General features: G+C 41.8%; 3 protein-coding genes across 4 annotated transcripts; 1 reads left to right on the top strand and 2 right to left on the bottom strand.

Moving 5' to 3' along the window:
- Positions 1-43755: 43755 nt before the first annotated feature.
- Positions 43756-60701, top strand: LOC119656068 (glutathione S-transferase). Its single transcript, XM_038062346.1, has 5 exons — positions 43756-43910; positions 59509-59725; positions 59822-59989; positions 60055-60197; positions 60364-60701. The coding sequence occupies exons 2-5, from the start codon at positions 59515-59517 to the stop codon at positions 60529-60531; spliced, it is 690 nt and encodes a 229-aa protein (XP_037918274.1). The 5' UTR covers positions 43756-43910; positions 59509-59514; the 3' UTR covers positions 60532-60701.
- A 4028-nt stretch (positions 60702-64729) lies between these two features.
- On the bottom strand, positions 64730-65934 carry LOC119656069. Its single transcript, XM_038062347.1, has 2 exons — positions 65682-65934; positions 64730-65541 (listed from the first exon to the last, which is right to left on the bottom strand). The coding sequence occupies exons 1-2, from the start codon at positions 65804-65806 to the stop codon at positions 65190-65192; spliced, it is 477 nt and encodes a 158-aa protein (XP_037918275.1). The 5' UTR covers positions 65807-65934; the 3' UTR covers positions 64730-65189.
- Positions 65935-68871: 2937 nt separating this feature from the next.
- LOC119656066 (enoyl-CoA hydratase domain-containing protein 3, mitochondrial) lies at positions 68872-105919 on the bottom strand. Of its 2 annotated transcripts, XM_038062344.1 has the most exons (7): positions 105620-105919; positions 105462-105565; positions 105222-105357; positions 104979-105169; positions 69360-69484; positions 69137-69300; positions 68872-69088 (listed from the first exon to the last, which is right to left on the bottom strand). In XM_038062344.1, exons 1-7 carry the CDS (start codon positions 105653-105655, stop codon positions 69002-69004), a joined length of 843 nt encoding a protein of 280 aa, XP_037918272.1. In that variant the 5' UTR covers positions 105656-105919; the 3' UTR covers positions 68872-69001. The 2 variants fall into 2 exon arrangements, with proteins under 2 accessions (XP_037918272.1, XP_037918273.1); XM_038062345.1 differs by lacking the exon at positions 105620-105919 and having other exon boundaries at positions 105222-105386.
- Positions 105920-144179: the final 38260 nt, after the last annotated feature.

Genomic DNA, 144179 nt, shown 5'->3' with positions numbered 1-144179 from the left:
AATTCAGGATACTTCGCTCCCAACAAAAAATTATAAACGCTACATTCTTCATGACTCCTCAATCACCAACTCCAGTTATAGGTTATGCAACTGTGAAGAGGAGACCATCCAGCACATAACATCTGCGTGCAGGATGTTGGGCAGTACCGAGTACATCAATCGTCGTAGCTCCGTCTGCAAGATTCTCCATCAAAACCTTGCGTTGAAGTATAACTTAGTGGCAACCTACCATGCTTATTATAAGTATACTTATAAGCAGAGAAGCTTGGAAAACGAACGGGTCAAACTACTGTGGAATCACACTATTGCCACCGACCACAGTGTTAATCACAAAAGACTCGATCGAGTTCTGCTTCTGAAGGAAGAACGAAAGTGCTTCATAATCGATGTAGCCGTACCGTTGGACTGGAACACTATTGAAAAACAGCATGAAAAAATCCGGAACTACGGCCCCTTGGCGGACGATATAAAGTAGACTTGGAGACTACAAAAGATCGAAATAGTCCCATTGGTAATTTCAGTGACGGGATTAGTCCCGAAAAATTTACATAAAGCTGCCGGAGATTATTAGCTTGATTTGACTCAGATACTCATTCACAGCTGAGTCGGTATCCGACGTCAAATCACGAGACAAATTCCACTGCAACCAGTGAGATTTGAACTGCGACCTTCTATACGGCAACCTTATGTTCTAACCACTCAGCTATCCGGACTTAAGATGATAAGGTCATGCTTTATATTATAGTCTATATCACTGTACAATTTCATGATTCTAGGATAAACTTAAGGTTTTTGTAGTAAATTACTAAAAATTGTAGTAATATTTATTCTATTATTGACTCAATTTGAACAAATATCGGTGTGGAGGGGAGAATGGGTCCCTGAAAGAAAAGACTACTTTTCACAAAATATGATCATGTGGGGTATCCAACGGGGATCAGTTATTATGATACTTTTCGAAAATGATTTTCTTTCTGGTACTGGGTGAAACATGGGAGAGCGAGGACTCAATATGTGACTCCAAAAAGTGAAATAGGTCTCGTTCTCAGAACCTCTTCAATCGAAAAATCTGAAGAAAACTTCAATGATGTTTTTATATTAAATCTGGGCCTCAAAATATATCCCAGTCCGATAATTGCCTAGATAAAGTTAAAAAAGGCAAATCACCATATTTTGGAAATTTACTGGAAGCCCCCGCTTAAGTTCATCCTAGAAGTACAAAATTTGGCATTATTATAAGTGACTGAAGATAACTATTATTACCAATGTTGTGAAGGTCAAAATTTTGTATTTCACACGAATTTATTGGACGCTATATGTATGGCGTTATCATCATATAAAGTGAACTCATATAAACGGCGTTCGGCATGGGACATTTTAATTTTGGTTTTTGGTATTTTTTAGTTATTTGTACATCAGTACCAATTATTTATGACAGGCATGTATATAGAAACATATGTGCTAACGAAGTTTACGAGCAGTGTCCAATTCAAATGGATACATATTTACATTAGTACCAGTGGTATGCTGTTTATGTAGTTGTATTTATGCTATCATGCATAAATGGAGAATATTCAGATGCGTGCCATCAATTTAGATGTGTACATATAGATATATGATACATGACTGTAAATTAAGCAACGCAGCGTTGCCACTTCACAGGCCGCTTCTAGTTCAGTGCGAGAGCATGTGCCTTTCAATAGCAAAGCCACTGCACAGTGGGACGAATGACCAATCTAGATGGAAAAAATTATTTTATTAGCCTAATCTACATCGTGGGTGATCACGAATATACCCCACATGATAGGTTACAAATATAACACTGAGAATAATAATCATTGGCGCAACACTGCCACCTGTAAGATTTGAACCACAACCCTCCGTATGCAGCCTTGTGCTCTAACCACTCAGCTATTCGGACACACTGAGAGAGAACCTAATGGTAAAAGTAATTTTTTACTTTGTGAATTGGTTGTGTGAATAATACTTTATATAAATAAAACGCAGTATCTTGCTCTATCACCGTTATTATTGAAACCGATACTCCTTTTTGAATTCAGACTTAATCTTTAAATTTCTGTTTATTTCTCTATCGCATGCACTTTTCTCGGAAATCGCTGCAATTCTTAAGGTGGAATTTGGTGGAAGTATATAGACTGGGAAATCCCATGCATACAATGGAAGGAAATGCTTGGAATTTAAGCGTGGTCCGGGATACAAATGAAAAGGAGGTGCAAAATTTATTTTCCCCGAATATAGCCGTGTTGGATATCAAATGGAAAGTTTCGATTAGTACTTTACTAAATACTTTTCAACATTAGCAAAGTAAGGGATCAAAGGGCCAAACAGAACAAATTTGAAGTGAGAGAGGGCTCACTCTCATACCCAACCGAAAAATCTAAAAAATTAAAAATTTTTAAAATATCTTTAAATGCATCTTATGCCGATCCTCGTCAAAGACAGCTAGTAATAGAATACACATTAATATATTATCGAATTTAATATCGCTGAATAGTGAAACACACCATAGGCCATAATAGTTAATTTTGAAGCGAATCATAATATCAACAAAATTATAATAAATCAAAATAGAGCATATAATGCCAGTGTCATCTCAAAGTCGAACTCTGACAAATTAAATTCGCATAGACTAAGACCTAACACGAATTAATTTTTTAAATTTTACCACATAAAGACTTTTACCGCATTAGACGCCTTCCCATTGACCATTGTAAAGAGCAATGTAAAATAAATCGTTATCTGTTGGCCATTCGCTGTTTACTTTTTCATATCGAAAAGTAATGATTGCATTCTCAAAACTCTCAATGGCAACTTCCACGGCAAATACACAACTTTATCCTTTGTTTTGGAGATGTTCGGACTATTGAATTTTTTGTTTTATTTTTTGTTTATTTTTTTGTGTGGTATTGAATTACTAACTAGATCAAGCGACGTATGATCCCAACATGTACACGGACATGTGAAAAAGCTTCGCTTGCATGGTATTCATCCATTTACGTTTTATTTTTGAAAGAATGAACTCTAATTTCTGCTTCGGCTGCCTTGCTGAATCCTGTGTGGAAATAATTCGAATAAATATAACAGGATCGAGCCCATACCAGTCATCATTAGTGAGTATTAGACGCTCTGCTTTTAATATGTGAATTTTATAGTTGTAACATAAAAATTAATGGGTAGTTGTCAATAATTGCGTTTACATCAGAGTGGCAAACTAGGTCCTTACGAAACTAACATGCAGAAACGGTATTTAAATTAATTTCACATTTAAAACATAGAAACCTTTAAATATATACTTATATTCAATCTTTGAAACATAAATGAGGAGGAGATAGCGCGAAACTAAATGAAACAAGTCGGAATACCGGAAGCGGGCGCTTCGGATATAAAGGTTTGGTGTTCATTTTATGTGAGAAACATTCTACGCACATTTTTTCATTCGTGGTCAAACCGAAAATATTCCTTCGTATTTTTTTTCAAACTACAAGATATAAGCACATATTACAGAAATAGATATTATGCCCACCCTAAACAAGCAAACATTGCGAATACTATACTTATATATATATATAAATTGACGTACATCTATTTCCAATTTGCTTAGTGCATTAAAGTATCCTGTGCGGAGTTGCCAAATCTCCCATCAGGCGCGTCCCTTCGTGCGGATAAGGGAATGCTCGGCGAATGTGTCATGGGCATGCATATGCACGCATCCGGAGATGTGCGTGTATGGGCATGCTTATGCGCAGGCCGGGTAGGTGGGAAGTAAACGCCCACCCGTGGATAAAAATTGGCTATGGGAAGGACACCCAGAAATTAAACCAAATATGGAAGAGGAGAAAAGTAGTTTTTTTACGGTGCAGGGCTTCGGAAACCCAGTGCCGGCGGTTTTTGGGAGTGAGCAAGCGGGCTCCCGGCCGTCGATATCCAACGACCGCAGTGCCTCAGTAGTGGGAAACTTGGCTACTGTGGCATCTAATGCTACAAGAGATAATGGTGGATTGGAAATTAGGTCCACACCGGATCCCTTTAGGAGGAGTTCGAAGCTTGGGAGATCACCACCGAGAACAATGGTTCTTTTTGGTAGTCGAGATTCGTCGCGGGACTCTGAAAGAAATACGAATAGTCCCTTAATCGAGATCATTCCTTGTGGCGCAAGGCGCGAAAGCAAACGAGAACATACCGGAATGGCGTTCGTTACACTTGGGGAACGAATAAATGAACTGTGTGAGTTCATCAAGGAGAGGCGGAATATCCATCAAAATATTCGAGCCTTGATAAGAGGCATTAAATTGTCTTATATCAGGGCACTCGAAGAAAAGAATTCCCAAGCGTCAGTTGGCAAGGTCACAAGGGAAACGCAGGTGACGCCTCCCCGTGATAAAGCAGGCGGGAAGACAGGAAAACGGGCTAGAGACGGTACCAGCGAGCCTCTTGGACCACAGCAAGCCCCGAAGAAGAAAAAAGCCTCTTCACCAAAGAAGGCGGAGTCGGCGAGAGTACCCGCGAAAGTCAGTAATCTCACGATTGCAGCCACAACACCTACAAAAGTGGAAGAAACCAACGCCCGGAGGCCCGAACAATGGACTAAGGTGAGCAACAAGAGGAAAAAGGACAAAAAGAAGCTCCGCCCGGAAATAATAATTATTTCCAAGAAGGGAAATATGTCCTATGCCGACATCCTCCGAAAGGTGAAGTCAGATCCGGAATTGAAGGATTTGGGGGATAATGTGAGCCGTATTAGGCGAACACAGAAAGGGGATCTGATGCTGGAGTTAAGTAAATCCGCAGACAAGTCGGCCGATAACTTCCGCGGGAAGGTGGAAAGTGTACTTGGAGAGGAAGCTGAGGTAAGAGCTCGGAAACAGGAGATAGTGGTTGAGTGCAAGGACCTAGATGAAGTCACCTCACGGGAAGACATCTGTGCTGCGCTAAAGCAGCAGTTCAACCTTGGCGATATAGACCAGAGTGCCATAAAAAGGATGAAGAAGGCATATGGTGGCACACAGACCGCTATTATTAGTTTGCCGGCGGAATCAGCTATTAAGTTGATTACCGCGGGCAAGGTAAGAGTAGGTTGGGTCGTGTGCAGGCTCAGGGAACAAATCTCTCTAAAGAGATGCTTCAGATGCCTCGATTTCGGCCATTTTGCGGCGGCATGCACTAGCCAGCATGATAGGTCGAGGAGTTGCAGGAAGTGTGGGGAAGAGGGCCACCTCATCAAAGATTGCACCGGAGATCCACGGTGTATGTTATGCAGTGGGAAAGAGGGCGTGGACGGCCGGCATATTGCGGGAAGCAGTAGATGTCCGGTATATAGGAGGGAGCTGAACCGCACAGGAAAATGAGATTGATACAAATCAATCTCAATCACTGTGAGGCAGCTCAGGACCTGCTCTCGCAAACCATTCGAGAGTCGAATGTCGATGTCGCGGTTATTTGCGAGCCATACAGAAACTACGGCGGTGCGACTTGGGCGGTGGATGCGTCTGGCAACGCCGCAATCTGGGCGTGCGGAAGACAGGCCATTCAGGAAGTCATGGCCCCCCCGGCAGCCGGTTTTATAAGGACGAAGGTCAACGGTGTCCATATTTACAGCTGCTACGCTCCTCCTAGTGCAACCTTAGCACAATATGAGGAGATGTTAGACAGTCTGGTGTTGGATGCTAGAGACCGCAGCCCTAAAATCATTGCGGGCGATTTCAACGCGTGGGCCCTGGACTGGGGAAGCCGATCGACGAACACCAGAGGTCAAATTCTGTTGGAGTCATTTGCGGAGCTGGACATCGTGCTGGCCAACGTTGGATGCGTGCCCACCTTTCGAGGAAGAGGGTCGGGTTCGATCGTTGACCTGACATTTGTTAGCACTTCACTGGTGAGGGGGATGGCTTGGCAAGTGAGTGAGCACTACACCCACAGTGACCACCAGGCCATCTTCCTCCACATTGGGAACCGGGGAAGCAGTCAACGACGCTCTGGAGGTGGAAAGGCTAAGGCGGTTGGCTGGTCTATCGGAGCTTTCGACGAGGAGATATTCCTGGCCGCATTGGAGGGAGCCCATGATCCGGATGGAACAGCGGTGGAAAGGGTCACACAGCTGTCTCAGCGTGTAACCGAAGCATGCGACGCTACGATGCCACGACGACGTTTGCACCACGGCAAGAGGCCAAACTACTGGTGGAACACGGAGATCGCTGCCTTGAGATCCTCTTGTCTCCGAGCGAGGAGACTTTCCCACAGGACAAGAGGAAGGCCGGAGCACCAGGAGCGTGAGGAAGAATACAGGGATCTGCGAAGCAACCTTAAGAAGGCCATTCGGAGAAGCAAGCGGGAATGCTACCAGAAGCTCTGCATGGAGGCTAATAAGAATCCGTGGGGTACAGCCTACCAAATTGTAATGAAGAAGATCCGCGGGCGAAAATCACCTCAGCTGACATGCCCACGGCTCTTGTTGCAAATAATTGCAACTCTTTTCCCGCAGCAGGAGCAGGACGAAAGAGAACCCCAACTGGCAGCTCAGCAGGACGTCTTCTCGATCCCTGATGTTACCGAAGAGGAACTTTGGGAAATCTGCAGACGTATTGGGGACAGCAAGGCTCCGGGATTGGACGGAATTCCGAACAGGGCTCTGAAGGTGGCGGTCAAGGCCAGACCAAGGTGGTTCGCAAGCACATTCGAATCGTGCATGGCGGAAGGAGTGTTTCCCGCCCAGTGGAAGAGGCAGAAACTGGTCTTGCTACCGAAGCCTCGAAAACCACCCGGCGTGCCCTCTTCATATCGCCCTATTTGTCTCTTAGACACCATGGGGAAGATGTTGGAGAGGGTGATATACAACAGGCTGCTCCCGTTCATCGAGCTCGCGGGTGGTCTTTCAGAGCGGCAATATGGGTTTCGGCGAGCCCGTTCTACGGTCGATGCAGTAGCAAAGGTCGTGGAATTGGCTCGAAATGCGATGGCCATGGGCAAATGCTGTGCTCTGGTGACGCTGGACGTCAAAAATGCTTTTAACTCAGCCAACTGGGGCTGGATTAAGGGCGTTTTGGCCAAACTGGGTGTTCCTAGCTACTTGGCTCGGCTCATCGAGAGTTACTTTTCGGATAGACTTCTCTGGTACGAGACGGACGACGGGCCGAAGGAGTACATTGTGACAGCAGGTGTGCCTCAAGGTTCTGTATTGGGACCGCTGCTGTGGAACATAATGTACGACGGAGTGCTTGGCCTTCGCGTGCCGGAGGAGACAACGCTGATTGGTTTTGCGGACGACTTGGCGGTAATTGCAATTGCAAAGCATCCCGAGGACGTGGAGCTTTATGCAAATGAAGCCATTCATACCATCAAGTCATGGTTACGAATGGCCAAGCTGGACCTGGTGGACGAAAAGACGGAGGCGGTCCTCATTACCAACCGTAGGAAGAACAACACGGTTACCATCCGTGTTGGTAATCGTGAGGTCGTCTCAAAATCGGTTGTCAAATACCTGGGGGTGATAATCGATGCCAAGCTGAGTTTCAAGGGACACTTGGATTATGCGCGAGAAAAGGCAGCAAATGCCAGCTCATCCCTTGCAAGGATGATGCCTAACGTGGGAGGGCCGAAGTATAGTCGCAGGCTACTCATCGCGGGAGTGGTGAGGTCGATCCTGCTATACGCGGCCCCTGTCTGGGCGGGAGCGTTGAACCACGCGGTCAACCGGAGGAAGATATGTTCGGCATACCGGCCAATTGCGCTAAGGGTGTGCAGCGCATTTAGGACGGCGTCGACGGAGGCAGTGTGTGTTATCGCAGGAATGATCCCTATAGATCTTCTAGCGAGCGAGGCACACTGGCTCTACGAAAAACGGAAGGCAAATCCAGCCGAGGTGAATGCGGATTTCCGAAAAGCCATCAGGAGAGAGTTGTGTGGCAAGTGGCAACAACGATGGGATAACTCCGACAAGGGCAGGTGGACCCATACATTGATCCCGTGCATCGAGAAATGGGTCAACCGAAAGCACGGAGAATTGAATTACCACCTGACACAGTTCCTTACGGGACACGGTGGCTATAGGAAGTACTTGCATCGCTTCGAGTTGGACGAGTCTCCCAACTGTCCTGAATGCGGTGCTACACTCGAGGACCCGGAGCACGTTATGTTCTATTGTCCCAGATTTCTACAGCAGAAAAGGAGGTTGAACAGCATCTTAGGGGCGGACATCGAGCCCTCCAACCTGGTGGAAGAGATGTTGAAGTCGGAGGAAAACTGGATGGCGGTAAATGAGGCAGTAGCCGTGGTGCAGGCAAAACTCCTGGAGTTGGATCGAGCTCGGAAGGCGGCGCGACGGAGACGTGACATGGACGAGCTGGTATAGCGAACCAGAGCCTCCCCCGCGAAGTAATACTTCACGGTGGTCCCGCGGGGAGGGGTGGAAGAGTGGGGGTGGTTTTAGTGGGTGTGAATCCCACACACTGCTGCAACCTGGCGCAGCAGCGTCTTTCTAAGATTTCCACCTCCATCCATAAAAAAAAAAAAAAAAAAAAAAAAAAAAAAAAAAGTGCATTAAAGTATCCCTCTGTACATATAAAGTACGTACGTACATATATTGAATACCGCTTATTCAATGTACAAATATCATCATCATCATCAACGGCACAACAACCGGTATCCGGTCTAGGCCTGCCTTAATAAGGAACTCCAGACATCCCGGTTTTGCGCCGAGGTCCACCAATTCGATATCCCTAAAAGGTGTCTGGCGTCCTGGCCCACGCCATCGCTCCATCTTAGGCAGGGTCTGCCTCGTCTTCTTTTCCTACCATAGATATTGCCCTTATAGACTTTCCGGGTGGGATCATCTTCATCCATACGGATTAAGTGACCCGCCCACCGTAACATATTGAGCCGGATTTTATCCACAACCGGACGGTCATGGTATCGCTCATAGATTTCGTCATTGTGTAGGCTACGGAATCGTCCATCCTCATGTAGGGGGCCAAAAATTCTTCGGAGGATTCTTCTCTCGAACGCGGCCAAGAGTTCGCAGTTTTTCTTGCTAAGAACCCAAGTTTCCGAGGAATACATGAGGACTGGCAAGATCATAGTCTTGTACAGTAAGAGCTTTGACCCTATGGTGAGACGTTTCGAGCGGAACAGTCTTTGTAAGCTGAAATAGGCTCTGTTGGCTGACAACAACCGTGCGCGGATTTTATCATCGTAGTTGTTATCGGTTGTAATTTTCGACCCTAGATAGGAGAAATTGTCAACGGTCTCAAAGTTGTATTCCCCTATCCTTATTCTTGTTCGTGTTTGTGTTTGACCAGTGCGGTTTGATGTTGTTGGTTGATTCGTCTTCGGTGCTGACGTTGCCACCATGTATTTTGTCTTGCCTTCATTAATGTGCAGCCCAAGATTTCGCCTCAATGGCCGCCTGCTCGATCTGGATGAAGGCAGTTTGTACATCTCGGGTGGTTCTTCCCATGATGTCGATATCGTCAGCATAGGCCAGTAGTTGGGTGGACTTGAAGAGGATCGTACCTCTTGCATTCACCTCAGCATCACGGATCACTTTCTCGAGGGCCAGGTTAAAGAGGACGCATGATAACGCATCCCCTTGTCGTAGACCGTTGTTGATGTCGAATGGTCTTGAGAGTGATCCTGCTGCTTTTATCTGGCCTCGCACATTGGTCAGGGTCAGCCTAGTCAGTCTTATTAATTTCGTCGGGATACCGAATTCTCTCATGGCCGTGTACAGTTTTACCCTGGCTATGCTATCATAGGCGGCTTTAAAGTCGATGAACAGATGGTGCTACTGTTGTCCATATTCCAACAGTTTTTCCATCGCCTGCCGCAGTGAGAAAATCTGATCTGTTGCTGATTTGCCTGGAGTGAAGCCTCTTTGGTATGGGCCAATGATGTTCTGGGCGTATGGGGCTATCCGGACTAGCAAGATAGTGGAGAATATCTTATAGATGGTACTCAGCAACGTGATACCTCTATAATTGCTGCACTGTGTGATATCTCCCTTTTTATGTATGAGACTGATTATGCCTCGTTGCCAATCGTCAGGCATTGATTCGCTGTCCCATACCTTGAGCGCAAGTTGATGAACCACTTGGTGTAACTGGTCGCCTCCATATTTAACCAATTCGGCTGTAATTCCATCGGCTCCTGGCGACTTATGATTTTTTAGCCGATGAATTGCACGGACTGTTTCTCCTAAACTTGGTGGTGGCAGTATTTGTCCGTCGTCTTCAGTTGGCGGGACCTCCAACTCGCCGATGTTCTGGTTGTTCAGTAGCTCATCAAAGTACTCAACCCATCGCTCTAATATTCCCATTCTGTCGGAAATCAGATTTCCCTCTTTGTCTCGGCAGGATGAGCATCGAGGTGTATAAGGCTTCATCCTGCTGACTTGTTGGTAAAACTTCCGCGCCTGGTGCGGTTGCTCCCTGTACTTTTCTAGTTCACAGACTTGTTGGTTCTCCCAGGCTTCCTTTTTCCGTCTGTGAAGTCGCTTCTCCGCTCGACGGAGTTCGTGATAAGTCTCTGCGCGTGCCCGCGTTCTTTGAGAATGCAACATTACTCGGTATGCGGCATTCTTCCGTTCCGTTGCTAGCTTACATTCATCGTCAAACCAGCCGTTCCAACTCCTTTTGCGGCTGGGGCCAAATATATTTGCGGCCGTATCCATGATAACGTTCTTCAGGTGGTTGTGAAGATCATTAGTTGATGCTTCATCGCCAGGTCCTCTATTGACTGTGGTTATTGCGGCATCCATTTCCCTCTGATAGGTGTCGCGGAGGGTTGTGTTGTGGATGGCTTCAGTGTTCACTCTCACCTGATTGTCAGAGGGGATTCTAGGTGGTATTGTTATTCGAGCTCGGAACACCATGCCAACGAGATAGTGATCCGAGTCTATATTGGCCCCCCTATATGTTCTGACATTCATCAAGGCTGAGAGGTGGCGGCGTTCGATCGACACGTGGTCAATTTGGTTGAAAGTGGTCCCGTCTGGAGAGGCCCACGTATGTTTGTGGACCGCTTTCCGCGCAAACCAGGTACTTCCAACAACTATTTCGTGTGACCCTGCTAATTGAATGGTCCGCAGTCCGTTATCATTTGTTTTTTCGTGTAAGCTATGGGAGTCAACGTATCGCCTGAATACGGGCTCCTTCCTTACTTGGCTGTTAAAATCCCCAAGTATGATTTTGATATCATATCTGGGACAGGCTTCGAGGGTTCTTTCTACTGCCTCGTAGAAAGTATCCTTCTCCGACTCTGTAGTCTCCTCTGTAGGGGCGTGAACGTTTATGAGGCTTCTATTTCTAAACTTGCCTCCCAAGCGCAGAGTACATAGCCGTTCGCTTATGCTTTCAAAGCCGATAACAGCAGGTTTCATTTTTTGGCTGACTAAGAAACCTACTCCGAGCACATGGTTTACTGGATGACCGCTATAATATATGGTGTAGTGGCTCTTCTCCAGGAAACCGGTCCCTGTCCAACGTATCTCCTGTAACGCTGTTACATCAGCCCTATATTGGGACAGGGTATCGGCTAGCTGCTTATCAGCTTCATCTCTGTACAGGGAGCGCACGTTCCATGAGAAAATGCGCAAATCGTTGTTCCTTTGTCGTTGCCGGGTCCGTCGTTTTAAAATCCGTCCTATCCGAGGCTCCTGTTGTGGCTTCGTAACAGGTTGTTTTCCGTGTAGGGTTGTCAGCCCTACCTAACCCCCAACCTGGAGGACCAGTTGGTACAATTTGTCCCGTTTTTAGGCGCGGGAGACTCGCCTTCATCCTTTTCCGTCTGCAGCTTTTCGTCAAGAAAGAGCTCCCAGCGGTCACCACGTGGAGGTGGAGATAGGGTTTGGTAGTAGAGCTGTTGGTGTTGGTTCAGCAGGCATTTCCCAGGTTTTATGCTCCATCGTGGGTATCAATCCACGTTTCGCCCCGGGACCTTTGACCACCAATGTACAAATATATCTATTTTAATTAGGCACTACCCCAAAGCTTCATTAACATATACATATAAATACATACATTTCGCGGTCTCGAGTAACTGATATTGATATATAAATGATTAAAAAACTAAAACGAAATGTTTCCCTACGACCTCCCATTCATGTGAGCTCACGTTTTATTTATTTATTTAACGGACAACAAACAGTAAACTCCAATTACTTATTGTCCTCAGGAAGTGGAGAAAGCAATAATCTTCTGCTATGCTTAAAACTACTTAAAGTAGAGAAGGTAAAAAGACCAGGCTGTTGTGCGTTGTTATTTCGGCAAAGCCTAGGAATCGGGGAATGGAAGTAGACTTCGAGCTCTGTGAAGGGCACGTTGAAAATGTATGCGTGATGTGTGTTATAAGACGCAGGACGGCAGGTAATGTCGTTAGCGGCGGAACAGTCCTTCAGACCCGAGGAAAGTTTAAACAAGTCGGGAAATCGGAAGTTGAAAGCTTCACCTTTTAAGGTTTTGTGTATTTCCTTTATAAAGACATTTAAGTGTAAATTTGTCCCATTAGCACGTAACACGTAATGTACGCATATATTATGTGAGAATATTCAAGGATCAAGGGGGCTTCTGCATCCAATTACTGAAAATTATAGGAATACACTATTACTAACTTTATTTGGTATGGAAGGTATTTCGGAGCCTAGCCACTATACAGTGGCAGTCTCTTGATTTTTTTCAGATTTTTCGGTTGGGCAGTTTCTGAGAATGGCCCCGTTAAGGGGATCATCCAGTGTGAAGGCCATTTTTTTCGCTTTTTTTAGAAATTTTGTTTGAAGAACTGGATAAAGATACAATACGAAATTTCACCATATTTTATTAATATCTTGAACATCCGTAATATTTTTTGCAGCCCGATAACGGATTCCATTATTGAAATACAGAGCAATTTATACACCCATCTCCAAAAAAAGGTTTTTTTGTGCTGCCACGCTAGAGGACACTGCTATCATCTTAAGGAGGTCATCCCGTGTGAAGGCCGTTTTTTGGCTTTTTTTAGAAATCTTTTATGAAGAACTGGATAAAGATACAAATGCGAATTTTGCACTATAGATTTATTAATATCTTGTGCGTGGACAGCCCGATCGCATAGTTCGTTATTGAAATACAGAGCAATTTATACACCCATCTCCAAAAAACTGCCATGCTAGAGGGCAGATTATCTTAAAGAAAAAATGTAAACGGCATTTTAACGTACGGACTGTCTGTACGCAGCTAGCATTATTAAAAAATATTAACGGCTAAATTTTTGGTGCTGTGTTATATTTTTTTTTTGTAAATTTTGATGTTTTTTCACGGCTTCTTCCATGAATTAAAAAAAAACTACTAAATGAATCGCAATTATCCTAGTTTGCGGACCGTAGAAATATGTTCTGAACAAGTCCTGGAAATTTCAAAAAATTTCGTTGAATAGATTTTGGGCTACGGTGGCAGCCGATTTTCAACAGTAGAATGTGGGTTTTAGCCATAAAACCTTAACTGACCATTAATCTGTTATACCTAGTCCATAAACCTTAGGTTTTTTGAAGAAACGCATGTACAGCCTTGCCTTCAATTCTTGCCCTTTTAGCGGAGTCATTCGAACGTTATTCGGACTGATGATACGAGCTTTATTACGGCGATGGACATAAATCTGGCATGTGATTTATCACGTGTTTAAAACTGTAATTTCCGAACGGGTCCGAATATCAAAAAATCACTTTGTCCATATATTCTACACTATATCTAGATACAATTGTTGCCAAAAAAAATTCGATTCCACGGATCCGACACACAGGATAACCCCCTTAAAGAAAAAAAAGTAAACGACATTTTAACTTGCGGACTTAACCACAGCTCGCAAACTAGGATTATTAAAAAATATTAAAAACTAAATTTTTGGTGCCGGGTAAAAGTTTTTTTTTGTGAATTCTGGTATTTTTTTTTCAGGCTTCTTTAATGAATAAAAAAAACTACTGAATGAATCGCAATTATCCTAGTTTGCGGGCCGTAGAAATATGTTCTGAATAAGTCCGGACAATTTCAAAGAATTTCGTTGAATAGATTTTGGGCTATGGTGGCAGCAGATCTTTAATATGCAGTTTCGAGAAAGACGCATTTAAAAAGTAAATACCATTTTTAGCCATAGAATCTTAATTGACCATTAATTTGCTATACCTAGTCCATAAACCTTAGGTTTCTTGAAGAAACATATGTACAGTCTTCGCTTCAATTCTTATCCGTTTAGCGAAGTCATTCGAAAGTCATTCGTCACACTTTATCTAGATACAACTGATTTGATTCTGCGGGGGGTGGCACATGTGTACATGAAAGTGGATAAAGGAAGGGAAGAGTGGGTGGAGATATTAGGGAGGAAGGGAAGGGTGGGTGGAGTTATCAGGGAGGGAGGAAAGGTCAGGAGTAATGGACTAGCAGAGCATGGGGAGATTAAACTCGCCACAGAGGATGAAAGGAAGTAAGGGGAACAAAACGATTAGGACCTCTGGTAATCTGTCGAGGAAATTCTCGTACAGAGAACGCGGGCTGAGGCAAGGAAAATATACACACGATATGATGAAGGGGCGTACGTTTGGTGGAATAACTCGTGTGGTGACAGAATCGTAGTGGATGAGGAGGAGGAAAAGATGATTTCAGCATGGAGAGGGAACTTAACAGCTATTAGGGCGCCTTCGCCGGTTGTTTTGCCAAGCGCAGCGCAATTTCTGTCACAACGAAAGACAGAGTAACCTTGGAGGAGCTCGGACTCTAAAATCCTGCCATCCAACCAGGTTTCAGAAACGCAGATGACGTGATGTTGGAATGCTAAGGCAGACAGTTTGAAATCCGACAGCTTGGTCCTTAGACCCCTTACATTTTGATAAAACAGTGTAAAATTGTCAGAATCAATTATGTTCAACGAAGCAGGCGGGTGGGCCGGAAATTTTCACGCTTAGTCAAGCTTAGTCCTCTGATAAGGCTTGAGGAAGACCCCCTGTGGGCAAAAGGAAGATTGGACGATAGCATCGAAGTCGTGGGGATACGTCACTTGAAGGAAGTTATCATTCGGTCAAGGGAGCCATCCCTCGTCAGCTTCACACATGAGAGAGGTGACAAAGTTGAGTTGACTTTGCTTTTGATATAGGTTATGTCCCTTGGACAGAGGACGATTTCTAAGTTGGATAACGGACGTCGTGGGGCTGATACAATCTTTTATAGACGTAGTGAAGGAGTGCGTTGCAGATAGAGACAGATAATTCTCGACTGAGGCGTTTTAGGTATACCGCCCGAATTGTTGGCCGCAGTCGCCGGCTGGGTATAAGCGGAGCTAGTCAGCGGCGTCTCAGGAGCTGAGGCTACGCTGGTGCTCGGTGGAAATCCCCAAATATTAGGCGTGGAAGGTCGTACCACAGTACCCTTCACAGTTTACAAATTTGAAGCGAATAGATTCCGGCTCCTTACAAATAGCACACAGAGTACCATAAATCGGCGAGGAAGTTGCCATAATAAATTTGAAAATGAGATTGAATACACAGCCACGGAAACTAATGATGCAAAATGTTATACCGTGTAGTCACTATAGTCTATCGTTGGCAAAATGAGGTACAATTGAAATTACGCGCACTCAGTATAGATTCGCCAACAGCATATGTTATGTTATTAGTGAAAAAAAAGTGGAAACGAATGCGACGCGAAATCGAACTCAGCATCTAACTCACAAAAGGCAAGTGTGTTATCACAGTACCACGTAGCACTTATTGTTTATTTGACTACAGGGAAACAGGAATTTAGTATCGAGGTTCGCCTAAATATATGGAAAAAAATCAGATTTCTTTACAAATGGTTGCACATGTAACACTTCAAGATAATTGACCGGGGAACAGTAATTACAAATTTGGATGCAAATTATTATTGCCAGAACAAAATTATAAGTCTGAGAAAGGACACAAGAAGCGCGAAAATTAACCATTTCAATCGCATGAGTTACTGGCACAACGCACAGCACCAGGTGTATCGGGAAAAGGCTCAAAGCACAAGGTAAAGGGAAACTACAGAATATTCGCGATGAAAAGTCCGTGTAACACGTCCGTTCGACTCGAAGTTCGGTGAATATGTACTTTGTAGTAGAATTGACGGATTATACACGTTTTAGGATGCATGAAATTCACATGAAAGTGAAAATTTTACCTTCTATAACTTTATTCATAAAAATTGGATCTCCTTTAAACGTCCCAAAGTTATGCTAGACTAAAGGCTAAAATTCTGAAATATACTAATATCCTATTATTAACTTTATTTGTGAAGATATCGGAAGGGTATGTATTGTGAGGTCTTCGTCTTCGTTTAGATACACTGCTATAGTTTTTTTCAGATTTTTCGGTTGGATAAGTTCTAAGAACGAGTCCTGTTACACTTTTTGAGCCCTCACTCCCCTATGCTTCACCCGAGATAAAATATGGGACCAGTTTCGATTGAATCCTTTCATTTGACACCCCACATGCCTATATTCTGTGAAAAAAATTTTGCAACCTCCTTTCGTATGTAAAATTAACACAAAATGGGGTCAATTGCTGTATGTATAGGGATCCACAGAACACACGCTCTCACCAATTTTCATGACAATCGGTCCAGCCATTTCCGAATAAATCGGGTGCGACAGAAGACAGACTGACGGAGTTGCCAGACCTCCCATCAGGCGCGACCTCAGGTGGCGAATAGGAGTGTACTTATTGATGTGTAGATATGTGTTCATGCACTTTTCTTTTCTGACTATGCATGGGCTGTTTGCTCGTCTCTGGTACGTAGACCAAAATAACTATGGGAAGGCTACCCAGAAAATAAAACCAACATGGGCGAATTGAGAAGGAGTAAAGTTACGGTGTAGGGCGGCTTTTGGAAATGAGCAAACGGGCTCCGGGTCGTCGAAATCCCTCGACCGCAGTGCCTCAGTGGTAGACAACTTGGCCACCGTGGCATCTAATGCTACAAGCGTTTTAGATTTGAAGAAGGAGGTGTGTAAACGAAGCACAAGTGCGCCAAGAATACCAATTGCAAAGGCAAAGAATGAAGGCTGAAAGGGTATAGCTAGCCAAAAAAGGCGATTTCGACAGCCATCGAATCTGGTCAAGTGGTACTCCGGCAGCTGCAAATAGATCCATTCGGGAGAATACCAAAGACGGCAAAAGAGAAAGCTCATGGGAGCTTATCAATTGACAAATGTGAAGGAGTCTGTAATAGGGGCAATTGGCCAAGACTCACCGAGAACAGAGCCCTGACCCAGAAGAATTTCCCTTTATGCAGCTTGAGGCTAAAAAAGTTGAGCTGCCCTAATTCATCAAAGGCGAGCACAACCTGCACCAAGTCATTAAGAACATGGTGAGAGCCATCATGCTTTACAATAGATCGCAGGAAGAAAGGAAACCAAAGGAAAAGCCGAACATCTCTGCTTCAACAGTGTCACAGGCAACCGAAGTGACACCAAAGCACAAGCTCATTAACCTTCGATTAAGTAAGAAAGTGCGAGACTAAAAGGCAAAAGCATTGGGAAATCAACAGGACCCAAAAAGGAAAAAAGGCGTCTTGACCAGTCCAACAAACGGAACTAAAAGTTCAGAAGTGGAAAACATCTGGTCAACGTGAGAATGCCAGTTAGCCAAGCGAAACCGAGGGAAAATAAAAACGGTGGGAGGCAATTGGCAATTGTAATTTATTTCCAGTAGAAGAAATCTATTGTATGCGGAGACACTGACAAAGGTAAAATCTGACCTTGATCTCAAAGGCCCAGGCGGAAATGCCAGCAAAATTCGGAGGACTAAAAAAGGAGATCTTATGATTCCAGCATGGGAAAACTTGACGGCTTCCGTAACGAAGTTATAAACTCACTTGAGGAGAATGTCGCCGTTCGCTCCCAAAAACATAAAATCTATATACAGTGCAAGGATCTAGATGAGGTAACATCCAAAGAAGAGATCTGCACTGCCTTGAAGCAACAATTCAAATTAGAGGAATTCAAGGAAGAATCTATTGTGAGCCTAAAAATAGATTCTAGCGGTATTCAAACGGCCACAATGCGACTGTCAGTCGAGGAAGAGCAGAAGTTGTTGGCCGTGGGGAAAGTTCGGATTGCATTGGTTGTGCGGCGAGTAAGGAAACAGATCTCTCTAAAGAGGTACTTCAAATGCCCAATGTTTGGACACCTCGCGTAGACATAAACTAACGGCATCGATCGCATTCGCCCAGTTGGATGTAGATCTGGTCAACGAAGGTGATGTAAACACTTATCGGAAAGGGGGAACTGGGAACTGGTTCAATTGTAAAGGCCAACAAAAGCCTTGCTCTGGCACATGATACATCAATCAATCAATCAGATCCGCACCCCAGAAGCCGAAATCCAAAGGAACACCAGGGTAGTCTGCAGAAGCGATGGAGGAACAAACATTCATGGAGGTGTGGTTAGCGCTGCCTAGCAAAGCAGGCACCTCCACGGATTGAGCTCTCCACGTCACACAAAGCATTTCTAAAGCATGTGACATGTCTACGCCTAGGAGATGCTCGCTCGTTACTAGAAGACCCAATTATTGGTGTAATAGTGAATTTGCAGCCTTCGATCGATTTGCCACCGAGCCAGACGAACGGCTCAGAAGGCAGTAGGTAGGCTCAATCAAGGGCAAAAGAAGCAAGCCTATAGGGAAGAACGCAAGAACCTCAAGCCCGCCATCCAACGGAGTAAGCGGGAATGTTTTAAGGAGCTCTGTTTGCAAGCGGACATAAATCCGTGGGGTAGTGCTTATAAAATCGTGACAGGACGATTCAGAGGCCGATCATCTTCGCAGATCACGTGCCTTTGTATGCTATTTTCGAAAATAATCCAGGGGTTATTTCCTCAGAAAGAGGGGGTACTGACACCTTCCAGCGCCCCCTGAATGTGACGGCGTTTCCACCAGTCACGAGGGACGAGCTACTGGAAATTTGCAGTCGAACAGGCAACAACAAAGCCCTGGGTTTGGACGGCATACCGAATAAGGCCCTCAAAGTTGCCATCAAATGTAGACCGGATATATTCGTGCACTATGGAAGTGCAGAAGCTGCTGTTGCTGCCTAAGGCTCGCGAACCTCGACGGGAACCGTCCTCCTATAAACCCATATGTCTTCTAGACACTATGGGGAAAATGTTAGAGCGGCTAATTTATAATAGATTACTCCCAGTCGCCGAGAGCCAGGGAGGCATTTCAGATCGACAAAGTGGTGACCCCGAACCGTTTATTCGGAACAGTTCTTATCCGGGAAAAACAAGACAATAGAGATTTATCTGAAGAGAAGTGGTGAGATCGAAGGATGTTTGTGCGAATCTATTAGAATAATTATCAGCGCGACATCCGTTAGTTGACGACTTGAGTAATTTTCCATTTTGTACTTACAATGGACAGTTCTTACGGGAAGAGTGCAGGTAACTATGAAATCCCGATACAGTTTTTTCACTTGTAATTATGTTTTCAGAAATCGCAACGATTGCGGATTGCACAGGCAACGTCTTCGAATGGTCGGAAGTCGCATGCAGACGAACGGCACTTTGTTCGTCATTTTCGAGTCATTTTCGAGTCATTAACTTTTCCAATGCGCGAATTACTTTTATCATCCCCAAGCTACTGGGGAATTTACCGATTCCTATTTAATGTGGCTTTTAGCACCAATGACTAGGATTTTCGTTGTTGCAAATCCACCTAGACTATCTAAATCTTCCTTCCTAGACTTGAAACTGTATATTTGGCGTAAAATACTTTCGTTCTTGTTCGTTGAAAAGAAAACTAATAGATCGGTTGAGTTGTTAGTGGCCGCGAGCTAGATATTTCATCATAAATTGAGCCACCCAAACCAGTGGATTCTCTAGAAAATTATCCTCGTTTATGTAGATAGGCATATTGCCAACAAGATTCTGCAACGATGGGGACACTGCAAAAGAATCTCGCAACGCCAATTCATTTTGATTGGGATCTAGCAAATCGTATCCCAACTGTGCACGATGTTCCTGTGTTGTCGCGTTCTGATATATTGTCAATTAGCATCCTTGAGAAGACGGTCCCAGAGTTGCAGCTGTGTATGGATAGGAGCAACGTCGGAAACAGGCAACTTCATTTCATTTATTTTATTCTATAAACGTTCATTTATTTTCCTTTATAATCTTTCATTTATTTTCTTTTATCAACCTTTTTTTTAACATTTATTTATTATTTATTTATAATTATTATTATTTTCTGAGTTATCACAATCTCGGCAGATGCCGGATTTTATCTAATACTAGCACCAAGTGCCAAGCATTTAAGCTCGGACGGACGGACGGACGGACAACCACGCCCCTACCTCCGATGTCACGAGGAAGTTCATCCGGTCCACGGCAGTGTTTGGATGATGCATTCGAAATTTGGACATAGTTGCCCGTATCCGCCGCTGGACGTTTTCCAAATCGGTCAATATTCCCAATGTATAAGCCAGTGAAGGGATGGCGAATACATTCAATGCGCTTATTTTATTCTTCCCCGAGAGATGCGATTTCAATACCAGCTTTACACGTCGCAGGAATTCGGACATCAGAGCATCCTTCAGATCACCAACTCGAGCATGGATTTCTTGCAGACCTCCTAAGTCTTGTAGAAGTTTGTCCGGTCATAGCTTCGATGTGGAGGTCACCAATGCTATGTCCGGCATGCGGCTCGTGTTGACCTTTGCGGATGGCTTCGATTCGACACTTGTCTAATCTAAACTCCCTCCGAATATCACGACTGTACATGTCTACTATTCGCAACAGACTTCTAAGATGGTTGTCAGTACCAGCCTACGCTTAATGTCATTTAAGTACATCAAGTGTGTCAGTTCGAACTTAGCACGTAGGCCATAGTTTATTGCAAAACCATGCCCTCTAGCATCATTCAGTAGCCATGAAAGGGGATTCAGTGCCACACAAATCCAAAGGGGACTCAACAAATCCCCCTGGGAGATGCCTCTCCCTATATGGATGGGCTCTGAGGTATTAGCGTCCTCAGATGAACGCACTAATAAGCTGCAACCCTTCCATGGCTGTCGCCAAAAACTTTATTAGTTTCGGATCAATGCGATACAGATATAGGACATCGATTAGCCATGGATGCGGGACGCTGTTGAAAGCCTTGACATAATCGATATAGCAACTAGAGAGATTTCTTTGGCCTCTAGTTGCTTGTCCTACTAACTACCGAGTCGATAATTAGTTGCTCTTTGCGACCCCTTGACCCAACTCCGCAGCCCTTCTACTCCTCGGACATAATGTTGTTGGTCTCGAGGTGCGCATTGACCTTTCCACTAATAATGGACGTTATAAATTTCTAGAGAGTTGGTAAGCAAGTAATCGGTTTTGTGTCTGCGGGGTCCTGCACCGTGTCCTTCTTAGAAATAAGGTAGGTAATCCCCGCAGTGAGGAAAGGTGGAAACTCCTCCGGCCGACTCATGACCTCATTTATGCTGTGTGCCAACCTACTGTGTACACTGGTAAATTCATTATACCAGAAATTCTGCACCCGATCCAGACCCGGACCGCTCCAGTTCTGCGAGGTGTTTATGGCCCGTCGAACTTCCTCTTCGGTAACATTCGTAAAATTCATGCCAAGCGTATTGGCATGGCGGGTTTCTTTGACAGTGATCCACTCGTCATGCTCAGCATGCTGGGCAGGTAACCCCCAAAATCCACCCCAATGTTTTCTCGCTTCCGTTACCAGTCTGCACCCTCTGTTGAGATTCGTTGAGAGATCTGAAAAAGCTCCGCTGGTTCCTCGCGTATATTGTATTCTTGACACCGTCGTAACCGATTGCATATGACAGAAAGTTTGTGCTTTAGTGTGTCCAGTATTTCAACTACGGGTGTCTCACTCGGGATGGTATAGTTTCACTTTATTCCTCACCCGTCTGCTGGCATTACCAGTGCTGATCTGAATCAGCCTAGCAATGTCCTGCCTTAGTGAGTCCAGCCGACGTTCCAGACGAATTTTCCATGTTCCAATTTTTATTTATTATTCACGTGCTCGAGGATTGCTCCTACATCCGCCTAAAGGAGCAGCTATTTCGATGACTTTCAATGAGTGAGGAGGCAAAGCTTAATCACTTGCTGAACGAGTTGACGTTAGGCGATCGTACCCCTAGCCATTTGCTTCGAGAAATGAGGCTGTGGGGTGCGGAAAAGGTTGGCTCAGCTGTTAAAGTCCCTTTGGCTACAACGACTCCCGGAGAGCACCCGCGCCATCTTGGCCTGCGCGGACTCGAGATCGCTGGAGATGTTGTCCGCCGTGGTCGCGGATGTTTTCCAAGACAAAACTCGGGAGGTGGATAAACTCCAGTCCATGGTGACGACATTGGCCGACGCAGTCACAAAGCTCGCAGTGACAGTTTTTACTTTACATTTAGGAGGTAGATTTCGATGGCATTTCCGGTCGAGGTCTGCTTCCTGAAATGGGTGTTCGGGTAGTCGCACGCCAGAGCCCTCATCACCCTCCACGATTTCCTGGTACCATCGTAAATACGGAGCTCAAGCGACTAAATGTACCACCGGATGCACGTTTAACGCAACAAAAAACTAGGCTCGCTGGATGCCTCGGCGACGGCTACCTGAAGTGCAGTACCACGTCGCCTTACCTTCGACCTCTTAAGCAGACATAGCTTCCTGGTCGACATGACCGCTGAGTTGTTGGTTCTCCCTGTACCCCGTTCGAACACATTAATTCCGCAAAGCCTACGATTGGCTGTCGCGAACTCTTCTTCCATCCGCACCTATGGCTATAGAAAGGTGGACGTGAGTCTCGGACTTCACCGAGCGTTTTCGTTGCGTTTCGTTCTGGCGAACATTAGCATCCCCATATTAGCCGCAGACTTTCTGTGTCACTATGGACTGTTGGTGCACCTGCAGGACAAGGCCTTGATAGACCCCGCAATCTCATTTCAGACGTGCGTCCACCACGAAGAAAAAGTTTGATGATTCAATGAAACTGGGTATCCGCAGACCTTCCAATAGCTGTTGGTCCTCTCCATTTCATTTAGTCCCTAAGCCAAACGGCGAATGGCGGCCATGCGGAGATTATCATCATCAACTGCATCAACGGCGAAACAATCGGTATCCGGTCTAGGCCTGCCTTAATAAGAAATTCCAGACACCCCGGTTTCGCGCCGCGGTCCATCAATTCGATATCCCTAAAACCGGTCGGACGTCATGACCTACGCCATTGCTTCACCTCAGACAGGGTTTAGCTCGTCTTCTTTTTCTACCATAGATATTGCCCTCACCCATGCGGATTAATGACCCGTCCAGCACAAGCTATTAAGCCGGATTTTATCCACAACTACACGATCGTGCTATCGCTCATAGATTTCGTCGTTATGTAGACTACGGAATCGTCCATTCTCATGTAGGGGCCAAAAATTCTTCGAAGGATTCTTCTCTCGAACGCGGCCAAGAGTTCGAAGTTTTTTTTGCTAAGAACCCAAGTCTTCGAGGAATACATGAGGACTGGCAAAATCATAGTCTTGTACAGTAAGAGCTTTGATCCTATGGTGAGACGTTTCGAGCGAAACAGTTTTTGTAAACTGAAATAGGCTCTGTTGGCTGCCAACAATCGTGCGCGGATTTCATCGTCATAGCTGTTATCGGTTGTGGTTTTCGACCATAGATAGGAAAAATTTTCAACGGTCTCAAAGTTTTAGTCTCCTATCTTTATTGTTCTCGTTTGACCAGCGCGATTCGATGTTGTTCGTTCTTTGCTTTTTGGGACTGACGTTGCCACCATATATTTCGTATTGTCTTTATTGATGTGCAGTCCAAGATCTCGCGCGGCCTGGTCGATTTGGATGAAAGTAGACTATACATCTCGGGTGGTTCTTTCCATAATGTCAATATCGTCAGCGTAAGCCAGTAGTTGGATGGACTTTAAGAAGAATCACTTTCTCCAGGGCCAGGTTAAAGAGGACGCATCATAGGGTATCCTTTTGTCTTAGACCGTTGTTGATGTTGAATGGTGTCGAGAGTGATCCTGCTGCTTTTATTTGGCCTCGCACTTTCGTCAGGGTCAGCCTAGCCAGCGTTATCAATTTCGTCGGGATACCGAATTCTCTCATGGCCGTGTACAGTTTTACTTTAGCTATACTGTCATAGGTGGCTTTAAAGGCAACTGATGTCCAAATTCCAACAGTTTTTCCATCGCTTGCCGCACAGAGAAAATCTGATCTGTTGCTGATTTGCCTGGAGTGAAGCCTGTTTAGTATGGGCCAATGATGTTTTGGGCGTATGGGGCTAACCGAACTAGCAAGATAGCGGAGAGTATCTTATAGATGATACTCAGCAACGTGGTACCTCTATAATTGCTGCGCTGTATGATATCCCCCTTTTTAGATATGAGATAGACAATGCCTCGCTGCCAGTCGTGAGGCATTGATTGGCTGCCCCACACCTTGAGCATAAGTTGATGAACCATTTGGTGTAGTTGGTCGCCTCCAAACTCAATCTATGCGGCTGTAATTCCATCGGCTCCTGGCGACTTATGGTTTTTAAGCCGGTGGAATGCACGGAAATGCATTTGCCCGTCGTCTTCAGTTGGCGGGACATCAAACTCGCCGATATTTTGTTTGTTGAGCAGTCAATCCAAATACTCAACCCATTGTCCCAATATGCCCATTTTGTCGGAAATCAGATTTTCCTCTTTGTCTCGGCAGGACGAGCATCGAGGTGTAGAAGGCTTCATTCTACTGACTTGTTGGTTAAACTTCTGAGCCTGATGCGGTTGCTCCCTGTACCTTTTGAGTTCACAAACTTGTTCGTTCTCCTAGGCTTCCTTCTTCCGTCTCTGAACTCGCTTGTCCCCTCGACGGAGTTCTTGGTATGTCTCCAGGAGTGCCCGCATTCTTTGAGAATGCAACATTATTTGCATTCTTCCGTTCCGTTGCTAGCTTACACCGTCAAACCAGCCGTTCCCACTTTTCTTGCGGCCATATCAATGATAACGCTCTTCAGGTGGTTGTGAATATCATTTGTTGATGCTTCATCTCCAGGGCATCTGTTAGGTGCGGTTATTGCGGCATCCATTTCCATTGTGGAGGGCTGTATTGTGAATGGCCTCAGTATTCACTCTCATCGGATTGTTAGAGGGAATTGTCGATGGTGTTGTAATTCGAGCCCGGAACACCATACCAACGAGATAGTGATCCGAGTCTATATTGGCCCCCCTGTTATGTTGTGACATTCATCAAGGCTGAGAGGTGGCGGCGTTCAATCAATACGTGGTCAATTTGGTTGAAAGTGGTTCCGTCTGGAGAGCCCCACGAATGTTTGTGGACTGCTTTTCGCGCAAACCAGGTACTTCCCTGGTTTTGTTCTCTATCGTGGGTACCAATCCACGTTTCGCCCTGCGATCTATTCTACCCTTTAACCACCAGTTCCAGACCGATACCCCATCTCACTCATCCATAATTTTGCGCACTCGCTTACGAACTGCCGTGTCCTTACGACCCTGGACCTAACCAAGGCGTATCACCAAATTCCTGCCGCTCCCGAAGACATTCCGAAGACGGCTGCCTGCACACCTTTTGGACTCTTCGAGTTCATCAGAATGACCTTCAGCTTGTGCAATACTGCGCAGATTTTCCTGAGGTTCATCCTCCGCTCTGTCTTGTGAAACTTGAACTGTTGTTTCGTATATATGGAATCTGAGCACTTGGATCACCTCGAGTGCATTTTTCAACGTCTCCTTGAGGTCGAACTTGTCCCAAAAAATGCAGATGCATGCAGCAGCAGGTAAAATTCCTCGACCGCTTAATAACCCCTGACGGTATCCAACCTGACCCAAACAAGGTTAATACAATTAAGAGCTTTCCCCTACCAACCACGGTGAAGAACTTGCGAAGGTTCTTGGGCATGTTAACTTCTATCGTTATTTCTTGCCTGAAGCCGCTCATCACCAAGCGATCCTTAACGCCTTCTTCTTTGAACCCAAACCCAAAGACTCCCGCGGGGTTGGGTGGTCTGCTGCAGCTTGTTGATGCAGCACTACTGGCATTTCTTCCGCCAGATGTACCCCTAGCTGTGTTCGTCGATGCCTAAGATACCCCCGCCCCTCTTCACCAATGGGTGAATCAAATCTAGCAATCGTTGAGCTTCTTTTCTAAACAACTCAACCCAACTCACTGTCACGAAAAATACTTCTGGCCGGCCACGGACGTAAACTCTCGGGCCAGACAGTGCATTTTGTGTCAGAAGAGCAAGGTCAACAAACACGTATGAAAGGAAGTAGGCGTATTCTCTAGGTCAAACAAGTGCTTCCACACCATCCATCTCGACATCATCGGATCTTTGTGAGACTCGCACAGGTACAAGGGTAGGTTTACGTGGTTGCTTGTAGCAATACCTCTGTCAGACATTACGGCACAATCATGTACCGAGGCCCTCTGTCGAGAGTGGATTCCGCGCTTCCGCTGGCACACCAGCCAGCCGTAATCATCACGGACCAACTATTTTTTTCGCGGAGTTAGATAAGCTCCTTGGCCCGACGCTGACGGCCCGTTGGCAGCTGCAGTTTCTCACCGATATTGTTCTGTAAGCGCAACATGTTCGGAGTACACTTATGCGATACGCAGCTCCAATCTTCCTCTTATTTGCTATATTTTCCAGTGCATCTGCCCATACTGGGGCTGCATACAGTAGGATCGAACTGACCACCCTCGAAATAAGGAGTCGACGGCTCGGCCTTGGGGCACCTATATTTAGTAGCATTCTCGCAAACAGCGCTCCAATGTTATATGCTTTGGTTGCTGCACCCTCCACATGCAATCTGAAATTCAACCTCTGGTCAATCATTACACCTAGTACTTAAGTGCAGGCTTGGAATGAATTGTTTGCGTTCCAACTTTGATCTTCATGGAAGTGCAGTTTCTCCGCTTGGTAATAAGTACTACTTTCGTCTTATGGTCTGCGAGCTGTAGACTAGCATTCTCTAACCAGGATTTAATCTCATAGACTGCTTCATTTGCATAAAGCTCGACTTCTTCGAGAAGGGCGTGCAACAACCGTCACACCAATATCGTCCGCGAAAACAATGGAGGCCACATCAGTAGGAAGGTCTAGAGTCAGTACTCCGTTATACATAACAATCCACAAGAGTGGCCCTAGGGCAGACCCTTGTAGAACTCTCCATGTCGTTTGGTATGATTTCATTCCTTCTTCTGATTCGCAGCACAGAATCCTATCGATCAGGAAGTCGGCAACCATACGCACCAGGTACCTCGCCACGCCTAAGTTGATTATGGACTCAAGTATCTTGCTCTATCTAGCGGAATTGAAGGCATTCTTCATATCAAGTGTAATCATTGCACAACATTTACCCTCGTCAAGTGCGGTCTTAGCTGTGTTAGCTACTAGGACAAGTGCATCCATTGTAGACCTCCCCTTTCGAAAACCGAACTGATTTTCGGAGAGACCGCCATCCTTTTCGGCAATTCGAATTAATCTGTTATAGATTACTCGTTCGAATAGTTTGCCAGTATTATTTAGAAGGCATATCGGCCTGTAGGACGAAGCTTCACCCAAAGGTTTGTTTGGCTTGGGGACTAGAATTAATTTCTGCTTCTTCCATTGTGTAGGAAATACTCCTTCTTTAAGGCATGTGGTGAACGCCTTAACAAACATATTTGGAGCTATTTTGACTGCTGCCTTGAGAGCTTTATTGGGGATGCTATCAAAGCCAGGTGGTTTATTTCCAATTTTATCCGCAGCTTCGAGGACCTCCTTTTCGTTTACCATGGGAACTTCGGCGGTATCTATCTTGACAGTGGATAGATTAGCGGTACTCACATTCGGTGGGAAAAGATCCGTTACTATATCATCAAGCAGAGTAGGGGAATAGATCGGTGGGGAGCGTTTGCATTTAACTTTAGATATTATGGTATTATAGGCGCCACCCCAGGGGTTCGTGTCAGCTTCATTACACAGTCGCTTAAAGCGTTCGCTTTTACTTTCCACGATGGCCACATGTAATTTCTTCCGAGCGTTTTTATATTCTTCATGTAGTTGCTCGTATCCAGATCGGCTTCTATTTCGCTGACTGTGCCTTCTGGCCTTGCAGCATTTTCCGATTTCAGAATTCCACCAAAAGTTCGGAACTCCCTTCTGTGAAACAACATTCCTTGGCATGGATGCATCACATGCCCATCGCAACCTTTCGCCAATATGTAAAGCTTTATTTTCTGCGCTTCCTTCAAGCGCTGTATTTTGGTGCTGAACTTCTTCGAAAATCTTCTCGTCAAACTTATTATCTGCTCACCTTTCAGCTTTCGTCCGAGACCGTTTCATTCGTTTCCCATGCCTGATTTAAAAAATGATGGCCTGGTGGTCGCTATGTGTATATTCGTCATTGACATACCACTGCAGATCCTTAGCTAAAACATCGCTAACAAAAGTGACATCTATCACGGACCCCATTTCTCTCTTACAGAAAGTGTTCACGCATCAAATGTTAGCAACTACAAGATTCAGACGAGAAAGAGCTTCAAGTAATATACGTCCTCTTGCGTTCGTTTCTCGGCTACCCCATTCTTCAGCCCATGCGTTGAAATCTCCAACCACTATCTTAGTGCTATGGTTGTGTGCGTCTGTTGCTAGCCTCTCCACAAAAGAATGGAACTCCTCTGTCGTAAAACTTGGAGCCGCATAACTGCTGTAAATAGATATTCCGTCATAATATCGCTGCCTTTCCGCTCTTATCCGTGACCCAAACTCCACTGCATTTGCGCATAGTGTTGATCGCCTTCCTATACACCGGACATGCGCTGTTGCCTGTGATATGGGCGCTGTCAATGTCATTTATTTGCCTGCAGAACAGACAATTGGGATTTTCTTCACAAACTTTTGCAATGTGGCCTTTTTTTCCGCAACAACAAAACCTAATTAAAATCGATTCAACGTCTGTCTGTCTTTCCGTCTGTCCGTTTGTTCGTCTGTAGGTCTGTCCGTCTGTCCGTCTGTCCGTCTGTCCGTCTGTCCGTCTGTCCGTCTGTCCGTCTGTCCGTCTGTCCGTCTGTCCGTCTGTCTGTCTGTCCGTCTGTCCGTCTGTCCGTCTGCCCCTCTGCCCGTCTGCCCGTCTGCCCGTCTGTCCGTCTGTCTGTCTGTCCATCTGTCCATCTGTCCGTCTGTCCGTCTTTTTTTTGTTTGTTGAGGAGGTGGAAATCTTCAAAAGACACTGGTCTGGGTGAGATTTTTACCCACTAAAACCACCCCCGACTCCCTCCCTGCCCCGCGGAACCACCATAAGGTATCCCATTTCTTCTATACGCTGCGTACGTCACCGCGCTTTTCTCCTTTCCTCTGCCTTTCGCAATTTATCTTGAATAGATGCGATCATCGAGTTAACCGCATCCCAATTCTCTTGATGTGCTAGCATTTTCGGCACCAGATTTTCTGGTACCAGCACCTCTTCTAGAGTCTCCTCTAGATTCCTCCTTTCTTCCACAAATCTCGGACAGTGGAAGAATACATGCTCTGGGTCCTCTGGGACTCCCTCGCAATTTGGACAGTCGGGTGAGGTCTCCAATTTAAAGCTGTGCAGCTATTGGAGATATCCTTCATGTCCCGTGAGAAACTGGGTGAGATTATAATTAATCTCACCATGTCGTCTCTCCAACCACTCCTTGATGGCAGGAATGAGCCTGTGAGTCCACCGACCCTTTCCTGAGCGTTCCCACCGCTCTTGCCATCTATTTATGGATCTCTCCCTCTCAGCGTTCTTCGTCTGCAATAAGGGAGAGATTGGCTTCGCATGGTATATATTCGCCATCCCATCTGCCAAGATGTCAATCGGCATCATTCCAGAGATGACGAATGCTGCATCATCTGAGACAGTCCTGAAGGCAGAGCATACCCTCAGAGCTGTCCTCCTGTAGACTGTATTCAGTTTGCTAGTGTTAACTGGCATCCGCAATGCCTCGCTCCAAACTGGGGTTGCAAAGAGCATGATTGAGGTCACCTTTCTGGCTATAAGCAACCTAGAGGTATGCCGTGGCCCTCCCACGTTCGGCATCATCCTCGCCAGGGCCATACTAGCTTTGGACGATTTATCACAAACATACTGTACGTGTTGCCTATAGCTGAGCTTCCTGTCTATCACCACCCCCAAGTACTTGATGGTCGGCTTGGAAGTGATGATATGATTCCCGATTCTAACACAGGTGTAATTTCCCTTCCGGCGCTTCGTGATGAGGACCGCTTCTGTTTTTTCCTCCGCAAGCGTCAAACCAGAGCTCTCCAACCAGCATTTGACAGCACTGATTGCCTCGCTTGAGTATAACTCAGCATCTTCAAGATGCTTCGCGACAACAACCAGCGCTATGTCGTCAGCGTAACCCACCACTGTGGCTTCCTCCGGAAGGGGAAGATTAAGTACATCGTTGTACATGATGTTCCACAGCAATGGACCCAATACGGAGCCCTGCGGGACACCCGCGGAAACAATGTACTCGTGCGGTCCGTCATTGGTGTCATACCAGAGCCTCCTTTCAGTTAAGTAACTATCGACGATAACAGCGAGATAGGCGGAAATAACAACCTTCGCTAGGAATTTGCGTATTAGATTCCAATTGGCCGAATTGAATGCATTTTTCACATCCAGGGTTAATACCACGCAATATTTGCTGGTACTACCCTTTCCGGGAATTGCATCTTCGGCCAAGCCAGTAACCAATTTGATGGCATCAATGGTTGATCTGGCTTTTCGGAACCCATACTGCCGATCTGAAAAGCCGCCTTGGCTCTCAACAACCGGGAGTAATCTATTATAGATTACCCGCTCTAACATTTTCCCCACCGTGTCCAAAAGACATATGGGTCGGTATGACGATGGTTCACCTGGAAGTTTACCAGGCTTAGACAGAAGTACCAACTTCTGTCGCTTCCAAGCCGCCGGAAATATTCCCTCGGACATGCACACTTCGAACAACTCAGCGAACATGTCCGGTATGGATTTCACGGCAAGCTTAAGGGCCTTATTCGGTACTCCGTCCAGGCCCGGCGCTTTATTGTCTCCTATTCTGCCGCAGATCTCTAGCAGCTCGTTTCTGGTGACTGGAGGAATTGCCGTCACATTCAGAGGTGTTTGGAATATGTCGGTGCTCTCCTCTTACTGGGGGAATACCCCCGGGATGATTTTCAGCAAGAGGGTGGGACACGTGATCTGCGGAGAGGAGCGGCCTCTGAATCGTCCCATCCCTATTCTATAAGCACTCCCTCACGGGTTTACGTCCGCTTCTGAGCAGAGCTCCTTAAAGCATTTCGTCTTCCTTCGCTGGATGGCAAGCTTGAGGGTTTTGCGGGCTGCCTTATAGGCGCCCTCTTTCTGCCCCTGATCGACTCTACCTACCGCCCTCTGCCGGCTCGGTGGCAGACTGATCAAAGACCGGTCAGTTCATCATTAAACCAGTAGTTTGGTCTTCTACGGGGGAATGAGCACCTCCTAGCATGATAGCTCTTTGCCCTGTGGCTCGACACATGTCTCAAAGAAGATTGCCTGGTGATCGCTGTGGGTGTAGCGTTCGCTGACGCACCAGAGCATACCACGCGCCAGCGCAGGGCTAACAAAAGTCAGATCTACAACCGAGCCTGACCCCCCTTTCTGAAAGGTGTTTACAGCACCTTCGTTAGCCAAAACCATGTCCATCTGCGCGAAAGCTTCTAATAGACTGCGCCCCTTAGCATTTGATTCTCTGCTACCCCACTCTAGGGCCCAAACATTGTAATCACCAGCAATCACCTTTGGACTTCGTCCCCTTGCGTCGAGAACAAGATTATTAAGCATTTGCTCGAATTCAGGCAGTGTCAAACTTGGTGGGGCGTAGCGGCTGTATACATATACACCATTTATTTTCGCCCACACAAAGCCACTGGCTGCCTGACTTGCCGTACATTGTATGGCCTGTCGACCACAAGCCCATATTGCCGCTCCACCAGTCGAATCTGTGACCCATACGCCACCGTGACGGTTTCTATACGGTTCACTTATGATGGAAACTTCCACCTTAGATTCGAACGTGGTTTGCTCACGTAAATCCTGAGCGAACCTGCAATGATTGAGGTTTATTTGAATAAACCTCATTTTCTAATTGCAGTGAGTGCCTTCCTAAATTCCGGACATTTACTACTTCCGGCAATGTGCCTGTTATCCTCTCCCTCTTTTGCTTCGCACAATAGGCATTTGGGGTCCCTATTGCACTCTCTGGCAATATGGCCTTTCTCCCCACACCTTCTGCATCCATCGGACCGATCAATGCTGCTGGTGCATGCCTTGGCGGAGTGCCCAAACATGAGGCATTTAAAGCACCTCTTTAGTGAAGTTTGCTCCCTTAAACGGCAGACAACCCATCCAATCCGAACCCTTCCGGCAGCTAACAACATCTGCGCTGCCTCCGCTGGCACTCGTATGGTGGCACTATAGGCTTTCCGTAGACCGACAACAGACTCGTCTGTAAGTTCTTTCAACTTGAATTGCTCCTTCAGAGCATTACAAATTTCTCCTTTCGATGTAACTCCATCGAGATCCTTACATTGTATATATATCTCATGTTTTTGGGCACGCACTGCGGCATTCTCCCCAAGTGAGTTTTTCACTTGAGTGCGAAAGTCATCAGTTTTGCCACCGCTGGATCTTTTCAGCTCGAACATGAGATCCCCTTTCTGGGTTCTTCGGATTCTGTTCACATTTCCGCTCAGATCTTTTAGGTCGGGATCAGCTTTGACCTTTTTGAGTATCTCCGCGTAGGACAGATTGCCCTTACTGGAGATAACAATCGCATCTGGACGAGTTCGCACTTTTGCTTTTCGTTTCGCTTTTTTGTTGGTAACTTTAGTCCATCCATCGTTTTCGTTCGTCTTGGTCTTTGCAACGTTGGTCGAGTTTCCTAGATTCGCTGTATGCTTTCCTCCTTCTGAGCTGTTGGTGTTGGTTTCCAGAATGTCCTGTCCGCCTTTTTTTCTCTTAGGCGCCTGCTGATTATTTAAAGGATCCCCCTCTTTTTCACGTACTCGCTTATTTCGCTAGGATTCGATGGTAGTACTGGTAGGCGTCACTTGGATCGCTTGTGATACTGTTGGCAGAGCGGGGTTCGGCGTGTTCTTATTATTCTTTTCCTCCATCTGTGATCTATTATAGAGGACTCTAATAGCCCTCACCATATTCTTTATGGCTTGGTGTACATTGTGCTTCTCCTTGATAAACTCGGACAGCTCAACTATTTTTGCCCCAACCTGGGTAAAGGGTAATTCCTCCGGATCGGGACTCTGCTCCCTGTAAGTCCCGGCAGGGTTACTCCTTTTACATGGTCCTTCAATTTTGGCCTGTACTTTATCCTTCATCGTCTTTGGCATTGGTGGAGATCTCAAAGTTGATGAGCTTCTTCTGAATGGATCTCTTCCTTGTTCCTGGAGCACCTCCTGCTGTCGAACATCTTGAACATGTGCGGTGGGTGTTGTCACGGTTTTTGTTGTCCAAAAAGCTGCTTTTAGTTCATCTTTGTTTGGTCTTGTTATTTGTGTTCTCGGTAAAGTCGTACTTCGCTTGAATACCTCCTTCTTCAGATCCAAATCACTTGTAGCATTATATGCCAAGGTGGCCAAGTTGTCCACCACCGAGGCACTGCGGTCGAGGGATATCGACGACCGGGAGCCCGCTTGCTCACTCCCAAAAGCCGCCGGTACTGGGGTTCCCGGCCCCTGAACCGTAAGTTTACTCCTTCTCTCGTCTTCCATGGTAGTTTTATGTTCTGGGTATCCTTCCCATAACCATTTTGGTCCGCGCACCAGAGATGAGCAAACACTAGCCCATGCACAGTCAGAAAAGAAAAAGTGCATGAACACATATTTACACATCAATAGGTATGCCCCAATCCGCCAGCTGGGGTCGCGCCTGTTGGGAGATCTGGCCACTCCTCACAGGTCCGTCTGTCCGTCTGTCTGTCTGTCCGTCTATCCGTCTGTCCCTCTGTTCGTTTGTACGCCTGTCCGTCTGTCTGCCGGTCCGCCTGTGTGCCTATCCGTGTGTCCCTCTGTATTTTTTTGTATGGAGGTGGAAATCTTCAGAATACTCTTGCCTGGCCACGCCAAAGTGTGGGATTTTTACCCACTAAAACCACCCCCACCCTTAGGTATTACGTCACAGAGCGGAATTAGCTTACTTTAGCTAGGTCTCCGTCCGTCTACCCGCGGGGTTCGTAACCGCGCCTTCTTCACTTCTTCTGCATTTCGTAGTTTATCCTGGATTAATACGATCATGGAATTGAGCTCATCCCAATCCTCCTGATAAGCTATCATTCTTCGGATTCCGATGATAGCACTTCACCTAGAGTTTCATCCAGGTTCCTCCTTTCTTCCACAAACCTAGGACATTGGAAGAATACTTGCGCTGGGTCCTCTGGGGCCGCGTAGCAGTCTGGACAATTAGGTGAGGTGTCCAACTTAAACCTGTACAGGTATGACGGTATCCTTCGTGGCCGGTGAGATTATAATTGATCTCCCCGTGCTTTCTCTCCAGTCACACCCCGATGGAAGGGATCAACTTGTAAATCCAACGACTCTTTTCTGACTAGTCCCATGGCTGTGGCCATTTACCTGTGGATCTCCCCCTTTCGGCTTTTTTCACCTGCGATAAAGAAGAGATGGACCTGATGTTGTAAATGTTCATTATCTCGGTTGCCAGGATGTCAATCGGCATCATTCCCGAGATGAGGAACGCTGCATCATCTTAGACGGTCCTGAAGACAGAATACATCCTTGCGGCTGTTCTTCTGTAGACCGTACTCAGCTCATGTGCATTGCCTAAAACATACATCGCTTTTCCCCAAACTAGGACTGCATACAATAAGATTGAACTCACCACCCTGGTTATGAGCAGCCTGCAAGTATGCCGCGGGCTTCCTACGTTCGGCATCATCCTTTCGAGAGCCGTATTCATTTTGAATGCTTTTTCGCAACTATGTTCTATGTGCTGCTTAAAATTGAGTTTTCCGTCTATCATCACCCCCAAGTATTTGATGGCCGGCTTGGAAGTGATGATAAGATTCCCGATTGTATGCATTACAATAATTTCGGCGTAATTTTTGTTACGGCGCTTAGTGATGAGGACCATTTCCGTCTTTTCCTCCGCGAGTGCCAGTCCAACACTCTCTAACCAAGCCTTAACAATACTGATTGCTTCGCTTGAGTACAACTCAGCATCCTCGAGATCATCGGCGTAACCCAATACCGTCGCATCTTTCGGAACCACAAGGTTAAGCACATCATAATACATGATATTCTAGAGTAGTCGGCCCAGTACAGAGGTATAAGGTTCCAATTAGCCGAGTTGAATGCGTTCCATACATCCAGGGTCACCACCACACAATATTTGCTGGAACAACCCCTTCCGTGAATTGCATTTTCGGCCAAACCAGTAACCATTTTGATGGCATCAATGGTTGATTTGGCTTTACGGAACCCATACTGCCTATTTGAAAGGCCCCTTTGGCTCTCAACGACTGGCAGTAATCTATTATAAATTACTCGCTCCAGCATTTTCCCCATAGTGTCTAGAAGATATATGGGTCTATAGGAGGACGGTTCCCTTGGAGGTTTGATAGCCTTAGACAGCAGCACCAGCTTCTGCTGTTTCCATGATGCAGGAAAGATACCCTCGGACATGCACGTTTCTAATTGATGGCAAATTTGAGGGCCTTATTCGGGATTCGTAAGTGTTCTGTGCAAGCAAATCTTGTGCGACTCTGCAATGATTTAGGTTTATTTGAATTAACCTCATTTTTTCACTGCAGTTAACGCCTTCCTAAATTCCGGATATTTACCACTTCCGGCAATATGCCAGTTATCTCGTCCCTCCTTTTTTTCGCACAAAATGCATTTGGGGTCCCTATTCCACTCCTTCGCAATATGTCCGCGACATTCTCCCCAAGTGAGTTTATAACTTGGTTACGGAAACCGCCAGTTTTTTCCACGCTGGATTTTTTGAGTTCAAACATGAGATCCCTTTCTGGGTCCTCTGAATTCTGCTGACATTTCCGCGTAGGTCTTTTAGGTCGGGGTCAGATTTCACCTTTTCAGTATCTCCGCATACGTTAGATATCCTCTGCTGGAAATTACAATTGTCTCCGGACGAATTCGCCCCTTTGGTTTCTTGTTCTTTTTTTGTTCACGACCTTACTCCAACCAGCTTCAGTTTCGCTTCACTCGCCGACATTCCTACTTTAGGCACTGTAGGCCCTTCTGAACTTTTAGTTCCGTTCATTGGACTGGTCAAGACCCCTTTTCTCCTTTTTGGTGCTATTGACTCCTTAAACCTTCCGCCTGTTTGTCTCGTACTCTCTTACTTGATCGAAGATCGATGACACTGTTGGGGCTGGGATTTTCGGCTTTTGCTCAGGCTTTCTTTGTTTTTCCTGCGACCTATTTTAAAGCATCCTGATGGCTCTCACCATGTTCTTAATGATTTGGTGCACGTTGTACATGTCCTTGATGAATTCGGACAGCTCAACTATTTTAGTAGCAAGCTGCTAGCTCTATTCTCTTGGCCAGATTGCTCCTTTCAAAGACTCCTTCACCTTTTTCAATTGATAAGCTCCCATGAGCTTTTTTTGCCAACTTTGGTGTTGGAGGAGATCATAAAATTGTTGAGCTTCTACTGTATGGATGTATTTGCTGCTGCTAGAGTACCTCTTGATCAGGTCCGATGGGTGTCGAAATCGCCTTTTTTGGCCAGCTATCTCCTTTTAGCCCATTATTCTTTGCCTTTACAATTAGTGTTCTTGGCAGAGTTGTGCTTCGTTTGAACACTTCCTTTTCCAAATCTAAAACTCTTCTAGCATTAGATACCACGGTGGCTAAGTTGTCCACCACTAAGGCACTGCGTTCGAGGGATATCGACGGCCGGTAGCCCGCTTGCTCAATCCCAAAAGCCGTCGATACTGGGGTTCCAAGCTCCTGCATCGCAACGTTACTCCTTCTCAATTCGTCCATGTTGGTTTTATTTTCTGGGTGTCCTTCCCATAGCCATTTTGGCCCACGGACCAGAGATGAGCAAACACTAACGCATGCCCAGTCAGAAGAGAAAAGCACATCAACACATATTTGCACACCAATAGGTATGCCCCTATCCGCCACCTGAGGTCGCGCCTGATGGGAGATTTGGAAACTCCTCACAGGCTGTCCATCTGTACGTCTGCCCGTGTGTCTTTCTGTCTCACTCGATTTACTCCGAAATGGCTGGACCGATTGTTACGAAATTTGCTGAGAACATGTGATCTTTATGCCCCTTTACATGCAGCGATTGGCACCATTTTGTGTTAAGTTTGACATGGGGCTCTCCATACATGCGAAAGGGTCTGTAAATTTTTTTTCACAATATATGGTCATGTGGGGTGTACTTTCTCAAACTGATCGTATTTTTGACATTGGGGAAGACCAAGGGGAGATAGGACTTAAAATGTGTGCCCCAAAAATTTAAAAATGTCTCGTTTCCAGAACCTATGCTACCGGAAAATCACAGTGATACATCTATATGAAATCGAGGCCTCAAAATACATCCCGCTCCGATATCTGCGCAAGTAAAGTTAATAATAGCATTGTTAGCGGGTATTTCCTTAATTGCGATGTCGGTGTTGTAATGATACTAATGGAAATAGGTGATCAGGTCGATCATCCTTAGTGGCCGATAATGACCTAGAGGGCAGAGCTATCCCAAAAATTTAAACAAATTGGCTAAATTGACCGTGAAGGTCCGCCCACAAAGATTGAAGCTCCATCAAAGTGCTCGGTCGACACGTTCTTGCACGCCTCTGTGCTAGCCAGGCTCGGGAATGTGGGGGGGTCCTTTGAGCGCTTTGATGGAGCTTCAATCTTTGTGGGCGGACCTTCACGGTCAATTTAGCCAATTTGTTTAGATTTCTGGGATAGCTCTGCCCTCTAGGTCGTTATCGGCCACTCAGGATGATCGACTTGATCACCTATTCCACACTTACCATTACAGTGTTTCTCAGTGGCACCTTACTGTTCTTCGGGCGCGATATTACCTCGGGCCGTTGTGTCCCGTCACATGAGAAATCCCACAGAAGTCTGAAAACCAATTTCTTATTAATTTATCATACTTACCCTGCTTCCAATCATGAAATAAAACAGCTGCTGCCAGTCCTCACCATTGTATATTTTTCTCACTTTCCTTAACTAATATGCATTAACTTTCCCTAATTACTTTGCCTAATTACTTAATAATACATCCGTTGGTCTTCAGAAATCGAAGTTTCCGCTTGAAATCTCTCCAGTCGAGAACTCCAGTTGCGAACTGCTCCACTCGCGCTGCTCGGATCTATGGCGGCCTAGATTCGTATTCTACACACTACCCAACCAATTCTAATTTTTGCGTTGTTTAAAAGCTTCCTCGCGTATTACTCGGTAACTTCCACCACAACGAGTTTCTGGCCTCGGGAGTTCGCAGAGGTGATACTAATCCGGACATCGGTTACCTCCGGACATTCGCGTTTGATAGCCTCTTCTACCTCGTTCTTTTCTGTGAGACTCGGATTTCCAGGGGACACGTGGGTTCCAGGCTGGAAACCAAAGTCTCTCAGAACCCCTTGACTGCTACTTAATTTATTTGTTGGCCTCTGGCCTAGTTCCACTAGGACTCCACCACCCTTCGTTTTACGAATGGAAGACACTTCTGCTCCGCTATCTTCGGGTTTGATCTTGTAATGGATTTCACTGAGGATTTCCGCAAAAGTCTTGTCTTCCGCCGGCTTAATAAGTAGAGCTGCCGGTCTAGACTTCCTTCGTCTCCCCAGCTTTTCTTTTGGTGCTGCGTCGTCCATGTCCTCCTTAATTTTAGGTAGAGGTTTTTCTGATGACGCGACGTATTTTTGTCTCCTGTTCCTCTTTGTGTTCTTCTTTTGAGCCTTGGAGAGTACCTGAGTGAAGTCTCCTTCAGATGTCCCTTCCTCCTTTTGTTCTTTCCCCAGTTCGCCCTGCAATGGGTTGTCTACGAAGTTTGAAGGCTATCGACCTATTAATAACATAGAAGGTCAAAGTTTCGCTTTTCAGGTAGGACTTCAAGGCCGCCTATGACAGTGCAGCCAGGGTAAAACTGTACATGGCCAGGAGAGAATTCGGTATCCCGACAAAATCAATAAAACTGACTAAGCTGACCCTGACCAATGTGCGAAGGCGACCATTCAACAACGGTCTATCATGCGCCCTCTTTAACCTGGTCCTGAAAAAGTGATTCGCGATACAGACCATGTCTGAGATGAAGCGATGGCGCAGTTCAGGGCACCAAACCGCTTTTAGGGATATTGAATTGGTGGACCTCGGCCCAAAACCGGAGTGTCTGTAGTTCCTTACTAAGGCAGGCCAAGACCGGATACCGATCGCTGCGCCGTTGACGATGATGAATCAGCTTTTAACAGGAAATTGAGGAATTGATGCGTGAATGGACAATCCTTCAATTTACGTTTTGGCAGTAATGGTAACAAGTTATATAGCAAATTATGAAATCTTCACCTGGGCGGCGATAAAATGTACGTTTCTGAGAGATTCACAGGCCGCAAAAAATGGATTTGCAATGAGGGGGATTCGAACCTTGGGCCAGTTTAATATTCTGCGGTATCTCTTCTCTTGTCCGAATAGCTGAGTGATTAGAGCACAAGGCTATCGTACGGAAGGTCGCGGTTCAAATCTCGCTGGCGGCAGAGATGGTGATTGGCTGTCGGATACCAGTCGATTCAGCTGTGAATGAGCACCTGAGTCAAAACAGGGTAATAATCTCTATTACGGGGGATAGCAACATCAATAATATACGCAGAGCGACCCGTCTTGTCAACTAACAGTACGTCAGGCTTGTTATGCGCAGTATGGCGATCATTACCAGTCGCAATACATGCTATAAGTAGAACTATCAAGTATTGATTGCGGTTCATATCGGTAAACCGAACATGTTCCCGTGATAAGCCCATGCTTGTATGCAAGGTTTTGATGGATAACCTTACATACAGCACTATGCCTGGTGATGTATTGCACCGGTGCCATAACAGTTCAGCCAGAAATGAGATGGTCCAACGTCTCTAACGCTGAACCACACATTCTGCACTGGTCGTTCCTTCCTTCATGATGAGCTTTTTATAAGCTCGGGTGGCGGCCACGCCGTCCTGAATGGCACACATGAACCTGTCTGTCTCAGCAAAGAGCTCCCCAGCACACAGCCATCTGTTCGACAAATGCAAATTGATAACTGGCTGCCAAAGATAATTCACGCATTTACCGTACATTGCCTTCGACTTCCATTCATCGATCCGTTCTTGGTCCGACTTCACCCCACTCAGAGGATTGAAAGATCGATCCTTCAAGTTAAGTGGAGTCAGTCCACAGTCTGCCTTACAGACAACCGCGTGCAAGGGACTCGTCTGCTCTTTGCTGTAAAAATAAGCGCGCAGCGAATCGACTTGGCGATGATGTTGTGTCGTCACGTCAACTACGCGCCTACCTCCGATGCCACGAGGCAGGTTCATCCGATCCACGGCAGACTTTGGGTGATGCATTCGGAATTTGGACATAGTTGTCCGTATCCGCTGCTGGACGTTTTCCAGATTGGACTTCGTCCACGGGAAAATTCCGAGTGCATAAGCCAGGTATGCGGAATGCTATCGAAAGCCTTGGTATAATCGATATAGGAACTAAAGAGGTTTCTTTGGCCTCTAGTTGCTTGTCCTACAACTACCGAGTCGAAAATGAGTTGCTCTTTGTAAACTCTTGACCCAACTCAGCAGCCCTTCTGCTCCTCGGACAGAATTTTGTTGGTCTCGAGGTGCGCATTAACATTTCCACTACTAACGGACGTAACGAATTTGTAGAGGGTTGGTCAGCAAGTAAACGGTCTTGTGTCTGCGGGGTCCTGCACCGTGTCCTTTTTAGGGAAAAGGCAGTGAGGAAGGGTGGAAATTCCTCCGGCCGACTCATGTCCTTATTTATACTGTGTGCCAACCGACTGTGTACACTGGTAAATTTCTTATACCAGAAATTCTGCACCCGAACCAGACCTGGACCCCTCCAGTTCTTGAGCGGTTTATGGCTCGTCGAACTTCCTCTTCGGTAACATCCGCAAAATTCATACCAGGCGTATTGGCATGGCGGGTGCCGATGGCGGTGATCCACTCAGCATGTTCAGCGTGCTACGCGGGTAACCCCCAAAGTCCACCCCAATATTCTTTCGCTTCAGTCACCGAAAACTGCACTGCCTGGACGCTCTGTTGGGATTCGTTGAGAGATCTGAAAAAGCTCCGCTGGTTCCTGCCGTATGTTGAATTCTGGACACGTCTGGAATAACTTTCGCCATACCGTCGTAACCGACTGCATATGACAGAAAGTTTGTGCTTTAGTGTGTCCAGAATTTCAACTACGGGTGTTTCACTGGGAATGGCATAGTTTCTGTAAACCCGCTGCACTTTATTTCTCACCCGTCCACTGGTATTGCCAGTGCTGATCTGAATCAGTCTAGCAATGTCCTGCCTTAGTGAGACTCGCTGACGTTCCAGACGAATTTTCCATGGTGGATCTTTTTGGTCACTCAAACCAATAACACGAAAGCGAATCTTCTGACCGTGCAATCTGATAGTCGCAGGGACATATCAGTACACAGCCGGGATGCAATCTCATCATTGATTTGAGATAGAATTCCCGGAGTTGCTGGGATGCTTCGGCGAATACTGAAACTCTTGCCTGCAGTGCGGCGGGGTGTTGTTGATGCCGCTGCCTCTGCCCCCATCGACTCTCGGTCACCAGTTTTCCCAATGACTTCAAGTCGAACACGTTCCCTGAGCTCTTCCCTCTAGGTCACGTCGGCCACTCAAGATGGTCATTTGATCATCGAAATCTCTTATTTAAAATGTGCTAATAAAATTTTTGAGTAGTGTTCAAAAAAACGGCCAGTGGATACGAATGTATGCTTTCGTATGAATGGAAAAACTGTTCGTACAAGACAAAACCCTTATACCGAATGTGTCGAGCTTCCTGTATTCCAAATTATTTACATTTTTGATTTTTTATTAAGGCTTTGTGTGAAACAAAAGAAAATTCGAAGTTTGAAGGAATTTCAACTACTATTAACAAAGTTACAGATCGTGAAAGTTTTGTATTTTATATGAATTGATTGGACTCTAAGATGTGTATGACGCCATCTTCATACATAGTGGACTCATCTGAACAGTAGGAAGCATGTAAATATCTTATTTTTACGTTTCTTTTTAACTTTTTTAGTTACTTCTGTATCAACATCAATTAGTCCGGGCAGGTGTGTATATGCTAATGGAGTTTCGGGTGCTGCCCAAATCAAATAGATATACATACATATGTATATATATACCACCAGCGGTATTCAACAAGAATATGTTTGTTTAGGATGAGATATATTTATGACTTTGATATATACATACAGATATTTTGCTGTTTGAGGATTATTTTGAATTTTTTGCTTTGTACGAATGGAAAAATGTGCGTAGAAAGTCTCTCACATAAGATGAACACAAAACGTTTATACCCGAAGCGTCGAGCTTTTGGTATTACGATTTGTTTTTAATACTTATAGTTTTATTGCTATTTCAGCGGGACACTTTGAGAGAAACGCACTCGGCCAAAACTTTTATCCCCAGAATTCGGTATCCTTTCGATTGCTCACTGCTTCTCTAGATTGCTTGCGCGATAAGGCAATTGGTTGGACCAATTTTGATTCTCGTTACGCCCATTATTCTTCCTTTTTTTCTTCAGCCTTTGTCCTGTTCACAAGTGGGGTCGGCTCATCGTGGTCGGTTTCGCCATTTGGCTCTATCAAATGTCTAATCTGGATGCAGTCTCAAGGCTTTTAAATCCCCATCCAATGTATCAAGCTACCGTTGTTTCGTCCTGCCTTTTGGTTGTTTACCATCGACTTCGATGTTCAGACCAATCTTGGCAAGTGAATTCTCGTTAGCGCGAATTTCGGGACCATACCATCGAAGACGCGTCTCTCTCAATTTTTCCACGATCGATACAACCCCATAACGAACGCGGATATCCTCATTTCGGATATGATCAAAACGTGCTTAGGCAGATATATTTTTAATCCTTCATTGAAAGGATTTCTTCAGCATCTTTCCCTGGCAGCGATTATTTCGACGGCCCATTTACTATATTTTACAACGTTTTCAATGCAATTTTTAACTAATTTTCAATAAAATCGCCCATCATAGATACAATGTGAGTACAGCTAGCACATCGCGCGTCACTTTGGATGGAAACCGATTTCTATTCACGCGTAGGTACCATTACAAAAATAGCTAAACTTCTAACTACTAATTTCTGTGGAAGTCCAAGTGCAACCTTTTCTATTACTCAGAAGTAATATTGTAGTTACTTTACCTGCAGCAATTCGCACACAGTCCTTGCAGTACTCTGAAGGTTACTGAGAAGTAATTGCCCAGAGCAACTTCTTGCACTGACCAGCACTTATTTCTAAGTACATGCATACGCACCCCCATCGCTTACCGGGAAGAATTGGCTGAAATGCCGACTTTAGTGAGTGATCCAGGTTTTCCCATTGGACTGCATACTATCTGATCCCACTCAGTACCAGCCGAGTAACAAGAAAATCAAAACGCTTCAAAGAAAAAACTTGAAATTCAGCGCTGCCCCACGCAAAAGCTTTAATATTTATTTCGATCTTATCCCACGGTTGCATACAAATAAAAGCCATTTGCCCCGAGCACCCCAAATGAATTATCAGCGAAAATACGTGTCAGTAGTTGTGCGGTATATAAAGCTAAGCCGGCAGTTGGGGGAGGCGTAGTTTACTCAGATTTGTTTGGACGTTCGGTGACATAGCACAGGTAAGATTCCATTTCCTGCTCGCTTTCCTATAATAATGGTGTCGGGATGCAATAGGTACTGTGGCGTGTGTTATTCTCCGTCCGCAAGTTCTTAAGATGTAAGAGTCGCAAACCCGCTTCAGTTATATTATCAAAAATTCCTATGCAACGCGACACCCAAAACTGCTGTTATGTAACAGCAGTGATAAGCGGTAGGTGATATTCAGATTTGTGGACGTCAAGTGCCAGCCGGTGTTCTAACAGAACCAGTTATGTGATAATAGTCAATTTTGTGCACCGCTTGTGATATCCAATTCAATCCAATCTGATGGTGGTCAATTATTGCCAATTGACGATTCTGGTGCTCGACCACTTGCGGATGAGATCAGAAATGACGCGTGGTGCAAATATGGAGGTCGCCCACTCGAGAACAATCCATGCCTTGGATTTCATGGACACGTCCGCTCTTCTCTAAATATTAATCAATGGCTTCGTCCCCCACCGTTCGCAATGCGACACAATAATTTGAAGTTGGACTTGTTTCACTCCTTCCAGCCAATTACTAAAATTCTAACCCCAGTTCGGAATCAATTCCACCGCCAGTCTATGAAGCTCTAATCCGGGCGTTTTGTTCGCCAATATAAGAGTTAGAGCCCATCTGCAATCGTCGCGCCACAAGTTCAATTAGAATATGAGGACTCACTCCACATTGAGTGTATAGATTCAGAACTGTACGTAGTCTACTCGAATTGCCCTAGTTATGCAGTTCATCGCGAAAATAATTTGAAAAAGGGTGCAATTTATAAAATGCTCAAGTTGAATTAATCAATCAATCAAATAGGCTTTGAATCTACATATTTTAAGTCTTAAGTGGAAGCGTGTACTTTAGATATGAAGACTTTGGAGTCTTGCGCAAAAGCTGATTTAACATGAGAGGGGAGAAATCCACGAGCCCGGAATTTTCTCGACGGCCCGGAGTAGATTTTAGTAAAAAAAGGGAAAATAAGAGTGGCAGCACGCTTTTCATTTCGAGGCTGGAGTTTGTGCCTATGGTTCTGCCTGAGATACTGCAAGCATGCAGGCTTCTGATAAGCACCAGAAATTCAATTATATTTTTCGAAACATACACCTACCTCGATATAATGAAGCTGAAGGGGACTCGAAGATATTCGTTACAATGAAGTTTATTATATGGAGGCTAGTTTGGTCTACGATTCGTTTTAACAAGTTGCAAACAATCAGTGACTATGTACGAAAAAGTCGATGTACCTGAATCTGTCGACACATGAAATGTTTTTGTTGTTGTGGAATTGTGTGTGATTAATTGGTAGGGAATGTTATGTAAAGGTCACAGAATATCTAATCAGTATCCACACTAAATAGCTTACCCGTCCTACCATGTGTAGGACCTACACTAAACTTTCAAAATTGTTTTTTATTTCATGGTTTGCTTTGCCACGAAATTTAATACCTTTGGATTGAACTTAAATGTAGTAAAATATAGTTTCACAAAGGTCCCGGAGTTTCTTTTTTTAAGGTTCTGTGGAAAACAAAACCTTATTAAAATCGATTCAATGTCTGTCTGTCTGTCACACGCATTTTTCTCCAAAACCGCTAAACCCATCCGAACGAAATTTGGTGGACAGATGGGAGCTATGAAATCCCACGCATACAGCGAGTGGCATAAATTTAGGTGGAGTTTAAAGGGGGCTCCCCATACATGCAAACGCAGGATTCAAAAAATTTTTTCACCGAATATAGTTGTGTAGGGTGTCAAATGAAAGGTCTCGATTGGTACTTTCCGAAACTGAGATTAGTTTTGGCATAAATTGCAAAGACTCGTTGTGATCGGTTTCGTCATTTTATTTTATCAAATGCCTGATCAGGATGTAATCGAGAGACCTCTACATCCCCATCCAGCGTATCAAGCCACCATTGTTTTGGCTGGCTTTTTGGTTGCTTACAATTGCTTTCGATGTTCTGACCAATACTGGTTGTTGAATTCTCGTTAGCGTGAATTACGTCCATCGAAAACGCCTCTCTTGCAGTTTTTCCACGATCGATGCAAACCCATATCGATCGCGGATATTCTCATTTCAGACGTAATCAAAACGTGTCACGACACCAGTGCAATGCAACATCTTCGTCCCCATTATCGCAAGACACCGTTCATTGTCCTTTATAGTCGGCCAACACTCAGAACTATAGAGAGTGGCAGACGGACGACATTGCAGTAAATTTTAGATTTGGGACGTGCGCTGATACGTCGATCACAAAGAACACCAGTTGGAGAATGCCACTTCATCCAGGTTGCATTAATGCATGAAACAATTTCATTACGCAGTTCTCCATTGGCTGATAGCATTGACTCGAGATATTTAAATCGCTGAGTTCTGACAATGGCAGTAACCTGTCCTTCGACATATTTAAATCACTCAATTCTGGCAATGGCAGTAACCTGCCCAGAACTGAGCGATTTCAATATCTGCTCCTCACATAAGGAAACACAAAACCTTGCATACCTGAAGCGTCAAGCTTCCGGTTTCCCGACTTGTTTTAACTTTGTGGGGTACCCTTCAACTGCAACGTGGGATCTTCAATTCGCTTACTGATGGTAACCGTTTCCAATTAAAGTTCGTTTAGTTTCCAGTCAAAAAGGTATTTTCAGTGCAACTAAAATCTTTCACTTTATTCGCAATTACACTAAAGAAGATTTATCAAATAATTTTTATTCAGCAAGAGGCCAAGATCAAGCTTTATTTGTCTATTCAATGATATCCAGTTCTGTAGGCAAATTGTGCACCTCTTGTAATATACGAGTACAGGCGTAAAAAGTACAAAGAAAGATTTCGATGTCTACGCAAAAGAAAGCTAACAATGCTGCTTTGGAACAAATTTCACCAGACTAGAATAGAACTACAGTGGAAATTAATAATTAAAGGGATGAAAAATATAATATAAAAAATGCTTTTGCAATATCATATACATGGCCAAATCTATGAGTATTTGATATTTGAGCTAATTGCTTATCAACTATCGTAGTGATCCATTTATGAACAACTTTTATGCGTTATCATGTGAAATCGTTATCACAAATCCAATATTTGTACGAAGCAGTTTATGGGCACACATAATTTCTAATAATTATAGTATTGCACCGGCATTTTGTTATCTTCAGCCATTTCAAATTAAATATCCTCCTTGACAAGGTATTTATAACTTAACCTTGACCTCATTATCCTAATAAGCGTCAGTGAAACCATCTCTAAGACCATATACGCGCAACTGTAAATAAAATCAAGAAACATGATAAATCTTCACTTTGCGCAAAGCAAATCAAATAGGTTTCCTATATTAACAATTATACTTCAAATGGTAGGACGTTTAGTCAATGTAATCAACCATGACATTTTCGTATGCCGTTTCGTTCAGTTTAGTGTAATATTCTCGTATTCTGCCATTTTAGAGAGAAGCAATTTTACAATTTTTTTTATCTTAGTTGGCTGAAACCGATGCTTGAGCACAAAAAAGAGTTGATGAAGAGCTGGAGTTTTCGCGTGACAGTGGCAATCATTCCGCAAATATTACTACCTTAACCCAGCGCCGAAAGTAATTTAGTGCGGAACCGTTTGAACTTAATGTTGAGATATTCAATGATTGCAGATGACGGCTAATCAATTGTTAGTCGATCATTGCAATTAATAGCTGAATCAATTATTTCGAAAAATTAGCTAACAAATTAGTTAACTACTGCACAACACTGCATATGTTTATCTGGAGTTTGGCAATTAGTGAGGGAATATTTTGCATTTTTATCTAAGTACAGATGGAAAACCGTGCATAGAGATTTCCTCACATAAGATGAACTCAAAACTTTTATAGCCGAAGTGCCCAGCTTCCGGTATCCCGGCTTGCTCCTCTCTTTATTTGCAGAAAGTGAGTAGACATCGTCAGCGTATTTTAGGATTTTAAGGTATGATATTATTACATTGAACTCCTTCGCGGTCTACGGTCAAAACAGCATAATGAATGTTATCGAACCCAAGAAGAAATAAAATGCGGTGAATTTCGTCTGTAAACCCCGACGCAGCGTGTTCTATAACATTTGCTTCATAGAGCAATTAAGATATGTTCGCTGTTGACACTATCGAGAATCTTCATGAAATCAATGAAGAGCCGGTTGATGTGGCCAGTACCGGAGGATCCAGAGAAGAAAACAACTAAAACATGTACTTAATTTTTGGAAAGTTGACTGTAAAATTATTTATTAGAATTAAGAAGTTAAAACCAAAAAAAAATTACGTACTCATTTTGCATATATGGAGACCCCCTGAAACTCAATGTAGAGGGATGTAACTCACTGCAGGTGTGCACATTCATAGTTCTCATCTTACCACCAAATCAATCAATCGATATCGTTTCTGAAAAAAGTTCGTTTGATAGACATTGAACCGGGCTAATGGACTGGCCAAGTAGAACTCTGCTCTTGACGTTCTTTGGTGGAATACCCTACAATTCGCATTGCCGAAGCTGCGGAGAAGAGGCTATTGCAGAGAGATCTCTCACGGCAGGTTAGGAAAAATACTTTTCTTCCTGAATGCTACTGGCTTGCTTTGAAGATCTGAGCAGGCTGGACTGCCCCGTATGTTTTTACCACGGCAATCATGGTCTGCTATTTGGCCTCGTAGAAGCCACTGATACCAACCACCATCACTTCCATGTTTGTTTGGTGTGTCCGGTGGCAATTAGATTCTGTCACCTGTCCTTATGACCTCCAGGTTTTGAAAACAGTATTAGCCAATGCTACAGGCACTCCCGAATGCTGGTTTCGGTTTTTGCAAGAAGGAATTGAACCCTCTTTTGCTAAGGCATCCGAGATTTCATTTCCTCCATTACACCAGTGATTAGGTACCTAGAATAGTTCCATCGTATTGAATATAGAAATTGAGTTCAGCAGGTTCCTTCATTCCTGAACGATTTTTGAAGTGGTAAAAGGACTGCTCTAAGTCCTCAGTACAGCTTGTCTATCGCTCGTCAATCACTCAGGTTGCTGTCCTTAGGAGCGTATAAACTTCAACCTGAAAGAACATTGTATAATGTCCCAAGGAAAAAGCCAACTTTTTTTAACCATCGGTGGAGAAGATCTTTGTGTATCCCGCCACGCACTCTTCTAGTTCGTTTGGAGATAACTTTATATCTTCTACAGATACGGGGATCCGAGAATCAGAAGGCATTGCAAAAAACTTGATTTAGTGTTTTCAATGCGCTGTGTCCTCCGCGTCTGTTGTTTCCCCATAGATAAAACGACTTAGTCTAAGAACTGCTCTGAACATATTTATTCAATGGCTGCATATCGAGCAATGCATCTAGAGCTGTCCCTGTTGTCGTTCTTATGGCACCGGTGTTATTCAGCTGGCAGGCTTCGATATGGAGGTTACCTAAATCTCTTGCTAAAAGATGGGGACGTAGCTCAGAGCAAGACATGCTAAAAAATATTTTCTAGATATCGCTTTACATGCCCTATACCATGCTTTGCTCTCCCCTCGACTTGTCGCATCTGATCTCCCAGATGGTGTTTTTTTCAAGAAAGTCTTCATTCACTCAGCTCTGAGTTCGTGAAAGTTCCATCCGGTTTTCTAAGAGAGTTCAACTAGGCTGACCCATCCCGTTTAAGCACTCTGCATAACCGTGAAGTCTTCTTTTCGCCTGACGGTTCCTCAAAATAGGTTCTAAAGGAGTTCGTTTCAAACTTCTGAATGAGTTTTGTTTCATGCTGAGAGTTGCTGAAGTTTGACCGGTCGTCATTTTTTTGATATTACAATTATCACACAGAAATCGTCTGGTTGGTTTCCAGAGTTTCAGTTGAGTTTTGTAATTCTCGATGCCTCCAGGGAATTGCTTTACCGCGTTTGCTTCAGGTAATATAGGGATAACTGGTGTGTGCAGAACAACCAAGGCTGTCGTACGGAAGGTCACGGTTCAAATCTCGCTGGTGGCAGTGGGCTTTGTATCGTGATTTGACGTCGGATACCAGTCGACTCAAGAATGAATGAGTACCTGAGTCAAATCAGGGTAATAATCTTGGGCGAGCGCATTGCTGACCAAATTGTCTCCTACAGGCTATCCTGTAGTGTACTGTTACGGTCTTGAATGAAGTGTTCTAATACACTTCAAAGCCCTGATCCAATGTGGATTGTTGCGTCAACGATTATTATTACTCGCCTAGGGAGCTGCACTGTATTGCCAAAATGTTACATAATTAAACTTTGTGTTATAATCTGTTCGCCTGCAATAGCCAGTTTCTAATCAACTCTAACATATTTGAAGTGTAAACTATTAGATTAAATACTAGGGGCGCATTCTACGTTCGCAATCATGAGACCAGTTAAAGTCGGGAAATCAAATAGCTATTTTCCTTTAAGATTAGATTTGCAACATATTAAGAGTTGAAAATCACTTAATTTCCAAGTAAGTAAGCAATGGCAACTTTGACATTTTTCCTTTTGCCATTGATCTGGTATTGTAAGACAATCCGAACTAGGTCCTGGTAACAGAATTATATTATCACTTTGTAATTGTAACGTCAGAACACATGCTCTCTTATTGAGCTTTCATCGCAAGACAATCTAGCCCTTTAACTGATCCAATTCTAGAAATTTTGTTAAATCGAACCTATACCTCTTACAGCAGAAAAATATAAGGGTAGTCCTGCAATTTTCTCAGTGCTGATAGTAGAAATGAACAGACTTTTGGATGCTGCATTTTGTCTTTCGAGTGTTATATGTAATAGAAAACAGAAGACAAAGCCACAGTCGGTGTGTAACCAGATTTCCTTTTCGATCCCCTCTTGATCAAATTGTCTGGATATTACCGCATTTGGTGGTTCAACAGAGCTTATGTGCTCATCCACATGAGACTGGTCTCTTCACACAAAGCATTCTTCTGCTTTCAATTTAATGCCTTCTCTGATTCACGGTGTGCGGTTCGCGCAAATCTGATTCCATAAACTGGCATCGAGTCAGTTCCGTTCACGTCTCTGAATGCTGAAATTTTGTAGGCTCGGTAAAGCTTGTAGGATTGCTTCTCAACTCAGAGTACTTTAATAGGAATAACAACTGCTCACCTTCTTGCACCATCTTCACTGCTACGAGTTGCCCGCTTACTTACAATTGCACCTCAAGAAGGTCTTTAATCGGAAGCTGCGGAAGAACTTGAAGCGAATCTTTGTTGTGAAGTAACAATGGTTGCGATAGACAAAACTAGCACTTTCCATAATTTTAAGTAACGTTTCTAGGTCATTTGGAACAACCTAAATTTCCACTTCAGTTAGAACTGTTGACTTCAAATTCTAGCTTGACGTTGTTCTATTCCGACGCTGCGTTACCTTGACTGGCCAGATCCGGATAAGACTGCAATACATCCTGCTCTCCACATTCACTGTTTCTTATCAACTTCGCCCATCATTTGTCGGACCATCCTGCCCGTTGATTTGCACTTGTTGATGACTTCGCCTAATTGGTTACAAGTTTTGCTCATCTCGAATTCTCTCCTTCTATCCGTCACCGTGATCCTAGTCGAGAGTGTCCAATGGGGCGCCACAAAGTTTACTTGTCGCAACTGATCGTAAAACGTGCTAGTTTTTTCTACCCGGCTTATCCGCAAAGGCTGTGATAGGGCCAAATCCATCACATACGATATACCTAATGCAACCAAGAGCGTCATTGCCAAAACAAAATTAAATAGAATTTCATTTAGGAATCAAATAAACCAAATTATTTTTATTTGTAACAACTAAATTGATAAAACTGCTTTCAATTTTGACTTTTACTTTACTTTGACAACAAAATTAATTAAATTATTTTTATTTTTAACGAACGAATTACTTAGCGTATTTATAACTTATTAAATTAATTTTAAAGAAAATAAGTAGATGTTTCCCGTCTGAAAAGCTACAGAAGGAGATGGGAATGAATATTTAGGATACTTAAATTCATCCACCACCTCGTACGGCAACGCCCATCTAAGTCGTTCGCTCATCCCAGAGCTTGGCTGGCTGAACCCATCTGCCCAAATACTGCGCGTCCTGCACCGCCTTGCTTTGTCAGTGAGTCACCATCAAACAAGGGCCTAAACCAGCCTCGTAGTCATTAGCTAATGATCTACTTAAGGTGTATGCATTCCTTGCTGAAGGTTCCGGCTTCTACATGACCTTGAAATCATACTTCGACAATTTTTGTTGCAACCTTGATATTCTGCTGGTGGAATCCTTCGCTTTTAACCGCCCGTTATCCGGCTTGTGGTCCTGCTACAACCTTGAAGGGCTTTCTCAGCAGGTAGTAACAACAATTATTAACCACCCATTGCGTAGTTAGAAGCTCTCGCTCCGTCGTACAGTAATTCTCCGTCTTCTCCTCGATATTCAGGTCTGCTCGCAAAGGTGGGGAGGTCAGCTTGCCTTTTAGTGTCATAAATGTCTTCCTCTCACATCCATAGCTTCAAATTAACTTCTCTTCCCTCCGCTGTAGTTTGCTAATGGACGCTGTAATTTACATGTAACCAGTTACGAATTTTTGGTAATAATTAACTAATCTGAAAAACCATTTTACTTGTTGAATGGTTTTCATTCTTGGGTTGCTCACCTTTTCGGTTAACCTGGGATTCGGCCTAACGCCCTTTTCGGAACACACAGCAGCCTAATTAAGTTCCCTCTTTCCTCAAAAATTGACACTTAATAAGTTGTACTTTAAGGTTGACTTGTTGAAATTGTTGAAAGACCCCTTAAGTTTTGGTTATGCTCGTCCATGCGAAGATTTTTACATCATCAAGGTATAGAGAACATTCTACGTGGTGAAGATCCGTTAGAACCTGGTTCATCAAGGATCTTGATACCAAACGGCAACCGCAAAAGCCGTTTAGTAAAGGAGACTAAATGCAGTTTTCTCTCTATTGTCTCTATTTATCAAAAGCTTGTGATAGTCTTGTACCGAGCCAAACATGGAAAAATACCGGGAATCACCGAGTTCATCGAGAATGTTATCTATCCAAGTTCCTAAAACCCACACATAGCCGGAAGTTTCTTTCACTCCCTTCAATTGTTGTTTAGGCACCAAGATAAAGTCGAATTTAAAAATTTATTAAACTGCTTCTAGCACTCTTCGCGATGAGCATGCAGTATTCGATACTGAGGCTTGATCGTCAGTGTCGCCCCGAGCAGCAGCGGTATGGAAAAAGTCTTAACATGGATAAACATCAACTTGCCCTCCGGGAGCATGAATACGTTAAGAAACTTAAGGCAGAGTTGAGTTGAGTTAAGAAACTTAAGGCAGAGTTCCTATTCATTGAGTATGTTCGATAGTTCTTAGACTTCTGTGTTTTCTCCCTGTTGCGGCCTACACTGTTTTTGTGCCTCCACCCCTGGATATATATCTAGCTTATAATCAATGAACTGCCTGAAGTCAGGTTTGGGTTAATGAATTCTTACGTCGTTCTAATTTGCATTTACCAGTCCCACAAAGATTTTACCGCCATGCGATTCCACACCAGCGTTATCTAAAAATACACCTGGTATTATCTCCAGTTGCAAACAAACTACTGCCTTTGGACGCCACAGGCATTCCACAATTATTCCTTTTCTTGAGCCCAACACTATGATCTCAGGATCATCTGGCGCCGTGTGCCCATACTTTCTGCGTTGAATACAAGAAGGGTCAACATTTCTGGCCCGACTGGCTCGTGCGATGCCCTAAATTGTTGCACTTAAAGTACCAAATGATTACAATCCCCAGCTGCCGGCATGGTACTTGCCTACCCGGATAATTCCAGGACTGGTACTGCATCTGCGGAGCAAACTGCAGCCGGATCAATCGTGTTGTCTCGCCGAATGTCCTCCGCTTAGAAACGGCTGGGACCCGATATCATCGCATCACAAATTTCTCCACCCACGCTCGATCAATGTCCCTTTCGACCCTTGACCTGTAATCCTCTTCAATAAACGCTGCTTCTGACCCAACCGCGCTCAATGTCGACAACTTTTTTCCAATTAGATGTAAGCACATGTTATCATTCTTCACTTACTATTTAAAAGCAGCTATATCCTCCTTTACAGGCTTTTTCTTTAACCCTTCGTCTCCTCCAGGATATTTTGCGCTAATCGCATCCTTCGTCCGTTTCAAAAGAGAGCTGATTCTCAGGGAATATTCCATCAAACTATTTCCAAAACACTGCTTGCACATCCGTAACTAATCTCGCAAGCGGTTGAGCAAACACTTGGGCATATACGCGTTTTTCAAGCTCTCTATATCTACTGCACTAGGTTAAAGATATAAGATAGTACGTATTGTTGATCAACTGAACAAGATAGAGACTACTCAATTCCGATACCCAGTCTAAAAATTTTACAAATTCAGTCACGAGGAACAGATCTTTCACTAGAGAAAGACGGAACAAATTTTAGGATTATGTCCATCACTCCGTCGTAAACCTCGTTCCCTACATTGACCACATTTTTACTGTCTTTCATCAATTCAAGCGCACTTAATGAGGTTCTTCTCAAATTTCGATTTACTTGCCCGAGGGTCCATATCCCGATCACCCCACTCCTCCTCCAATTCACTGTTAAGTGTCTCCCTATAATATAATTTAGCTCCCTGAAATCTTTCTTTTCAGCCTATTGCTTTTCCAACTTTCCCTCTTTTTGGACAACCTCGCCAATAACACATCTACTTACTCAAGAGAACTCAAATTTTCCTCATTTAATCTAAAATGTGCTCATATTTTCTTCGTTGCCTTTAAGGGGGTTTTCCTATTTAAGCCGTCTTAAGGTTTTATGTGAGACAAAACTATTAAAATCGATTCAATGTCTGTCTGCCTTTCACACTCGATATACGCGAAAATGACTGAACCTATTGTAACGAAATTTGGTGAGAACGTGTAGCCTATGAATCCCTTTACATATAGCAAGTGGCGCAATTTTGCATTAAGTTTAAGGGGGGCTCCCCGTATATGTGAAACGAGGTGTAAATTTTCTTTTCACTGAATATGGACATGAGTCAATTAAAGGGGTCGATTAGTATTTTTGGAAACCTCATCCATATATACTAAGTGACCCGCCCACCGTAACCTATTGAGCCGGACTTTATCCACAACCTGACGGTCATGGTATCGCTCATAGATTTCGTCATTGTGTAGGCTACGATATCGTCCGTCCTCATGTAGGGGGCCAACAATTCTTCGGAGGATTCTTCCCTCGAACGCGGCCAAGAGTTCGAAGTTTTTTTTGCTAAGAACCCAAGTCTCCGAGGAGTACATGAGGACTGGCAAAATCATTGTCTTGTACAGTAAGAACTTTGATCCTATTGTGAGACGTTTCAAGCGGAACAGTTTTTGTAAGCTGAAATAAGCTCTGTTGGCTGACAACAATCGTGCGTGGATTTCATCATCGTAGCTGTTATCAGTTGTGATTTTTATCCTGGATAGGTGAAATTTTTGAACGGTCTTAAAGTTGACCCTAGATAGAAGAAATTATCACCGATCTCAAAGTTGTATTCTCCCATCTTTATTCTTCCCGTTTGAACAGTGCGGTTTGATGTTGTTGGTTGATTGGTTTTCGGTGCTGACCTTACCATCGTATACTTTGTCTTCTCTTCATTGATGTGCAGCCCAAGATCTCGTTTCAATGGCCGCCTGCTCGATCTGGATGAAGGCAGTGTGTAGATCCTGGGTCGTTCTTCCCATGATGTCGCATGTTTTATGCTCCATCGTGGGTACCACTCCACGTTTCGCTCTGAGACCTATACTACCCCCCGACCACCAATTATTGTATACCGATTGAAAAACGAGCATAGAAAGTTCCCCACACACATATGTACATGTACAAATGTGTATCTTGGGGTTTGGCAAAATTTTAAGAAATATTTTGTATTCTTAGCTATGTACGAACGGAAAATCTTGCATAGAGGGTTTCTCACATAAGATGAACACAAAACCTTTATACTTGAAGCGTCCAGCTTCCGGTATTCCGGTGTTTTCAATATTTCTATTTATTATTATTGACGTCTTGAATTATGACAACATTTTCAATTAAGAAATTTGATAGTCGCTTGGAACCAATAATTCAAACGTTTTAAATATTAGTAATAGTAAATATTAAAATCGAAGCATTTTAAAGCAAACTCATGCTGTTTTTATTTGGTAATCCAGAATAAAAATGAAAAATTATTACCGAAAATACATAATCGTGGTTCGAACCAAAACTATTGACGCGTAGAATAATGTGTCCACTCGGATCAACGAAGTTTTAGTTGTGCTTCCCACCAATTAAAAAAAAGTGTTTTCGAGAAAAACGTGTTTCAAATTTTCGTTTTGTATGCCCCTAAACATGACGTGCGCTTTTTACTGTAACTTGGTATGTTTTTTTTTTGGATTTCGGTCTAAAATTTCTACAATGTATTCTCAACGCGTTCTTCTTTCAAAATATATAAAAGAGAAACAAGTCTGTATAAAAGGTTTTGTGTTTCCCTGCACATAGTTAAAATTTCAATTGCCTTCTACTTTTTAAAAAGCCATTTTCACAAGCAATTTGATCTGGAAAGCACTGCACTATTGAAATATATTGTAGTAGGAGAAAGCTACCTAGTTTTATTTTTATTTAGAAGAACTACAAGCATGGGGCTTTTCCAGTAAATTTCTTAAACATGGTAATATACTATTATTAACTTTATTTCAGCAGATATCGGTATGGGAAGTATTTTGAGGCCTAGATTTCATTTTTACAGAGTTTTCGGTTAGGTAGGTTCTGAGAAGACCTGTTTCTCCCCTATGTTTCACCCAATATCAGAAATAACATCAACAACGAAAAGTACTAATTCAGCCCTTTTATTTGAAACCCCACATGCCCATATTTTGTGAAAAAAAGTACATTCTCCTTTCGCATGCTTGGGAGCCCTCCTTAAAATTCAACACAAAATGGCGCCACTCGCTCCATGTAAAGAGACACATAGACATGTTTAGTCGTTTCCGAGTAAATTGGGTGTAACAGAAAGACAGATATTAAACTGATTTTAATAAGGTTTTTGTTTCACAGAAAACCTTAAAAAGGGCTGGGAAGCAGTGGATTCTTCATGAATTAGAATTTCAATTTCACTCGAATGTCAATTATTCTTGTTATGACGTCTTCTTTGCATGCCTCAGGATGCGGTAAATTCGCAGTTAAAAAATAATTTCTGGAAACCATCACATAGTAAAACCTCCCTAACGACTGAAATAAGCTAACTTTTCTTTTGGCAAGGTGCTAGACATCTACTCTCACGAAAGTAACAATCTCTCCAAAAACCACCGCAAAGCATCATAGCACTTAGTTAAAATACAGTTAATTTTCGTAAGTGGAATTCTTAGCCTCAATTTATGCAAAAGTAGAGAAAAGGAGCAAAGGAGAATGCTTTGTCATAATACACCTAATAGCGCCAATCGCTGATATACCACACATTTGCACATATCGTACCGATCAGTTGCAATTAACACTTTTGACATGTAATCTGGAACGGCTGCGACCGACTTTGGAAGTGGTATCAACGAACTAAAAATAGGTGAGTGGCCTAACCGCTGTCCACCAAACATGCAAATGATGTCCTCTGCTTTCCTTCGAGAACCGGGTATACAACATTCGATTTGTTCTGTCCTGCACAACTTCGTGTTAACAATGCTGAAGTTGTGCATTCCAAATGCTCCCGATTCTAAACAAAAAATGTTAAGTCATTTGTTTGCGATATCTTAATCCTTTAGGTGCCACAGACATTTTAATTCCTAAAAACACGCCTACACTAGGCGACGACTTCTCTCTAGAATCAGAAATTTGTAAAAATAGACTAAGCTATGTAGAAATAATAGCTCTCCAAATGCAAATATTGTGGTTTTCTACCTCAAAATTTTGCTATTCAACCCAATTTTTTCGAATTTTTATATACACTATGTAATCAATGCGTTTCTAGAGTTCTAAAGTTTTTAAGAATTAAAACAACACTTTTTTTATGAAAATGTTCATTACTTATTTTAAAAAGAACTCCTTGGGATCTTGGAATGTCCTTATGAATTATTTCTTCCAAGTACCTTCGCAAGAAGTGATCTAGTGGGTTTAAATCAGTCAATTTTGCAGGACATCATACTGACCCATAACGGCCTATCGACCGTTCACGATATTTTTCTTTAAGAAGGATGTAATCTCCCTACCCCATTCTGTTGAAAATACATCCTTTTCACTCTATTTTCACCTGTCACTCAGTTAGAGCGAATATAAAGGCTTGTAAGTAGGTTTCCAATAATCCCTACCCAAGCCATTAAATTCCATAGGTTTTGATAATATGCTTTTCGATGCCCTCCGACAGTGACTACTGTGATAATTAAAAGTCTCTTTTCGGGTAAAAAGACATTCTTCGGTAAATAAAATATTTTTAGTGAAGTTATAATCGAAAAAATTTACTCCGCTAGAAATGGCAAGAATAAACTTTATGTTTTATTTTTAATTACGGATTCACATGTTTGCAAACCTCACCAAATCCTCGCAAATACTAACGTATGGATAGGAAGTTTGGTTCGGTTTGTGTAGGTTTGCAAGCGCTTGCCACCAATACGATCGTGTTGGTTTTTTGGACAAATCAAAGGAAACCTGCTTGCTTGCTCAAAAGACACTAACGCACTAACAAACGTGTGGATGACAATGTTTGGGTTGGCCGAACATTTTAGACTTTTGCGGCAAGAGCCAAACGTTTGGAACCCACATTGGATTGTTTCCGAGTTATGCTTGTTTAAGGTTACGATGATTTTAGTGAGTTACAATAACATTTAGAATGACAACCAAAACCAAGGTTTTGTTTAAAAGAAAACCTGAAAGCTATTCACTGTCTATCACACGCCCTCTTTTCCAAAACGGCTACCCTATTCAAATGAAATTCGGTGGATATATGGGAACTATGAAATCCCACGCATAGAGTGAGTGACATAACTTTACGTGAAGTTTAAGGAGAGGCTCCTCATACATGCGAAGAGTGGATGTAACATTTGTTTTCATCTAATGTATCCGTGTGGAGTATGTATTTTCACAAGCAGATTAGGTTCACCCCAACAATCTCTGATCGTGCATTCTTGAAAAGACAGCTTCACACTTCTGCTCCGTTAGCTGCCGCTTCCTTCTTTCACTCCATGTAGAAGGTGAAACAAATAAAAACGAGATTTAAATAATTAGATGGAATTAATTCTAAGTTCAGTGCAACACCGTAAAACCTGGGACCAGCGACTATTACGGAGTGGTACCGACCCTATTCAACTTGTATCTATCAAAGCTCTGTGCAACCCCTGAATGAATTCAAATCAGTTAATTTTTTGGATAGCTAAGGCAGGAGGTAAATTAAATCATCTGGTTAGTTGTTAGGTTGCGAGTCTTGCCGGTCTTCTGTAGAAAACACAAAGCGACAACCATAGCTTCATTATGCACTTTGAACCTAGAACTTGCGCTTATTAGAAGATGTATTTTTATCATCATAATAGCTCAGGAATATGTTTTCTGACAGCATTGAAATAATTCGAATCTCAAATTGATGAAAACTAATTAACAAAAATATCGTTTCAGTAAAATATGGCAGAAGAAGCAAAACCCGCGGAAGAAGCTCCACCTTCAGATGTCCCAACAATCGAGGCTCCTCAAGTACCAGTTAAACATTCATACACATTGTTCTACTTCAATGTGAAAGCCCTCGCAGAACCGCTACGATTCCTATTTGCATACGGTGGCATAGAATATGAAGATGTTAGAGTAACTCGTGACGAGTGGCCTGCCTTAAAGCCAAGTAAGTTGGAGACAAAACAAACTGTATTTTACCAAATTCTCCAAAATTGTTAAAATTGGACTAGAAACGTTAATATCAATGAATTTTCAACTAAAGCAATGCCAATGGGTCAAATGCCTGTGTTGGAAGTTGACGGGAAGCGGGTCCATCAAAGTATTTCTATGGCCCGGTATTTGGCTAAGCAAGTTAACTTATCAGGAGCCGATCCCTGGGAGGACTTACAAATCGACATCGTCGTTGATACGATCAACGACTTTCGCCTAAGTACAGAACAATGTGTGCATTGCATGATGACTGTTGTGTGATTAATAAACTTTTTAACGTAATAGAAATTGCAGTCGTCTCCTACGAACCGGAGGATGAAATTAAAGAGAAGAAAATGATCACGCTAGTGAACGAAGTCATTCCATTCTACTTGGAGAAACTGGAAACAATAGTTAAGGACAATAACGGCCACTTTGCACTTGGGAAAGTAAGTAGTAATTCTTCTTTTTCTTTGTTCCGTTCGTTAATTTGCGATATTCCAAATAGTTATATTTGGACATGAGATTACCGATTTCCAATTGTTTTAATTTTGTTAGTCTGTAGGAAAAAAACATCGCCTATTTCTGCTGACCAAACTATTTTTTCCATTTTAGCTTACATGGGCAGACATTTACTTTGCGGGCATTTTAGATTATTTGAATTACATGTGCAAGAAGGATCTTATTGAAAACTACCCTGGTTTGAAGGCCCTCGTCGAATCAGTCTATGCAATTGATGCAATTAAAGCTTGGATGGAGAAACGGCCAGTCACCGAGGTTTGAGCTAACCGTGGGCATAATTTTCAGTTTGTTGGGATGTCCAAATGTGCAATTTTCATGTACACTTTATACCTTAGCTCCTCATTATAATCGAGTGAGAAATCTGTCAACTGAAATATTTTTACATTATAATATACTAAAGAGAAAAAAATAAATAACAGAGCTAAATCGAAGATACTAGTTTTTTATGAGTATGGGCCTCACTTATGTTATTTTTTACAATCTATTATAACCTAATTAGAGGAAGTTTTAATTTAGTTTTCAGTACCCAGACGAAATTTTAACGTATCGGGAGAAAATAGATTAAGAAAAAAACGAATTCTACAGTTTATTGAATAGTTCATCTTTCGTGAAAAAGTAGTCTAATAAGATAGGGAAACATTAAAGTGGATTTATTTGTTTGAAATCGTCAACACATTGAACTCTTTCGATTTAGATGCTCTAGGGCGCGGAACGCAAGAAATTTTCAAGTGCAAATAATCACCTACTTCAACCATTTTTAAAGTTTTGTATGAAACCAAACCTTATTAGAATCGATTCGATGTCTGTCTGTCACACCCGATTTATTCTGAAATGGCCATTTGGGGTATCAAATAAACTGGTCCAATATTTGACATCGAGTGAAACGTAGGGGAGTGAGGGCTCAAAATATGACCATCAAAAAGTGTAACAGGTCTCGTTCTCAGAACCCATCACAGTGTTGCATCTTTACGAAATCTAGGCCCGGCAACCTCCCTTATGTTCATCCCAGGAGTAGAAAATTTGGCACGGGTGTAATGAAGAGCATAATGCACAATCTGGTCGTGAAGAAAATCCAACCATTATTAACAAAGTTATAGGGGGTGAAACTTTGTCATTTTTGTGAATTTCGTGCATTTTACAACCTGTATGACGTCATAATCACATCAATACCACAACGAAATAAGTTCTTATGAATGGGGTCGCAAAGAATTATTTTGTTTTAGTTTTTTAGTCAATTGTATAGCAATGTCAATTACTCCGATCAAGCATATGTGTATGTAGGTATATAGTATATACGTGCTATTGAACTGTGCGAGTAGTGTCTGATTCCGATAGATATATTTGTACATTACCGGCCGTATTTAATATACGTACAATGTATGTACATATGTATGCTTTTGTGCCCGAAGTAAATCGGAAATATGGATACGATCAATTTATGTACGTGCATGTGTATGTACAGTATTCGGAAATAGGCAGTTTGTTTGCTTAGGGTGAGGATAATATCTGTAGCTGTAATATGTACGTATGTCTTGTAGTTTGGAAAAATCTTACGGAATATGTTGGATTTGTAGCTACATATAAACAGATAGAACAAGTCGGGAAACTGTAAGCTGGACGCTTCAGGTATGAAAGGTTTTGTGTGCTTCTTTTATAAAGACATTTGAGTGTGAATTTGTCCCATTTATATACGCATATATTATGTGAGAATATTCAGTATCGAGTGATATTAAAATTCAAAATCTTGAAAATCCAAAGAAGTGACAACTTTGACCTATTACAACTTTGCTAGTAATAGTGCGCTTGCCACCACTACCTTGGTAGGATCAAGCTCTATAGTATAGCCTACATCGCTACAAAATTTGGTGGTGCTAGGATGAACTTAAGGGGGGTCCTGCAGACAATTACTAAAAGTTATAGTAATATACTATTATTAACTTTATTTGAAGGTATTTCGGAGCCTAGCCACCATATAGTCGCAGCCTTTTGATTCTTTCAGATTTTTCGGTTGGGTAGTTTCCGATAATGGCCCCGTTAAATAAATGATCAATTTCGACCCTCCGAATTCCCCGCCTTCCCAACAAATGTCAAAACTAAGACCAGCTTTGGAAAATACTAACCGAAACCTTTCATTTGGTACCCCACGTGACTATATTTGGTGATAAAAAAATTTACACCCCCCTTTTGCATGTATGGGGGCCTCTTAATTTCGAGGTAAAAGGATGTAACTCACTATGTGCGTGAGCGTTCACAGTTCCCACCTTTTCACCAAATTTGGAGTCAATCGTTACAACAGTCTCCGAGAAAAATGCGTATGACGGACAGACAGACAGTAAACCGATTTTAATAAAGTTTTGTTTTACACAAAACCTTAAAAATGTCCGTTGAAGTTTCTCGCATGAGATGAAGACAAATCTTTATACCCTGCCGAAAAATCTGAAGAAATTATGATCCGTGCATATATCTAGACTTTGGCATACTCTCTGATATCTGCTCAAAGAAAGCTAATAATAGTATATTTTATAATTTACTGCTAACCCCCCTTAAGTTCAATCTAGACTCGGAAAATTGTACTGCTATATGTTTTAATACATCCTGGAAGTTTATTAACAAAGCTATAGTAGGTAGAAATTACCATTCTCGCGTCAAATTATTAGCCCCTAAGTAATAAAATATAAATATCAGTTGGGTGTATTCAACCTATATAAATTAGGAACTACGTATAAATGGAACTGTGCTGAGGACTCGACGTTACCTATGATGGCGTTTGTCCTTTAGATCAGCAGTATTCGAAAGCTGTCTGACGTTATGCGCTGACACCAAACTGGTGAAAAACAATGCAGGATAAGTCAACGAAAATCCATTGCACATGAATTTTGAACTCTTAGTGTTTTCCGATATGTTTCACAGAGAATATTTATTTCGTTGAAAATAATTCGTTCGTCTCCTCTTAAATTACCGGGCATAAGATATTTTGACTGTATATCATATTTTAGACCGTCAGAATTCGATGCATGTGCCATATGGTGATGCGGATGTAGGTTTCAATTTAAATTTAAACAGTTCCCGTTAAAGTCACCGATTATACTTCCATCTTGTCTTTGCGATGGTTTCCTTTACCGTCAATTTTTATTTTTTCATTCAGATTGGTCTCTCGATATAGTGTTTATCCCCTTCATTCTTCTTTTAAATCTTAGGACTTGCTCGACTATGGTCTCTGGTTTGAAATAATAAAACTTGTGCTAACAAGTCTTGTTAGCACTGATGAAGGGAACAAGCGGTTCCCGAAATATCGGTATTTGCACAAATAAAAATATCAACACTAGCGAATAAAAAAAAACAAGTTTTATTATTTCAATTAATTAATCGCTGGAAATACCGCATAATTACACTCAGACATGGTCTCTGGGCTAATCAGAGAATTGTTGGTGAGGAGTGTCAGTATTTGGGCTTATTCCGCCACTATATCAGTATTTAAATTTCTTATTGCGAGTCTTCCGAGTTCGAATCGATTTCATGTTTTTTTGCTTAGAATGCCACAGCCATACTTCTATTTGGTTAAATGTTTAACCATCTTGCGATGTTCATTTCAAGTTTATCTACATCGCGATGTGAAAAGCATGTCGAGCTGCAATCATAGTTTTCCTAGTCACGAAATTGACCAATTGTTGGCCGTTTTCACTGTTAGTCTGATAGCGATTGCATTCCATTCTTCTGGGTGTCTTGTCTAAGTTCGAAACCGAATTTCCTGAATGTTATTATCTTTCAAGGGCATAATAAAAACCTTCTAATTATTCGCCTTTGTGGCGCGGCAGGATCTGCACCATTCGAAATTTATTTCGAATGTTGCAGATGCGGACGGGTAGATGGCGCGGAACTCTCCACTCACTCATTTTAGAACGCACCAAGGGAGTGGAGAATTAGCGGTGGAAAAATGTCGTTGGTTGGGACAGTAAGGACCGCATGGAAATAAGTCGGTCTCTTCTGTTTCCAACCACGGCAACGAACACTCACGAGTAGTTTTGGACATTTTAAGCCGCCTTAGCCCAACTAAAGAAGTTAAAGAATTCTTAGCCCAACTAAAGAAGTTAAAGAATTGTTAGCCCAACTAAAGTGCGAAATAAATTATAATTTAATAATATAGTATACACTATCCTCGGAATTTATTTTCTTTGACTCAACTGTGTTTTAGTTACTATTATTAACGTCGCATCGTACATCAACTACGAAAGTAGTGCAGTCGGTTAAACCTTCATCCTCCGTTGGAACAAAACAATTTATCATATTAGAACATTGAAGCATTTGAATTTTAAGCAGATCGCACACATTCATATATTTATTGATTTAAACTCCGTGGCGAGTGATTTAGATATGCCGTTTACAATGAAGACGACTTCAAACTCCTTGCTCCCAGCAGTGGTGGCAAATGAAACCCTTTTCGGTGAGTTGACATTTTTTGACTCACTTTTCTGAGTCAATACAGAAGAGTGCCTCTAAAGGGTTAGCACTATTTCCACCTTATCTCTATACTACTGACTATGAGAAAAAATTCATTTCGAAAAATTAAAAAGTAACTCATGGAAAAAAAAATACATCTACATTAAATTTTTAATAAAAATGCTCCATTTTGCCATCAAAGGGAGTTCACTTTTTTACCGTGGGTGACCAAATTATCAGAGCAATCTTCGAAAAAATACATAATTTCATTTTATATGCAAGGAGAGGTAATAAACATGTTACCAATTTTAACAAATTATTTACATTGCCAAACAGTATTGAATAGACATTTGAAATATACTTAACATAATCATATAACGTTGAAAATAAAATTCGAATTTAATATTTAGTCAAACCGTCTTTGCTGGAATCATAACTTCCATTCCGGTTTATTGGTCTTGCCTCAATGTCTTTTGGGCAATTTATAGGCGCCCTGTACTTGGCCGGGCTATAATAGTGAATCGATGATTGACCCTTTTTACGATGCAATCTTTTTCAAATTTCTCATCAGGTCTTCTCACAAAACCGGATTTATCAGTTGATGCATATACCGATGATTCATCAGAAAGGCAAATTCGAACAAGTTTGGTGATCTGAGTTCTGTTTGAACTTTGGAAAGCAGAGACTACATGGAAACTAAATAACTGATTATTCTTATTAAAAAGACAATGTCTGCAATTCCACATCTTCGGAACTTTTGGCGGTTTTTCGTGGTCTTCCCGGAAACATTGTAGCCACCGGTTTCTAAACGTTGAAACCATCGTCCACATGTACCTAGCAAAGAAGCATGCTTACAGTTAGCTTTTCGAAGTAATCGTTACTATTAAGCTGCTGTTATTTTCATATAATATTGTCCGAGAATGTCCCTTATTTGTTGTAGATTTTGATATATCGTATTGTATGTAAACATTTACCATGCATTTGCGTTTGACACTTGCTTATGGTGAAACAAAATGGCATAAGTGTCAAACCTTTGAACTACACACTGAATCTGCATCTGAATTCGTCGGAACCGCTTTATCCGGAAGCGGCTTAGCATATTGTGAAAGCCTTTACATTAAAAATGCCATGAAATTTATCGAATGCGGAATATATAGCAACGCTGTAATAGCAACAGAAATTATGGTACTCTTCTACCAATTGCAAAACTAAACAAAAGGAAATTGTTCTCGGATATGATGATCAGAAATAAAAAAAATATCATCAATCGGTGAAATAATTGCCTTAGACAACTAACCATTATCACTTGTCGAACGAGTAGGCCTTAACACGTTGAAGCTGGACATTAAGATCGTTTGTCGTTCCTCGTGAGGAGAAGTTTTTTTTGTCATAAATGCCTTGACGACAAATTGTTCAAGCTGAATTACAAGAATTTCCTATATTATTCTTTGGAACAGCTGAGCGCACAAAATTTATCATATTCAATACCTCGAATGGAATACTGCCTATAGCAAAGAAACTAAAAAGTAGGCAGCAGCACCCATTACAGAATAAAACCAAAGAAATAATGCTATGAACATTATTTCGATCGTTATGAATCATTTCTCGTGCTGCAAACTCGAATAATTTGTCATCATTTGTGCAAAATTGGTTTCCTAAGGATCGGCAAAAATCGTTACCATAACCGAATAGTCGTTGTAACGAAGTCATTATAAAAGAGGGTATTTGAGAACCTAGACACCATATAGCGGCAGCCTCCTGATTTTTTCAGATTCTTCGGCTGGGCAGTTTCTGAAAATGGGTCCGTAAAAGAAATGGTCATTTTCGACCCCTCGCACTTCCCACCTTTCCAACAAATGTCAAAACTAAGACCGGCTTTGGAAAGTACTTACCGATACCTTTCATTTGGTACCCCACATGACTATCTGATGAAAAAAAATTACAACCCCCTTTTGCATGTATGGGATGAAAGAAATTCGATGTAGAATTATGTAACACTGCATGTGTGAGCATTCACAGTTCCCACCAAATTTGGTGTGAATCGCTACAATGGTCAATGCGTATGATAGACAGGCAGGCGGTAAACCGACTTTGATAAAGTTTTGTTTTACACAAAACTAGGGGGACATAGTAGCTTTTTCATGAATGGAATTTTAATATTTCACTCGAATGTCAATTGTTCTCGTTAAATATGACGTCCGCATCTTATTTGTATGGCTTAGGATGTAGTTAATTCGCACAAAATTAATAAGTTTGAACTGCTATAACTTAGCACTAATGGCCGGATTTCCATGAAAGCGTATGTGCGTTACTGTCCCCTATGCCCGTTCAAAATTTAGTACTCATCGGATGAACTTAAGGTGGGTTTTCAGTTAATTTTCAAAAGTTGGTAATATACTATTAGTAAGTTTATTTGAGTAGATACCGGAATGGGACATATTTTGAGGCTTAGATTTCATATAAGCGCATTGGGTAATTTCCGGAAATGAGTCCTGTCTCACTCATTTTGACTCTTTACTCGCGCACTTTACAATTCACGTTTGCCCACCAAATTTCGCACGGATCGCCTTAGCTGTTTTGGAGAAAAGTTTGTGTGATAGGCAAAGAGACAGTGAATCAATTTTAATAAGTTTTTGTTTTACACAAAACCTTAGAAACAAAAAAACTCTCAAGATTATGGGGATTGGGAACCCCATCCAACGTGTCAAAATGATGACATTTTAGAAAAAGTAAGGGGAAATTTGAAGTTTCCAGATGGAGTGGATCGACTGGAAAAGGAAGGGATTTCTAGCGAGAAGGGAGAAACAAAAATCAACAAGTGGGGAAACAAACAAAATTTAGAACTTAGGAATCGTGCCTAATATAAATGTCTAAATAGAACCCAAAGATATTGTAAACACATGATAAGGATCCGACTGGCTAAGGACTGTAAAGTAGCGAAAGAATTACAGAGTTTAAGGCGAAATGGATAATAGTTTTCAATGCTGGATACAAAAACATGTGTTGGTAGTTGGAATAAATTCCCACTTTCCCATCGATAATAAATACTATATTACGTAAACGGATTTGTATGCCCCTTTGGACGTACCGTATACAGCTGAATCGAAATATACAAAGCATGAATGGGGAAAATCGCACTTGAAACTTGGTGAAAAGTGATTATAGTAAGTAAAAATCCTATATTCATCAAAAAAGCTTGGAGTCTTTTAAAGTCATTTTTATTTATTACATACGCCGCTTCATTGATTCAAATATCACACTTTTTAGATGGCATGGCAACTAAATATTTTTAATGAAACATACAAACTCTTGGCAATAGTAGTCTAGCACATGAAAGTCAAACGTTTCTGACTTTAATATCCTATTGAAAACAAACATTTCTAAGTGAAGATGTGCGTGGAACGGATCTGCGCAATAATAGACTTCTACTTGATGATGCGCAGAAAGCACCTACAAGACCACATATGTTGCCACTAAGGTCGGTACCAGTGTCTAACCTATGCAAATTCGAGCTTTGGATCGGAATTTGTATCTCCTGCTTATCATGTTTACGCCTGGGGGCATCAGAAAGCTAAATGGACAGACATTTTTAGTTCAATGCCTCGATTAAGCAAATTACATGTTGAATGAATGAGTCCTAGTCTGCTGCGAAATGGCAAATGGAATAGTTGTGTGGGTGGCAACCAAGTTGAACTGTCTGTAGGAAGCTTGGTTTGCAACTTCAGTGTTTTTTTAAGGAAAAGGATGTAACTTGCTTTCCATTTGGTCCAATCCGACATCAATCCTTAAACAAAAACTTTAACTCGGGCCAGCTTTGGTCTAAAGTAGGGGCCGATTTACGTTCAATATAGTGGCACTCAGGTGGTGTTTTGCAACTTATATAAAGAAGCGTTTGATGTCTGCGAACTGCTTCGGTCATGCGATCTCCAAAACAGAGGTAAGGCAGCATCTGCCGGCTTGCCTCCGCACTGGTACGGAACCTTAAACTGTCCCCACCTTTTAATTTATGACACCTCCAGTATGGTGACGCAACAACAACTAACGCTCACCACACAACCTCTACTCTTTGAAATCATAGAACGTATTCAAGTTGCATGGCCTGTGGCAAAAGAATTAGAAATCGGTTGGTGACCAGGTTGCATCACCTATAACAAACACGAATCAAACGATATGCAAATACGAAAATATTTTATGCAGATCTTGAGTAAAGTATAATTTATATGAAAATACAAAAAATGCGAAGTGAGCATGGGAAAACACCGTTTTCAGTTGGGATTAAAAATCAGGCAATTAATTACTTCTTCCACTTCGGACGTCGTTTGTCGAAGAAACTTCGAACTCCTTCTTGTCCGTCCGGTAGGTTGAGATTATCTGCCATTACCTACGAAAATAATAATGAATATTTGTCATTCCTGTAACAATACCTCACCGTCGCGCCGCACTCGTACGCCGTTTCAATATCCATCAGTATCTGTTTATGGTAAAATTGCTTTCCTAATTCGAGAACATTTCGACTCTTGCTGATTATGCTTCTACAAATTTCATTCACCTTTTTGTCCAATTCGTTTTGAGGTACGACTTGACTAACTAGACCTTTAGAAGTAAAGAAAACAAATGAGATACCCATGGCGTTAACAGCATATTATCAGTACCTGCAATGTATGCTTCTTGAGCGCTAATTGGTAAACCAGTAAAAAGCATGTACAGTGCTTTGTTTCGTGGTATCGTTCTGGAAATAGCAATGCCAGGCGTAGAACAGAACAGTCCGAAATTAGCCCTGCAATTAAATATTAATGAACAAGGAAATTGACAATATTTTTGAAAAGTTGCTGTTAAAAAATGCCACTCCAGAACATAAATTAACTAATTAATAGCAGTAATAGAAAGGTGTTACTTTTGGAAATACTTCTCTGAATCTGTAAGGCAAATAATTTGAGAAGTATCGACAGCATGGCAACCCGGTCTGATCATGCTTCAGTTTAAAGTTACATAATTCGGTAAATCTTCAAATGACCTTTTTGCGATGGCCATTAAGAACCGTCTTCCGACGGGCCGAGCTGGCAATATAACATCCAACTGACGAGGATCTGTTGACATATCGATAATGTGTTAGGGCTAAGCGGATCTGGTGGAGGGAGGAAACAAAGCAACAGCCGTCCGGGGATCGTCATTCCTGCACTGCAAAAAGTGCTAATAGGACACCAAGCCATGGTGCATCAACTTATGCCGATGGTTGCGTGGGTCTTTAGTACGCCGACCCCTACCGTAGTACCCGGGCTAGCCAAGGTGTAAATTTTTTCCCGGATAACTCGTAAGACCAAGAAGAGATGGTGATGCAAGGCACATAATTTGAGTCGGTGCCACCCGTAGCACTGTGATGAAATCAACAAGGTCCTCCGGGGGCGAAGCAGCAGTCAGCTTCTCTGCTACTCCGGGCTCAGATAGCGAAATGTCAATCATTTTCTGCAGCTGCAGCTCTTTGAGATACCATACCCTTCGAAATTCACATGCGTGGTTTTCATACCGAAAACGGGCAGATGCGGGAATGAGTCCGCGAAGGACCTTCGACCAATCAGTCTCACTCCTTTCGTGTTAAAGACCATAGAAAGCAACCAGAACATCCACTTTTCACAGCCAGTAGAATTTTTTTATTTACTAATTCAATTTGAAACTCCCAATTATTTAAAAAAAATACAAATTGTCACGCCATATACGCTACACGACGTAACACTACAATCAGCACAACTCCCGCGACGCGGCAATCCTACCATACATATTTTGATATTTTAAGAGGTGGATACAAGTTCAAAATGAAAAATCGTAGCAGTTAACTGAGTTCATTATATGGCAATGACACGCGACACTGCAAAATATTGTCTGCCAGGCAACTCAGCCGCGTTGCGTCGCTTGACTGAATTTCGCATCGCGCAGCGTCGCTCGAGTGTGTATTGCTGCCTACAAAACATTTCATTATTTGATTTGCTCGATTCTTTCCTTCATTCTCAGGAAAACAGGTTTTTCAAAACTTCTCCTCATTTCGCAGGAGAAGTTCGATCAACTCTTAAACAAGTCGGGAAACCGGAAGCTAGGCGCTTCAGGTATGAAAGGTTTTGTTCGCTTCTTGTGTGAGTATATTTGAGTGTGGAACTATCCCATTTGTACGTAGCCCGTTAAGAATATGCATTTTGCATGTCAGATTTAGTACTTGGGGTTGTAAATTTACACTATAAAGGCAACTTGGAGCTACTGTAACTTTGTTACTAATAGTATGATTTTGATCAAACTTGGAGATAATATGCTTCATATTATATTTTATACTACTACCAACTTTTATAACTCTGAGATAAACTTAAGGGGGGTTTTACTCAATTTGCCCAAAAATATGATAATATACTATTATTAACTTAATTTGAACAGATATCGATACGATATTTAATTTGAACAGATATCGATACGGTTGGGTAGTTTCTGAGAATTGTATACCCCCCTTTTACATCTATGGGGACCCCCCTTAATCTCAACGTAGGAGGGTATCACTCACTGCATGGCTGGGGGTAGACAGGTCCCACCTTCTCACCAAATTTAGTGTCAATCGGTATAGCCGTTTCTGAGAAAAGTGCCTGTGACAGAAAGACATTGAATCGATTCTCATAAGGTTTTGTTTTGCAAAACAAAACCTTAAAAAGGGACAATTTCAACATCAAAAACAACCCTGTGTAATAATAAAAGCAACAAGGTAAAACAAGTCGGGAAACCGGAAGCTGGACGCTTCAGGTACGAAAGGTTTTGTGCATTTCTTAGTACGTAGCACGTAATATATGCATATACAATATTATGTGAGAATATCCACTTTCGGATGATATTGACATTTATAGCCTTGAATTTGCAATGAAGCGACAACTTTGACGTATTATAACTTTGTTAGCAATAGTGCGATTTCCACCAAACTTGGTAACATCATGCTCTATGTTACACCCTATATTGCTGCGAAATTTCGTGGTCCTAGCATGAACTTAAGGGGGGTTTTGCAGCGAATTACCAAAAATTATAGTAATATACTATTATTAACTTTATTTGTGCAGATATCAGTGTGGAAGGTATTTCGGAGCCCAGGCACCATATAGTGGCAGCCTCTTGATTTTTTTCAGATTTTTCGGTTGGGTAGTTTCTGAGAATGGCCCCCGTAAATGAATGATCACTTTCAACCCCCCGCACTTCCCACCTTTCCAATAAATGTCAAAACTAAGACCGTTTTCGAAAAGTACTAACTGAGACCTTTAATTTGATACCCCACATGACTATATTCGATAAAAAAAAAATTACACCCCCCTTTTGCATGTATGGGGACCCCCCCTTAAATTCGACGTAAGAGGATGTAACTCACTGTATGCGTGAGCGTTCACTGTTCCCACCTTTTTACCAAATTTGGTGTCAATCGCTGTAACCGTTTCCGAGAAAAATGCGTGTGACGGACAGACAGACAGACGGTAAACCGATTTTAATAAGGTTTTGTGTTTACACAAAACCTTAAAAAAACGGAAATTAATATTATTTCATTTCTGGGAAATCACAGTTTCAAAATTACTGTTAATTGCACTTTGAGTGTGAATAGGAGGACTATCATAGAGATAACCCTCTTCTTCGAGCCTCAACAAGCATACCTCAAAGATAAATCTACACATACTCTAGCTACTTTCCTGAACATAGAGGGAGTATTCAACATTAATAGTATCAACGCCATCAAGGAAGCCTTAACTAGTATAGGATTGGAGGGGTATATTACGCATTGGATAATATTCAAAAAATTAGACTTAACTACAAATAGAAGACAATATCTAACCTCTTATAATATTCATGCTAAGAATTAGGATAATCCAGTCTTATATGGGAGGTAAACACTTGAACAGAGGTACGCCCTAGGGTAGCGCCATCTCTCCGCTGCTCTGGTTCATGATGAATGATGGACAAAATTCTACGCTTATTGGACAGAAGCGAGGCGGAGGTGTAAAAAACTATAATCGTAATTACCCAGGTTAAGAAAAGAAGATTGATGTAAAAAGATTACTTAGATTGAAGATTGCTATATTAATTGTTGAGCAAAAATAAGACGGCAGGCGGCAGGATGTTTGAGCAATTTGAAATGTCATGGGAATTGCTTCAATATTACATCAAAGAATGTGCACAAGACTGCGAAAGCAATAATTGCTCGTATCAACAGCGAGATAGCTGAGTAGTTAGAGTACAAGGCTGTCGTACGGAAGGTCGCAGTCTCACTAATGGCAGTGGAGTTTGTATCGTGACTTGACGTCGGATACCAATTGATTCAGCTGTGAATGATTAGCAGAGTCAAATCAGGGTAATAATCTCGGGCGAGCGCGATGTTGCTGTACCGTTGCGGTCTTGAAGTCTTCAAGGCCCTGATCCAATTGGATTGTTGCGCCAACAATTATTTTTATCAACAGCATGGAATATTACCGGCGGTTTTATGAAAATCTGTAAGGAATTCTGTGTGCAATGGAGTTCAGTGTACGATAGCGTATTTTTCAACAATAGCTCTTCACCAGCAAGCTTCTGGCCTAATCAAGGTCTCTGTCAATATACATCTGAGGAACCATCTACTTTAAAAGTCATAGGTTCGAATAGCATGATTTGGAGTAGTTTCAGAGAAATATTTTCGACTGGAGAACTATTATAAAGAATAATAAGTTAACTTTAGAAATATATTATTAGCTTTTGTATTGTGAATAAGTTAGAAAAGTAATAAAATATAACAAGTCGGGAAACCGGAAGCCAGACGCTACAGGTATGAAAGGTTTTGCGTATTTCTTTCATAAAGAGATTGGAGTGTGCATTTGTCCCATTAGCATGTAGCACGTAAAATATGCATATATTATGTAAAAATATTCACTTCCAAGTGATATTGACATTCATAGTCTTGAATTTGCAGAGCGACAGTTTTGACCTAATATAACTTTGTTAGTAATAGTGCAAGATCATGCTCTATACTGTAGCCTACATTACTGCAAAATTTTGTGATTCTAGGGTGAACTTAACGGGGGTTTCCCTGTCAATTACTAAAAATTATAATAATGTACTATTACTATTATGGAGGGTATTTCGGAGCCTAGGCACCATATAGTGTCAACTCCTTGATTTTAAGTTTCTGCTCCCTAATTTAAAGTAGTTTCTGACAATGGGTTTGTTAGAAAAATGATCACTTTCAACCCCCCGCACTCCCCGCCTTTTCAACAAATGTCACGGACAGACAGACAGTAAACCGATTTTAATAAGGTTTTGTGTTTAGGAAAAAAAAAATATACTCACCTTTTACATATATATAGAGAGTTTTACTCCATTCAAGTTAATGTCACTTACTGTATGAATGGGATTTCACAGCTCCCACATTTCCACTAATTTTCGTTTCAATCGATGTCACTGTTTTGCAGAAAACTACATCACAGCCAGTAAAAATATGGACCTCTTAAGGCACGACCTCATCTAAGCTGCGCGACGTGACCACAAACTGTACTACCTGTTAAAATATCTTCATACGGTTTTGTAGGCACCGATCCACGCTTGAACGACACTGCGCGATGCGACATTCAGCCAAGCAACGGGACGCGACTAAGTTGCCTGGCAGACAATATTTTGCGGTGTTGCGTGTTATTTCGATATAATGAACTCAGTTGACTGCGACTATTTTTTGGTTTTGGTTTATATCCACCTGTTAAAATGTCAAAACATGCAGTTGGTTGCCTCGCTAGTGCAATATAGGAATGCCGTTGTGCTGAATGCAATGTCGCGTCGCGTAAATGGGGTCGTGCCTTTCGCCATAAACGGCACCATACGGTAACAAATGATGAATGTGATGCTTGTTCAATGGCCCAAATACGAAAGCTTTATTAGATGACATGTCCATGAAGTGAAAAACAATTTTAAAGTTTTGCGTAAAATAATCGGTTTACTGTCAGATTGTCACATTTTCTGAGAAATCGTTAAGGTACGATCGCATTTACGCTATGCGACCCAACCACAAACTGCACTGTCTGTCAAAATATGTTTATATGATTTTGTAGGCAGCAATACACACTTGGGCGGCGCTACGAGGTGCAACATTCAGCGAAGTGACGCGGCGCGACGCAGTTGATTTGCCTGGGAAAGAATATTTTGCAGTGTACCGTGTCATTTCCATATAATGAACTCAGTTGACTGCTACGATTTTTCTGTTTTGGTTTGAATTCACCTGGCTGTTTGGTTGATGCAATATAGGCAAGTTTTGTAGTAATATAGGCTACAACAATATGATCAAATTAACCGGAAATATTACTAACAAAGTTTTGAAAGGTCAAAGTTAATTCTTCTATGCAAATTGACTGTAATCTATGACTGTATCACACACAACTGAATATCCTGACATACTAAGCGCATAAACATCACGGGCAAGTGTTCTTTTTGATTTATTTTCGTCCGAAAAGATTTTCCTAGACAAACGTTGAAAATTATCTACTAGCAAAGTTGTACAAAATCATAATCATGTGATTATGATTACGAATTTTATGATGGCATGACTGTAATCATAATCAAGCTCTCTTGATTAAGATTGTAATCACGTAATCATAATCCTATATTTTCAGTTGCGATTGCCTTATCTCGTTGTTTAATGAAGTGTACATTTGTATGGATTCTAGTTGAGACGGGTTTGAAGAAATGATATTAAGGATACTTTACGATGCTTGATGTTGATGATCTCTTTTGATAGTGCGGAGCAAACGATACTTCTCATCAGTCATAATGAATCGCTAGAGGGAATAGAATATTGCATAAGAGGCGTTCAATTCCTGGATAGGTATCGATCACCTTTTGGTCTTTTTATAGTTCGGAGCGGCAATGTTCTGTATACTGTTCTTGTAATTTACAATTGTGATTGCAACTTCATTATTCGCAACTGTACAAGGAAGCGAAAGTAATTACAACAATTGCAGTTAGTGGGTCGATTTTGACACCTTTTGTAATCGAGTTGAAAAATTTGCATTTTTGGGACTGGTTTTGAGCATTACTTTGTAGGTTGCTTTTGGTATGTTATTTAAACTGTTAGGATGATTTAATTTGGTTCATTTGGGGCTAACGCCCATTTGGCATGGCAAAGAACGACAGAATATTGCCTGGTGTATTGATAGGTTACACTACTTATAAATTATAACAGGAGGACAAATATCTGTGCCTCTTTCAAATAAACATTCGTTTCAGACAAAACTCGGTGACAGACGAGCATCTACGCTTGTGTCAGGCAAATATCTGTCTCAGACATTAGACAGACAAATCAGTGTTGTCATGTCAGCCAAATTTTTCAATCTGAACCGTATTTCAGGACAGTTGACACTTACGAAATACACCGTATACGAGTATATGTACCATATGTAACCATGCTCCTGAATTTGGAAATATTGGTATATTTGTGCGCATTTCAATTCACGATTTTCACTTGCTACAGATGCGCTCGTAAATATATGTGTATGTATGTACCGTACTGTGACGGGTTGTTTTCACTTTAATTAGGAGAAGTTTCGTCAAAATAAGAAAGGTGCAAAGGGGAGAAAGGTGGTCACATTTGTTAATAAAAATCCATCTTAAATATGATTAGAGAGCTTTCATAATGAAACTGGTTTTATGTTAAGAATATATTATTATTATATTATATTGATAATCCATGCTCGTAACAAAGTAAAAGAGAGTCAGTTGCGAGTAACGGCTGGTAGAAAAATTATCGAAAAAGAGCAAATTTTAAAAATAATTGAGTGTGACGAAAAAAAACAATTGAGCGTGACGAAATAATAATCGAATCTGACGACACTTCGGGAAAAGAAAATGAATAGACTTTTTGTGAAGATTATCACGTGAACGTGAATTAGTTAGAAAACATTGATTATGAACAATGAGCAAAAAAAATTATAATAACAATCGTTGGCACAACAATCCATATTGGATCAGGGCCTTGAAGTGTGTTAGAGCACTTCATTCAAGACCGTAACGGTACACTACAGTAGACTGTAGGAGACAATGTGGTCAGCATTGCGCTCGCCCGAGATTATTACCCTGATTTGACTCAGGTACTCATTCACAGCTGAGTCGACTGGTATCCGACGTCAAATCACGATACAAATCCCTCTGCCACCAGCGAGATTTGAATCGCGACCTTCCGTATGACAGCCTTGTAGTCTAACCACTCAGCTATCCGGACACAAAAAGATTAGGTGGGTGAAATTTGTACATCGTAATTTTAGTAGCAAATATATGTCTAAGTGGGAAGCACTATTTATTTGTAGGCGTAATAGAATTTCGAAGAGAATTTATCGTAAATTTTGAGAACTTTTGAGAAAGCAAACACTATATTCAAATAACTATTTTGGTTTCCCGATTTCTTGTAGTTTAGTTTTAATGAAAACCCATTAGTTCTCCTATTCCAGTTAATTTTATTTTTGCGTATATACATGCATTTTGGGAGCGACTACCCATTTTCTTCAGTACAACTACTACTGCAATAAAAACCATGCAACTTTATGAAATTTCTATGATGATTCTTATAAGTAGCACATCACTTAATTACAAAGTAGTCTTATTTCGCGTTCTTTATTTTTGCATCCAGGATTTACTCTACAAAGGCAAACCAAATTAGCGGAGAAGTACCCTTTCTATTTTACGCCCACGTAATTTCAATGCATTTCTTGAATCTGCAGTTCCACCTTTCAAAAGCTTCCTTGAAATTGGACCTTGACTGCATCTAAAACTTTTTTTTTATTTTTAACAATGTCCAGGGATTACAGGGGAGTATGGAGCTGGACCAAATTCTTCGACACCTGAGAGAGCAATCAAACTATCTTTTTTTCAGCAGTGCGAGCTGGCGCATTGTCATGGTATAGAAAGTGGCGTCGAAGTTCTTTTGGGCTTGCCTACTAGCAAAGTTTTGACATCTTATGCTAAGGACGTTTCTGTGTCCAACTTTGGTGTTACTGTTTGAGCAGTTCCCAGAGGAATAGCACCTACGATTTTGACCCTAGCGAAATAATCTGACATTATCACTTTTGTTGGCTTGCTTTCACGGGTGGATTAGTTCTTTTTGGGTTCTATGCCATTGTCTGTTGTTTGCTTTGCAGATGTCGATGTTGTTGCGAAATAAATGGAAGCATCCCTGCAAATAAGAGATGATGTTTTTGTGTATCTTATTATTCATGCTCCAGCCATACCATTCAAGTCCACTTCATTTCTTGCGTCAATCTGGGATATTCTTCTATTTTAGCGTCCACCAGAGCCACATCTCTATGAGAAATCAAAGATGTTGGGGTATCTTCATGCGGACCATCCTTCAAGGAAAAATTTCCTGTCTGAAATCTTCCTAACTATTTTGATATAGTTTCAGTAAGGATGCGTTCGCTCCATATGCATTTTGATATTCATAAACAAATTCCATTGGCTTCAGCTGAATTTCCTGTTCTGTTGCGCTAAATGTGCGTTTTCCGGTCTTTAACACCACTGATCTTTATGAAATTTCAAAAAAATATCGTTAAACTATAGAAAATCACCTAACATTTATGAAATTGGCCTAACTAAAAGTGAAAGCGTCAATTTACCGACCAGCTACGAGGACTAGTCATGAGCAACAAACAAAAAAGCTTAACGAAGAAAGTTGATTGAGATTGAACTATAGGACATAGAATTAGAAGGGGTGCTTGCGATGATCTTACAATCTCCTACATATTGAGGGCTTAGATATCCCACAATCAATAGAATAGAACAATCAGAAGAATATGTTCATTAAGGTGTAAGGAGAGGGCTTCAAACACTCAATTAAGAGCTGGAAACAGGACATATTGTATTAGAAATTGACGTAGGAAAAGACGGCCTCCCGTTGTTCATAAGCTCTGCAACTAGATTGTGGCTAATATTAAGTGCAACTTCTCATGACCAGGAAATCCAGTCCTACATTATTGGAGTATCAAAGCCTTGTGACCCTAATGAATATTTAACTGACCCTAATGAATATTTAATTTGTCCAGGAAACGAAAGGTGTGCAATTACAAGGATCAAAAATACATAAAAGGCTAAAATTATACGTTTGTGACGCTTCCACCAGAGCATGTTTTACGGGTACCGTCAGTCACTTCTCTGCAAGGCTCCACAAACTGCATGCAGCCAGCGTAAATCGGACACTCATTTATAGTGTAAAAAGTGGACAGCTGCAAACTGATGCAAATTTCGTTAACAGATACTATCAAACAAAACAAAACCTTATTAAAATCGATTCAATGTCTGTCTGTCGCATGTACTTTTCTCCAAAACGGCTAAACCGATCCGAACGAAATTTGGTGGGCAGATGAGAACTATGAAATCCCACGCATACAGCGAGTGGCATAAATTTAGGTGGAGTTCAAAGGGGGGCTCCCCATACATGCAAAGGGGGGATTCAAACAATTTTTTCACCGGATATAGTCGAGTAGGATATCAAATGAGAGGTCAGGATTTGTACTTTCCGAAACTGATATAAGTTTTGGCGTAAATTGCAAAGTGCGTGAGTAAAGAGTCAACATGTACGCACTTAAAGTGAGACAGGACTCATTTTCGGAAACTACATACAACATAAAAATCCAAACAAAAATAAGGGTGGTGGGCTTAGATTAAATCTAGGCCTCAAAATATATCCCATTCCGATATCTCCTCAAATAAACTTACTAATAGTATATTACTACTTTTTAGAAATTTACTAAAATTCATCCAAGGACTTCCGAATTGTACCAGTATAGAGGACAATATTTCGTATATACGTGCTAAATTTCGTGGAAATCTGGCCGTTAACGCCAAAGTTATAGCAGTTCAAACTTAGCAATTTCGCGCGAATTAACCGCTTCCAAAGCCATGCAAATAAGATGCTGACGTGATAATTAACGGGAATAATTGACATTCGCGTGAAATATTAAGAGTCGCATTTATGAAGAATTTACTTATCTGCAGCCCTTTTTAAGGTTTTGTGTAAAACACTTAGGTGAAATCTAATCTTCGAGAAATGTCCCATTCCGGTATCTGCTCAAATAAATTTACTAATAGTATATTATCAACTTTTATAAATTGGCTAAAAAACTCCCCTTAAGTTCATCCTAGGTGTACTAAATTTTGCACCGATATAGAGATCTCGTGCATACACATGCCAAGTTCCATAAAAATCCAACTATTAGTGTCAAAGTTATAGACGTTCAAACTTATCAATTTCGTGCTAATTAACAGCATCCTAACCCATACAAATAAGATGCTGACGTCATAATTAACGAGAATAATTGACATTCGAGTGAAATATTAAAATTCCATTCAAGAATCTAATTCGCCTTAGCCCTTTTTAAGGTTTTGTGTGAAGCAAAACCTTGTTAGAATCGAGACGGTGTCTGTCTGTCACACCCGATTTATTCGGAAACCGCTAGACCGATTGTCACGAAAATTGGTGAGAGTATGTAATCTGGTGTTCCCTTTACATGCAGTAAGTGGCCCCATCTTGTGTTACGTTTAAGGGCGGCGGGTGAAACATAGGGGAGTGAGGGCTCAAAATATGACCCACAAAAAGTGTAACAGGTCTCGTTTTCAGAACCTATCCAACCGAAAAATCTAAAAAAATCACAGTGGTGCACCTCTATGAAATCTAGGCCTCAAAATACATCCGGTTCCGATATCTGCACAAATAAAGTTAATAATAGTAGATTTCCACATTTTAGAAATTTACCCGGCAACCCCCCTTATGTTCATCCCAAAAGTACAAAATTTGGCATGCCTATAATGAAGAACATAATGCACAATTTGATCAAGTTTGAAGAAAGTCCAACTATTATTAACAAAGTTATAGGGGGTAAAACTTTACAATTTTTTGTGACTTTCGTGCACTCTATAACCTGCATGACGTCATCATCACATATCAATTCATCAATACCACAACGAAATGAGTTGTTATGAATTGGGTCGCAGAGAATTATTTTGTTTTAATTTTTTAGTTATCTGTCAACCAGACATGTGTCTTTGAAGGTATATAATATATGCGTGCTAATGAAATTTGCGGGTAGTGCCTAATTCAAATAGATATAAGAAGTATATCGAAAATATGGGTACGATTAATTTATATACGTGCATATATGTGTACACTATTCGGAAATAGGCAGTTTGATTGTTTAGGGTGAGCGTAATATCTATCGTTGTAATATGTACGTATGTCTCGTAGTTTGGAAAAATATGAAGGATTATGTTGGATTTGTAGTTATATACGGATAGAAAAATGTGCGTTGAAATTTCTTACATAAGATGAACACAAAACCTTTATACCCGAAGCGCGAGCTTCCGGTATTCCGACTTGTTTATATCTGTTGTAGGTTAAATTCTTCGCATTTGCTAATAATATTGAACTCAGAGTGTGAAGCGTATGAGGTTGACTATTAACAATACAGAGTTTTCATCAAATCGTTTATTTAAATCGCTTTCTAAAAACTAGTGGGCAATGGAATTTTTAACTACGTGACATGGAGCTGTCATGCATTCGTCACTCCATACATCTTCTTCTTTTTCTTCAGCCTTTGTACCATTCACAAGCGGGGTCGGCTCGTCGTGATCGGTTTCGTCATTTTATTTTATCAAATGCCTGATCAGGATGTAATCGTGAGACCTTTAAATCCCCATCCAGTGTATCAAGCCACAATTGGTTTGGCGGGCTTTTTGGTTGCTTACCATTGACTTCGATGTTCTGACGAATACTAGTTATTGAATTCTCGTTAGCGTGAATTACGTGACCACACCATCGAAAACGCCTCTCTCGCAGTTTTACCACAACATCTTCGTCCCCATTACCGCAAGACGCCGTTCATTGTCCTTTATTATCGGCCAACACTCAGAACTATAGAGAGCGGCAGACCAACGACATTGCAGTAAATTTTAGATTTGGGACGTGCGCTAATACGTCGATCACAAAGGACACGAGTTGGGGAATGCCACTTCATCCAGGTTGCGTTAATGCGTGAAACAATTTCATTACCCAGTTCTCCATTGGCAATGGCAGTAACCTGCCCCTCGAGATATTTAAATCGCTCAGTTCTGGCAATGGCAGTAACCTGCTCAGAACTGAGCGATTTCAATATCTCGGGTCGAACTTCCGTAGGAGGAAATAAAATCACGTATAAAGTTCACAATTATTTTAATTTGCTCAACTCTGTAGAAAAATTCGGCAATGTTGATTCCTTCTCGGCATGATGATTTGAAAACTTTATGCCAGTGCTTAAAATTTATTTCCGAAAACCAAACAAGACCTTGGAACCAGGTTACGGAACATATGACAGTAAAGCCTAAGAAAAAGAGTATACCACTGGCAACAAATTCACAAACAGTATCTTGTTGTATATATAAAAGTTACTACTTCAACTTATTTCACTTGAGTTCTCGCTCTCATAATAATTATTGTTACTTGAAGCCCCTCACTCCTTTTAAGATTGAAGGATTTACAATGAACAGCAGTGGAGAACACTGGATAGGAAGATGCGAATTTCACTCTGTTCAGAACTTTTCCTGTGAGCCTACCGCTTCCAAGATAGCATTAGAGATATGTTCGGTTGATACCATAAGGAAAGAAACAGGCGCTCCAGTTTGGATTTGCGGCGTCATCGAAGCACCATGAACACGTTGGTAATATGGTGAATGAAATCTAAAAAAAAATGATTATATTCTGGCAATTTACAGACCCCCAAACCCAGAAAAGACAGTGCAAGACATGTTGATCTTTCAATAGCACATATGATGTTAAGGTGGACATCGAAAGCCGTTGGAGGAGCTTAGGAATATCGTGCTTGAGCAGAGAAATATCAACCAGCGGCTACAAGAAACGCGGACCCAAAATAGAGAGTTGCAAGAGGTGAAAAACATGCTACTCGAACAGAGGGAGGCAATATATAATTTTAAAGTTGCAATGAACAGAGTCTGTTCAAAAATATTCCCTCAAGAACCTCAGCTCCAACTTTTCCTCTGTTAAAGAAGAAAACTATACTCCAAATTCCTAAGGAGGAATTGGTAAGCGGTAGACGTACACTTTTTGTTAATTCCACACTTTAACATAATTTGTATTTCACACATTGATACATTAGACAAATTGTAGGGAACCAAGATATTGGAAAATGTTTACCTTTGTTTGGCAGCTAATTGGGGGCCAGCGAAATAAAGCTACAATTAAAAATTCCATGCTTTTTATTAAAATATTGTGGTAGCCATATTAAACTTTCGAATGCGTTCCATTTCAGCATAGGATATTTGTTTACCATGGTGGTCAAAGGGTAATATAGGGCCCAGGGCGAAACGTGGATTGGTACCCACGATGGAGCATAAAACCTGGGAAATGCCTGTTGAACCAACACCAACAGTTCTACTACCAAACCCTATCTCCACCTCCACGTGGTGACCGCTGGGAGCTCTTTCTTAACGAAAAGCTGCAGACGGAGAAGGATGAATGCGAGTCTCCTGCGCCTAAAAACGGGACAAATTGTACCAACTGGTCCTCCAGGTTAGGGATTGGGTAGGGCTGACAACCCTACACGGAAAACAACTTGTTACGAAGCCACAACAGGAGCCTCGGACTATACAACGACGAACCCGACAACGGAATAATGATTTGCGCATTTTTCCATAGAACTGCGCCCCCTGTAGATGAGATGAAGCTGGTAAGCAGCTGGCCGATACCCTGTCCCAATATAGGGTTGATGTAACAGCGTTACAGGAGATGCGTTGGACAGGGACCGGTTTCCTGGAGAAGAGCCACTACATCATATATTATAGTGGCCATCCAATAAACCATGTGCTCGGAGTAGGTTTCTTAGTCAGCCAAAAAATGAAACCTGCTGTTATCGGCTTTGAAAACATAAGCAAACGGCTATGCACCCTGCGCTTGTCAGGCAAGTTTAAAAATATAAGCCTCATTAACGTTCACGCCCCTACAGAGGAGACTGAAGAGTCGGAGAAGGATTCCTTCTACGAGGCAGTAGAACGAACCCACGAAGCCTGTCCCAGATATGATATTAAAATCATACTTGGGGATTTTAACAGCCAAGTAGGGAAGGAGCCCCTATTCAGGCGATACGTTGGCTCCCATAACTTACACGAAAATACAAATGATAACGGACTGCGGATTATTCAATTAGCAGGGTCACACGAAATGGTTGTTGGAAGTACCTGGTTTGCGCGGAAAGCGGTCCACAAAGATACGTAGGCCTCTCCAGACGGGACCACTTTTAACTAAATTGACCACGTGTTGATCGAACGTCGCCACCTCTCAACCTTGATGAATGTCAGAACATATAGGGGGACCAATACAGACTCGGATCACTATCTCGAGCTCGAATAACAATACCACCTAGAATCCCCTCTGACAATCAGGTGAGAGTTTACACTGAAGCCATCCACAACACAGCCCTCCGTGACACCTATAACGAGGGAAATGGATGCCGCAATAACCACAGTCACCAGAGGACCTGGAGATGAAGCATCAACAAATGATCTTCACAACCACCTGAAGAACGTTATCATGGATACGGCCACAAACATACTTGGCCCCAACCGCAAAAGAAGTCGGAACGGCTGATTTGACGATGAATGTAAGCTAGCAACGGAACGGAAGAATGCCGCATACCGAGTAACGCTGCGTTCTTAAAGGACGCGGGTACGCACGGAGACTTATCACAAACTCCGGCGAGTGGGGAAACGACTTCACAGACGAAAAAAGGAAGCCTGGGAGAACCAACAAGTCTGTGAACTAGAAACGTACAGGGAGTAACCGCACCAGGCGCGGAAGTTTTAGCAACAAGTCAGCAGGATGAAGCCTTATACACCTCGATGCTCATCCTGCCGATACAAAGAGGGAAATCTGATTTCCGACAGAATGGGCATATTGGAGCGATGAGTTGAACCAGAACATCGGCGAGTTGGAGGTCCCGCCAACTGAAGACGACGGACAAATACTGCCACCACCAAGTTTAGGAGAAACAGTCCGTCCAATTCATCGGCTAAAAAATTATAAATCGCCAGGAGCCGATGGAATTACAGCCGAATTGGTTAAATATGGAGGCGACCAGTTACACCAAGTGGTTCATCAACTTGTGCTCAAGGTATGGGACAGCGAATCAATGCCTGACGATTGGCAACGAGGCATTACCTGTCTCATACATAAAAAGGGAGATATAACACAGTGCAGCAATTATAGAGGTATCACGTTGCTGAGTACCATCTATAAGATATTCTCCACTATCTCGCTATCCGGATAGCCCCATACGCCCACAACATCATTGGCCCATACCAAAGAGGCTTTTCTCCAGGCAAATCAGCAACAGATCAGATTTTCTCTTTGCGGCAAGCGATGGAAAAACTGTTGCAATATGGACAACAGTAGCACCATCTATTCATCGACTTTAAAGCCGCCTATGATAGCATAGCCAGGGTAAAACTGTACACAGCCATGAGAGAATTCGTTATCCCGGCGAAATTGATAAGACTGACTAAGCTGACCCTAACCAATGTGCGAGGACAGATAGAAGCAGCAGGATCACTCTCAAGACCATTCGACATCAACAACGGTCTACGACAAGGGGATGCCCTATCATGCGTTCTCTTTAACCTGGCCCTCGAGAAAGTGAACGGTGGTGGTGATGTAAATGCAAGATCCTCTTTAAGTCCACCGAACTACTGGCCTATGCTGACGATATCGACATCATGGGAAGAACGAACCGAGACGTGCAAACTGCCTTCAACCAGATCGAGTAGGCGGCCATTGAGGTGGAATCTTGGAATGCACATCAATGAAGGCAAGATAAAATATATGGTGGCAACGTCAGAACCAAAAACCAACCAACCAACAACATTAAGCCGCACTGGTCCAACGGGAAGAATAAAGATAGGAGAATACAACTTTGAGACCGTTGATAATTTCTCCTATCTAGGGTCGAAAATCACAATCGATAACAGCTACGGTGATGAAATCCGCGCATGGTTGTTGGTCAGCCAACAGAGCCTATTTCAGCTTACAAAGACTGTTCCGCTCAAAACGTCTCACCATAGGGTCAAAGCTCCTACTGTACAAGACTACGATCTTGCCAGTCCTCATGTATTCCTCGGAAACTTGGGTTCTTAGCAAGAAAAATTGCGAATTCTTGGCCGCGTTCGAGAGAAGAATCCTCCGAAGAATTTTTGGCCCCTACATGAGGATGGACAATTCCGTAGCCTACACAATGACGAAATCTATGAGCGATACCATGACCGTCAGGTTGTGGATAAAATCCGGCTCAATAGGTTACGGTGGGCGGGTCACTTAATCCGTGTGGATGAGGATGATCCAACCCGGAAAGTCTATAAGGGCAATATCTATGGTAGAAAAAGAACGAGCCAGACCCTGTCTGAGATGGAGCGATGGCGTAGGCCCGACAGCTTTTAGGAATATCGAATTGGTGGAGCTCGGCGCAAAATCGGGATGTCTGGAGTTCCTTGTTAAGGCAGGCCTAAACCGGATACGGGTTGTTGCGCCGTTTATGATGATGATGGTGCTGAGCGTACATTTTCCCTTACTGGAAAGACGGAAGAACTCGCAAGAGCCCTTCGGAAAAGGTGCATTGACCTCTGCGCTCTGCAAGAAACCCGATGGTCTGGTGCCAAAAACTGCGACATTGAACGCGAACGCGGTAAAAATGGCTACAAACTTCTCTATTTTGGTAACCCACACACTCAATATGGCGTTGGCATTGCCATCTCAGAGGGTTTCCGTGATGCCATTAAAGAAGTCGAACGATTTGATGATCGGCTGATGAAGCTCACCATTATATCAGCTGATCGCACTATTCACTTCTTCACCGCGTATGCACCACAGACAGGTCGACCTGATGCCGAGAAAGATGCCTTCTGGTAACTTCTCGATGAAAAGACTTGTCACGTGCCTGCTGACGATTACATAATCATTGCCGGCGATCTTAATGGTCATGTGGGTGAAACGGCAGACGGTAACAGGTGCTATGGGGGAAAGGGGCTCGGCGCGCGTAATGAAGGTGGCGAGCGTATAATCGATTTTGCGGACACCCATGACCTTGTACTTATGAATACATGGTTCATCAAACGATTGTCTCATCTGCTCACATTTTATAGTGGGAACAATAAAACGCAAATCGACTATATCCTCATAAGACGCCAACATTTTACCACTGTCACTGATTGCAAAGTCGTTCCCTATGAGACCATCGCACCTCAACATCGGCCGTTGATTGCCGTCCTGCGAATTAAGCCACCGATAAAACAGCGTGAGGAACGCACTGGCCCGCCGCGCATTAAATGGTGGCGATTTGGTGAGAAGAAAGAAGAAACGGTCTCACTCATACGATTGACAACCATTACGAATGTGGAAGAATCATGGAACCAAATGAAAGACACGATCCACAAAGCGGCCTCTGCAACCCTCGGGGTCACCAAGCCGGGTAAGCGGTACATCAACCGAGATACTTGGCTTTGGAATGATGATGTTGAAATGAAGGTCCGTGAAAAGAAACGCCTCTACCACAAATTTCTCGACGATAAAACGCCTGCTAATTGGCAAATTTATAAGAATGCCAACCGGGAAGCAAAGAAAGCGGTCGCTGTCACCCGAGCGAACCATTTCAAAAATCTTTACGATAAACTGAACACTCGGGATGGCGAGAGAGATCTGTATCGACTTGCTAAAAGCCGTGATGAACGCACACAGGATATCGAACACTTCTGTTGTGTTAATGACAAGAACGGTACTTTGCCGCAACGGATAGATGGTGAGAATACTTCGAGCAGATTTCAACTGAAGAATTTGCTCATCCTCCACTTCCACAATCATTGCCGACATTGGGAGCAGTTCCACCAGTCAGCGCAACTGAAGTCGAGGAGGCAATAAAACAAATGAAATCGGGGAAAGCAACAGGACCTGACGACATCGCATCTGAGCTCTGGAAAGCGAAGAGCTGGGACCCAACATGGTGGCTGAGTGAATTCTTTAACCGGGTTATTCAGGAAGGAAGAACACCATCTGACTGGCAAGAAAGTACCACTGTTCCAATATGGAAAAAGAAAGGTAGCCCAGCAGAATATTCAAATTACCGTCCGATCCGGTTACTTTCCCATACCATGAAGATTTTTGATTGCATTCTTGACAATCGCATTCGCGAAATCGTTGAAATAACCATGAATCAAGCCGGATTTGTCAAGAACTGCGGAACTACTGACGAAATATACGCTGCACGGTTTCTCATGGAGAAACACCGTGAGAAGCATCGCCCTCTTTACATTGCCTTTCTGGATCTAGAGAAAGCGTTTGACCGTGTACCACACGAACTCATCTGGTATGCTTAACGACAACACTTCGTGCCAGAAGAACTCGTGCGGTGGGTTCAATTGCTCTACCACGATCTGAAAAGTAAAGTTCGAAGTATGGCGGGTGTATCAAAACCGCTTCGTGTCTCTGTTGGAGTTCATCAAGGAAGTGCCCTCTCACCACTCCTCTTTGTCCTTGTTATGAACACCGTCACACGGGATATCCAACATCCAGCGCCCTACACACTGCTTTATGCAGATGATGTTTTCCTAGCATCTGATAGCAAAAATGATCTCGAGCAACTTGTTCAAAAATGGAATGATCGCCTCATGCAACACGGTCTCAGATTGAATTTAAACAAAACTGAATTTTTGACGACCGATCCCCATGAAACAGGCACAATCACTGTCAGCGGCAGTGATCTGCCCAGAACTGAGCGATTTAAATACCTCGGGTCAACGCTATCAGCCAATGGAGAACTGCGTTATGAAATTGCTCCACGCATTAACGCAACCTGGATGAAGTGGCGTTCCACAACTGGTGCCCTTTGTGATCGACGTATCAACGGACGTTTCAAATCTAAAATTTACCGGAATGTCGTCCGTCCAGTCGCTCTCTATGGTCCTGAGTGTTGGCCGACCATAAAAGACAATGAACGGCGTCTTGCGGTAATGGAGACGAAGATGCTACGTTGGACTAGTGGCGTCACACGTTTAGATCACATCCGAAATGAGGATATCCACGATCGTTATGGGGTTGCACCGATTGTGGAAAAGTTGGGAGAGAGGCGTCTTCGATGGTATGGTCACGCAATTCGTGCAAACGAGAATTCACTTGCCAAGATTGGTCTGAACATCGAAGTCGATGGTAAACGACCAAAAGGCAGACCTAAGCAACGGTGGCTTGATACGCTAGATGGGGATTTGAAAGCCTCGAGATTGCACCCAGATCAGGCATTCGATAGAGCCAAATGGCGAAGCCGATCACGACGTGCCGACCCCGCTTGTGAACGGGACAAAGGCTGAAGAAAAAGAAGACGTTCCGGATATTTACAGTTTGAGGAGAGATTTTTGGGGTGCGAAAAATTAAATATATAATATAAAAAGAAAATGTTAGCGAAAACAGCTAAACAGTAAAAAGTTTTTCATTAATTCTATCTAAAGTTTAGTTTTACTTCTTACACAATTTTCAGATATGAAACTTCATCATTCAATCCGGTTATATGAATATGAATATTTAAACTAATTCTTTTCTGCCTTTTCGTCCCTCGCCACAACCAGAAAGAAAGAAAAAGGCGAAGAAATAAAAACGATTGACGAAAAGCTAAAGTTCACATAATACAAAGTATTAGCATCTAAACCGAACAGTTCTGTAGCGCGAAAAACACCAAATGCCTACCACCCACCGCTAAAAGCAGCATTTCAGCAGTGCATCCAAAGTAGCAGAAAGGGAACGCTTACCAGTAATGAAAAACAAGTCGGAATACCGGAAGCTCGCGCTTCGGGTATAAAGATTTTGTGTTTTCAACTCACATTTTTCTATCCGTATATAGCTACAAATCCAACCTATTCCTTCATTTCCAAACTACAAAACATACGTACACATTACAGCCATAAATATTATACTCACCCTAAACAAACAAACTGCCTATTTCCGAATACTGTACATATATATGCACATATATAAACTCGTACCCATATTTTCGATTTACTTCGGGCACAAAAGCATACATATGCACATACATAGTACGTATATTAAATACGGCCGGTTTAATGTACAAATATATCTATCGGAATTAGACACTACTCGCGAATTTCAATATCACGCATATACTATATACCTACATACACATATGTTTGTTCGGAGTAATTGACACTGTTATAAAAATGACTAAAAAACTAAAACAAAATAATTCTTTGCGACCCCATTCATAAGAACTCATTTCGTTGTGGTATTGATGAATTGATATGTGATTATGACGTCATACAGGTTGTAAAATGCACGAAATTCACAAAAATGGCAAAGTTTCACCCCCTATAACTTTGTTAATAATGGTTGGATTTTCTTCACGACCAGATTGTGCATTATGTTCTTCATTACACCCGCGCCAAATTTTGTACTTCTGGGATGAACCTAAGGGAGGTTGCCGGGCCTAGATTTCGTAAAGATGCAATACGCTGATTTTGTTCAGATTTTTCGGTTGGATAGGTTCTGAGAACGAGACCTGCTACACTTCTTATGGGTCATACTTTTAGCTCTCACGCCCCTATGTTTCACCGAATATCAAATATGGAAACAGTTTCGAAAAGTACTAATTGAGACCTTTCATTTGCTACCCCACATGGCCACATTTTATGAAAAAAATTTAAATAAAATGACTGTCACAATAACAGATAACGGCAGTAATTTTGTGAAAGCGTTCAAGACTTTCGGGGTAAAAAAGAATAATGTTGATGACCTAGGAGAGATTTACTGATTATGGGGCAATTGGGAGTGGATATCAAGAATCTGATTCCGCTAACTTAGAAGAAACCATCAAGAGTAATACAGCATTATCGCGTTTACACGGAGAATGAAGAAGTGTAATTTTCTTTGAAAGGCTGCGTGGCGCTCCAAATCAGCTGAAATAATAGAATGAATTTTATCGAAATCCCTTCGTAGGCATGTAGAGACAAAGTGGAAAAGTTTTGCTCATCATATCAAATGCATCTGTTGCTTAGAGGTTTTGGTATAAAAACAACATTAACCGATGAAGACTTTGAATGCAGCGAAGAATACATTAAATGTTCAAAACCAGTTGCCGAAATGTTGCACATTCCTCAGGGGAAAATGGACATTTCTAAGGTTTTGTATAAAACAAAATTTGTTCACCGAATAGAGTTATGTCGGATATCAAATTAAAGGCCTCGATCAGTACTTTCTGAAAATGTTAGTCTTAACGTAAATTACAAAACGCGCGAATCAGGAGTCAACATGTGCACAAAGTGAGGCAGAACTCAAGAAACTACTCCACCCAAAAATTTGAAAAAAATAATTCGCGATGCGCTTATACGAAATCTAGGCCTCAAAATATGTCCCATTTCTATATCTACCCAAATAAACTTGCTAATAGTATATTACCAACTTTTTAAAATTGATTGAATCCTCCCCCCTCCTTTCAGTTCATCTTAGGATTATGCGCATAATACTTCCCAGTTTCATGGAAATCTGGCTGTTAGTATCAAAGTTACAGCAGTTATAGCAGTCTTAAGCAAATGCAAAAAGATGCCGTTATAATTAACAAGAATAATTGACATTCGAGTGAAATATTAAAATTCTATAATATGAAGAATCTACTTTCCACCAGCCCTTTGTAAGGTTTTGTGTGAATCAAACGAAAGGGCTCAATTAGTACTTTTCGAAATGATTTTCTTTCTGATATTGGGTACAACACAGACGAGTGTGGGCTCAATGTGTGCCCCTGAAAGAGACAGGTCCCATTCTCGGAACCTATCCATCCTAAGAATCTGAAGAAAATCACAGCAATGCATCTCTACATCTAATCCTCAAAATGCATTACATTACGATATCTGCATAAATAAAGTGAATATCATGTAACCATATTTTAGAAATTTATCCGAAAACCTTCTTTCAGTTTATGCTAGAAGTATGAAATTTGGCGTCAGTAGCGATATTATAAGACAATTCTGCAAGGCAATCCAACTATTTCTAACAAAGTTATAGAAAGTCACAGTTTAGTATTAAACATGGTTTCGTTGTTTTCCAATTGTTCTGAGCCCGCCATCTGCTGACTAGCCGCACTAATTTCAGAAACAAGATGGCTTGCTGAACTGCAATGCAAATAGCTGTCCCTTCCAATATGTCGAAAAGTTGGTGGTGTTTATTTCAAGGAATGAGAAGCAAACACCTGGCTTCGAACGAAGAGAAAATTCTCTTCTTACGAGCAAAAAGTTTTTGCAATTTCTGAAAAACTAACTTTTTTGAGTTATACTACTTTTGCTGCAAGGGTGCGATATGTACATATCAGTACACGATAATACACAATGTTTGTTTGGAATGAGCATATTATTTATGTCTTTAATATGTACATATATACCTAGCGGTAAAAAATTTCGCGGAAGCTGGGCGCTTCGGGTATAAAGGTTTTGTGTTCATCTTGTGTGGGAAATTTCCTATTCACGTTTTCTCACTCGTATATATCAAAAATTTAAAAATATTCTTTGCAGTAATGTAGACGAAAAGGTTGCGTTGGACTAATGGCGTGACACGTTTTGATCGCATTCGAAATGAGGATATCCGCGATCGACATGGGGTTGCACCGATCGTGGAAAAACTGCGTCTTCGATGGTATGGTCACATAATTCGCGCTAACGAGAATTCATTTGCCGAGATTGGCCTGAACATGGTAGTCGATGGTAAACGACCAAAAGGCCGGCCGAAAAAACGCTGGCTGGATGGGGATTTAAAAGCCTCACGATTGCATCCAGATCAGGCATTTGATAAAATAAAATGGCGAAACCGATCACGATGAGCCGACTGTGCTTGCGAATGGGACAAAGGCTGAAGAAAAAGAAGAAAAGAATAAGATATATATGTATTTCCAAACTCCTACCCCGCCGTTCATATAAGTTCACTTTATATGACGATCACATATACATCTTAAAGTGCGATAAATTCACGCGAAGTACACAACTTTGACTTTCTATAACTTTGTTAATAATAGTTGGATTTCTATTTAACTTCCCAAAATTGTGCATAATGTTATTACTTAAAATCGTTAATGTTATTACTTAAAATTTTGTACTTTTAGAATGAACTTAAGGGGGGTTTTCGGGGAAAATTTCTAGCATGCGGTAATATACTATTCTTACCTTCATTTAAGTAGATATCGTAATGGGATGTATGTTAAGTTTCGTATGAATGCATCATTGTAAATTTTTTTCAAATTTTTTGGTGAGAACAAGACCTGTTACACTTATTAACCCTCACTCCCCTATATTTCACCCAATATCAAAAATATTATCAGTGTGAGGCCTGGAAGTGGGGATTCACAGGGGCTCCACACCAAAGTAACGCAGCTCATTACGACTCGAAACTCAACCTCAACAGGTCTGGCGTAGGAACCGAGCAGTTCAGTCTACCGTCAGTCGTGGAAAAAATAAGAACGATAATAAGATTAAGGTATCTATTATAATACGCCTTCAGTACAAAGTAAATGTAGAAATAATTAATTAAATTTCAATTTAATTCTTATATAGAATGTTATAAAAAACTGTAATTTTCGTGCGACAGAATTTAATTCTAATTACGTAATAAATTAGTGACACTGAATAAAAAAGCGAACTTAATAAACGTTTAATAAGTTGTTTAGCTATTTTGTTGCGTTCAAACAATTTCGTTCCGTTTTCGTCCACTCCAAAAGCGAAAAAAAGCGGTACAAGGGGGGACCACGAAAGCTGTGATTTTCGTGCGACAGCATTTTATTACTCATCGCATATGCGTTAATTTCCCTTGAGTAAGACTCAAGGAACATTAACGCATATCTTCAAGAATATTATTTATGATAATAGGGTGGTACCATCTCCAGGAACGTCAAGCAAGATAGCCACCGATATCGAAGAATACAACTTTTTCGACTTTGAAAGGAGAGAAGAGTCGATTGAAATCGTCGCAGACCGATTCAATAAAGTTCAATTGTTGATACGCCGCTACTTCTGTGACCTAATCCAAGAGCTCGACACACCGATACGAGCCTATTACAGCAGTTTTCACGAATTTCAACACTCCTCTTCCATCAAACTCACCTGTCGAATGATTGTTTTTGTACGCAACGAAGGCAAACCTCCCTAAATCGAACTGGATTACAGACGACCAGTTTGAGAAGCACATATGTCTGTATGTGAGTGATATGTTTGTATTTTTGTGATATGTATGTATTTCTAAGTCCACGAAGCTTCATATCTTTTTTGCACTTCCCTCCCAGCAATCCGCAAACAAAAAATTATTTTATCTATAGTAATAATCGTTGGCGCAACAATCCATGTTGGATCAGGGCCTTGAAATGTGTTAGAGCACTTCATTCAAGACCGTAACGGTACACTAGGAGGCCATGTGGTCAGCATTGCGCTCGCCCGAGATTATTACCCTGAGGTTGTAGGCTGTTGGGAGAATCCATCGAGAACTCCCCGCAAGATCTAACATGATAGCAACATGAATAATATACGGGGAGCGATCGATATTGTCAAATAACAATACGCAAGACTTGTGCGCTAAATGGCGGCCAGTTAGAGTTTGCCTGTAATTGTCAAGTACTGCCTACGGCTCATATTGGTAAACCGGACATGTTTTCGTGATCAGCTCAGGTTTGTATGAAATGGTTGTTCATGTATTGCACCGGCGCCATAACACAACATGCTGACAAAAAATGAGATGGCCCAACGTCTCTAATGCCGAACTATAGATTCTGCACTGGTTGTTTTCCACCCGCCCTCTCATTATGAGCTTTTTATAAATTCGGGTGGCGACCACGTTATCCTGAATGGCAGACATAAATCCCTCCACCTCAGCAAAGACATTTGCTCGGCAAATGGCTTCCAAAGGCGTGTTTAGCGTGCATTGTCTTCGATTTCTGTTCATCGATCCGCTCTTGGTCTTACTTCAAGAAGATCGATCCTTCAAGTTAAGTGGAGTTAACCCACAATCTGTCTTGAAATAGCCGCCTGCAGGGGGCTTGCCTGCTCTTTGCTGCAAAAATAAGCCCGTAGCGAGCCGACTTTGTAGTGATGTTGTGACGCAATGTTAATACCCCTGCCTCTGATGTCATTAGGCACGTTCATCCGGTCTACGGTAGAATTTTGCTAATGCATTCACAATTTGGACATAGTCCGTCTTCGCCACTGAACGTTTTCCAAATCAGTTTCCTTTTACGGCACTATTTCGAATGTATAACCAGTGAAGGGATAGCGAATACGTCCAATGCGCTTATTTTATTCTTCCCGAGAGATGTCATTTCAGTACCTGCTTTACACGTGGAATTTGGACAACAGAGCATCCTTCAGATCGCCAATTCGAGCATGACTTTCTAGCAGAATTTCCAGGTACTTGTAGACATCTACCTCAGTTATACATAGCTTGAATGTGAAGCCCAACAATGCTATGCTCGATATGCGGCTCATGATGACCTTTGCGAAGTAAGTTGAATGTAGTGCAGTTGTCGTTGTGTTCTTAATCGAAACATCACTTCGGATCTTTAAATGCATTCAACAAAAGTGGTTTTTTCTCGTCTTGTTTATACTAAACACGTCAGTCCATCAGTGATCCCATTAGTCCATTTTTGATGGATTGACTTATGACAGACTGATGAAATACTGCTCGTGTAAGATTCGCCGTAAAGTGGTATGTCACAATCCCATGACTGCCGCCAAAAGCTTTATTAGTTTGGGATCAATGCGATACAGATGTAGGACATCGATTAGGCAAATGTGTGGGACCCTGTATGATGTAGCAACTAAAAAGATTTCTTTGGCCTCTGATTTCTTGTTCATACAACTACCGGGTCGGTGATGAGTTACTCTCTGCAACCCCTTGGTCCGACTCGGCAACCCTTCTGTTTCTCGGACAGAATGTTATTGGTCTCGAGGTGCACATTGACCCTTCCACTAATAATGGATGTTATGAATATGTAGACGGCTGTTAAGCAAGTAATCGGTCTAATGTCTGCAGGATCATCGTTGGAAATTCACTTAGCATGCTCAGCACTGTCTGGACGCTCTGTTGGGGTTCGTTGAGTGATCTGGAAAAACACCGCTGGTTCCTCGCGTACGTTGTATTCTGGGCACGTCCAGTGTGACTCTTGCCATATCGTTGCAACCGACTGCATGCGACAGAAGGTTTCTGCTTTAGTGTGTCCAGAACTTCACTGGGGATGGCATAGTTCCGGTAAACCCTCTGCACTTGATTTTTCACTCACCTGCTAGCATTGCAGTGCTAACTTGAATCAGCCTAGCAACGTATTCCTGTAATGGATCCCACCGACGCTCCAGACGAATTTTCCATGGTAGATATGTTCAGTCATTCAAACCAATAACGCAGAAGCGAATCTTCTGGCCGTGCATGCTGACAACCGTAACTGCACTACAATACACAAGTGATTGTAGTTAATAGTTTGAGATAGAACTCTCGGAGTTGTTGGAGATGCATAGAGCCTGAGAATGCCTGGTCTATGCAAAGAATCCATCTCCGAAAATTTTATACGCGCTCTTTGGAATATGTCTCATACCTTAGTGGAAACTTTAGCCGGACGGTGAAGAAGAGTACTTCAGCGTGTACTGAAACTGTTGCCGGCAGTGCGAATTTCTGGTGCATCAGGAAGCGGCAAGAAGCTGTTCCTGACAACGCCGTTGTTATCTCGCAACAAGAGCAGATGATGAAGAGTTTAATTTCCTAAGTCAGCCTCATCCGTTGCCTACGTGAACCTGCTGAAGTGGTCCCCACAGATTGTGGCGAAAAAGCTCCAACAGGCGGAGCCATGCTCCTAGTCATCATAACGCCTAGACGTCAGGCCACCCAAGTTTAGTGATTTCGATACCGTGCTAACCATTACGGGGGCCCGAACTGGAAGTCACACGATTCCCGCCGGTCATCCGTACCAGGCTTGAGACCGGCTATGGCGGATTATTTACTTTATTATTTCTGGAGAAATTATGTGTATTACGGATAACGGATGATGTTGGTGTCTTCATTCAGGAGCATGAAGCAAAGAATATTCCTCATCGGTTGTAAAGAATGTCTAGAAAAACTTATTTATTTAGTTAGAATTGCAATCGTACTTGCAACTAGCTCGAGGGCAAACGGGCGACAATTCGGACATCCTTTGAGGACAGCGGCCAAGCTTTCCTTTTCAACTGGTATGTAAATTATAAACAATTCATAAGGTGTTGATTTCCTTATGATCTTGATCATTTCAAATTTAATGCCGCTACTTGGCTTCAATGTTTACATAGTTGTCAAAACTGCTTACAAAATCTTTCGTGAAACTTACTATTAGTCAATTGAAATCGTTCCACTATTTACCAATCATTTAAAAATTAATTCCTGACTTCTGATTAACATTGAGTTCTCAATTATTAGACACAACCAAATTTTGCATAAGATTACCACACGGTACGTACATATCAGCATCTAAATTGGACATTACATTGACGGAAGTATGTTTCTAAAGTGAGGCAATGGCAGTTGAAAACAAAATTATCTAAGCAAAGGAACCCCTCATTCAAATAAATTCAAAATCGTGCCACTATAAAGAGTTACAATTTCAGTCGTTTCCAATAAATTTGTGAAGAAAGACAGACAAAAAGGGAAAAGGCACGTAAAGGTATGCTACTATAAATAAACAAGTCGGAAACCGGAAGCCTGGCGCTTCAGGTATGAAAGGGTATGTTAGTTTCTTATATAAGTATATTTGAGTGCAGAACTATCCCATTTGTACACAAACCCGTAATCCCGTATATCCAGCACGCCAGACTACTCACTTTAGTGTTATATTGATACTTAGTACTTTGGATTGCCGTCAATTTACCCGGGAAAGATAACTTTGAGCTACTGTCGTTTTATTAATAACGGTACGATCTTGAACAAACAAAACCTTAAAAATCCAAAATCGTTCCCGTTAACTTTACTAGAAACTTATTTTATGCAAATATTCATACATCGGCGACTACTTGTCGCCTTCCTCAGACGTTTGCATACCAGTCACCTAGTGCACAAACATGATCATAACGTGTTACACCAACGCACCATTTTCGTCTCCCTTAAGCCCGCCATTCACGTTCAGTTGGGCCTAAAGAAACCGCATTTGACCCGCGGCAGTACCGTATATGGGATGCAATTGGTCTGTGAGTTTTGACTGTTCAGGCGGCCGTTGATCGAATGAAAAATAATTGAGCCAACCAGCCAGACATGTTTGTTTAGGCTGTGAGCGAGGATTTCATGTTGACCGAGAATTTTGTGGTTATCTTTATCGCTGGTGAACATTTTTGATAAATGCTCACACACAAAAATATCTCAAATTCTCGTCTCAAGGCCTTCCACATTCATAATTGAAGTAATAGTGTTGCGGACTCACAATGACGCGCCTTTCATTGGCTTTAATATTGGTTCAACACTCAGAACATAGAGGGTGACAGGGCGAACGAAATTGCGGTAAATTTTGGATTTGAGACGTTCATTGATATGCCGATCACAAACAACGCCTGTGTGCCCATGTCCCAGTAGGCATTTGTGTTTTTGACCCCACGTCGTGGGATTATCCGCGAATTTTTTTTGATTGAAAACAATGCATTAAAGTAATAAATATTTTTAGCAATACATTCATACTAACGAAAACGAATTTCCGCCAAGAAGGGTCAAGCTTATCCCTGCCCGCAATTAACGTGTTAACATACTCTTAACATTAAAATTATTGACGCGAATGTTTCTCTTCAAAATATTGGAAGTTATTGATATATAATAAATAATAAAATTGATAGTCTAGTATTCATAAAAAATTACCATTTTATCGCGTCTATAATAATAAGCGTTAGCGCGGAAATCCACTGTGATTTTTTTTAGACTGTTCGGCTGGATAGCTTTTGAGAACGGGTCGATTTCACTTTTCTGAACATACATTTTGAGTTCTCACATCCCTACGTTTTTTCTCAATATGATCATTTTGAAAAAGTACTATATGAGTCCTTTCGTTTGATACCCCAGACAACCTATTCTGTGAAAGAAAAGTGCCCCCTTTCGCATATATGGGGAGCCCCCCTTTAAAACCAACACAAAATGATGCAATTCACTGCAAATATAGCGATTGACAGACCGCATATTCTCGCAATTTGGTGACGATAGATCCAGGCGTTTGGTAGTAAATCTCGTGTGACACATGTACAGACAGACATTGAACCGATTTTAGTAAGGTTTGGCTTCACACAAAAGCTTAAAAACAAGACCACAATTTATATTTGACATCCTAAAGTTTTCCAAAAGATAGTCGAACATGATGAATCTCTTTTGCTGAAAAGAGCATAAATTTTGATAAGTCCAACCATAAGATACGGCGGACCAGCACTTTTCAGTCCATTCAACGTGCTCTTCTAATAGCTTTCGGGTGGGTCGGAAAGCAATCGCTCTTGCATACCCATACATACAGCAACATATGTAATGTAACATAAATAAGACATAAAAAAACAAATTTCACTGTCCATCACAAATTATTTCTAGCCATACTTGTCATGATTTCCAACTTCCACGAGTTGTCCGCTTAATATGCGATATAAAGACGCCATTTTCACACAATGCTGACAAACAGACGGTCTTGGGCCTCAGTTCATTTATTCAAACGACTGTTCCTCTTCTCTTTTACAACGGGGTTTATTTTACGGAATCGAATTACAACATGCTGAATTCGATAGCTACTACTCTCTAACTGTAGTCTTTTTGTACAACTTTAACGACAAAGGGATTCAGTTTCTCGGCTTGTTTTCTAAAAACACAATAAATCAACAATAAACTAAGAACACTGGTATTTGCACTCTACCAGAAACTCGATGACGAGGTGCCAAAAGGTGCGGCATAGGATTCGAGCGCCATAAAAATGGCTATAAAGGTTTTGGTAGCCCACGCACACAATATACATATGTCGATATTGCCATTTCGGAGGGTTTCCCTAATGCCATTAAAGAAGTCGAGCGATTTGACAAAGGGCTGATGAAGTTCATTATTAAATCACCTGATCGTATGATTCACTTCTTCGCCATATACGCACCGCAGACAGGTCGACCCAATTCCGATAAACATGCATTCTAACAACTATTTAACACAAAAACTTATAACGTGCCTGCCAATTGCTACATCATCATTGCGGGTGATTTTCATTATGAGGCAGTTGGCAACAGGTGCCGTGGGGAGTTTGCAGTACACAATGAGGGTGGCGAATGTAAAACCAACTCACGATCTTATATTTGTGAATACGATATATCAAACGATTGCTTCATCTTTCCATATGTTATAGTAGGAACAATAAAACGCAAATCGACTTTATCTTCATAAGACGCCGACATTCTATCATCGTCACTGACAATACACTTCCCTATGAGACCATCGCACCTAAACATCGGCCGTTCATAGCTGTGATGCACCATCGAAAACACAGCGTGGGGAACACACTGGCTCACCGGGAATTAAGTGAGTGATAATTTCGTGAATAAAAGAAGAAAACAATTCACACAAAACCTTAAAAATCAACGAACCTTCTTTTAAAAGTAATTGACATCACTACGCCATCGCTCCATCTTAGGCAGGGTCTGCCTAGTTTTCATTTTCTACCATAGTAATTGCCCTTATAGACTTTCCGGGTGGGATCATCCTCATCCATACTGATTAAGTGACCCACCCACCGTAACCTATTGAGCCGGATTTTATCCACAACCTGACGGTCATGGTATCGCTCATAGATTTCATCACTGTGTAGGCTACGGAGTCGTCCATCCTCATTTAGGGGGCCAAAAATTCTTCGGAGGACTCTTCTCTCGAACGCGACCAAGAGTTCGCAATTTTTCTTGCTAGGAACCCAAGTCTGCGAGGAATACATGAGGACTGGCAAGATCGTAGTCTTGTGCAGTAAGAGCTTTGACCCTATGGTGAGACGTTTCGAGCGGAACAGTCTTTGTAAGCTGAAATAGGCTCTGTTGGATGACAACAAGCGTGCGCGGATTTCATCATCGTAGTTTATCGGTTGTGATTTTCGACCCTAGATAGGAGAAATATTCAACGGTCTCAAAGTTGTATTCTCCTATCTTTATTCTTCTTCGTGTTTGACCAGTGCGGTTTGATGTTGTTGGTTGATTCGTCTTCGGTGCTGACGTTGCCACCATATATTTTGTCTTACCTTCATTCAGCCCAAGATCTCGCCTCAATGGCCGGCTGCTCGATCTGGATGAAGGTAGTTTGTACGTCTCGGGTGGTTCTTCCCATGATGTCGATATCGTCAGCATAGGTTAGTAGTTGGGTGGACTTGAAGAGGATCGTACCTCTTGCATTTACCTCTGCATCACGGATCACTTTCTCGAGGGCCAGGTTAAAGAGGACGCATGATAGGGCATCCCCTTGTCGTAGACTGTTGCTACTGTTGTCCATATTGCAACAGTTTTTCCGTCGCTTGCTGCAGAGAGAAAATCTGATCTGTTGCTGATTTTTCCTGGAGTGAAGCCTCTTTGGTATGGACCAATGATGTTGTGAGCGTATGGGGCTATCCAGCCTAGCAAGATAGCGGAGAATATCTTGTAGATGGTACTCAGCAACGTGATACCTCTATAATTGCTGCACTGTGTGATATCTCCCTTTTTATGTATGAGACAGATAATGCCTCGTTGCCAATCGTCAGGCATGTCAATGGTACGATAAATTCAAAACTACCAGCAACCACTTTTAAAAATAGTGTCATTAATGGATTTGCTGATTCTTTGGTTGTAGATAGACTTTTGCAAGTAAATCTTAGGTGGCATATTCGTTAACTTCACTAAATCTTAACAATAGGCTCCCCGCCTTATATTCACAAACGACGGAAATCATTTCTATCTCAAAGACCGCTTTTGAAAAAATATTGTACTTTTTAAATTGTGAGCATTTTAAATTTCAACCAAATTCAAATGCACCGAAACGCCTGCGCCATTGTAATGTCACAAATTGCGTCAAGAAACTTCCGTAGACTGACAACTGACAGTTGCTCAATAAAACCTCAAAATCTCAAAGTTAATTCCACCGTGAAATGTGAAGGCGACTGGTGAAATATTGTTTGGTGTATAATTCCGTATGAACCGCGCTGAAAGTTTTTTTAGCTTTTTTCTTTGAGGTCAGGTTTAAATTTTGAAGATTATTTCAATGTGAGTTAACGTTTTCTAAACTTTAACTCCGATCTTAATTGATAATATATGACTGTGTTAGAATTTTGTGTCAAGTCACCGAAGAAATACCACAGAATATTCAACCAGCCTAAGGTTCACTGCAAATCCATTTTTTTTACAATAACATTACAATACTATTATTCTACACTAACTTTCCGTTTTAACTTTAACTTAAATTTTTGAGAAGTTGAATTTGCCAGAATTTTCTACATAGCTTCTTACCATTACTGCCGAAACGTCCTTTCACGCAACAATTTCCCACTTTTCTGATAAAAGATATTGGGTTGGGGAAAAAGTAATGTCGTATTTGTGATCGAATTTTAACGCTTTATTTAACATACTTAGAATCATCCGATTTTAGTCAAATATGCGCCGTTTTGTTCGCAATCTTGTTGCCATTTAGAAGGCAACTCCATTATCCCCCTCTTATAAACTCCTCCCTCCTTATTTGCAAAAAACTCAACACAGCCAGTTTTCGCAAACCTCTTTTGAGGCGATCTTAATAGCACCAAGAGCGTTTTGCACGGACCGGAAGAGATGGTAATCACTTGGTACCAGTTCGGGACTATACGGTGGGTGCGATAGGACATGCCATTCGAGCTCCCGTTGCTTCTGGGGGGTCATCAAAGATGTGTGAACCTCCTATTGACCAATCCTTGCCGCTTCTGATCAATCACCTGCTTCAAACGGTCGAGTTGCTCACAGTAGAGGACCGAATTGAGGGTCTGGCCATAGTTGAGCAGTTCATAGTGGATTATTCCCTTCCAATCCTACCAAACACACACCAAAACCTTCCTGCCCGTCAATCCGGGATTGGCGATGGTTTGCGCCGGCTCGCAGCGCTTCGACCACGATCTTTTTCACTTGAGATTTTCGTACGTGATTCACTTTTCATTACCAGTCACTATCCGCTTCAAAAATGGGTCGAATTCGTTCCGTTTCAGCAGTGCATCGCAGGCGTTGATTCGGTTCAAGAGATTTTTTTTCCGCCAACTCGTATGGCGCCCAAAAATCCAGCTTTTTTTGGAATCCAATATTCTGCAAATGGTTCCTAACGGTTTTATGGTCCTTACCTAGTTCCTGGTCAATCGAGTGAATGCTCACATGCCGGTCTACTTGGATGATTTCGACGATTGGCCTACCAGTACGGGGTGTATCTTCGACATCCACTACACTAGAACGCAATCGATCGAACCAACGCTATGCTGTGCGAATCGTTACAGTATTGGACGCATAAACTTCACAAATTTTTTTGCCCGCCTTCGTTGCATTTTTACCTCTCAGATAGTAAAAATGTAAAATATGACGAACTTCTTCCTTGGTGGACTCCATTTTTGACGCGCTATAACTTGAGACTGAAACGTACGATCATAAAATTGTCAAAGAGACACCTATAGCCCAGATTGTCGTCTTCGAATCGCCGTATAGCATGATCCGATAAGTACAACACAAGATATGGTTAAACGTCGCCATCTGTTGACAAAATACGAAATTACTTTTTCCCCAACCTAATATTTTGATTACTTCGAAAGTAAAAAGTAACAAACACTAAACCGCGCGCTTTAGCGTAGATAACATTCAAATTCCTTGCTGCATGACGTCACGTGAAGTGTCAGCCAATCACCGCGTTTTCTATTCCGCCTTATGAAAATTCAATTTTTAAACCATTATAATTAATAAATGAGCGTTCCACATTGGTTTTTTCAACGGATATGCTGAGAAGGTGGTAAAGGTAAAAAACTCCGCCATTCATATGAGTTCACCTTATATGATGATGATCTCATGCACGTCTTGTGTGCGATAAGTTCATATGAAATACAAAATTTTAGCTTTCTATAACTTTGTTAATAATTGTTGACCTTCGTTCAAACTATCCAAAATTGTGTATTATGGTATATTATTAATCATAATGGTGCCTCCTAGAATGAGCTTGAGTGAGGTTTTCGGGTAAATTTCTGAAATATGGTAATATACCATTCTTCGTACCTTATTTTTTTCAGCCTTTGTCCCGTTCACAGGCAGGTTGTATTTTGAGGTCTAGATTTCGTATAGATGCATAATTGTGAATTCTTAAGATTTTTCGATTGGACAGATCTGGTACGCTTTTCGCAGCGCAGATTGTAAGCTCTCACTTCCCTGTGTTTCACCCTTTATCAGTAATTGAGCCCATTCATTTAAAACTCCACTTAACCATATTCTGTGAAAAGAAATATTAAGTAGTTGATATTTAGAGAATTGTTTACTTTTCCTGTTCCGCAAGTTTGCCTTCACATGAGTACAACTCGGCATTCGTAAGACGTTTCTTAACCACTATACCGCTATATATAACGGCGAAAAGCAAAAAATGAACTACGCTTTCCTTGATTTTTAGTCATCATTAACAATCAGAAGCGCCAGAGAATAGGCTGCCGAAACATATTTTCGAATTCTCTCAAAGTAGGACCTGGAGGAACACAGAACACGCCTATAGTTTAGAACAAAACTGCTTTATGTAAAACGGCGCCACTAGTCTAATCAGAGATCCTTGCAGGATTTACTTTACATTATTTTTGCGATGACACCCATCTCAGTTCTAGATATTTGACAATCGCTGCAATGTTGGGTTATTATCTAGTACAGAATTTAGCAGTGTACGGCGTAATCAGCTTAGGAGGTGGTAGGCGTCCTTTATCACGGCTCTAGACCATACTACGTCTCAGAAATTTCACTTCTCATGGATTAAACTCTTAGCGAAACCCCCGTAACCCTTACAGAACTACTACTTTCGCTTAAATAGAGTTAACACCACATCTGAAAATTTCATTTCAAATAAAAAATTTTTTCTATAAAATCGTCATGAGGTTCGTAAATATAATTAGGTTTGTTACTGCTTTCCCACTTGCAAAGCTTATCCACAAAATAGAATGAAAGCGAATCTGGAGAAAAATATATTTTCAAACCGAGGGCAATTAATCACTCACCCAGGAGTCGAGAAGGAACTGCGATCGGTGCATACGACTATGTCGCAAGAAGCAACGAGCTGACATCCTCCCGCAGCTGCCAAACCATCCACCTTTGCGATAATAGGCACAGGCGCATTATGTATTGCACGCATAAGATCTGCACACTTAGTGAAAACCTTTTTGTGATTATCATAACCTTCCTCAGGTGCCTGAAATGCCGAATTTTGAAGGTTGTATTCAAAGCAAATTTTTTGTACAAACAAGTTCTTTAAAGTTGTGGCCCGACGAAAAGACACTACCAGTACTTGAAATGACAGCACACCCTATGTTTCTATCATCTAGGCCAGTGGTCAAACCTGCCAGCAGTTCGTCCATCATTTCCATTGATAAAGCATTCCTGGAATAACAAACGCAAATCCAGTGATCCTGGAATTAAAACTCAATTCGAATAATTCAAACGCTAAACTTTATCCTCGTAAATAACGTGTGCATCACATTTACCTCCTTTTCGGGTCATTGAGCGCGAATTCACGAATTCCGTCCTTATCAGTGCAAGTGACTAAACTCCTATGGCTGACACCAGAGGTATGAAATTTCTTGATATTCTGTAAACCGAGGTCAGTATTACACGGGGCAGATCCTATTCAATGTTAACTTACAGCATATCGTAGCGATTTAGGTAAAATTCGCAACATAATCTCCCGAAAACACTAAGATCACAATCTAACAAACTTCGCACCCACTTGACGTCGCAGGTTGCCGGCTAAGTGACATCGGCGATCTTGTGCAGATAAGCGGGAAACGCAATTAAGATGCGTGCGTAATGTGGACGAGAGAAGCTCCGATCCGCACACACTTTCAAGCGACAATCAAGATTTCAGGTCGGCAAGGTTCATTCTGATGACAGATACCGTTTGCGATTTGGCGGCGCTTTTTGTTTTCGGCTGTTACTTTTGAATGAATTTGTTTTGAGAACTGCGGAAGGCACTATTTGCGTGGAAGTGCTAATTATTAATGTCGCTTGGATTAATCCCGTCGTTTCCATTCATAAAAATTTAATTTAAGCTGGAGGTATGTGCACTCTTAATGGTATTTAATTGTACGATTGCGGCAATTAGCGTATGTATGTTGCTATATTTCATGTTATGGAATTCATATAATTAAATGTCACTAAGAGTGCATATACCTCCGGCTTAGTGCGTTCTGCGCATCTGTTAATGAATTGTGTATGCACAGGACATTCAACTCCTTGCGCATTCTTGGAGGATTTTATGGAGATGGAAAAGTATTGCACAGGTACGACTACATCGGGAGTTACTTAAGCAAAATTCCGCGCATAAAGGCCTCTGCTGCTCCTCTTGTGTATAGTCTTCTTGATGTATGCGATTCTATGTGATCTAGCAACCAGTTACAAATAACCAATAGGAAATTGATAAAGTAACATTGCAATATTATTCTGATTGCCACTTTCTTCGATTGTACCGCCACCGAGCTTGAAAATTTATAGCAAATGATGCTACGTGGACTAACTCGATCATAAAAATTAGAACCAATCTCCTAATGAAAATGTGCAGAAAACAATCGCGATCTTGACTGAAACGCCCAACCCACCAAACCCCGCATTTTTTGTCCTGTAAAAATTCAAAGCTTGCCTAGGCTGTCTTCCTGTGTAGTCTTCTTGAGTTGCGAAAGTCGAACTTTTCCGAAACGACACAGATGAAAGTTTGCTGACATTCCACGTCATTCGCAATTTGGACGCACTTTTCGTTTTCCCCAATTACTTTTTGAGTGTATTTCGTTTTGAAGAATGAAGAAGCTACTATTTTAGTGACAAGTGCTAATTATTGATGTCACTTGCATTAGCTTCATCGATTCCATGCACTAAAATTAAATTCGAGCGTTTAGTTTTATCATTTTCATAACATAAAATATGCTCACAGGGCGATTGGCCGTGAACATCCAGAAGGTTATGTCCAATGCCGTGATGTTGTGTACGGACCTTTGACGTTCGAGAATATTTTATGTTATGAAAGTGATAAAATTAAACCATGAAGAATGCACACCTCCGGCTGGAAATTCATTTTTAAGGTTTTGCTTGCAAAACAAAAAATTCAAAAAATTTTACAAACAAAACTCTATTCAAATCGGTTCAATGTCTGTCTGTCACATGCACTTTTCTCAGAAGTGACTATACCGATTAGCGCGAAATTCGGTGAGAAGGTGGGAACTGTGGACGCCCAGACATGCAGTGAGTGATATCCTTCTACGCTGAGATTTAGGGAGGGTCCCCATACATGTAAAAGGGGGGTGTAAACATTTTTTTACCGAATATAATCATGTGGGGTATCAAATGAGCTGGTCTTAGTTTTGAGATTTATTAGAAAGGCGGGGAGTAGGAGAGGTCGAAATTGATGATTTTTTTAACGGACCCATTCTCAGAAACTACTCAACCGAAAAATCTACAAAAAAGCATGCAGCGGCGTCTATATGGTGCCCAGGCTTCAAAATGTTCTCCATATCGAAATCCGTTCAAATTAAGTTAATAATAGTATATTACCATATTTTTGGGGAAATTGAGTGAAACCCACCTTAAGTGTATCCCAGAGTTACAAAAGTTGGTAGCAGTATAAAATATAATATGAAGCATATCATCTCCAAGTTTGATCAAAATCATACTATTAATAACAAAGTTACAGTAGCTCAAAGTTGCCTTTAACGTGTAAATTTAAAACCCGAAGTACTAAATCTGACATGCAAAATGCATATTCTTAACGGGCTACGTCCAAATGGGATAGTTCTACACTGAAATATACTCACACAAGAAGCAAACAAAACCCTTCACACCTGAAGCGCCCAGCTTCCGGTTTCCCGACTTGTTATGTATGGAATCGACGAAGCCAATGCAAGTCCCGTCGCTTCCATTCATAACAATTGAATCTAAGCCGGATATATGTGAACTCTTAGCGGTACTTAATTGTATGAATTTCATAACATAAAATATAGGAAGATGGATAGGTTTATTGCATAAACTTGAAGATTATCTGCAATGCAAGCACATTTGATGAAAATCATACAATTAAATACTACAAAGGGTGGGCATATTTTCGGCTTAAATTCAATTTTTATGAATGGAAGCGGCTTACATTAGCAAGTGAAATTAACTATTAGCACTTCTAACTCAAATAGTGCTTCTGCAGTTCTCAAAACGAATTCATTAAAATTAAATGCAAATGACGTGAAGTGTCAACGAAATGTCATCCGTCGCTCATCCCAGATGTGGGCTTCACTACCCTAAACACTTGTTCAATTTTTCAAACTTTTCTGTGTGATGCATAGGACTTATTAGCTGCGTCCGTTGGCATTCGCAACCCTCGCGGCGTGCACGACAACGAGCGCAGTCGAAGTCGTTCCCTTTAGCTTTTGAGGGTTTATCTGTCAAAACCGGATTGAATTTTGAGAACGTAACTATTTAGGAAATACTTTATGTAATCGTATGTATTGTATGCAATGTGATTTGACATTTCGTCGCAATATTTTTAAGTCACATCGCGAGTGCGATCCAAAACTGATATAACGCTTGCGTTTTGACGCAAACCTCAAAAGTTACGCTTCGCGAGCGAGCGTTGTGAACTTTAGACGGACTCAGCTATTGAATTTTACATGATACAAGGCCGTGTAATGAGTTTTAGATTTCAGATTAATTTATTGAGCAAAGAAAAGAAATACATGTCCGGTACAAAAAGAAAAATAACTTAGAATGAAGCGTGACTAGTTAAGTATGAAACGCTAACCTACGGAAATATCCAGTCTAGCCGATTACATGTTATAAAGTGAGAAGGAGGTGCATGTCAATGCTCATTTGACATAACATGTGCTTAAATCTAAGAATAATTTATAACTTACAACTAAACAAACAAACATAAAACAACACCAAGTAGTACTCCGTACTGGAAAACGGTGTAATGCGCGGTGTATTTAGCGCCTACAGACGACGAATCAATTTGGTAATCAAGTTACAGTTCGTTTGCCACACACGCAGTTACCGACCCTGCAACTTCATCTCGCTGCCCATTGTTGCATCGTGGGCTTCGCTATGTTGTGCGCTCTCTTTTAGTGTGGCGTTGAATTACATATGTGCGTAGTCCTCCGGGAAGGTTTTAGGGAGTAGCAATGATTGGGAATTACCGGACTTAAACCAAAATGATGATTTTTATGTTCGGTTTGAAAGCCATTAATTGTCTACTTATTTTAAATTCCAACGAAAAAGGCACAAGTTTAATGTGAGAGATTTAACTAGTCTAAGCTAATCTTATGTAAATCTTACCAACAAGGATCCTTGTTTGGTGGCATTAGTTTATTGGAATTGAGATGTTACATTATTTGTGCATTCCAACACATTATTTACTCTCCTAAATCTTATTGAGTGTTGTGTTGCATGGTCCGATGTAACACTATGGCGTCGCGAGCATGTAAATGCAAGTTTTTCATATAAATTTAATATCATATATTTTCTATTTGGCAGTTATAATACCAATTAATTACAAATTTCACTTTTAAATATCCTGCGTTAGGCTACACTTTCCCAAATTATTATGCATTTTCTAGGTTAAGTGCAAATATGCCTCCGGTTTTTAAGGTTTCGTGTAAAACAAAGGCTTAGTTCTAATTTCCAACATACCTCGGGCGATCATTAGATATTGTTGTGGCACCGCCGTTTTTGATACCAAATGCGTGGAATGAAATATAACGATCTTTATGAAAGAATTCATGCGGCTTAGGAGGATAATAATGCAGATATAGGAAGTGCAGATATAAACATATAAACATATCTGTGTCATCTTTCACCAATAGGTTAATTAGAATTTGGTGGATCTTCTTCTTATTTTTATGTGTACATAATTTAATTTAATTCAATGTTAATAAACACAAAGGAATTAACGGTATATCGACCCACTTGCTAATTATCCTACCTTAAATGATTTTTGTTTCATTTCGTGTTGCATCTTAGTTAACTAGGTAATTTCAAGATAAAGCAAAGGACCAGTGTCACTATAATTCCCCATTTTTAGAAAATGCAAGGTGACGTTACAGGGTCCAGGTAAATCGCAACCCATTTTTTAAAAAAACGAAATTCTTATTTGAGCAATACCCAAACGCGGTATTTAGCTTTCGTTAATACAGAATAAAATTCTTATTTGCTGCACGGACATTCCAACTACACAGACATGCGTCGCCTACTTGCTATTACACAACCAAATAAAAACATTCAGGTAGACCAGAGGGATCAGGGTTCTTTCAAGTAAAATTCCTTTATAATTAAGCAAACATAAACGTGTATTCACGTAAACATCCTCTCTTTAAGAGTTAGTATAAACATGTATAACTAATTAACGGTGGGAATCAGCCGTACGAAAGAACTCTCCCTCTTTTATGAAAAAGTATCAAAGCGTACTGTGCTTTTAAGCTATGAATAATCGATGGGGATCCAAATGGGATACTAGCAATTCTCACATTTCAATGTGGGCTTCACTATCCTAAACACTTGTTCAAACGAGAATTATGAACCATTCAATTGAACGATAAGGAATTCAAAGTCCATCCGAAGTGTCATAAACCAATAATAAAATGTATGAAATATCGAATAACCATGAGGAACATCTTTAGATACCTCAGTGCATGTACTTATATTCTAAATAAGATAAATGCATTTTAAGAAAAGAATATGAGCGAACAAGAAAGAATTTAAAGTTTTCCACTTTAATTTTACATAGTGGCAAGACCTATAATAATAATCATATATCATATCAACAGTCCTCGATTTCCAATCCTACCCATAAACCACCCAAACAACACCCCATATAATATACGCCGGTGCCACAACAATGGCTTTCTAGATAATGATAATGATAGCCCTAGGCAATAAGAACTGGAAGAATTTTTATTGCCAATGTAATTAAGAAATAATCGAACGTACATTTGCACTTAAGCAACAAAATGCATTAAGTGCACTAATTTATAAGAGTATAGCCTAAGGCAAGATATTGTTGGAATAAATAGGAAAAAAAGTCAAATATGTTGTCAGTAAGTAAGTGCCAACACAAAAGCACAATAAATAAATATATTTTGAAAACTCATATTTCTAGTTTTTTACATTTATATTTATTTATTCGTAAAACTTATCATATCATCATATCAAATCAATCAATATTAATCACCATATGATGTGATTGTCTCAAGCGTTCGCAGCAAATTGAAGTATCACAGAAGCTTTTCAAGTGATCAAGCACACACCGAACCGATTCGCAACCGATTCACATTTAGAGGCCACGCCCACATAATAACAAAACATTTTACTGTTCTTGGAACCGTTGCCGTAACCTGAGTTTGTATGGAGAATTTCCCCACAGACGTGCAACCGCACTGTAACCGGGAACTTGGTTACCAACTTGGTTCGTCGTCTATGGGCGCTATTAGATATACTGTGCCTGTGAGCTACTAATGTGGGTTGGTAGCGTTGCAAAACAGATTAATATCCCGGATTCGTTTACATCGCGACTGGAGAACATCGGCACCGAAGATCTGATGCGTCATGTGTCCAAAGGTGGGGCATTCACATCGGACATGCTCCGTGGATTCCGTTTCCTCATTACATTACGTATCATCTTAAATAATTCTTATCCTGAACAACAGCTAGTGAATTATAGCCCGTCAGAATGCCTAAAATACTCCTGCTTTTTGACAGGGTAAACTCTACGGTACGCACGTTCGGTTCTGACAGGAAAAGCTTGGTATGTCTAGAAGCATTTAGGCTCTGCCACCTGTCATTTTGGGAAACTTGTTCCCAGTTTTTGAAGATGGCTTTAGCCAATGCTACTGGTACTTTAATTGCTGGTTCCGGTCCCGGCATGGAGGAGGTTGAATCCTCTTTTGTTAAAGCATCCGAGATTTCAATTCCCCCTACGCCACAGTGGCCAGGTACCCAGAGTAGATCCACTGTATTGAGTCCAGAGATAGAGTTCAAACGGTTTCTGCAATCACCCAGTTTAGCGCCCTTAGGATCGCATATACTTCGGCTTATTCGAGAGGCAGACTCCGGCTCCAGAACCCTGTTCTGTTTTCGAGCCATCGGAGTAGAAGGCTTCCGTATATCCCGCCAGGCATTCCTCTGGACTACTCTCAACGATTCAGGATAACTTCATATCTTCTACCAAACAGATGTATGGTGACCCGAAAATCGGAAGGCATTGTAAGAACTGGATTCAGTATTCCCAGTAACTCTTCCAATGCTCTGTGCCCCTCTACATCCGTTGCTTCCCCATGGATCTATTATAATTGAATTAGTTTATGAGCTGCTCTCATTACAGTGCTTTGAATAAATATATCCAGGGGCTGCAAATTGAGTAACACGTTTAAAGCTGCTTCGGATATCGTGCTCATGGCACCGGTAATAATAAGGGCCTAAGTCCCCATGTCGATGCAAAGGTCCGTCTACACAGCCCATGCGCTATAGGAGCTCGTTTGAATTTTACTTCTACATGCTACATTTTTATCCAGATATTTTACTTCTTCGGAGAGTTGAAGGGTTGAACCCCTCATCTCTGGGAGTCAAAGCCCATCCAGTTTTCTCCTTTTTGTAAATAATATTTGGATTAACTGAAAGACCATGCCTGAGGCACCAGTTGTCTTTCAGATCAACGGCACATTGTATATTTCTACACAGCGTTCTAAGATCCCGATCAACAGCAAGGACAGCGATGTCATCAGCATCAACTTGAGCGTGTATTGGCAAATTTTACAGCTCGCATAGTAATGATTCGATCACACAGAACTGGCGACAGCTTTTCTCCTTGTGGGTAGCCTTTCGTTGCTTCTGCTGTTAGGTAGCGATCGACATCCACTTCAGCACACAGCAATCTCTGCATTAGCATAACATGGATCCACTTAATTAAATCATCATCTAGATCGTTGCTTCTGCTGTTAAGTAGCGATCGACATCCATCTCTGCGTAAGCATAACATGGATCCACTTAATTAAAGCATCATCAACGCCGGGCGCTCTGGCGGCATCACGAAGTTTTTGAAAAGACGCACAGTCAAACGCCCCTTCAATGCCCCTATCGCGTACTCGCCCTTCAGAGTTGCATGCCCTTTCTTTTAAACCAAAGAATGAGGAGCAGATTCATAAGAATTTCCACGCTAGTAAGCATGTTGGTTTTCATTAAGTGGGTGCCTTCCCACGAATGTGACGCTCAACCAATCTTTCCAAACCATTCAGCAAGAATGAAATCGAGCTGATCTGTCTGACGTTGTTCGGATTAGAATTGCATTCCTTCCCAGGCTTCGCTATGAAGGCTACCTTGACCTTTTGCTAAGAGGTAGGCATAGAGCCACAGCAAGACTTCTTAGCAATGGCTCTAACTGATCCTTACCCTCCTTTAGCATTGCTGGATAGATGTCATCCATGCCAGGACAAAGGACCGTGTAGAAGCTCTCATCTTTCCATGGGTAACAACCGTTTTCACAGTGTTCCAGTTCACCTTGCAGCATTTGTGTGTTGAAGGGGTTGCAAACACCGTCAACTCTCCCCATACTACTTCTCTCATACGTTCTCCCGGATGGTGTACTTCCAGCAGGGTTTGTACTGATTCCAGTCTGGAGCTCGTGAAAGTACCATCAGGTCTCTCTTAGAGGAGAGTCCAACTTGACCGTTTCATCCCTTTTAAGGACTATGCACAGCCTTGAAGTCTCTCTTTTGAATTCCAGTTCCTCACAATACGCTCTAAAGGAGTCTCGTTTCGAGGACCTAACAAGTCTTTTATATTTATGCTGTCAGTTCCGGTTCCGGTCGCATGGTTGATTTGCTGGGTTTTTGCAGTTTCCGGTTCCACCAAGGAACCGTTTTACCGCTTAGACCACGGGAAATAAGACAAGCCTCTTCATAGCACTCTAAAAGTGTGCAGTTCTGAGTTTCCATCTTCAAGTGCCAAATGAGTCCTTAGTCACTAGGGAACTGTACTTTAATACCTAGAAGTTCATTGAACTTTGTCCAATCCGCCTTTATATTGCAGACTGTTCGCCCGCAATAGTCAAATTGAATTCTAGGTATCGGTGATCTGAGAATGAGACCTCGTCTAGCACCCGCCAGTGTGTAATCATCTCTAACACTTTTGAAGTACAGATTGTTAGGCCTATTGCTTCACTTCTTCTCGGTCCCACGAACGTAGGGACGCACCCTACGTTTGCAGTCATGAGACCAGCTGAAGTGATGAAATCAAATAGCTTCTCTCCTCTCGAATTGCATTTGCAACTGCCCCAATAAATATGGTGAGCATTCGCATCGCAAGTGTCCGGATAGCTCAGTGGTTACAGCATTAGACTGCCATATGGACAACTATGCTGCTTTTTCTCTCGCCATTAATCTGATATTATAAGATAACCGTAACTAAGTCCTAGGAGCAGAACTGTCTCAGCATGGTTTCCTCTAACCGTCTTGACATCAGGCCTCAAGCGCTCGGTCCTCCGGATATTTCATTGTAGAAGATCTTAGCCCATTTTACTGATTCAATGCCACAGATTCCATTAAATCGAACCCATGGCTCTTGCCCCAGAAAAATGTAGGGGAAGTCCTACAGCTTTATCAGCTTCGCTGCCCCTCGTGTTTGATTTCTCTGAGAAAATCCGCACTCGCATGTATAGCAGTTCCCAAGTCCTCATCCATGAAAGGTCTCATCTCATTCCGCAGAGCATTCGTTTGTTTTCGACTTAGCACCTTGACTGGTGTGCGGTGTCCTGTTTGCGTAGGTTCAATCATTCGAATTGGCATCAAGTCAGTTCCATTCACGTCTCTGGCTTCCCTTTCTTCTGCCTGTAAAAGGTGTATGAGAAGTTAGTAGCAAGTAGAGTTCACTCTGAAGTCCTTTCACCAGTGCGAACCGCCATTCGGGGATTCCGCCACTGTATGCACTATCCTCCACGCGCAGCTCCATTGTGGGAGAGCGCACCGAACATGCTGCAATTTGCTCTATATTGTGTGAGTCGGAGACGATCATTGTTCTTCGCTCTCAAAATGGAGATGCTGCTCTACAGTTCCCTGATATGATTGAACTTCAATCTACCTAGGAAAAAGTGGATCACCATGTGCTGACTTCCTCTGAGCACATTCAGACTCTTTTGGTTCAGTTCGAATACCGAGCTGAATTCCTCCATGTTTGTTGATTTGTCCTTCCTGGGATTCATGAACTTTATCCTCCAGTGTCCAAAGTCCATCCTCGGATTCTGTTCATCCAGCAAATAATAAAACTTGTTTTTAAGGTTTTGTGTAAACACAAAACCTTATTAAAATCGGTTTACCGTCTGTCTGTCTGTCTGTCTGTCTGTCTGTCCGTCTGTCTGTCTGTCTGTCCGTCTGTCTGTCTGTCTGTCTGTCTGTCTGTCTGTCCGTCACACGCATTTTTCTCGGAGACGGTTATAGCGATTGACACCAAATTTGGTAGAAAGGTGGGAACTGTGAACGCTCACGCATACAGTGAGTTACATCCTCTTACGTCGAATTTAAGGGGGGGTCCCCATACATGCAAAAGGGGGGTGTAATTTTTTTTTTCGTCAAATATAGTCATGTGGGGTATCAAATTAAAGGTCTCGGCTGGTACTTTTCGAAAACGGTCTTAGTTTTGACATTTGTTGAAAAGGTGGGAAGTGCGGGGGGTTGAAAGTGACCATTCCTTTACGGGGGCCATTCTCAGAAACTACCCACCCAAAAAATCTGAAAAAAATCAGGAGGCTGCCACTATATGGTGCCTGGGCTCCGAAATACCTTCCACACTGATATCTGCACAAATAAATTTAATAATAGTATATTACTATAATTTTGAGTAATTCGCTGCAAAACCCCCCTTAAGTTCATGCTAGGACCACGAAATTTTGCAACAATATAGGGTCTAACATAGAGCATGATGTTACCAAGTTTGGTGGAAATCGCACTATTGCTAACAAAGTTATAATACGTCAAAGTTGTCGCTTCTTTGCAAATTCAAGGCTATAAATGTCAATATCATCCGAAAGTGGATATTCTCACATAATATTGTATATGCATATATTACCTGCTACGTACTAAGAAACGCACAAAACCTTTCGTACCTGAAGCGTCCAGCTTCCGGTTTCCCGACTTGTTTTCTATTGGCTAGTGTAGAATTTTATTTTGCAAATACCGATATTTCGGGAAACACTTGTTCCTTTCATCAGTGCTAACTGCTGCGAAATATCGGTATTTGCAAAACCTCATTTCTGCTCTCGCAGCAGTGTGCTCGAAATGGTTTCTAAGCCATGTTCGTTCCTTAATACAAATTCACAAACATGTCATGGGTGCTAATGATAATAATGAACGAAAATCCGTCTAATAAGTGCACACAGAAGCCGCGAGTGGTCTCTTTTTAAAGACTGGGTACCAGTCAAATTCAGAGAGACCCATGGACCACAAACTGCGGGGATTGCTCCCCAATTGGTGTGGTCCGTCATCAAATGGACAGTGGACCCAAGACTCCGTCAAATTGATGTTGTTAGATTTCTTTCAATTTTTCGATTACAGTGCCAGGTTTTCATTTGCATTTGTTTGGTCAGAAGTGCTGCAAACCAATCTTGAATTCATTCTAGGAGTATATTTTACAGTAATAAAGGTCGCAATATATATATTCATGATACCGGAAATCTTGGTGGAAATCCTGCTACTATCAACAACAATATTGTAGACTAAAGTTGCCTCTTTCCCGTAGGTTTACTGCACTCTAAAACATCATATATAAAGTGTCGAAATTTTATATTCTTAATGCAGTTACTCCGCGAACTACATATAAATGGGATCACATACACAAAACTTTCATACTGGAAGTACCTAATTTTCGGTTTTCGATTTGTTAATAAGTGAAATAAAGTATTTTGGAAATATCGCTGTTAAAAAAATTATAAAGAACATTCGGGGTTTGAAGCTCTCAAGATAATATACCGTCTTAATATCTGTCAGTCACTAGAGCAAAACTATGACTTCTTAACCCTCGTGTCCTTCTAGGTTAATTTCACAGAATTTCACATTCCTGCAGGCTAAAAATTTCACCGGACATAACACCGGACGGACATGGCTGTCATAGTTTAAAAGCACTTGAAGACCTGCAGTCTAAAACTGAAACTGAGAAGGACACGCTATTCGTATTACTGCGTGAAATGCAATTCTCACAAACAGCTGGATCAACCTTTCACAATTTTGGCCAATCTCTAATTGATTTAGTCATCATTGATGCAAACTTTAAGAACAGAATTCAAGTCATACTTCCTATCACCAATTGAAATACCACTGTCCCTGCATTATGATGCAGAAACATTCGTGTCTATCGAGATTAGCGTTTGATACATCAACCACGCAGATTTGAAGGTATGGCAGTACCAAACTGAGTAAGGACAGTAATCCGGACCGATTTATACCAACATTTATATAACCTACCCACTTGACTAGAGGGGTCGTCGTCCTAGCTGCCCGTTGCGATCTTGATCCCTTTCAACGCCGATGTCAATGTTGTTACCCACATCCAGAAGACAACTTTTCAATCCACTGTTAATCGCAAAGTCGTTAATCTGATTGTTCGTACCATGTCGGTTAGTCGAAATCCAACTAGCCTTATGGCAGGCTCTGTGATCGAGCAATGTGCCACCCATAACAGTGGAAATTGCAGAAATCCACAAACCTCACATCATTATCGTTACGGTCGCCAATGCCGTGCTTCCCAATCAAATGTTCGAGCAAGATGTTGTCAGAGCCCATCTTGGCATTCAGATCACCCATCACGGTCACGATGCCACCTTTAGGAAGTCTTCCCTGAACAGCGTGTGATTGAACATAGTGATACTATTGTGATGTGAATAACGGAGAGGATATGGGCAAGACTATAAGTTAAGTTATACTGTTATTGGATACTGTGGTAACTCGGCTGTTGAACGACGTAGAAAATAGTGGTTTTTGATAGTATGGTTTGTGATGCAAGTGAAAATGCTTTAGAGGAAGACAGACACTTAGCTCTGAAAATGAAACACTTTGAAAAAAACATGTTAAAAGGGCAAAAATCATTTCACAATTCTACGGCATAGAGAAATAAAAACAGAAGAAATATTGAATTATTCTTACTTTATATACTTTCTCCGAAAAACCTACAAAATATATAATAATGTCCCATTTGCTCGCAGTTAGAACACTATATTATCTTCAATATTTCCTTTTCATAAAAGTGTTCCTCTAACAAGTCTCGTAAATTGTTGAGGTGTTGATATGTAATAGAACAAAAGCTGCTTTATTAAAATTGCAGCCGCTAAGCCTCAGGTGCTCTGAAAAAGAGAGTCATCCCCAAAAAATAACGTTATTACCCTATTTGAAATAATTAAAGCCTTTACTTTTCGCTAGTATTATTTATTAAAGCTGCAAATACCAATGTTTCGGGAACCATTTGTTCCCTTCATCAGTGCACAAGTCTGCTCTTAATTGGGTTTATTAACAACTTTTATACTATTCTAAATCTAGCGTTTACTATCTCACCTCTAGAATAGTGAGGTTGTTTTACCATTTTCGGTAATCAAATAGGCGTATCAAACTCGTCGGCATTGTACAAAGACATTTGTTACATCGATGCATTTTTCTGGCCCGGAACGGGAGTTTGAAAATTCAAATTTGATACTTCGGGTTAAGTCTTCAAACTTCTGCTGCGGAAGCGGAATTTTTACTTTTGCTGGCTTGGCTTTTCATAGCTGGCATTGGTGGGGACTCGGCTTTTTTGGGAAGGGTTGGTGCAGTAGAGTGCGCGTCGTTCCGCGGAGAAGAAATACCATGGAGCTTCCTTTATATTATTTCGTTGTAGGTAGTTGAAATTGCGTTTCAAAAGTGTCGAAAAAAGTACAGACAGTGGGATATTTTAAAGTGCCATTAGTGGTGTCAAACTATCATGAATAGGGCAGGAAATCTAATGGGGTTGTTGTCACGGCAGCAGCGAATAGCTGAGACGTTCATATGACTGTTTCGAAAGGATGTCAGAATTTTTCGTGAGATATTATCAATTTCGTGTGTATTGCGAAGGTCGGGTGTTTAATTAATTTGCTGTAAAAGTTACAAAAATAAAAATAAGTTCACCCTAGAATCACAAAATATAGCAATATAGACTACAGCATAGAGCATGATCCTGCCAAATTTGATGAAAATCGCTCTATTACTAACAAAGTTATATTAGGTCAAAACTGTCGCTTCAAGGCTATGAATGTCAATATCACTTTAAAGTGGAAATTTTCACATAACATATGCATATTTTACGTGCTACATGCTAGTGGGACAAATGCACACTCAAATCTCTTTATAAAAGAAATACACAAAACCTTTCATACCTGAAGCGTCTAGCTTCCGGCATTCCGACTTGTTTTTAAGAGGTGGGAATCTTCAAAGGACTAACCTCAGATTTAATTATCTCTGAGAGATTGGTATTTTTACCCACTAAAACCACCTCTCGCCAAGCCACGACTAAGTTTTCTCCATCCAGCAGCTTTCCTTGCATATTTAGGTTTTGTTTTTATTGGGAGAAGACCCTGTGGTCCACCCCAACGCTTTGGTTTGCTTCGCTGAGAACTGGCTGTTCCTCAATATTTCCTTAGGCATCCTTTATGTTAGCATGTCGGTTGGCTTTACTGTTTCAGTCATCTCATTATATTAACGATGTCGGATTTTTAAGGTTTTGTGTGAAACAAAACCTTATTAGAATCGAGACGGTGTCTGTCTGTCTGTCTGTCTGTCACACCCGATTTATTCGGAAACGGCTAGACCGATTGTCACGAAAATTGGTGAGAGTATGTAATCTGGTGTTCCCTTTACATGCAGTAAGTGGCGCCATCTTGTGTTAAGTTTAAGGAGGGGCTCCCCATACATGTGAATGGAGGGTGCAAATTTTTGTTTCACAGAATGTAGCCATGTGGGGTATCAGATGAAAGGGCCCAATTAATACTTTTCGAAATTGGTTCAATATTTGATATTGAGTGAAACATAGGGGAGAAAGGCTCAAAATGTGACCCACAAAAAGTGTAACAGGTCTCGTTCTCAGAACCTATCCAACCGAAAAATCTGAAAAAAATCACAGTGATGCATCTCTACGAAATCTAGGTCTCAAAATATATCCGGTTCTGATATCTACACAAATAAAGTTAATATTAGTATATTTCCACATTTTAGAAATTTACCCGGCACCCCCTTATGTTCATTCGAGAAGTACAAAATTTGGCATGCGTATAATAAAGAGCATAATGCACAGTTTGGTCAAGTTTGAAGAAAATCCAACTATTACTAACAAAGTTATAGGGGGTGAAACTTTACAATTTGTTGTGAATTTCGTGCACTCTACAACCTGCATGACGTCATCATCATATATCAATTCGTCAATACCACAACGAAATGAGTTCTTATGAATTGGATCCCGGAGAATTATTTTGTTTTAGTTTTTTAGTTATTTGTCAACCAGACATGTAGGTATATAATATATGCGTACTAATGAACTTTGCCGGTAGTGCCAAATTCAAATAGATATAAGAAGAAAATCGGAAATATGGGTACGATCAATTTATATACGTGCATATATGTGCACAGTATTCGGAAATAGGCGGTTTGTTTGTTTAGGGTGAGTGCAATATCTATGGCTGTAATATGTACATATGTCTCGTTGTTGGATTGTAGCCATATACGGATAGAAAAATGTGCGTTGATATTTCTTACATAAGATGAACACAAAACTTTTATACCCGAAGCGCGAGCTTCCGGTATTCCGACTTGTTTTATTAAGTTTTTGTGTACAACAAAACCTTATTGAAATCGGTTTACTGTCCGTCTGTCTGTCTGTCCGTCACACGCATTTTTCTCGGAGACTGCAGCGGACAGCGATTGACACCCAATTTGGTGGAAAGGTGGGAACTGTGTGTGGGCTTGATACAAGTTTAGTGAAAATCGCGCTATTACTAATAAAGTTATAATAGGTCAAATTTGTAATTTTTTTGGAAATTCAAGATTTTGAATGTCAATATCACCCGAAAATGAATATTCTCATATAATATATGCGTATATTACATGTTACGTACTAATGGGACAAATTCACACTCAACTGTCTTTATAAAAGCAATACACAAAACCTTTCATACCTGAAGCGTCTAGCTTCCGGTTTCCCGACTTGTTGCATTTTCGATCGGATTCGTGTTCTGTGCACCTGTTTGGGTCATGTAGTGCTTTTTGCGGAAACCGAATTGGTGGTGGTATTATGTTTCGATTCGAAAAGAAGACGAGGCAGACCCTGCCTGAGATGGAGCGATGGCGTAGGTCAGGACGCCAGACAGCTTTTAGGGATATCGAATTGGTAGACCTCGGCGCAAAACCGGGATGTCTGGAGTTCCTTATTAAGGCAAGCCAAGACCGGATACCGGCTGTTGCGCCGTTGATGATAATGATGATTAGGTTTCCATCTACAATGATTTCCTTCAATCTCTTAGGGCGAAGGGTTTCAAATAGCTTGGCTGTAGTAGAAAGTAGTGATATAGGTCGATACGATTTGACTCCACTTGGCTCCTATCCTAATTTAAGGATGATTATAGCTTCGACCATTTTCCATTGTCGAGGGATGTATTTTAATCTGAAAGCTGTATTAATTGTTTGAAATAATTTGACCAGGCCCTTTTCTGGAAATTCTTTTAGTATTCTCCCTGTAATAAGTTCATAGCCAGGAGCGGCGCACTTATTTTAATTTCTGTCCTCAGCTCATTTAGTTTTACAAGGCGTATTGGGCAATGGTCCTCTTTTCTGACTGGAGTTAAGCATGTAGATACTTATGTATCTAGAGAGTGAAAGGTACTTCTTAGATGTTTCGCGAATAGATCTGCCTTATCCTGTGCAGTACAAATGCATTTCCAGTTTTTCTGTTTAGTAAGAGGAATTTGTTGTCTGGGTCTTTCTAGACCTTTCGCGCACAGAGAGTAACCTGCGTCGTTTTGTGCTGTAAGATTTGAGATATATATGCTGAAGGATTTGTTTCTATATTTGCTAATTAAGATCTCTAGCTTGTTTGTCAGAAAGTTTACTGTTTTTTTCCTTTCCGTTGTGCGGTTTCTTTGCTATAGTTTGCGAACTCTACGTTTCTCTGCAATTAGCTCACTAACCTCTACAGGGCAGTCAGTTTATTTTTTATTCAGCCTATGATGAGCAGCAGTGCTTCTCCAAGCCGCCTGTCATATTTTCATTGTTAGCAGATCGATCTCCTCGAGTTGATAAGCAGTGTTGATTTGACCATTTATACAAACGTTCTCTTGGATGTGCGTGAATATTGCCCACTTTGTTTTTTCTATTAGCCTGGGAGATTAGTCTTTTCTTCTCACTTTTCCGTTGACCAGCATCATAATAGGCGAGTGATCAGAAATTATATAAGTGCTGATCATGACAGGCCTAGAGCATATATCCTTGCGCGGAAGAGCCTGCACACGTTTCTGTGCCCGGACCTAAGTTCCAGCGATCTATTCGTGGTCAAACTAAAACGGGCGGGGGCATAGAACGTGTATATTTCCTTGGCTTACATGGCTTATGACCGATCAGCTCCGCCGGAAAAATTGTAACACTTCACGATCATCTCCGACGCCAGTGCAAGGCATACGCTTTGGAGCGCCATGAACCCAGTAATTAGGAGAAGCTTACTAACTGGGGATGTCGATCCAATTTATAATGAGGCTTTGACCGCATTCCAGATCACATTCACAGAATATGCTGACATTCGCCCAGATGCTGGGCCAAAGATCCCAAAACTAAAGTTTACTTCGGCAATTACCACCATCATTGCTGTCATAGACAGAATTTTGGTTGATCGTTTGACTAGCGAGATTATTGTGACAGAGGTTCACAGCCTGATTTACGTTGCCGCTGCCGCGGTTATCCGTCTCCACAATTAACATCTTGAAGCGAATAAGGAGGACTTGACTATTTTGGGTGTTTCGGCTATTCAAAAGAATCGGAAAGTTGAGAAAGGAGATTGGTCGTGTCACGCAAGCACTTCTTGGAAATCCATCACCAAGAGTGCACAAATGCATTGCGAAGACCATTGGAGAGTACCTGTTTGGTTTGTAGCCTTATCAAACCAAAACTGGCTAAGAGCGACTGAATGAAAACCAAGTGCCAGGGCAGACTCACCGCTAGCTTTAAAATCAAAGTAGTTTTATGATTGCTCGATTAACTTTAACTTTATTTAAGTCGGAACTTACTTAAATACTAACATTTTACTTACGATGTAAAATCTTACTTGCCTAGGTGTACAATAAAAATGTTGATACAGTGTTCTCGATTTGTCATGCATTGCGTTCAATCATGGTAATTGGCATAAGTAAGAACATATTTGAGCTGAATTTGCACATTCGTAATATGGACTTAATGTTTGTTTACTACAAGTTCAACAGCTTCATGTATGGAATTAGAACGCACACGTAAGCATAATACATTGCATGCAAATCGTTGTGATATTGTGAATACAGGGTGATTCCAATTATATTTTATTTTAGAATAATGTAAACTTAAGCTAGGTAACAAATATTTTTGTCTTAATTCTATACAACATTATCTGTACAATGATACGCCAATCGAGGAAATCCACCAGATACTGAAACAGAAATTTGCGATATGCTCCAATTTTATAAAAACTCTGCAACTCATAACCTCGGTCTGGATCAGGCTGAAGATTTTATAAAAATTTCAGCAACTTAGGACGGAAAAATAACCTCGATCTGGATCAGGCAGAAGACTTCTGCAGAAGCAGCGTGGCTCCCACACCTTATGCATTCATATGAAGTCGACGTAGGCAGGCGCCAGGAGTTGATATGGTTCAAAACTTCCGGCTGAAACAGTTTAAGAGCACTCGGGGTGTATTGGAATTTTAATCGGATAGTTGCTGATCCGAAATTAGTCCCACAATTTTTCACCAAGGATGCCTCTTGCCCTTCAAAATGTCAGCCAATTACTTGTCTTCGTACAGTTCTCTGCGCGAACATCGTAAATCACCTTACTGTTCATAAATTGATAGCTGAGGAGCAAAAGGGATGCGCAAAAGACTCCCGAGGCTATAAAGAACAACTTATAATCGGCGCGGTCACTGTATTATAACTCAGCCTTTGACTCCATGTCGCATTCGTGGTTACTACAAGTATTACGATGGTACAAAATTAACACGAATATGGTTCCTCTACTGAGAACAGTGATGACGAATTGAACCACGAAGCTATCGGTATCCTCACAAACATCAGGAGAGATACCAATCAGGCATGGCAGCAAATAGGGGTTCCAAGTCAAATATGGCATATTGCCGTCATCAAATTGTACGCCAAAGACGAGAACTGACTTCGCTCCTTGCTGGGCTTCACCATCCAGTTCAGCAAGGATATCGGCATGCAGTTGGATTTGGACAAATGCCACATAAAAACAATTGTTCGTAAGGATAAGTCATAATAACTTCCGAATTGATGGTATGGATTCGGACGACGTCTACAAATATCTCAGCATACTGCAAGCAACAACACCTGCTGTGGCAATAATCAAATCTAAGTTGCTGGGGGAATTTGAACGGGGTCTGGATCTTGTCCTTAAAACAGAGCTGTTCGGGAAAAATAAAATCCTGGCAATCAACGCCTTCGTCATTTCCGTCCTTCTATATACTTTCGGTATGATGCAGTGGAATAATCGGATTCAGAATCTGTTAATAGACGGGTAAGGGTAGTTCTTGTAAACAACAACATGCACAAACTGCTGAATAATTGAGGATCACTATCCCATGTCACCAGGAAGGGGGGTTCTTGATTTAGAAACATGATATAAATCAACGTCAACAATTGCGAGGCAGGTCAAGGCTCTCGCAAACCATTCGAGAGTCAAATGTGGACGTGGCGGTAATATGTGAGCCTTATCGAAATTACGTTAGTACCACGTGGGTGAAAGATACCATCGGGAAACGCGGCGATATTTGCATGTGAACGGCAAGCCAAGAAACAATGGCATACCCTGGAGCTCGCTTTGTACGGGCCAATGTCAACGGCATCCATATCTACAGCTGTTATGCTCCTCCTAGTACAACATTAGCACAATATGAGGAGATGCTATACAGCTTGAAGTTGGACGCTAGCGATTACAGACTCAAAATAATTGCCGGCGATTTCAACGCGTGAGCTTTAGACTGGGGAAGTCGAGTGACGAACAGCAGGGACCAAAAACCTACTTGAAACCTTCGCGGAGCTGGATATCGTATTAGCCAACGTATCAACGAACGTCTCAAATCTAAAATTTACCACAATGTCGTCCGTCCAGTCGCTCTCTATGGTTCTGAGTGTTGGCCGACCATAAAAGACAATGAACGGCGTCTTGCGGTAATGGAGACGAAGATGCTACGTTGGACTAGTGGCGTGACACGTTTAGATCACATCCGAAATGAGGATATCCGCGATCGTTATGGGGTTGCACCGATCGTGGAAAAGTTGCGAGAGAGGCGTCTTCGATGGTATGGTCACGCAATTCGTGCAAACAAGAATTGACTTGCAAAGATTGGTCTGAACATCGAAGTCGATGGTAAACGACCAAAAGGCAGACCTAAGCAACGGTGGCTTGATACGCTGGATGGGGATTTGAAAGCCTCGAGATTGCACCCAGATCAGGCATCCGATAGAGCCAAATGGCGAAGCCGATCACGACGAGCCGACCCCGCTTGTGAACGGGACAAAGGCTGAAGAAAAAGAAGAAGGATGCGTGCCAACCTTCCGAGGCTAGGCTCAATGGTTGATCTGACCTATCTCAATACCTCGTTGGCGAGGGGGATGGTCTGGCGGGTGAGTGAACGCTACACCCACAGTAACCACCAGGCCATCCTTGTCAACATCAGAAATTGGGGGAGGCGACAGTCGAGTGAACAACAGGAGCGAAAAAACCAAGATAGCTGGGTGGTCCATTGAAGCTTTCGAGGAAGAGACATTCCTGGCGGCTTTAGAAGGAAGGAAGGAAGGAAAAAAGTGAGGCAGTTATGTCGAAGGGTGAAGCATGTAACTGTATAATACCGCGCCGGAAGTTTCATCAAAGTAGAAAGCCAAACTAATGGTGGAACCAAGAAATCGTATTGTTGAGGGCATCGTGTTTGCGAGCGAGGAGGCTTTGGCAAAGGACCATAGGGAAGCCAAAATAGTGGCAGTCGGAGATGAAATACCGCGATCTTCGAAGTAGCTTTAAGAGAAGGGAAGCGGAATTGCTACAAGCAGTTGTAGTGTAATATGAACCCGTGGGGCACTTCTTATAAGGTACATGGACAAAAACCACCTCAAATGCGTGCCTACGACTCGTGTCCAAAATAATCGCAATTCTTTTCCCATAACAGGAAGAAAATTTATCGCATTCCATGTTAGAACAGGACGTCTTCACAATCCCCGGGGAGACCGAGGAGGAACTGTGGGAGATCTGTGGACGAATAAGGCTCTGGGATTGGACTGGATTCCGAACAAATCCCTTAAGTTGGCTGCTAAAATAAAACCCGCATGGTTCATAAGTAAATTTGAATCGTACATGGTCGAAAGAGTATTTCCCGCTCAGTGGAAAAGCAGAGGTTGGTTCTGCTACCGAAGCCCCAAAAGCCACCTGGTGTACCCTTTTCATACCGCCCTATCTGTCTTTAAGACCCTATGTGGAAGCTGTTGGAGAGAGTGGTGTATAACAGGCTCTCTTCGTCGAGCTAGTGGATGGTCTATCGGAGCGGCAGTATGGGTTTCGCAGACCGCGATCCACGGCCAATGCCATTGCAACATTGCAACGGTAGAGAAGCTTAGTAACTGGGGATATCGACCCAATTTATAATGAGGCTTTGACCACATTTCAAGTTACGTTCACAGAATATACTGAAATTCTCTCAAATGCTAGGCCAAGGAACCTAAAATAATCAATAATCAACAACTTGGAGCGAATAACAGAGGTATGCACAGAAGGAATTTACCGTCCCCATATATGTAAAAGGGAGTTGTACAATTTTTTTTCATCGAATGTAGTCATGTGGGGGGTATCAAATGAAAGGTCTCGATTAGTAATTTTCAAAGCCGGTCTTAATTTTGAGATTTGTTAAAAAGGCGGGAATGGGAAGGGTGAAAAGTGATGATTTCTTTAACGAACCTATTCTCAGAAACTACCCAACCGAAAACTCTGAAAAAATTCATGAAGCTGCCTCTATATGGTGCCCAGGCCTCAAAATACTCATCAAATTAAGTTAACAATAGTATATTAGCATATTTTTGGGAAAATTGAGTAAAACCCCCCTTAAGTTTATCCCAGAGTTATAAAAGTTGGCAGTAGTATAAAATATAATATGAAGCATATTATCCCCAAGTTTGATCAAAATTATACTATTACTAAAAAAGTTGCAGTAGGTCGAAGTGGACCCTCCCCTGTAAATTTACTGCAACTAAATTTCAATATCACATTGAAGTGGGTAGCCAGTCATGCTAAATACAAATACATAACGGGCTACGTACAAATGGAATAGTTCTACACTTAAATATACTCACAGAAGAAGCAAACAAAACCTTTCATACTTGAAGCGCCCAGCTTCCGGTTTCATGACCTGTTCTTATGTTAAAGTGATTGAGTAGTAAGAAGTAAAATTCCTTTGGCATACTATCTGACCTGTAACCATAAAGAGGTAGGCTTTTACCTAGGCTTTATTTTAGTCCTAAAGTTTTATGTCTGCTTGTTCAAGAAAAATAATAATTTCTAGTAGGTGTTTATTTAGGTCCTCTGCAAGCAGGTGTTCTACAGAGTTGATGGATCTATCCCAGTTAAAATGATTTCTGATTTGGATATAATTAGTACATTTAAAGGGGATGTGATCTAAGGTTTCCTGCGCGTTGCATGTATTGCAACTGTAATTTCATATGATTTTCATTTTTTTTAGACCTGACCTGACCTGATTCTGTTGGCAGTCCTTATCCGCGACACCTTTTGTGTGGATAGATCTTTCGGAAGTTTTATAGGTACATGGGGAAACATTTTTGCAAAGAATTTCCCTTTGGAGCGAATGTCATTTTGATAGTTTGAGTTCCACTTCTCTGCTATTTGGTTGGTCACCAGAAGATTTACGTCGATGGGTCCAAGGTGACAGTTCATCAGCGGGGCGCTGTTCTGGCCTTCAGTAGCTGCCAGATGTGCACTTTCATTTAATTTGGTACCGCTCTTTGCAGGGCACCACATTATGACTACTTTTTGGCTCATGTTCATGTATTTGATGTTATTGTGGATTTCGTTGGCCATGTAGTGAGAGGTAGACTCTTTGCCCAGGGCCGGCACACATGTAATTATAATAATCGTTGGCGCAACAATCCATACTGGATCAGGGCCTTGAAGTGTGGTAGAGCACTTCATTCAAGACCGTACGGGTACACTACAGTACTACACTGTAGGAAGCAATGTGGTCAGCATTGCGCTCGCCCGAGAATATTACCCTGATCACAGTAGATCTACTATAGGCAGTACCCTTACAAAAATGACCCCACTTGCAAATGTGCTTGCAGAAGCTTATCTGTACACATCAGAGACGCTAAACAAGGAAAAGGCATAATATTCGTCAAATCGTATTGGTAAGGGAGAGATCGGTGAGCTTTTGCTATTCTGGTACTACGGCGTGCTCACCCATATAGCAAAAAGTTGTTTCACGTATTCACTTATACATAAGCAAAAACTTGCCAATCTCACCAATGCATTGGCAAGTCCGGGCGGTATGTCAAACACAGCTGATCGGGTTTTCGGTACATCTCGCTTATGCTCAAGGGCAAAACAATTTGAAATCGTGTGTACTCGCACTGATTTCCCCCCTTGAGGGGCAAAGGGGAGTGAGGTAGCTGTCTAGTATCTAACTGTGACCCTGATTTGACTCAGGTACTCATTCACAGCTGAATCGACTGGTATCCGACGTCAAATCACGATACAAATTCCACTGTCACCAGTGAGATTTGAACCGCGACCATCTGTACTACAGCTTTGTGCTTTAACCAGTTAGCTATCCGGACACATGTAAGGAGTCCGTAATTAGGACCTCTTTTCAACGCATGTTTAGTAGCTAGCCAAACCGCTTGGAATTCTGCTGATAACGTTGTAATTTGGTTTAGATTGTGTTGCCTCACAGTTACAGCATGATCATTGACCACTACAATGATTATATCGCCTCCTCTCACAGAGGCATCTGTGGCATATATTTCAAAGTTCCTAGATTCGTAGTTGCATATGGTGGCACTGATCTCGTTTGCTAACGCTGTTTTTGGAATATTTCTGCCTGTCACCTGAGTTATAATTACTTGTAGGTTAGGTGGAGGATTAAATTTTCTGTCAGCCTTTAGGAGGTCATTTTTAGCATCTGTACTTTTGGACATTCTGAAAGACATGAGGTCGATTTGCATGAGCCTTAATAGCTCCTTAGCTGCTAAAATTGTTATTCTGAGGTGAGGCGGTGGTTCATTCGCCAGAGCAAAGGTGGACAGGTGATGAGCTGCTATTGAGGTGATTTTGTTTTTTAGGTATCTGGGGGCTATTACAGATGTGGCGGCGGTGTAATCTAGGATGGGTCGTATTAGAACTCTGAAGAATTTGATTCTATTTTCAGAAGAAAGACCACAAGAATGCCCGGTAGAGAAATTGATGACTCTAGCAGCTTTTTTAGCCTTAGTGATGCTATGCTGTCAATTGTTTGATCTTTTAGTATTAAGGATGAGTTTATTATCTTGCCTAGAAAGGTTATTTTTTGACTTGCTGTATGCTGACATTGCCAAAGTTCAACGGGAGTAGTGTGCTGCTGTTTCTTTTTAAAGTAATTAATTTTGATTTGTCCGGATTTATATTTAGATTTAGGTTTTTACAATCGGCTATTGCTTGGGCTTTAATGGAAGCTTCAGTTTCCGAAATTGTTTTGGCTAATATGAAAAAATCGTCAGCATATTGGTAGATTTCTATGTTGGGGTCGACTGTGTTATGTAGTGAGGCAGTGTAAATGTTGAATAGTGTAGGACTGAAGACACATCCTTGGGGTATACCATTGCTAATTTCCACCTTTGCATCACCTAGGATTAAGTTCTTGTTAGCCAGGAACCTTGAGATCCAGATAATAATTTCTGCTGGTATTTTAAGTGAGATCATTTTAAATTCAAGGGTTTTTAGATCGACACTTTGGATACATCTAGAACGAGCGCTTGTGCATCAAGTTTGTTTGTTTTGGCTATATATATTGAGAGAAGGATGACGTGCAATTCGTCGGCTTGAAAATCATAAGTCGCAGGAACCGATGGAATTACAGCCGAATTAGTCAAATATGGTGGCGAACAGTTACATCAAATGTTGGAGGTCCCGCCAACTGAAGACAACGGACAAATACTGCCACCACTAATTCATCGGCTTAAAAACCATAAGTCGCCAAGAGCAAATGGATATACAGCCGCATTGATGAAATTTGGAGGCGACCAACTACACCAAGCAGTTCAACAACTAGTGCCAAGGGTGTAGGACCTGGGCTGACGACTGAGGGGGCATTATATGTCTCATACATAAAAAGGGGGATATCACGCAGTGTAGTAATTATAGATCCCGTTACTGAGTACCATCTATAAAATATTCTCTGCTATCTCGCTAGGCTGGATAGCCCCATACGCCCAGAATATCATTGGCCCATACCAAAGAGGCTTCACTCCAGGCAAATCAGAAACAGATCAGATATTCTCTGTACGGCAAGCGATCGAAAAATTGTTGGAATATGGACAAAAGTTGCACCATCTATATATCGACTGAAAAAAACTGTACACGGCCAAGAGAGAATTCGGTATCCCGACGAAATTTTAAGACTGACTAGGCTGACCCTTACCAATGTGCGAGGCCAGATAAAAGCAGTAGGATCACTCTCAAGACCATTTGACATAAAAAACTATCTACGACAAGGGGATGCCCTATCATGCATCCTCTTTAACTTGGCCCTCGAGAAAGTGATCCGTGATGCTGAAGTAAATGCAAGAGGTAGGGTCCTCTTTAAGTCCACCGAACTAATGGCCTATGCTGACGATATCGACATCATGGGAAGAACCACCCGCGACGTACAAATTGCCTTCATCCAGATCGAGCAGGCGGCCATTGGAGCGAGATATTGGGATGCACATCAATGAAGGCAGGACAAAATATATGGTGGCAACGTCAGCACAGAAAACTAACCAACCAACAACATCAGACCCCACTGGTCAAACGGGAAGAATAAGGATAGGAGATTATAACTTTGAGACCGTTGATAATTTCTCCTATCTAGGGTCGAAAATCACAACCGATAACAGCTACGATGATGAAATCCGCGCACGGTTGTTGTCAGCCAACAGAGCCCACTTCAGCTTACAAAAACTGTTCCACTCGAAACGTCTCACCATAGGGTCAAAGCTCTTACTGTACAAGGCAATGATCTTGCCAGTCCTCATGTATTCTTTGAAGACTTTGGTTCTTAGCATGAAGAATTGCGAACTCTTGGGCGCTTTGAGAGAAGAATCCTCCGAAGAATTTTTGGCCCCCTACATGAGGATGAGGCTGGACGATTCCCTAGCCTACATAACGACGATATGAACGATACCATGATCGTCAGGTAAAATCCGGCTCAATAGGTTATGGTGGGCGGGTCACTTAATCCGTATGGATGAGGATGATCCAGTCCGGAAAGTCTATAAGGGCAATATCTATGGTAGAAAAAGAAGACGAGGCAAACCCTGCCTAAGATTGTTTGGAATTGGGTTGTTGTAGCTTGAGTTTAGAAAGTCTAGGTATTTTTGGTCATTTTCAGAGTTCTAATTCCGGTTGTTGGTTTCTTCCTCTTGAAAATTTTTTATGCTTTGCCGGAATACCTTAGCGTCTTTTCCAACACTGAGTTCTTCCCAGATCTCCTCCCAGGCTTTTTTCTTAGCCAACTTCACCGCTTGTAACCATTTCTTGTTTGCAACAGAGAAGAACATGAAGTTGCTTTGATTGGCATTACTGTGGTAAGCTCCCAGAGCTTGTCTTTTTTCTAGAATGATGTTTTCAGATCGCCGTTGTGGGAGCCCTTACGGATTTTGAATGTCGACTCTTTAATTTTAGTTTGGATTTTCAATGTCAAACCGTTCAAATTCTCATTAGGAGGGATGGACTGCAAGGCGAGCTTCTAGGTGCAGGAGGCCTATTTGGTATTTCTGTTGAATTACAATGGTGTTACTGTCAATGGCAATTGGTTTATGCCTGCTCTTAGAAATCAATTTTCCCAGTGCGGTCAAGGACCAGGATACAGTATTGGAATTAGTGAGGGTGACATCTGGGGCAGATGCTCTTGTTTTGCCATTTCTTACTTGGTCCACAAAGGTTAGTGAACCGTTGTTGAGTGGTCTAAAGTCTGATCTGCATATTGTGTTTGAGAGATGTCTCCCTTTACTATTCTCTATGGAATCCCCCAGTATAAATGACCTGGCATTTAGGTCGCCCGTTATTATTGTGTTTGGAATATTGCTAAGAAATAATTTATCTAGTTCTACTTTGAAATTAGTCGCGGGTGTATATGAGGGCATATATATGGAGGCAATGGTGATGTTTGGATTAAGGTTCAGGGACTTAGCGATAATGATGTCTATTTTGGTATCATAGTTTACTGGCCTTGCATTTATGCATTTGCGAAACGGAAGGGCAACTTCACCATAGCCATCTCTGGATATGTACATAAAGTTGAAAGCTTTGAAGTAACGAGAATAATGGGACGAGTTAAAAGTGAAAATTTCCTGTAGTGATAGTATGTCATAGCCGTGAGTATTAGCAAAGTATTATATTTCAGACTTATTGTTAGCTAGACTTTCAATATTATAATGTAGGATGTTTGCAATTTCTACGAATGTTAAGTCGCTCGTGATGTTAAGTTTGTCAGTCTTGTTTTTTGATCTTTTGTATGTCTTCTGCGAGGAAGGATCGTGTTTGAGCACATGTTTGTCATGAGCTTGAGAATTTGCAACAGGGCTTTTTGATACTCGGATACAACAGTGTAGGTTGGGTGTTCGAAAACAGGATGGTTTGGCATATGTAGTTGTTAATGGTGGTTTTGGGAAAAGGTGTTCTGGGGTTCGGGCCTGAATTTGACTTGAAAGCAGAACTGAATTTTTTACTTCCTCTGATGGTTCTGTTGAACTCATCTTGAGACTTCCTCATCCAGTTTTTCGGACTTGCTCTTTTCTCCAGCGGAGGGAAGGCAACGTCACAGTTACTCCTTTGGTAGCTTCCCTCAGGGAGATATGTTTTATTGCTGCCGTCTTGATGAGTTTCAAATGTTCAATCCAGATGGTGCAATTTCTGTCCCTGACGTCATGATCTATCTTGCCGCATAGAGCATATTTCTTTCGCAAGAGTTGCCGTCACACTGATCTTTAGGTCCACTGCATTTTAAGTATCTACTCGATTTCGCTTTACAGTTCGTGGCAATGTGGCCCAATCTATCACAACGGGACATTGGCGTGATCTGTCCACGTAATGGTCAACCTCTACCCTCACGCTACCAATTGAGATATATTTGGGGATCTCAAATCCTATGAAGGTTAGTTTGACAGCTCGAGATGGAAGGAAGATATCTTTGTTTTTCTTAGATCTTTGTACTTTCGTTACTTTAATCGGAGAGTTTACATCTTTACATTGAGTGTTCTCATTGTATTTGTACAGTGGGGTTATTTGCTCCATCGGAACTATATTTGGCTTCTCCATGGGAGAAAAAGTTTTACTTAGGTCCGGAGAATGGGCAAGCTCAGGAAAAGCTTTGAATTGAGCCGTGACTGGTAGAATTCCAGAAACCTTTGGCTGTTTAATTGTTCGAGATTGAGTTGGGGATCTTGACAGGCTCTTCGATGCGCTTCTCTTTCCTGGTTAGGACATAGCCACCGGTTTCTGTTTGGCCTTTGAACTGTGGCCCTATAGGTATCTGAGGAGATGTTGAAATTTGGGAGACGGACCGGTCTAAGTTTATTTTCTTCTTGTCCGTGGGTTCACATTCCCTAACCTTTATAACCTATCTTAACTAAGGCATTGTTTACAGGAGAAAACACACACCAAAAAATACAGAAACAAGTTTCTACTTCAAAGTTTGGTAGGATGTAAGACCTCACCGCACTCACCTTCTGTTAGCAGGAACAGATTCACAGGCAAACAAGAACAAAAACAAGTCGGAATACCGGAAGCTCGCGCTTCGGGTATAAAGGTTTTGTGTTCATCTTATGTCAGAAATTTCAACGCACATTTTTCTATCCATGTATAGCTACAAATTCAACATATTCCTTCATATTTTTCCAAACTACGAGACATACGTACATATTACAGCCATAGATATTACGCTCACCCTAAACAAGCAAACTGCCTATTTCCGAATACTGTACACATATATGCACGTATATAAATTGATCGTACCCATATTTTCGATTTACTTCTTATATCTATCTGAATTAGGCACTACCCGCAAAGTTCACTAGCACGCATATACTATATACCTATAAACACACATGTCTGGTTGGAGTAATTGATATTCATATACAAATGACTAAAAAACTAAAACAAAATAATTGTTTGCGACCCCATTCTTAAGAACTCATTTCGTTGTGGTATTGACGATTTGATATGTGATGATGACGTCATGCAGGTTGTAGAGTGCACGAAATTCACAAAAAATTGTAAAGTTTTACCCCCTATAACTTTGTAAATAATAGTTGAATTTTCTTCAAACTTGACCAAATTGTGCATTATGTTCTTCTTTACATGCCAAATTTTATACTTCTGGGATGGGGTAAAATGTGGAAATATACTATTATTAACTTTATTTGTGCAGATATCGGAACCGGATATATTTTGAGGCCTAGATTTCATAGAGATGCATCACTGCGATTTTTTTCAAATTTTTCGGTTGGATAGGTTCTGAGAACGAGACCTGTTACACTTTTTGTGGGTCACATTTTGAGTCTTTCTCCCCTATGTTTCACTCAATATCAAATATTGAACCAGTTTCGAAAAGTATTAATTGGGCCCTTTCATTTGATACCCCACATGGCTACATTGTGTGAACAAAAAAATTTGCACCCTTCACCCTTAAACTTAACACAAAATGACGCATGTAAAGGGAACACCAGATTACATACTCTCACCAATTTTCATGACACTCGCTCTAGCCGTTTCCGAATAAATCGGGCGAGACAAACAGACAGACACCGACTCGATTCTAATAAGGTTTTGTTTCACACAAAACCTTAAAAACCCGGTTTATTACACTCACGCGGATAGGCAAAAAGAGATTTAACTTCAAACTAAATAGCTTTGCCGATACAAATACGAAGTGCATTCGCCGACGGCAGATGTCACCAAACAAGTGGCCACTTTTGTACAAATTTCCTGCACATTGGATGTCAGTGTCATACTAAGGTGAATGGTCTGACAAAGTAAATGTTGCCGTGTTTTGGGTATTTGTGCTGCACCCTCATCCACTTATATATATAATATATATATATATATAATTTAACTTATTTACTGAACTTTAATCAGCGTGGTGCTAGGTCGGTCTCCCAAATATTAACTTCATTTGATATAAATTTACATTTATTATTGATTTGGATTGGATCCCATAATGTCAATATCATCATTGTAGGCCAGTAGTTGGGTGGACTTGAAGAGGAGGCCTATTGCGTTAATATCTACATCGCGAATCACTTTCTCCAGGGCCAGGTTAAAGAGGAGGAATGATAAACATCCCGGTTTCGCGCCGATGTCCACCAATTCGATATCCCTAAAAGCTGTCTGACGTGTTGACCTACGCCACCGCTTCATCTCAGGAAGGGTCTACCTCATCTTTTTCTACCTCAGCATCACGGATCACTTTCTCAAGGGTCAAGTTAAAGAGGACGCATGATAGGGTATCTCCTTGTCGTAGACCGTTGTTGATGTCGAATGGTCTTGAGAGTGATCCTGTTGCTTCTATCTGTCCTCGCACATTGGTCATGGTCACCTTAGTCAGTCTTATCAATTTCGCTGGGATCCCGAATTCTCTCATGGCCGTGAACAGTTTTACCCTGGCTATGCAACTGATGTCCATATTCCAACAGTTTTTCCATCGCTTACCGCACATAGAAAATTTGATCTGTTGCTGATTTGGCTGGAGTGAAGTAGCTTTGGTATGGGCCAATGATGTTCTGGGCGTATATATCGAATATCTTATAGATGGTACTCAGCAACGTGATACCTTCATAATTGCTGCATTGTGCATATCTCCCTTTTTATTTAGGAGACAGATAATTACTCTTTGCCAATCGTCAAGCATTGATTCGTTGTCCCACACCTCGAGCACAGGGTGTATTTCGCCGCCTCCATATTTAATCAGTTGTAATTCCATCCGCTCCTGACGACTGGTTTTTAAGCCGATGAATTGCACGGACTGTTTCTTCTATACTTGATGGTGGCAGTATTGGTCCGCCGTCTTCAGTTGGCGGGAACTCCAACTAGCCGATGTTCTGGTTGTTCAGTAGTTCATCACAGTACTCAAGCCATCCCTCCAATATGCCCATTCTGTCGGAAATCAGATTTCCCTCTTTGTCTCGGCAGGATGAACATCAAGGTGTATAAGGCTTCAACCTGCTGACTTGTTGGTAAAATTTGCGCGCCTGGTGCGGTTGCTTCCTGTACTTTTCGAGTTCACAGACTTATTGGTTCTCCCAGGATTATTTTTTCCATCTGTGAAGTCGTTTCTCCGCTCGTAGCTAGCTTACATTCATCGTCAAACCAGCCGTTCCGACTTCTTTCGTACTTGGGGCCAAGTACGTTTGTGGCTGTATTTATGATAACGTTCTTCAGGTGAAAAAATAGTTATCGTTCCGATGCTTGTAGTTCTTCTAAATAAAAATAAAACTAGGTAGCTTGCTCCTACTACACTACACTCCTCAGGACTTAAGCTACCTAGCTAGGTAGCTTAAGTACTTAAGTAGCTAGGTAGCTTAAGTACTGAGGAAGAGAGTAAGTAACTTTCGAAATACGTATTTTCTAACTATTAAAATATATTGTAGTAGGAGCAAGCTACCTAGTTTTATTTTTATTGTTCTTCAGGTGGTTGTGAAGATCATTTCTGGATGCTCTATCTCCAGGAGCTCTATTGACTGCGGTTTTTGCGGCATCCATTTCCCTCTTATGGGTGTTACGGAGGGCTGTGTTATGAATGGCTTCAGTATTCACTCTCACCTGATTGTCAGAGGGGATTGTAAATGGTGTAATTCGAGCTCACTGCGCCATGCCAACGAGATAGTGATCTGAGTCTATATTGGCCCCCTATATGTTCTGACATTCATCAAGGCTGAGAGGTGGCGGCGTTCGACCAACACGTGGTCAGTTTGGTTGAAAGTGGTCCCGTCTTGAGAGGCCCATGTATGTTTGTGGACCGCTTTCCACGCAAACCAGGTACTTCCAACATCCATTTCGTATGACACTGCTAATTGAATAATCCGCAGTCCGTTTTCATTTGTATTTTGATGTAAGCGATGGTAGCCAACGTATCGCCTGAGTACGGGCTCCTTCCCTACTTGGCTGCTAAAATCCCTAAATAGCTCCGAGTGCGCACGTTCCATGAGAAAATGCGCAAATCGTTATTCCTTTGTCGTTACCGGGTTCGTCGTTTTGTTATCCGTCCAATCCTGTTGTAGCTTCGTAACATCGGTTTTCCGTGTGGGGTTGTCAGCCCTACCCAAACCCCAAGCTGGAGGATCAGTTGGTACAATTTGTCCCGTTTTTAGGCGTGTTAGACTCGCCTTCATCCTTTTCCGTCTGCAGCCTTTTTTTTAGAAAGAGCTCCCAGCGGTCACCACGTAGAGGTGGAGATAGGGTTTGGTAGTAGAGCTGTTGGTGTTGGTTCAGCAGGCGTTTCCCGTTTTATGCTCCATCGTGGGTACTAATTCACGTTTCGCCCTGGGACCTATACTACCCTTCGACAACTTTGCCTCTTTGGTGTGGGCCAATGATGTTCTGGGAGTATGGGGCTAGTGTTTACTCAGCAACGTGATACCCCTATAATTGCTGCCCTGTGTAGTATCCCCCTTTTTCATGTATGGGAGAGATAAAGCCTCATTGCCAGTCGCCAGGCATTGATTCGCTGTCCCAGACCTTGAGCATCAGTTGATGAACCACTTGGTCTAGTTGGTCGGCTCCTTATTTAACCAATTCGGCTGTAAATCCATCGGCTTCTGGCGACTTATGGTTCTTAAGCCGATTAATTGCACGGACTGTTTCTGCCATGCTTGGTGATTGCAGCATTTGTTCGTCTTCTTCAGTTAGCCGATAGGTAGTGGTGTTCAATCAACACGTGGTCAATTTGGTTGAAAGTGGTCCCGTCTAGAGGGGCCCGTTTATGTTTGTGGACTGCTTTCTGCGGACACCAACTACTTCCAAGAACTATTTCGTGCGATACTGCTAATTGAATAATTCGCAGTCCGTTATCATTGTTATGGCCGACGTATCGCCTGAATATGGGCCCTGTCCCAACTTGACTGTTGAAATCTCCAAGTATGATTTTGATGTCATACTGGGGACAGCCTTCGAGGGTCCGCTCCACTGCCTCGTATAACGTATCCTTCTCCGCGTCTGTTGTCCATTCTGCAGGGGCGTGAATGTTAATAAGGTTTATATTTCTAAATTTGCCTCGGAAGCGCACAGTGCATAACTTTTCGCTGTTTTCAAAGCCAATAACAGCAGGTTTCATTTTTTGGCTGAGAAAAAAACGTACTCCGAGCACATGGTTTACTGGATGGTCGCTATATTATATGGTGTAGTGGCTCTTCTCCGACAAACCGGTCCTTGTCTAGCACATCTCTTGCAACAAACAGCTAGACCAAATCGATCGGTTGGATTGATTTTCGATCAAAACCGCATAGATTTCCATAATGTGCGCTTCATCAAACCTCTTCGAAATTACTTTTCGCTAATACATTTCAGGAAATATTGTTAGAAGAGAATCGAGATATCATCAAAAAAGTTTTCTCATACAAAGTGAACGCTTTTTATTGCTTCTAAAGTTTTCATAGCTTCACTATCCAGAGCAGAAACAAATCAAAGAAATCAAAACTCATGAAAATCGGGCCAACTGTTCTTGAGTTTCAAATGGTGTAACTAACCTAATTTCGTTCTATAAACGTCCAGTGGTGGTAGATAAAATAGCAGGTGATATCAAAAATTATATTTCTCTCAATATAATTGAAGTGTCAAAGTGGTTATAATTCACAGCAACTTACTATAACATAGTTCAGGACAAATTGAGGTACTATAATTTTAACGCTCGAGGTCCAAGAAACGAGAGTGGAACAGATATTGCAAAAGAATTCAATATGCAAAATATCATGGGAGAGACCCATCTAAAAATGGATAAATATTCGTTGAGTGTAATGTGATGTTACAGTTTGAGGTGCTATCATTTTTGGGATATATGTTTGCCCCTTTTTTAATCGAGGGAGAGTCACTTTCATCCTTCTCCGTCTGCAGTTTTTCGCTTAAAAAGAGCTCCCGCCGATCACCACGTGGAGGTGGAGATCGGGTTTGATAGCAGAGCTGCTGTTGTTGGTTTGGCTGATGTTTCCCAGGTTTTGTCATGCATAAGCCCTGGAACCTATACTACTCTTTGACCACCAGAATGGTGAATGGAGGACATTATAGTGAATTATATTAAATTAAGTATTTTAGTTTTTAGCGTTTCTATTAGTTTGTACTTTGAATAAAAAATATTGATGTTTCATATAAAAATATTGTTACGGTCTTGACTTACTTAGATTCCTATCACTGGATAGCGTAGCACTAGGCAAAAACCCGTTCTACAACTTTAATATAAGGGTTTATTTTACGCTAAATTATACAACGATACTGCACAATTAATTATTGAACAATTCTTTTAACTGGTACAATTCGAGGCGTATTTATAACCGACGGCGTATTTAATCCTTCTTTTTAGTTTCAAAGGACAAAGACGTTCGAAGTCCGCTGAATCATGAAACCGATTCTTGCTTGAGAGCGGAAACGGTTAAGCACGGTCGAGGGCCAGCATTGCGATGCTGGATACAGGCCTGCTTTTCCTACCACTATATAACGATGTCAAAAAATCTACTTAAAATCAAAAACCAAAAAACGTTAGCAAGTTTTTGACTGTATTCGAATGTTCCTGGAAGATGATCTCTTTTGAAAGATAATAACAGCTTTGAGATTTGTTAGCAGTGATGAAGGGAACAAGTTGTTCCTGGAATATCGCAATTTGTAACCTTAATATATATCACTAGCGAATAGAAAAGACAAGTCTTAATTATTTCAAATAATTTAATCGCCAGAAACACCGCGAGATTACACTTATATAATAACAGCTTTGGGACTCGATGAAACATCCTTGCGAAGCACTTATTAAGGTCAGAGCATTACATCGTTTTTAAGGTTTTGTGTAAACACAAAACCTTATTAAAATCGGTTTACTGTCTGTCTGTCTGTCTGTCTGTCTGTCTGTCTGTCCGTCTGTCTGTCTGTCTGTCTGTCTGTCTGTCTGTCTGTCTGTCTGTCTGTCTGTCTGTCCGTCACACGCATTTTTCTCGAAGACGGTTATAGCGATTGACACCAAATTTGGTAGAAAGGTGGGAACTGTGAACACTCACGCATACAGTGAATTACATCGTTTTACGTCGAATTTAAGGGGGGGTCCCCATACATGCAAAAGAGGGGTGTAAAATTTTTTTTCATCAAATATAGTCATGTGGGGTATCAAATTAAAGGTCTCGATTAGTACTTTTCAAAGCCGATCTTAGTTTTGACATTCATTGGAAGAGTGGGGAGCGCGGGGGGTTGAAAGTGATCACTTCTTTAAGGGGGCCATTCTCAGAAACTACCAAACCGAAAAATCTGAAAAAAATCAGGAGGCTGCCACTATATGGTGCCTGGGCTCCGAAATACCTTCCATGCCGATATCTGTTTAAATAAAGTTAATAATAGTATATTACTACAATTTTTTGTAATTGGTTGGAAACCCCCCTTAAGTTCATCCTAGTACCATTAAATTTTGCAGTTATATAGGCTATAATATAGAGCATGATCTTACCAAGTTTGGTGGAAATCGCACTATTACTAACAAAGTTATAATACCTCAAATTTGTTGCTTCTTTGAAAATTGAAGACTATGAATGTCAATATCACCCGAAAGTGGATACTCTCACATAATATATGGATATATTACCTGCTACGTACTAAGAAATACACAAAACCTTTCGTACCTGAAGCGCCCAGCTTCCGGTTTCCCGACTTGTTCTTTACTATTGAGGGAAATATTGAACTGTTATTATTTATACCGCTTCTTTCTAGACTTCCGGCTGGCTCAAGTATTTAGAGCGCTGGGCTGTCATAGCGGAAGGTCGCAGTTCAAATCACACTGGAGGCAGAAGGATTTGTTGTCGTGACTGGATGTCGGGTACCAGTCGACTCGGCTGTGAATGACTGCCTGAGTCAAATCAGGGTAATAATCTCATACGAGCGCTAGGCTGACCGCATTGCTCCCTACAATGTACTGTACTGTACCGTTACGGCCTTGAATAAAGTGCTCTAAGACACTTCAAAGCCCTGATCCAATATGGATCAGCGGCTTGAATTATTATTATTACTATATTTCTAGACCTCATGTCACAAAACCTGCTTTCTATATTAATTTACTCCCCGGTTTACTTTTGCTACACCTATTGACTTCATTTTATCACTATATTCAAGTTTTGATTAAACCTTGGAGTTTTTTTTCGCTTTTTCTCAGTTCCTGAAGTCGGCGCTGCTATATTTCTACCGTCACTGTATATATGTTACATAGATAAATAGATAAAACTTAGTTTTTTTTAACTAAGTATAATCGGCGGTGCAATATTTGGTTCTATGTAGATAGTAATGACACGCTAAGTAAGTACTAAGATAGTAATGATGCAGTAAGAGGCAATATGGTCAGCACTGGTCCGGAATTAATATTCTGGGATAGGTAGGTGGTTATCAGTGGTCACTTCGAGGAGCCCAATTAGGGCTGAGGTATGTAGTTTTGATGCTACAAACCCCTAAAATCATGACTTCTGTGATAAGAGCAAGCGAGCAGCGTCTGAAGGATTGTAGCTCCTCTATCCTGCAACTAGAGACCTCCTTAAGGTTCTCAAAGAATGATTTGCCTAGTGTCCTGGTTCTTGCTAGAGCTGAGCAATCACAAAGAAACTGCTTGTTCATTTCTCCCTCTTCTCCGAAGGTTCGAAAGTGCGAATTGTAGGGTATGCCTAGTCTGGCATAATGGTCCCCTATTGGCCAGTGCCCCGTGGCATAAGAGCTCTTGCGATCGGATCTTGATATTGACAGGCCAAATCCTCCTTGACTTGGTGCAGGTGATGAGCCTTCGACATCTAAATTCAACAGCTTCCAAGTAGAACAAGTAGATTATTTTTGTTCCTGACACTCGCCAACGGGACACATACTGTGCTTACGGAAGGATTGCCAAAAGCAAAGACCCGCCTGGCCAGTGCGTCAGCCCGCTCATTCCCCTTTATGTTCCTACCGACCTTCTACCAAACATGGGGGATTCAAAATCAGAAGGCATTTCGAAAACTGAATCCAGCTCTCCCAATAACCCTTCCAATGCTCTGTGCCATGAACGGGAAGCCATTACTTCCCCACAGATATAATCGAATTACTCTGTGAGCTCCTCTCATTGCAGGACTCTGAATAAACAAATTGAACGGCTGCAAATTGAGCAATGCACATGTTTGCTCCAAAGAAGCTTCTTGTTAGAATAACTCCCAGATATTTCACTTCTGAAGGGTTGTACCCTACCCCCTCTGGAAGGCAAAGATCATTCAGTTTCTTCCTTTTTGTAAATAATTGCATAGTGCTTTTATTTGAATTCACTGAAATTCCGTGTTTGAACCCCCAACTGTGAATCGAATCAACGGCGCGTTGTGCATTTCTGCAGACCGTTTTGAGGTCAACACGTCATCCGCATAAGCTTGAGTTAATACACGATTTTGCAATAGTTGCATAGTAGTGAGTCGATCAGCTTACTCTATGGTAAAGAAGTGACAATAGCACACTTCCTTGAATGCAGTCTTTCATCATTTCCACTGTTAAGTAATGATCAACACCCACTTCTGCACAAAGCCATCCTTGCGTTAGCATAACATATGTACGACGTTCTTTTACGGGTTTTCTAGCAAAACTCCAATGGACTTCCATTTTTTTGCTGGCCAACATTCTTGTCACCCTTCACATCGACGGTTTGGTGTTAGGAGTTAGGAGTACTATGGCTGGTATTCGCTGCGGCCTGTTCTACGACGGTGGTTTGCAAGGTGGAAATTGCTAATCCGCCTGCCACATCGCTCCCGGAGGTCGCTGTTGTTGGTTTCAGCACAAGAGTGGTACTGCTAGCATCGACTGGACTACCCTCGACTTCTGGATGTCAGCGACTTGTTCTCCGATGCATCTGGCATCATAACCTTTTCTTCCTCTATCGTCGTTTCTTATTTTTGTCTGTTGAGTCCATGTCTTGGTCCCATGAGTAATTCGGAATGAAATGGAATGAAGGCACACAAGGTTTCAGACTCTCCTACTAGGGACCAAGCTTTCCACCTTGGCTTGGAATCCTATTACCAGCTTTTTAAGTGCAGAAAGAACTATCCTTGGCCTGATGCTTTAGTTCATCCCCCCGGCAGATCCGTTTGCCCCTAAAACACGACCAAAAAGCAGAGCCCGACCCTTCACACTGTTGACCCGCTCGAAGACGGTTTCCGACGGTCACCGTAGGGAGGTCGTCTAAGGACTTGCGAACTTAACCATAAGAAGACCAGACCCAGTTATTCATTCACAGCCGCGTCGACCGACATCCAATATAGTATCATATTAATTAGTAGATTTGATTTCCAAAAAGTTTTAAACGAAATTTAATTTTTACAGCAAATTTTTTAATTTTTGTTCAAGACTGTATCATACAATGCATAGGAGCATATCAACTAGGTTAGTGCAATCATTCTACCAATATCCTCCCAGTTTCGTTCGGTTAGCTTATTGGACAAGGTTAAGGAGTACAGGTTGAGTGTGATAATTGATGCA

Source organism: Hermetia illucens, chromosome 4, assembly GCF_905115235.1.
Source record: "Hermetia illucens chromosome 4, iHerIll2.2.curated.20191125, whole genome shotgun sequence".
In the NCBI taxonomy this organism is placed as follows: Eukaryota; Metazoa; Arthropoda; class Insecta; order Diptera; family Stratiomyidae; genus Hermetia; species Hermetia illucens.
This window is presented reverse-complemented; position numbering and strand designations above follow the sequence as displayed.

Bases quoted from the DNA above. Each gene is read 5' to 3' on its own strand.
- LOC119656069 (XM_038062347.1), bottom strand. From the start codon at position 65,806: ATGCTAAGCCGCTTCCGGATAAAGCGGTTCCGACGAATTCAGATGCAG. The intron at 65,542-65,681 runs GTAAATGTTTAC...CTTCTTTGCTAG, and splicing joins GTGTCAAACGCAAATGCATG to GTACATGTGGACGATGGTTT.
- LOC119656066 (XM_038062344.1), bottom strand. From the start codon at position 105,655: ATGTTGCGAATTTTACCTAAATCGCTACGATATGCT. The intron at 105,170-105,221 runs GTTTGTACAAAA...TCGGCATTTCAG, and splicing joins GCCACAACTTTAAAGAACTT to GCACCTGAGGAAGGTTATGA. The intron at 69,301-69,359 runs GTACTGATAATA...TTACTTCTAAAG, and splicing joins TCAAGAAGCATACATTGCAG to GTCTAGTTAGTCAAGTCGTA.
- LOC119656068 (XM_038062346.1), top strand. From the start codon at position 59,515: ATGGCAGAAGAAGCAAAACCCGCGGAAGAAGCTCCACCTTCAGATGTC. The intron at 59,726-59,821 runs GTAAGTTGGAGA...TTTCAACTAAAG, and splicing joins GTGGCCTGCCTTAAAGCCAA to CAATGCCAATGGGTCAAATG. The intron at 59,990-60,054 runs GTACAGAACAAT...TTAACGTAATAG, and splicing joins GATCAACGACTTTCGCCTAA to AAATTGCAGTCGTCTCCTAC.